This window comes from Carassius auratus, chromosome 2, assembly GCF_003368295.1.
Source record: "Carassius auratus strain Wakin chromosome 2, ASM336829v1, whole genome shotgun sequence".
Lineage (NCBI taxonomy): Eukaryota > Metazoa > Chordata > Actinopteri > Cypriniformes > Cyprinidae > Carassius > Carassius auratus.
Genome location: NC_039244.1, coordinates 25755843 through 25882143, shown reverse-complemented (window position 1 = coordinate 25882143; position 126301 = coordinate 25755843). Strand labels below are relative to the sequence as shown.

The 126301-nt window shown below is 37.4% G+C and overlaps 8 protein-coding genes and 5 non-coding genes across 21 annotated transcripts; 8 read left to right on the top strand and 5 right to left on the bottom strand.

Moving 5' to 3' along the window:
• Positions 1 to 11700: 11700 nt before the first annotated feature.
• Positions 11701 to 25830, bottom strand: ccdc39 (coiled-coil domain 39 molecular ruler complex subunit). The gene is made up of 20 exons (XM_026195665.1): positions 25444 to 25830; positions 25226 to 25345; positions 24996 to 25142; positions 23856 to 24014; positions 22647 to 22739; positions 22410 to 22538; positions 22058 to 22249; positions 21603 to 21706; positions 21307 to 21439; positions 19979 to 20173; positions 19694 to 19858; positions 18422 to 18559; positions 17902 to 18110; positions 17448 to 17571; positions 15940 to 16099; positions 14730 to 14836; positions 13319 to 13459; positions 12913 to 13092; positions 12364 to 12455; positions 11701 to 12220 (listed from the first exon to the last, which is right to left on the bottom strand). Exons 1-20 carry the CDS (start codon positions 25531 to 25533, stop codon positions 12049 to 12051), a joined length of 2850 nt encoding a protein of 949 aa, XP_026051450.1. The 5' UTR covers positions 25534 to 25830; the 3' UTR covers positions 11701 to 12048.
• A 778-nt stretch (positions 25831 to 26608) lies between these two features.
• LOC113038477 (DCN1-like protein 1) lies at positions 26609 to 57628 on the bottom strand. Of its 2 annotated transcripts, XM_026195926.1 has the most exons (8): positions 57463 to 57628; positions 54257 to 54291; positions 29448 to 29661; positions 29123 to 29291; positions 28882 to 29012; positions 28709 to 28791; positions 28043 to 28139; positions 26609 to 27414 (listed from the first exon to the last, which is right to left on the bottom strand). In XM_026195926.1, exons 3-8 carry the CDS (start codon positions 29617 to 29619, stop codon positions 27338 to 27340), a joined length of 729 nt encoding a protein of 242 aa, XP_026051711.1. In that variant the 5' UTR covers positions 29620 to 29661; positions 54257 to 54291; positions 57463 to 57628; the 3' UTR covers positions 26609 to 27337. The 2 variants fall into 2 exon arrangements, with proteins under 2 accessions (XP_026051711.1, XP_026051700.1); XM_026195915.1 differs by lacking the exons at positions 54257 to 54291; positions 57463 to 57628 and adding an exon at positions 30241 to 30370.
• Positions 32710 to 41318, top strand: LOC113038437 (eukaryotic initiation factor 4A-II). The gene is made up of 11 exons (XM_026195846.1): positions 32710 to 32863; positions 33590 to 33647; positions 36532 to 36664; positions 36853 to 36992; positions 37407 to 37575; positions 37773 to 37882; positions 38886 to 39029; positions 39311 to 39448; positions 39701 to 39790; positions 40446 to 40525; positions 40615 to 41318. The coding sequence occupies exons 1-11, from the start codon at positions 32835 to 32837 to the stop codon at positions 40757 to 40759; spliced, it is 1236 nt and encodes a 411-aa protein (XP_026051631.1). The 5' UTR covers positions 32710 to 32834; the 3' UTR covers positions 40760 to 41318.
• LOC113041345 (small nucleolar RNA SNORD2) lies at positions 37313 to 37379 on the top strand. The gene has a single exon (XR_003275383.1). It is a non-coding gene; the product is annotated as a small nucleolar RNA SNORD2 (small nucleolar RNA).
• LOC113041339 (small nucleolar RNA SNORD2) lies at positions 37632 to 37701 on the top strand. Its single transcript, XR_003275382.1, has one exon. It is a non-coding gene; the product is annotated as a small nucleolar RNA SNORD2 (small nucleolar RNA).
• LOC113041307 (small nucleolar RNA SNORA81) lies at positions 37922 to 38099 on the top strand. The gene has a single exon (XR_003275378.1). It is a non-coding gene; the product is annotated as a small nucleolar RNA SNORA81 (small nucleolar RNA).
• LOC113041302 (small nucleolar RNA SNORA81) lies at positions 39064 to 39249 on the top strand. The gene has a single exon (XR_003275376.1). It is a non-coding gene; the product is annotated as a small nucleolar RNA SNORA81 (small nucleolar RNA).
• Positions 39552 to 39628, top strand: LOC113041332 (small nucleolar RNA SNORD2). The gene has a single exon (XR_003275381.1). It is a non-coding gene; the product is annotated as a small nucleolar RNA SNORD2 (small nucleolar RNA).
• b3gnt5b (UDP-GlcNAc:betaGal beta-1,3-N-acetylglucosaminyltransferase 5b) lies at positions 41454 to 57611 on the bottom strand. Of its 6 annotated transcripts, none has more exons than XM_026195885.1 (4): positions 57463 to 57598; positions 56748 to 56852; positions 54257 to 54291; positions 41454 to 44731 (listed from the first exon to the last, which is right to left on the bottom strand). In XM_026195885.1, exon 4 carries the CDS (start codon positions 44533 to 44535, stop codon positions 43396 to 43398), a length of 1140 nt encoding a protein of 379 aa, XP_026051670.1. In that variant the 5' UTR covers positions 44536 to 44731; positions 54257 to 54291; positions 56748 to 56852; positions 57463 to 57598; the 3' UTR covers positions 41454 to 43395. The 6 variants fall into 6 exon arrangements, with proteins under 6 accessions (XP_026051670.1, XP_026051661.1, XP_026051644.1 ...); XM_026195876.1 differs by lacking the exon at positions 56748 to 56852 and adding an exon at positions 54437 to 54528 and having other exon boundaries at positions 57463 to 57569; XM_026195859.1 differs by lacking the exon at positions 56748 to 56852 and having other exon boundaries at positions 57463 to 57611.
• A 6135-nt stretch (positions 57629 to 63763) lies between the features above and the next one.
• Positions 63764 to 81011, bottom strand: tbl1xr1b (TBL1X/Y related 1b). 2 transcript variants are annotated; one of them, XM_026195764.1, is made up of 16 exons: positions 80698 to 81011; positions 79775 to 79839; positions 76281 to 76381; positions 75014 to 75159; positions 74723 to 74906; positions 74189 to 74321; positions 72985 to 73126; positions 72785 to 72848; positions 72604 to 72701; positions 72451 to 72511; positions 71992 to 72113; positions 70979 to 71053; positions 70743 to 70870; positions 70456 to 70621; positions 68325 to 68426; positions 63764 to 66210 (listed from the first exon to the last, which is right to left on the bottom strand). In XM_026195764.1, the coding sequence occupies exons 3-16, from the start codon at positions 76336 to 76338 to the stop codon at positions 66184 to 66186; spliced, it is 1506 nt and encodes a 501-aa protein (XP_026051549.1). In that variant the 5' UTR covers positions 76339 to 76381; positions 79775 to 79839; positions 80698 to 81011; the 3' UTR covers positions 63764 to 66183. The 2 variants fall into 2 exon arrangements, with proteins under 2 accessions (XP_026051549.1, XP_026051542.1); XM_026195757.1 differs by having other exon boundaries at positions 80747 to 81011.
• Positions 81012 to 86870: 5859 nt separating this feature from the next.
• On the top strand, positions 86871 to 96502 carry kcnmb2a (potassium large conductance calcium-activated channel, subfamily M, beta member 2a). Of its 2 annotated transcripts, XM_026195962.1 has the most exons (5): positions 86871 to 87056; positions 90809 to 90868; positions 90988 to 91158; positions 92325 to 92520; positions 96107 to 96502. In XM_026195962.1, exons 2-5 carry the CDS (start codon positions 90822 to 90824, stop codon positions 96389 to 96391), a joined length of 699 nt encoding a protein of 232 aa, XP_026051747.1. In that variant the 5' UTR covers positions 86871 to 87056; positions 90809 to 90821; the 3' UTR covers positions 96392 to 96502. The 2 variants fall into 2 exon arrangements, with proteins under 2 accessions (XP_026051747.1, XP_026051738.1); XM_026195953.1 differs by lacking the exon at positions 86871 to 87056 and having other exon boundaries at positions 90281 to 90868.
• A 1566-nt stretch (positions 96503 to 98068) lies between these two features.
• On the bottom strand, positions 98069 to 104190 carry LOC113041198 (calcium-activated potassium channel subunit beta-3). The gene is given in 4 exon segments (XM_074559794.1): positions 98069 to 98491; positions 98618 to 98786; positions 99331 to 99543; positions 104108 to 104190. Coding segments are annotated over 4 exon segments (888 nt in total).
• A 2924-nt stretch (positions 104191 to 107114) lies between these two features.
• Positions 107115 to 117502, top strand: mfsd8l2 (major facilitator superfamily domain containing 8-like 2). The gene is made up of 12 exons (XM_026196038.1): positions 107115 to 107524; positions 107790 to 107975; positions 108097 to 108159; positions 109966 to 110085; positions 110172 to 110251; positions 110630 to 110927; positions 111255 to 111328; positions 114286 to 114499; positions 114804 to 114926; positions 115127 to 115257; positions 116045 to 116153; positions 117314 to 117502. The coding sequence occupies exons 1-11, from the start codon at positions 107446 to 107448 to the stop codon at positions 116123 to 116125; spliced, it is 1449 nt and encodes a 482-aa protein (XP_026051823.1). The 5' UTR covers positions 107115 to 107445; the 3' UTR covers positions 116126 to 116153; positions 117314 to 117502.
• The last annotated feature ends 8799 nt before the right edge of the window (positions 117503 to 126301 follow it).

Sequence of the window (126301 nt, the reverse complement as noted above, 5' to 3'; positions counted from 1 at the left end):
TGATAGAGCTGGCTGGAAGACCTGCCAAGAGAGCATTGCAATAGCAGCTAGACAGAGCTTGAACAGGGAGCAAATCTGCAGGATTGGACAGTTTTAGCAATGTGGTCTGAGAAAGTCAGCTGATCATCCGTCATAACTCCAACTTTTCGAGCTGTTTTCGAAGGCGTTATGGTTGATGTGCCTAACTGGATGGTGAAATTTTGATAAAGTGATGGGTTTGTTAAAACCACAAGCAGTTCTGTCTTATCCAGGTTGAGTTGAAGGTGATGGTCTGTCATCCAACAAGAAATTTATATTGGACAAACTGAGATGCGAGCAGCAATCGTCGGATTATCAGGTTGGAATTAGAGGTAGAGTTGAGTGTCAACAGCATAGCAGTTATATGAAAAGCCATGTTTCTGAATGACAGAACCTAGAGATGCCATGTAGACAGAGAAGAGAAGTGGTCCAAGAACTGAGCCCTGAGGCACCCCAGTAGTTAGTAGTTCATACAATGATTGAAATAAATGTAAATCAAAGGATGTGTCAAAGCAGAGCTGAAATGCTGATTTTACAATGTGTCATGGAAAGTAAAAAAGAAACCCACTTAGCTTCATGCAGCCCTATGACATACTATGACATCAACATACTTAGTCATTTGATTAAAACTAATCCTCACCTCAAGATCATTTCAAACAGTTCTGTTTTCTAAAAAGTTTTTTTAAATATTACTGTAAACTGAATTATTATTTAACATTATTTATTTTCAGAAATGTGACTGTTAAGGGATGAGAATGAACCAAACTTTAGTAGTTTGAATACAGTAGGGCAACCAACATCAATGTTAATACATAATTAATGTATCTTTTTAATGACATGTGGCCTGTCTGCCCTTTCGAAAAGCATCTGTTAATTTTATATAGTCTTGATGAATCCTGTCACAAATGGGGGAAGAAGTCTGTTAGCATTCCCATTCTTCTGAAGATTTGTCTGGTGAAAACAGCTCTCCCATCCCCTGCTGGAAGATACTGTAACTACACAAAGGTCCAAAAAACATCTGTTTGTATGTTTGCATCTCTATTGGAAGATAATTGAACTGAGCTGGACAATGACATCAAACTGAAAAATGTACTCTTACTGTTCTTGTCTTTTTAAAGCTGCTTTACTGCAAAATATAATTTTTGCTTTCATTATTGACACTATTTTCCTGCATGACACTGTAAAGCTGCTTTGAAACAATCTGTATTGTATAAAGTGTTAATTAAATAAAGGTGACTTGACTTGACTGATGACAGTTGTTAAAAGTAGTCGTATACACTATACATTTTTGAAAGCAACATCTATGGGGCTTTAATTACTAATAAATTACCAGTGCCAGATTTTGGGGAGGAGTCTTTAGTTTGGAATGTAACTAAGTGTGCCTGAATATATATATTTATATATATATTCATTCTGCATATATATTTTGTCATATATATATATATATATATATATATATATATATATATATATGCAGTGAAATGATAGTACTTACGTGAATGTAACTTTTCTTTGTGGCTAATAATAAACTGTGATCAAACTTTTGCAATTAATGAAACAGTTTTTAAAAACATATTGTTGAAATATAGCGTACAACTGGGCTAAAGGCACACCTTATGTAAAAATCAAGTCAAGTTAAAGTCGTTGAGCTTTATTGTCATTCGACTACATGTGGGGACATACAGTGGAATGAAATGTGTCTCACAGGAACACAGTGCTTCATAAATACAGACATACAACAATTAAGTAAAACAATATAAACATATACACAACTAACCTAATGACAATTTTTGATTATAAATATACTATATGCAGATGTTTGCCTACACATAAACTAAAAAATAACAACTATGAATGCTTCACATAATACTGTACGTGTGCAAAGAGAAACATCGTCTAACAGTGCAAGATGATTTGTAGTACATAAGCATGTAAACATATTACTGAGTCTTTTTAATGATTTTGTACACACAGCAGTGTGTGAAAAAGTGTCTAGTGCACATAGAGGAGAGTGTGTTACCACAGGTGGTTTGTACAGCCCCACACACCTGTGTGTAGCACAATTCGAATTGCACAAAAAAAGAAAGTTTCAGACAGTTTTTCTGTGATATGGTAAGGTTGGTGGGTGTTTGGGGGGAAGTTTCAGAGGAGGGCTGGGTGATTTGAGTTCAGGGCTCTCACAGCCTGGAGGAAAAAAGCAGCGTGAAGAGCAGTGGGCTGAGCACACAGCCTTGTGGAGCACCTGTGATCAGTGTGGTTCTGCTAGAGGTGTTGTGGCCGACACAGACTGACTGAGGTCATCTGGTTAGAAAGTCCAGGATCCGATTACCGAGGGAAGTATTTAGGCCCAGCAGGTTTAGTTTATTAAATGTGCTTTTCACTACACTCATTATGTATGATTGTAGAAATATATATATATATATATATATATATTTGTTTTTTGAATTGAAAATGTACGGAGTAACCAATTTTGTATGAAAATAAATCAAGTAGTCTATTTTGTTTAAAAATCTTATAAAGGTTTGAGGAGGCATTATTTTTAATGGAATAAATTAAAAGTTGCTCAATACAATCACTTTAGCAAAGTTTGTACTATTTTCTGCTTATTTTCATAAAATAATTCATTTTGTTCAACAAATAAGTAAAAAAAATGTGTTCCTGTAGCTCAAGTGGTAAAGTATTATGTTAGTAAGCGCAAGGTTGGGAGTTTGAATCCCAGAGAACACATTTTAGGAGAAAATTGTTAGCTTGAATGCAATGTAAGTTGCTTTGGGTAAAAGCGTCTGCCAAATGCATGAATTTAAAATTTAAAATATACTGTCATTAAAATAATGTAACATAAAAATACATTTTCATAATATTTTAAAAAGTAAAGATTCTAAAAGCACTGAAGGAAATCCCATTATAATTAAATATGGACTTACAGTAGTAACTACAAATTATATTTTATTATATGATATATGATTAATATCAGATTGTTATATGATGGTTTCATTATAAACATGGTGTTTATCTCTAAGGTGGACACCCAACTTAATATATCTGAATCTAACCATGCCAGCTATTTACTATCATGTGATTTATTGTGCCTTTCGCTCCTACAGCAGGGGTCCTTTTTTCCCCCAAATAACTATTCTTCCATTATTATTAATGACCTTAAACAAAACTAAACATCATTAAGAAGACACGTGTCTCAAAATCTATATTCAATAAATATTAGATTAAATTTGCACAGAATCAGCTTTGCGTCAGGATCAGCCAAATTTGTGCATGCATCTTGTAAAGCGCGTGTTTTGGAAAATGCTACTTCAAGTTTTTGTGTTTTTGTCCGGCCAGTTCACCGAAAAGAAAGAACAGTCTCAAAAGAATGATTAAAGCACTTATGATTATCATAATTCAAAAGAACAGCATTGAGATGAAATAAAAACTATTTTGTAACACTACAAATGTATTTACAGTCAGTTTATTAAATGTAATACATCCTTGTGGAATAAAGGGGGGGGGGGGGGGTTAAAAATAAGGGTAGTGTATACATTAAATATACATTAAACTTATTTACATAGTATGTTTTAAATTCTTGCTTACACCTAATTTGTGAAAATACTTTTTGAAAAACTGTAAATGTTCATGAAAAGGCTGTTTTGGTGTGAAGCATAAATAGATAGCATATATATTATCAGAAGTTACACATGTTAGACTACTAAACAGCCTTTATATACACTCAAACAGAACACAAAACTAAAAACAAAAAAAACAAAAAAATAAACTCAGCTGGCATAGTGAATGAAATCATTTAACCCAGACATCTCTTAGAAGAGATCACACACATTTAATGCTCAAACACTTTTGTTTCTGCTCCTCACGTGACGTGGCCTTTGCTAATCAATGCTGTGGCTCCTCGTCCCATCTGACCCCACATGACAGCTCTGATGCTGCTCTCTATAAAACTCAAGCCTGTCTCTATCAGTTCACTGACAAAGACGCGCAGACCGCTGACAGATCTTCACCATGCAAACAAGAATCTTGCTGCTGACTCTCACCCTGACCCTGGGGATCAACATGATGGCAACGGGACAACAGCTTCACGCTCAGTGCAGAGTCATATGGTAAGATAACATTTACCTGGAGGTTTTTGTGTGCATATCCTGGAAAAGTCATTTCTGCTGCTGTCAGTGTATTCATATTATAGTTTAATTAAATGTGGGTGGGTCAGTTTGTAAGATTACTGATCTTTACCTGCATTAGATTAGTACATAAATCATGGTCATTGTTATATAACTCTTAATGCATGCAACATCAGTATAAAAAATAGACAGTGACTTAGCATTGACTTGCAATGGAAGTCAATAGCTAATATCAACTGTGCATTCTTCAAAATATCTTCTTTTGTGTTCAACAGAAGAAAGAAACTCATGAATGTTTGGAAAACTTGAGTAAATGATGACAGAATTTTCATTTTTCATTTTTTCCACAATATCATCATAATAGCCATATCTGTTATTAACTAAAACCAAAGCTGAAGTTTTATTTGTATTTTTATTTTAGTTTTCTAAAATTACTTAAACTAAATCCTAAGCAAAAATAATCTATACAAGTTATATAGAAATATACAAATTCAAAATAAACCTGAAAAAAGCACAAAACTAAATTACTAAGACTTTACCTAAAATTAAAATTAAAAATATAAAAATAAAAGCTAATTCAAAATATTGTTAAATATGATAGTATATAAATTATAATAATATTAGTAAACAATATATATATAATACTCAAATAACACTGGATTCAACACTTTACCTCCTTCCTAAACATCATGCTTATGGAAAATCAGTTTTGAAGGAGTTTATTGTTATCGTTGATGGTATTTGTACCCTCTATAAATCTTATGATTGAACTGCATATCAACCAAGACGAATCACAAACTTGTGACTTGCTTTATAAGGCTTTGATCATCCACCGTGCTAATTATTCACCGTGAACATAAAGCTCATTCGATATGCATGATGCAAGCCTAAGGATGTCCGTGGTCTAAATTCTGTCCCTTTTTAAGTCATGCCCCAGATGCACAATCAAATTTACAAATTCATGCGACCTTACAATCAGTCTTCAGAAGATGGCATTGCATTGAAATCTCCCTCATTTTTTGTCAGGCTCTTTGGGATCCCATGCCAGGACGTTTATGTGAGTTTGGTGGACCAGATCAAGGCCTGGAGGGGTATGTCCGGCTGTATGACTGTTGGACAGAGATGCCTGTATGAGGTAAGATCATCTGAGATCGAACTGTTTGCTAAAGCAAGCATCACTCTTATTATTGCTCATGCTTTAAAAGAAATAGTTTTGGCCAAAAATGAACATTTTCTAGAAATGAACTCACCCTCAGGCCAGCCAAGCTGTAGATGAGTTTGCCATCACCAGCGGATGCTCTGCAGTGAATGGGTGCCGTAAGAATGAGTGTCCAAACAGCTGCTAAAAACATCTCAATAATCCACAAGGAATCAACACGACTCCACTCCATCAATTGATTTCTTCTGAAGTAAAAAGCTCTATGTTTGTAATAAATTCATCAAGACATTTTTAAAATCAAACCTAGTTTCCAGCTAAAATACAAGTCCACTATCCATAATATAGTTTTCTCCGGTGGAAAAGTCATCTTGTCTGATTCAGGAGAGAAAACAGTTCTAGATAAATAATATTTTGATGTGAGAGGACAACAGGGGATGAACTTTTACACAGAAGGAAGTATTATTATGGATTATGTCAGCCAGGAGAAATGGTTTAAAGTTATTAATGATGGGTTTGATGACAAGATTTTAACTGATCGACTGGATTTCTTGTGGATTATTGTGATGTTCGGATTTTCATTCTGACTGCGCCCATTCACTTTTTTTTTAAGCATTGTATTGCCATCTAAAGGTTGAGTACAGTTTTTCACAAAAACATAACTGTTTTAAGCCATTTACTGTATATATTTTTGCCATTAATTGTAATAATCCACTGAAACATTTGAATGCACACGGAGTCTGAGAACAGCTGGCATATTTCCTTAGAAATGTCCACAAATCTAGTGACCTGTTGTGTTCTTCAGCTGGTCTCTGCCACCCCTGTCCACATCGTTGCCAAACACACGTCCAGACAGTGGACCAGCAAGGAGGACCTGAACTTTCACCTGGAGGCAACCAAAGAATCTGTTTGTAGAGTCATGGTACAGTGCTCTGCTGCCAATATTTCCTTTCATAATGTTGTCTCCTAAAATTTGATTGCACCTTTATTTCAGTGTTCCTGTTTTAACTTTATTATTATAAAAATGAGAGAATGACAGAAAGCCACATATGTATAGCTACAGAAAAGAAAACATTTGTTTCTAGAAACATGTTTGGCTGGACTACGGAATCAGTCAAAGCCATGGACATTCAAGAACTCTACATTCCTCTATAAAGCTTTGATTCATTTTAGAAAAGAAAAAACTAAATTATATTTCATTTTTTCCTATGAAAAATCTATTTTGAGCAGCCGTTACTCTTCAGTGTCACATGATCCTCCAGAAATCATTCCAATATCCTGATTTGATGCTCATGAAACATCTTATTGTTCTTATTGTTATCAAAGTTGAAGACAGCTGTGCTACATCTCTCACTCTCATAACTACTACTTTATTTTTACTATATCAGGGAAATGTGTATTATTTAATATCATTAAAAATGTCAGTTACTCTCCTTCTGTTACCTAAAATGTTTGTTACGCTGTCATCTCTTTTCTCTACTTCGACCTGCTGAATCACAAAGTAGCTAACTACTCCTTTTCAAGGATTTGAATACTTTTTGGCTAAGTTTTTCTCCTTTTTTGCCACTGTCACAGGGGTTTTCTATCTCTAAAGCATGGGGCAGGGTGGAGGACAAGGGCATCACATACTGCACCATGTACAACCTGATGGAGGGTGAGACTCTTTCAGCTGTGGCAGCCATTGACACTGTGCTGTATGCTATGATGATTCAAACTGTTGAAACTGTTCACAGGCAGCGGGCTGGTGGAAGCTGCGGGTTATAAGCAGTACACAAATGAATGGATTTGTCTGGACTACTCGACTGCCAACTGCACCATCTACTGATCAGATCTGCTGCTCTTTGAAATGATTTAATACAAAGATCATAACACATTTATGAATCGCTTGTAATTCTCCAAATGCAGTTTTTAGTATTTTAGCAGTCACTCATGTACAGCTATTCATTGTTGATCATGCATTCTTGTTTTTCTGTGTTGAATCTCACCGTTTCTAAAGTATTGTTTTTGTTCCGACCTCATCTTTGTAGTATTATACATATTGGATTTGATCATACTGCGTACAACATGATGAGGATCAGATTCTTGTTCTTGTTCTCTTGTACTGAGTGTTCTGAATCTAAAAATATTCAATATAAAGTGCAGCATGTAATATCCAAACTCAAGAGAGTTGTTTCTCCCGCTCCTCAGACTCGTCGCTCATGAGGGTTGCCAGATTACAGACACGCAACTGGCTTTCGCATTTTTTATTGGAGAAACAAATATGTGCACAGCATGTTTCCAAATATCTATTTTTATGCTTTATTGTAGACAAAAAATAAAATTAAAATTAAAATACACATAGAATAAATCAATAAAATAAAGATAAAATCTGTCATCAGAAACAAAAGCATGTTTTGTTATATCAACTTAATAGACCTTACTGAATTATGAATACTAGTTTACAAAAATAATATTTTTAAGCAGTTCTGGAGCGTTTCTGGATGCTTCTCACTGTAATGGAAGTTGTTGCTTGGTGTTGAGAAGGAATGAACGTTTCAATCTGAAATGAGAAAGGGCTTTTTAAAACAAATGTTCTGTAGGTTTTATTTACATATTCACAGTGCTTCAAGTGGCCCAAAAGAGGTGCCCGTACTCTATTATAGCCAACAAAAAAAAAGATATATTTTCTTTTTATGATTCCCCTCATCCCCTGAGGTAACAACAACTATATTGAAGGGCTTTTATATACAGCAGTCAACAGGCGACCTTATTAATAATAAATCCTTTTATTAGTTTGTGGATTTGCTTGAGCTAAAAAGAACTACTGAACATAAATAAAATGTGCAAAAGGATTTTGAAAAAATACCCTAAAGAGCTACTGGATTACTGCATTCAAACTTCCAAAATGACTCAAATGATTCGCGAACCCGCTCTGAACTCCCGAACTGACTTAAATGATTCGCGAACCCGCTACGAACTCCCGAACTGATTCAAATGATTCGCGTTCCCCAAACTGACTCAAATGATTCGCGAACCCGCTTTGAACTCCCAAACTGACTCAAATGATTCGCAAACCCGCTACGAACTCCCGAACTGATTCAAATGATTCGCGAACCCTATACGAACCATAGACAGTAAAAGAAATGGACACAGCGACCCCATTGGAACTCAATTGAGACAAATGAAGCCCAGTTTTAGCGGTTTTTAGCACTTCCGTTTCTGACGCGCAGACTCAAACGAAGCTTGACGACGTCAGCAACCTGTCTGCCAGATGTAAATCTTCTAAGTGGCTGTGCGTGCAAACTGCCATCGTTAATCTTGCAGAGATGGCGAGCTTGAGTGGGGAGTTCTTTGGCGTGAGTGAGCAGGAGTAAGTATTCTGATTAATTATTTTGTATAGTATTTTAAAATGTAACGCCAGTACGCCATATTAAGTTAAATGCCTGCGAGCTTCTGCTCCTGTCTGTACGGTAATGCGACAGAGAGCCGAGTGGTTATGACGCAATCGTTAGCCTATTTTTTACAAAAACTGTTTATACGGGGCCATAATGTAACATAGAAGGTAATGGAGCCCTTTATACATTGTCGTGTATCTTTAGAAATAAATAATGGACAAACAGAGTCTTTAAACGCCTCAAATGTAAAGTTATTCGCTGTCAAAGTGACGCCAAAATGAATGGGAGTCAATGGGAATGCTAACGCAAGTGAAGTTCTGCTAAAAGATGGCAGCCCCCACCCGACTTCAACTTCCGGTCGAGTTCCTTGCCCCTTGATACGAACTCTCGAATTGATTCAAATGATCCGCGAAGCCGCTCCGAACTCCCAAACTGACTCAAATGATTCGCGAATGATCTGGGCGCACGAGAGGTGGTGGTACGCTCAAGACCTATATTTGGAAGTGGCGGTACTGAGTACCTGTGCGTACCGGCCCACTTAAAGCACTGCATATTCATATAACAGTGCCAAAATAAAAAACTGAAAAGTTATACAGTAAAACAAATAATGAATATTATAATTAATTTATATAAGGAGCCATTTAAAAGTCATTTTTAATAACTGGTGTTTTGGTGGATGTCCACAGGTGTGCTGGGTTTAAAGTTGAGCAGGGTTTTAAATAAATGCCACTTCATTTGATTAGCATGAAGTGTGTTCAGATTTACCATTGCTCTGTGAATCAAGTCATTTCAATAAGAATCCGCATGATCCCGCACGTGAAGGCGAAATATTTTCTCATGTATTTTTTACAACGGGTTCATGTTGGTCACAAGAGTTGACCAGAAGAAAGCTTGGTTTGAAATTCTGTGTAAGCAGCGCTTCATATTGCAACACTGGTGTTTGTTCATATAACAGCACATCATCAAATACTCATCTACTGTATAGACATCATAAGATATGCTTTTAGGAAGGTGAAAGAAAAGACAATACAATCAATGTATACCTGACGCAGAAGGAGCTCCATCTCAGGTGAGTTACTGGACAGATCAACCACAGATGTGACAGTTATTCTCAAGCCAGTAATTACTGAAGGGTCTATGAGAAAATAGACAAGAACGTGTTATAATAAAAGCCAAAACTAATCTCCAAATTACAATTTACATAACGTTCTATCGTAATTTACTGACCCTCGTGTTCCTCATTCCAAATATGTACTTACAGAAATACTTTCTTTCAAAAAGGGTTATAGTTGATAAAAAACAAATCCATAATAAATGTAATTACTAAATAAAGAAATAAAGAAATGTTAATTGAAATAAAATAAAATATAAAGAACTAGTTTCCAAAGCAACATTTGTCATTTTCATTTAGTTTAACTAATGAACTAAAATAAATCAAATTAAAATGACCAGAATGAAAATTAATAATAATTATAATTAAAAACACCATAAACTAGTAAAAATTACACAATTGTGTGTGTGTGTGTGTGTGTTCCATAGAATAAGTCATACAGTTTGGTTGAACTGTCCCATTTAAACTAAAGATGACTCTAGCGAGTTTCTATCCGATTTCTTCTGACTAATAATCATTTGTGATATTATACACCAGCTGCATTAAGTAGCAAAATATAACTTTGTACCAGGCTGCTGAGTTGCTGGTTCATAAATCATTGCCCAGTTTTCTGTTTGTGGAGCTGATGTTGGTTCTGTTGACATGTCTGTTGTTGTAGGGGCAACTGTAAGCAGCATTAAAGAAACAGAAAACAGGTTTGTGAGTGAATATGTCAGTTATGTAAATGAAAAAGTTAGTATGTCAACAATGTATCATTGAATCCATTATTTACACAAGACTTTGACTTTACTATAGCTACTGTATAAAACAGCAAACTGTTCATCATCAACCTGAATCTGTGCTCATTTCATTAACCAGAACTATGACGAAAAATGTTCGTTGATTAGCTTTTTTCCCATGACTAGATGGGACTAAGAAGAGATGACAATAAGGTCAATAAAAGATAACTAAGACTATATCAACATGCAATTTCATTTACGGAATAAGACGAGACTAAAATGTATTCAAAAAGATAAAAACCTTACCAAAAACCCATTTTTAATTTCATTAAAACGGAGACAGAATGATATTGTGGACTGCACGCCTCTACTATTGCGAGTTTTCAGCTAATAAGTCTATAATAAATCAATACACTAGATGAGGTCAAACATGAGTCCAGATTCTACTGATTTGTGCTTACTGTGAAAGTGCAATATCTGCAGAAGTACATTTCTCAAATGACAATAATCATTACGATTATAATTTTGATCAGTTTAACCATTATAAAGCATGACGAAATTTTGTCTAAAACTTGACTTAAATACTCATATATTTCATTGACTTAAACTTGACTAAAAACAGGACAAGGTTGACTAAATATGATATCTAAAATGTACATTTGAGTAGGATAAGACTAAATAAAAAATGTCTGCAAAAATGAATACTGATGTACGGTTAATTAATAATAATCTGACTAAAACTTGACTAAAATACTTTCAATTGTATTTGACTTAAACTAGTCTGTTGAGACTTTTAGTCGACTAAAACTAAATAGGAGAAGGATAACTCAATATGATAAAAACTAACAAGGACATTTAACACAGGACTAGGACTAAAATTGAAAACAGCTGAGTAATAGAGCAATTTTTTGATCAGTCACTCACCGTCAGTGGTCGACTGTCCCACAGAAAAACACAGGAATCCAACGCACAGGAAGAAAAGGTTCTCCATTGTTCTGATCTTTCAGGAGGAAGGTGTCTGAATGTGCGGTGTATTCAGTGACTCTTCAGGTTTCTGGGCCGTATGAGGGGGTTGACCGAGCCGTCTGTCTCGTGGGTTTCAACGAATAGTGAGACAGAACACACCCCTAGCACTGTCAGCACACGCACAAAGGCCAGTAACCCGATAACACTGATCCATCACTCACAGACCAAAGCATTTCACAAATGTAGGGTTTTATTGTTTCTTTCTTGTTGCCGCCACATAACATAATCCAAGTAGTGAACTAAACAAGACCCATGTGTGCACTTTCAAACAAAAGCATTTTTGTGAAAGGTCATTAAACAAACTGTGTGTCTACAAGTCTATAGTATTTTTCCTTGAAAAATCTAATCTAAATCTAGGGACTTAAAACATAAAAGTGAATTTTAAACAACTATAGCCATTTTAAAGAATCACTGAACTGGATAAATGAAACATTGAGTATACATATAAGTGGAATAAGAGGAATGGTGGTAATGGTATAATTCAATGCCTTCTCTTCATAGAGACTGGCGTGAGATCTGTCTAAGGGCTTTTGCACTTGCTGCTCGTGCTGCTGCCAGCGCTGGGCGGCCGAGAGCCATGCGGGGACGTGATGGAGAGCCCCAAACCTAGATCCACTGTCTTCACTGCAGGGGACGTGACAGACTGGCTTCTGGGACTGCTGCTGGCTGAGGGATTTGAGGATCTGATGTGTCTGCGGGGCACATAAGACAATCTTCAGGACTTTCCGCATGTCAGAGATATCTGTCTGGTTTAAACTGTCACACTTGGTTGGATAGTTATGCTGTAATAGCAGCAGATGCACATGTGGAATATAAATCATGATTGTGTGGATACCGCTGGAGTGAAGCAGAACTGCGGGCTGAGCTGATCTTTGAGCTCAGACGACTGGAGGGGGTGGAGGCGGGAGAGGGCAGGGACAGACCAGCCTGAAAACACAGCAACAGTTCATTACAGACTTCATTTGTATGAAAAGTTAGTAATTCCACTGATAGCTGTCCCCATTGTAAAAATGTACAAACATACTACCGTTTAAAAGTTTGGAGTCAGTTCATTTTTTTAATGTCTCTTGTGCTCACCAAGGCAGCATTTATTTGATCAAATTAGAATACAGTAAAATGTCAAGTAACAGTTTTCTATTTGAATCATTTACTGAAACCTTATCTTATCTTTGATCTTTGCTGAATGAGCGCATTATTTCTTTCAAATTGAACAGTTAACAGTTACATTTTTATGTTTAACATAAGGTGATTCAAAATAGCACTTTGTATCACTTTGACAAGGCAGCATTATCATTTTATGATTTCGTATGGAATGGATTTTGTTTTTACAATGCTTCATGTCGTTTATAAATGATGATGGGTAATTGTTCCTGTCGTGCTGTACCTGCATAAAACGCATCTGCAATGCAGAAGAAAGCTCAGGATTCTCCTCCATGGCTTCAAGGAGCATCTTATTTACGCTTTTATTGCATTCTCTGAGTTCACGTAGCTCTATGTCGCGCTCCTCAAATGTCTTCTCTTTGGTGTTTTTAGCAGACCGGATTTCCCTGGTATATTTGGCACACTGTGAGATAAGAACAAGATAAATCACAATAAAATGGGTATAATCATTCATTACTGGCCATACTCTGTATACATAGAAAAATACAGGAGAGACCTGCATATGTATAGAGTTGTCACACTTTTTAATTGGGGCATGTTGTCACAACAGAAACTGCCATTTAACAACCTGTTCTGATTTTTTTAGCTAATCTGAAAAGACAAAGCAGAACAACTGCAGGTGGTCAGACCTGTTTGGTGGCTCTATTGAGTTTCTCCTCTTGAGAGAGGATGGAGTGGTTGAGAGAGAGCACATGGGCTTGAGTCTTCTCAATGGTCTCATTCTGGACTGCTTCCTCTTGAAGAAGACCGTCCAGTGTGCGGGACATGCTCTGAAATATGTGGAAAAAAACATGCTTTATGTACTATTCTCTAAATGAATTATTTGTTATTACTGATTCAAGCTGACCTAGCTAATTAGCCTTGAGGTTTTCACTTTTCACAGGGCAGGTTCACACAAACCAGTTTGACCTGCTGTGAATGTTGATTTCAAAACAATCTTTTTAACTGTTATGTAACCCAGTAACATAAATATAAAAGTGAAAGGACACACTTTGCATTACAGTGTATTGAGACTATAGTAAGCTGGTAGCAGCCTACAATTCTGGTGCCAGTATCTTTAAAGTAAAGGTGTGCTCACGTTAGTGAAATTTAGGTGTAAGTTTAGTAAGAATTTTTTTTTTAATTTTCGATTGTTAATGATGCTGCTTATGTCACATTCAAACCAAACAGCTTTCTGTTGGTCTGTGCAGCAAATTCACACGACTAACTTGTATACTGGTAAATATGGTATTTATGGTAAATGTGACCATACCTTTCTAGTTTTTGTTACATGTATTACATATTACTGTACCTAATTACTATACTAATAACAAGAAATATGTATAACTATAAAACACTCCAGAAAATGATAACATACTAAGTACATATAGTTGTTTGGAATTCCTTTTTAACTATTTACATAACTACAGACAATCACGAACAATGTAAAATAAAATGCTTAAATGCTTTTAAATGAAAACTTGAAAATATGTTTATAGCATTTGATAATCTAATATTAATTAAAATGTAAAAATAAAAAATATATATTAGTTGTTGTTTTTTATTAATAATTGTTAATCCATAATACCTAAAACATTACTTAAAGTTAGGAATTATAATTTTTTCTATCATAATACACATATGTCTATTGAACTTTTGTCTGCGTTCAGACTTGAACTAAAAGTAGTGTTTCTCAATACATAATGTCATCATTAAAAAAAAAAAAAAAAAAAGAAAGAAAGTGACGTGACATTCAGCCAAGTATGGTGACCCATACTCAGAATTCGTGCTCTGCATTTAACCCATCCAAAGTGCATACACACAGAGCAGTGAACACACACACACACACACACACACTGTGAACACACCCAGACATTGGGGAGGCATTTATGCTGCAGCACCCGGGGAGCAGTTGGGGGTTCAGTGCCTTGCTCAAGGACACGTAAGTCATGTTATTGCCAGCCCAAGACTCGAACCCACAACCCTAGGGTTAGGAATCAAACTCTAAGAGAGATACACCACTGTGATTGTAAATGAACGGTCTGCTTGGAGGAATATTACCTCAATGTCCTCCTGCAGTTCTCTCATTTGCCGTTTTTTATATTTGTATTTCTCCTCGGCCGCTCGTCTCTGCTCCTCCAGCTTCAGTTTCTCCTGGTGCGCAGGACCTACAGTGAGATCACAATGAAATTCTATTTGTTTATATAAATTGCAATATTCCACATACATTTACTGTTTATATGCCAAATAAAAGCCTGTGTAGTATCTACACCATAAACAAGTGACGTTTGCACTTAGGGTATGACTTAAGATAAATTTATTTAATTTGACAACAAGTTGTGTGTGTAGTTTCGAGCCAAGAATGAGAATTAACTTATTCCAAGGGACTTTAACTCTTTACCCACCACTGACAGAATTTTCCAGCTTTCTGCGTTTTCACTATTAGATGCTATCACACATCTTCTGAAAGTGTACTGAACCCCCAAATAAAAAAAAAAGGAGCTGAAACAATCAATACATATTTAAAATAATAAACAGCATATAAATAAAACTGCTTAATATTACCCAATGAAACGTCGAACCATGAAGTGCAAATAGGACAGTGCAAGCTTTTGATACATAGATGGAAGTGATCTATTCCATCTATGATTAAATCATCACTCTGAATCTCATCCACATGTATAGTTGCAGAATGTTGCTTTATGAAACTTTCCCACATTCAAGTGTTGATGAAAAAAACAAAGGCTCTGTTTTGTCTTTTGACATTCTGCATGTTCAGATATTCATTAATAACATTTTCTGAAAGTTTCCTAAAAATGATCAAAAATGCTGGCAGTGGCTGGCAAAATTGCTGTAGGGAAAAAGGTTTATGATCAAGAACCCCTACACAGTCACAGTAACAGAGAAAACTGAGGACTTAAATACAATGAGGAGTGATAATCAACAAACCAAGGAACAGGTGTGACTAATGAGAAACCATGGTAACAAACGAAGGCAAACTCAGACAATGACACAGAACATAATCATGACACATGAATTAATATCAGAGGTGCTCAAGCATATATATTTCAGATGAGTAAACAAACTTACCAGACGCCTCTAACATTAGAATCGCACAACAATGCATTGTGGAAAAGCGGTGACATTAGTGATGAAGAATGATTTAAAAAGCTGGCACTGAGTTATGGTGCTTGAGACTGACTTTCTAAACACCAAGCAGCAGTATTTACACAGAACTGTAGTTTAATGTGAATGATGTGAATGGACTTACTGGACTCTGTGACTTTGGTCAGGGATTTGCGATAGGTTGTATTGCAGTTGTTGACGACCTGCAGGGTGTTCTCCAGTGCGTGGATCTCTTTCTCTGTCTTGCGGATTTTGGCATCCAAATCATCTCCCTGCCGCTGGAGTTCTTCTTTCTCTTGAGCTGCCTTCAGGAAAAGTGCAGGATTTATTAGCTATCGAGATGTCTGGAGTATTAATGTTCATTCTGAGATGAAAAACATCATGAGCTAGAAAAGCTTTGAATTCAAAGACCCAAGCTGCACTTTGTTTTGGATTTATTCATTTTAATGTTTTTAAAAAGATGTCTCTTATGCTCACTAAGGCTCCATTTGGATATCCATATCAGGACAGACATGAGATAAGATATTGATATTTATCACAATATTCATATACAATTAACAGGGAAGGAAATGCTTCCATATGTGTGTTAGACCTTGAGAATAAAGGTAAACATGACTTTATTCGCAATTAAACTCTACAGAGTAAGCTACCTTTTGATTTAGAGCCACATGAAATCCATTTAAGTTTCCCCTAAATTCAGTTTTCCTTTTTTTTATGGATTCTGTGTTTAACGATTCGATACAAATTTATCATTAAAAATGGTGTCTAAGCAAATGAATGAATAAAACCTTGACAATTTAATCAATCAATCTTTTAAAAAGTAATCAATTCATTCACGCAGAGACATGCACTGACTGGTTGCTGTTGCATTTATTTCTGCTTCTATTAGGCTTATTGAATAAATATGTCAAGAGCTTATCTAGATCTCTAAAATATCGGCAGCTGTGGTTGCCAGAAAATTACCGTAAAAAATATGGTAGCATCATTTAAGGTTTTGCAGTGATAACTTAAATTCACAGTAAACAAATAAAAATATATATATTTAATGACATGATGGTATAATACCATCCTACAGAAGTACTAGAATCTGTTTCGTACCTTTGTAAGACACTGATAACCACCAAAAACAGGGGGCGATGATGAGTAATAATAATAATAACAAACAGCTTTCTCCACAAGCTGGGGAGGTAAATACTAATATATGGAAATTGCACAGTGTCATGCACACAAATACTAAACACCATCATGATAACACATGACACTGAAATAATTCAATAAACATTAATTTAACAACACTAGATGTAAGATAAAACAAATATGAAGTGTGATGCAGGGAATTCTGGGAATGTTAATTTTTGGTCTTTCTCTGTAAATTATACAATGCCGTTCTTTTTCACTTCCAAAAACTGTAACTGTAACAGTATATTACTGTAAAATTACATTCATTGTAATTACAGTTATTCACTGTGTATAGTATTGGAACTTATGCTAAACCAATTAACAGGTATTTACTGTAGCATTTGTACAGTCTTTTACTGTTAAAATCACAGTGAATCTGATGCAGAAAGTCATTTTTAACTATTTTTCTGCGATTCTACCTTGAGCATGATGCAGTTCCATGCATCTAATTAGCAAAAACCAGAGGTATGCCACCTTTATAATGAAGTAGGCCTGGGATTTCTCCTCTTCTCCCTCTGGTGCAGCCAGAGAAACAGTAAGGATCTCGTACCTCTTCCTCATCTTGTCAATTTTGAACAGTCTCTCATTCATCGCAGCACTGACACCATTTATCACAACAAACAAAGTGCAGAAGAAAAAAAAACAAATCAATGCAGGAATCAAATATATGACATGAAATCCATGCAGATCAAACTCTACTTTTTTCTGGATTTATAAAAAGAAAACATATATTATTTATATAGCACATACCAATCACACAATTAAAATAAGAACATTCAAAAATGAAATAAAATAATTAAAAGTAAAAAAAGAATATTTATTGATATATTTCTTTCAGTATGAATCTATCTTTCTAAGCCACACTAAAGAATGAAATCATTTGAGAACTCCATTAGCTAGCGTGCTCTTCGGTCAGTGTTGTTTTTACCTGAGCCCTTGTCTCTCCTGCTCAGTGAGCTTGACCTGTTTAGCGAGCATCTCTCTGTGCACGTGGATCTCCTCTTCTCTCTCTTTCATGGCCGCTTGCAGCTGCAGACGTCTCTTCTCCAGACTCAGCACTCCATCTGCTCGGTCATACAGTAGACCTCTCAGCCGCTGCACCTCCATCTTCAGGAGACCTTTCTCCACCATGCTGTCCTGAAGGGAGGAGGAGACGTACACATGAGTGAGACAGGTGCCAATGTGTTTTGTTGTTCTCTCCCAGTTTTCACTGCTGATATTTTTTAAATGCTCTTGATAGATTAGGTAATCTACAATAGATTAATAATTCATTATGCATTTTATCAGTTGTGCTGAGAGCAAGTGCTGCCAGTGGGGGAAAAATTGTGGAGTATTTTAATAAAACATGAGAAATTGATAACAGAAGGCATTATCAAATTAGCCCGAAAATACTTAAACAAACAGGCAGGAAAGTTCTGAGGCTATGGATGAAGAATTTTGTCCCGAACCTGTTTTTTGAGCCTGAGTTTTTTCTGGTCTTTCTCAGAGTTGTTAATGAAGAGTTCCATCTCCTGGATCTTGGAGGTCAGTTCTCTCTTTTCTGCTCCGATCTTCTCGGTGTCTTTCCTAACGCAGCGGATATCATCCTGAGAATATATGCACCGTGAAAAACATCATTACACATCAAAATAGTTTTCTCAGAAAACCATGTTTCACCAAAAGAAGAAAAAAGATACAGTCATACCAAAACCGTCAACATTTCACACATTATCACAGTTTATTCTCTATAGTTTAGACAATGGTGGTAAAATATGACAAGAGCAAATGTATATGGATAATGTCAGATAACACCTAAGCACAACATGGCCAGGTCATTGTGTCTGAAAAAAATGTTGGTCCCAAATTTGACAAAATTTGACAAAAAATGACAAATAACACCTGTCAGATTGTTCAGATATCTGTTTGAAGTTCTCTATGCTTAATTCTAATCTATTTTCTTTTTATATTGCATGAAGAACAGAAGGAAACATAAGATTGAGAGAGCAGGAAATTAATACAATTTTATGATTTAAAGCTGCAGTAGGTAACTTTTGTAAAAATATATTTTTAAAATATTTGTTAAACCTGTCATTATGTCCTGACAGTAGAATATGAGACAGATAATCTGTGAAAAAATCAAGCTCCTCTGGCTCCTCCCATTGCTCCTATTGCCATTTGCAGAAACTCCATCGCTCCCGGTAAGAAAACAACCAATCAGAGCTGCGGTCCGTAACTTTGTTTGTGTTCAAAATGTAGAAAAATGAATATAATAAGCGAGTACACCATGAATCCATTTTCCAAACCTTGTTTTGGCTTGTCCTGAATCACTAGGGTGCACCTATAATAAGTGTTTATATTCGGACTATTTTAGATTGCTTCGGGATACCGCGGCGGAGTAACCCAGTACCTTTGTGATTTTTCATAGACATAAACAGAGAGAAGTAGCTCCGGCTACAATGTTCTTCCGCAAGACGCAAGCAATTCTGTTTATTAACCGCTAGAGCGTCAAAAGTTACAGACTGCAGCTTTAATACAACTGTTAATTCTCCAGTGCAATTATTGATTGCGATAACTCAAGGGCAGAATAACGAAAACAAAAAACTGAGTAATCATTGGATAAACACACTTATGATGTCACCTGTGAATCAGACCCATGTGCCCACTGATAACAGCTGTTCTCCAAACCTGAGGAGAGCTCTGGGAAATCATTGTTTTGTGACAACAGAGGCCCACACTCGCACCTGGAGTTTCTTCAGCTGTGTGGTGAGGGTGCTGGCTGTCCTCTTCTTCTCCTCTAGAGCTTCAGCCAGATCAGATGCCTTCTTCTCCAGAGCTTCCTTTTCTTCTGTGTTCACCTTTCCCTGCAGGTGTGAAGTCTTCCTCTCCAGCATCTGGATCTGAAAGTCCTAGACCAAACAAAAGAACAATACTTGAGCCATCTGTCAACTTGCAGAAAACAACCGTCCAGCTTGTGTTAACTGGATGATAACTCTGTGTTGACGCTGACAGAGACAAGGATCTCTTGCCTGGTTGGAAATGATCATCTGCTGTTTGAGTAAGTTCTGGTCCAGTTTGCTGAGTCTGCTGTCCAGGTTGGAGATAGCGGCCCGTGTGGCGCAGATCTCAGCTGTGGTGTTCTTCTCTTTATCACGCAGTCCCTGCAACTCCTGACTCTTTCTGAACATGAGCTCTCTCTGCCGGAGCAGCTGAGCATCCATCTCCTACACACACAAGCAGTAACACAAAACTCGGATCACAGTAGAACAAGATTCACTTAACTTAATAACTTAATAAATTCAAATACGGAGCCATTGTCTTCTCATAAAACCTCAATGTTTACTAAATCGCACTGATCAGTCCAGGATTATGCATGAATGCTTTATTAATCCAAATACAAATAAAGTTAACAAATTATAATAACTTTCATAAATAGGTCGTTAACAAAATGCTTAACAAATTAATAAATTCTGTATGATTAAATAATAATAATTTACAAATTATATATGTATCGGCTGATACTCGATAATTGTGAATTTCTTCTATTTTTATAATTTAGATTATGTTTGCTGTAAAATGTACTGTACTCAAAATGTCCCTACTAAATGTAACCTTTAGCAAATCTCTAAATGATTTCTATTATGACTTTGATTAGATTTTTAAATTTATAGAATTTAAAAAGTCCGATTTTAGTTTTTAGTGTTTTTTTTAGTGTCAGAATAGTACAGTATTTGGCACTTATGGGTTATTGATCATATTGATCATGAATTGTGTGTCCGATTTTTCCAAAAGTTTGAATGAGGGTTATTATTGTTAATTAAAGCTAAAACTATGATATTTAAAACTAGGCTGAAATAACATTTCAAAATATGACATGAAATACATAAAAAATATGAACTAACTTAAAATGACTAACAGGAAATAAACAAATACTAAAAATAAAAATAAAAATAACACTGAAATAAAAAATGTTTTAATCCTGAACCTAATAAATAACAATAAATAATAATTTAAAAAATTGAAAACAATTATAACACAACTAACAAAATTTTTATAAAATTGAAAACATAAAAATAAAAGCTGATAAATAAAACTAAAATAGCAAAGCTGTGGAATTTTCGACACTGAATGGTCAATCCATGGTACACAATATAGTAACATTTATGAAACCCGAGAGAGAGAGAGAGAGAGAGAGAGAGAGAGACAAAGAGAGAGAGAGAGAGAGAGAGAGAGAGAGAGAGAGAGAGAGAGAGAGATAGAGGGAGAGAAGCCCCCTATCTTTTTTGAGCCATATTCAATGCAAATCAAAATGATGCTCAGGTTGGCAGTGAATTGCTGAAGAAGGAGTCAAACTGACTTTGATGCTCTGTTCCTGTTCTCTGTACAGTTGCTCCATCTGTGCTGCTTGTCCTTCACCATCCAGCACCGCCTCTGTCACCATCTGCAGTTTCTCCTTCAGAGCAGCGTTATGTAGCTTTGCCTCTTCAACTCTACAACAAAAGTACTGCATACATTACTACAATTAATCTGCAATGTTTATGTGATATCAGTTCTGACTTTAGGTGTGCCACTTTTTCCCCAATTCAAATAAAAGTGGGTGAAAAAACAGAGGAAAGGTGATCGGTGGTTGTCTGAGAAAAGAGAAAGCGTTACTTTGCTGTTTTGTGCTGAATGTCCTTTTTCATGCTGGTTAACTGAGATCGGGTGGTCTCCACATCTGTGGCTATTCGGTCTAAAGTTCCCTTCAGCACTTCCACCTGAGAGGAAAACAGCACGTTTGATTCGATTATGCAAATTCATGAATACATTTACATTTGATGTATCCATTACCCTTTTGGTACCTTTATCATTTCCATAATAAACATATTGATCTGCTGTGGTATTTACATGGTACCCCAAGGTCTTTGAAGAATAAAAAATGGTAATTTTATCTCGGAACCATAACAGCCATGGCAGAATGATAGACGATTGATCCAAATTTCATCACGATGGACTTTGATTGATTTCTGGGTCACTGGTTTAAGGATAGAGGAGCAATGAACTGTGGATGCACATTTTACATGAGGAATGAGAAGCAGCCCAGTGTCTGTGAGCTCTGGTGGATTCACCTCGTCCTGCAGACGTCTTTGGTTCCTCTCCTCTTCCTGGAGCTGCTGCCTGAGTCGAAGCGCCTGACGTTCAGCCGCACTTATATTCCTCTCCAGCTCTTTATTGTTCTCTATCTCACGCTCCATGAAGTCCTTCCTCTCCTTCAGCAAATAATTCTTCTCTCTTATCACTTGGTTCACCTCTGCCTGCATCTAGAATATCAAGAGATTCACATTCAAATCAAATAAACTGTCTTCTGAATTAAATCGTTGATAATGGTTGTGTATTTTATTTAAAAAACTGCACAGTATATGTTTACATCTGTCGATTTAATGGAGTGTTTTTATTAAAAGAGTGCCATCTTCAGGTTACCATGGCACACTGCTGTATCTCCTGGTCTCTTTTTCTCATTTGTTCAATGGTGTTCTCCCACTGGCTGATCATCTCTTGTCTCTCACTGTGAGCCTGACGAAAACTCTCGGCCGTCTTGTCAAGAGCCACCTGCATCCCAAAACACAAGTGCATTCACAAAGACCAAAGCATTCTCACATCACAGAAATGTCCTCTCACAGTTAAGAAATGGGAGGGAGCCAGAAAAACATCTATCACCTGTGCTGTAACAGTCTCAGTGACTTCACTGTCCAAGGCTTTTCTCTTCTGGTTGGCTTCAAGAGTCAACTTCTCAATTTTCAGCGTCAGCTCCTGATTCAAAACGCAGACATTATCTCAGTACAGACATGGCAGTTATTCTGCAACGCAAACTGTTGCCTACAAGCTTAACATCACACTACTTTATTCAAAAATATTCACATTTCTAAAATATGTGCCACACAAGTGAGCAAATCTCAAGAAACAAATATAGATATATATCTATAGATATATATGGAGTCAAGCCAAAATGTATTCAGGCACCTTCAACATTTCACACATCATTAGTTTATTCTCTAAAGTTTAGAAAATGAGAATAAAATATGACGAGAACTCAGAGTTAAACTGTGTCAGAACAAATTCATCTTGATAATGTCAGATAGAAATTAAGCAAAATATGGTCAGGTCAAAGTGTCCGAATAATTTTTAGTCCCAAATGTCTTATACATTTTACTGGTAGCTCACTATATGAATAATATTTGGGTATAATATGACACAGTTTTTATATCTCTCTATATTAAAAATTATATTTGTTGTCAGAATAATTTTTGGTTTGACTGTACATACAGTATGTATGTATAAGGAAACTACACTACTACTACTAAACTAACTAAAAGCATTAAAAAAATTTTCTTTAAAAATATTTTCTCTTATTTTTATTTAGATTAAACAATAAAATAATTAAAGCTAAATAAACCATAACTAAAAACTACATTAAAAATTAAAATATAAAAATACAATATTATCCAAAGATTTTACTATTTATTTACATTATTTACTTTAACTGAAGTTTTATAACCTTATGGCAGTTAAGAATGTTAGTCCCTTAATTTATAATAATCGTAATGTACAAATTAAAGGCAGAACAATAATATTTTACAGTTTTATATATATATATATATATATATATATATATATTTTATTTATTTTTTTTTTTTTTATAACACAATTACTATAATGTGTGTAGAGGGGTTGTGTTCAACTAATTTCTTAATTTGTTAATTGGTGATTTAACTTTTAAAGGTATTACAAAATTGCTGTTTGCATTGAATAAAACAAGGACAGCTTGTGCACGACAGTCTTTTACATTTTTCTTGATGGCAGTCGAACTGGCTATACAAAGTGACCCAACTCAAACAGATGATCCTGCCACTCTAACGAGGAACTCACTCGAATCTTGCTCTCGTCTTGCTTGGCGTACTTGATGATGGCCATGGTGTCTTCGTCCTTGTGTGCTGATTCCTGCAGCCAGGCCTCCAGGGTCTGCTGATCCCAGTTCAGCTGACTCTTCAGCTCATCCAGCTTCTGGGTGGCTTTAAAGATGATGTTCTGTGCAGATGATTGACAGAATTACTTTAGGACTTTAACTACATTATAAAATAAACATAATGTGTTCACTACTGTTCAAAAGATTTGGGGTTGGAACGATATTTTTGAAAGAAGTCTCTGTTTTTGATCAAGGCTGCATTCATTTGATAAAAAAATACAGTACTACAGTAATCCTGTTAAAAAAATACTATTACAACTTAAAAGATCTGTTTTTTCTTTCAACATATTTTTAAATGTAATTTAAAATGTAAGCTGGATTTTCACCGTCGTGATACTTCAGAATTCAGTCTTATGTCATCTTGATCAGCAAGACTTATTATTAATTAATATCAATGTTGAATACAGTTGTGTTGCATAATGTTGTAGAATCTGGGACACATCTTTTAAGGATTCTTTGATGAATACAAAAGAACAACATGCATTTGAAACAGAAATCTTGTCACATTATGAATGTCACCTTTAATCCATTTAATGAGCATGTGCTGAATATATCTTAATTTAATTTAAATGTCCCCAGACTTCTGAACTATAGTGTGTGTGTGTGTGTGTGTGTGTGTGTGTGTGTGTGTGTGTGTGTGTGTGTGTGTGCTCTTGTTTTTGTGCCATATCAGGACACAACTCTGTATAATGACATGGGTATGACAAAGGTATTACAAGCAGATGGTGACTTATGAGGACATAACCCATGTCCCCATTTTTAAAAACGCTTATAAACCATACATAATGAGTTTTTTTTTTTGAGAAAGTAAAAATGCACAAAGTTTCCTGTGAGGGTTAGGGTATAGAATATACAGTTTGTACAGTATAAAAACCATTATGCCTATGGCATGTCCCCACTTTTCACAAAAAGAAACGTGTGTGTATAAATATTTTTAATATGTGAGCCACCAATGAATAGTGGTTGTGTGTCTTAATATTGCTTTGACAGTTTATGTATAAGCAGAGGTTACATCATATGGATGGTGTGTGTGTCAGCTGCACCTCTTGTGTGTTCTTCTTCTCATTCAGTGTTTTCAGTTGATTCTCCAGCTGACTGATCTCCTGCTTCAGGCGGCCTGTCTCTCGCTCCGCCAGGGCTCTGAAATGCACCTCTGACTCAGTCTCCTTCTCTCTGGCTTTGCACAATGCCTGAACACATGCGAACATTGCATCTTACAAAACAGAAAAACAGAGGAAGGGTCAAGCTCCTCTCCAGTTTTCTCCTAACTTACCTGAGTGTGGGAAACCTCCTGTCGTAGATTGTTGAGGTGTTCAGTCAGTGCATTTATCACATCCTTGTTTTTATTTATCTTGTTCTCAAGGTTTAAATGCTCTTTTTGCTTCTTTTGGAGCTGTGGAGGGAATAAGAAAAATGAATGAGATGTACACACACGTCTCTTAAACGCCATTTCTCCTGATATGAAGTCAGTTAGCAGATAACTTCTCTCACCTCCTCCTGCAATGCTTTATTCTCTTCATTGGCTACAGGGATGGCAAAACCCGCGTCCCAACCAACTTCTGCTAACAGCGCGTTAGACATGTTGTTGTTTCAGAGTCATTTAGGAGTAAAACATAAACGGCTCGATGATATTAAGGCTGCAAGACATTTACGAATGGCGAAGTTTATCGTTGTGTTTTCAAGAGTCGTTTCCTAGCAACGACGCTAACTATCGACGTGCCGTATTCTACCGATAGATGACGCCAAACGCTTCTTTCTCGGGCAGCAGAATAAATACTACAAAACCTTCAGAAAGTGTCTTACAAAATATTAACTTACATAAGATTTGTCCGGTTAAACATGTTTTGGAAAGATTTAAACTAAACATTTCATTGTTAAACATTTCACTAAACATTTAACTGTCAATTTTGTGGACAAGAAAAGGAAACATTGCGTTTTTGTTGTATTTACGCTGGACCAGTGTGCTTGTTTTTTGTTTTTTTTTCAGAAGGAATTTTTGGAAACATTAGCACAGCATATAATACAGTTATTTCTTTTACTAGCAAAATATCACATGCAAACCAGAGATTTCACATTTTATAAATGACTAAATAATAATCAATAAACCTCAAAAGCACTGAAAACGTGCAACACTTTAAAAGCACTGAATGTTGGAATTTTATTTCATTTTTTTTTTTCTGGCAACTGTTTGATTATAATACTTCTTGTTGTTGTGTCAAAAGAAAAAAAAAGTTCTACTATTTTTTTTCTCTCTCAGGTTAAAAATCCCTTATAGTGAAATATCAAAACAATGATTTAAATCCTGAAATTAGTTTAGGAAATAATTTACTTCCACATGTCTTCTTAAACCTGTATGACCTGTATTTTTTTTTTTAGAACATAAAATATTAAATATATATTTTAAGATTTTTTTTATCCATATAGAGGTCCATAATGATAAACACAACTGTTTGATTTCATCTTTTGTGTTCAAACAAAACAAAGTCATACATCTAGTCATTTTGTCATATCCGAGTTTGGAACAACATGAGGGTGAGTAAATGACGAGTTACATTTTTGGGGGAACTTATAGTGCTTATGGTATTTCAAAGGCTCTAAAGCAAGTTTCACTAAAGGCTCGCTGAACTACCACAAACAAAATATTTCCAAGGCCATCTGACTTTATTAATCAAAACCTGATTTTATTGTATGGATCATGTGACTTATCAAAGTGCGTAATGAACTGCAAACACAGTAATTCAATACATCAAATGTCATTAATCAAGGAAAACTGAGGTAATGTTCAAATTATTATTATTTCTAGGATTGTAAAATATTATATTTTCAGTTATTATGACCTATGGATATAATCAGAACAAGCAAAGTGAAATCACTGTCTGGATATCAACAGAAGTACATTAAGTCACAATAAAAAACAAAAAAGCAAATGTGACTGGCTCTCAAGACACCAGTTACTCGGTTTTATAAAATGAAGAGAAGACAATCAAAACACTTTGATGTGTAATTTTCATAAAATCCAAATGGAAAGAAACAAACATTCAAAGCAAGAATGCACATGGAGCACTAAAATTAAGATTTTGACATTTCCTAACTGTATCTGTGACAGCTTGTTCGACAATCTGCTTCATCTGAATGAGACCACTGAAGTCCCAGAGACTAAATAAGATCCTGTGTGAAGTCTGAACAAAACCGGCCCAAAAAGATAAAAGCCCAAATCACCATTAGACGACTGAGGAGAAAAGATGCCTTTAATGTCTCTGGTTTGTATGAATGTCTCAGTCCTGAGGGCTTGGAAAAGGCAATGCAGATCTCAGTTCAGTCCTCTGTGCTCAGCAGAAGCTGTTTGTTTTCAGAGAGGCCCAGACGGCCCTCAGAAGGAATGTACTTATACAGCGGTGCTCTTGGTGCCAATGTACAGTCGTGCAAACTCCACAAAATCATCAATAAGAACTGGCCAGGCTCCTAAATAAAGGGGGAAAATCAAAAGTATGAAAGTGAGCCTCATTTAAAATCTTACTCACATGATTAAATTAAAACAATATGTAAAGTCTTATCATTTGACAACGTGATGAATGAAACCTTATGAATGTTAACTAGCTCTCTGAACACACACACACATACATATATATATATATATATATATAGTCAAACCAAAACATTTTTTACTAGCGTGTGCATAGTTCATTTATGTAAGTGAGGATTGCAAATTCAAGTAAACTGTGACATATTATACCTAAATATTATTCATACAGTGGACTACCAGTAAAACTGATAAAAGTTTGGGACCAAATATTATTCAGACACTTACTTTGACCTGACCATGTTTTGCTTAAGTGTTATTTGACATTATCAAGATGAATTTGTTCTGACAGTTTAACTCTTGAGTTCCTGTCATATATATGTATATTTTATATATATATATATATATATATATATATATATATATATATATATATATAGCCCCTTTCACACTGAGGTTCTGGATAATACAAAGTATTTTGTGTGTGTGCGTTTGTGTGTATGTATGTACTGTATGTAATGGTATATAAACATGTAAAAGATGAAATAAGTAAAAGAAGTTCAAACTAACCTTCCTCGTCATAGTTTGACATATCGTCTGTGATCATCGTGCTGAAATCTAACAAAAGGTTCCACGTGTCTTTTGGAATGGATCGCTTATGATGCTCCTGAAAGGCAGAAGCAGAAGCAAACAAAACATACTCATCCAGGTTTATGGTTTTAAACACTATTTTTTCACCAGTGCAACACTCTACATTACTTTTGCAGCAGTTCAGTCTGGACACATCAATGATAGCTGGCAAAAATCAGAGTCAGTCTGTAGATTTTGGGCAACCAGTGTTGAAAGATTTCAAAGAAAATAACAGTGCATCATGGACACAGACTCTGACTGATTTAGCATCAGACTATGAATCTGTCCAGCTTGAGGATATCAGACATGTTTAGTATTTTGAGCTGATTTTGGAATGCATATGGTTTTAAAACGTTTTGCATCTTCTAGCTACAAAATGCATGTTTCTGCTCGAGTCTGTTGTGTTCAGAACAACTTGAAGGTTTTGTCTAGTGTATAATGCACAGTGTTCTCTGTAACAGATTTTAAATTCTGCAAGTGTCAAAATAACTTTCATAGTTTGTTTTACAGTTTGGTGATGATAGTGAGGCATGCATTTAAAAACACAATCAGGTTTAAAAATTAAATCTATTTTTAACGTACAGCCATGAACAGATCGATACTCACCAATAAAAATTTGTTCCATAGATCTAGAAATTTAAAACGCCCAGCCAATATTAAATTCCAGTACGCAATTGCCATTTCTAGGTCTAGAGAAAAACAAAACAAAAAACCTGAAAAAACGCTAGTTAACTATACAGAAATGAAAAGTAATAAATGTGAATGAACCCAACACATGCCTAAGCCCTTTTGTCCTGGATTCTTAGCAAAGTTGAACGTGAACTGATAGAAGTCTTTAAATTTCCCTTGGTCCTTCAACTCTTGCTCCATCCTGGGTAGCTGTGCTTTGAGTTTCTCTATACTGTCACATCTTGACAAAACAAAAGGCAAAGATCAGCATTTCAGTGTGAACGTCACTGGTTGAGGGGAGAAGATGATTCGGAGAGCTCAGACATAATACAAAAATAAAAAAAGATTTACCCTTGCTCAGCCATTCCCTCCATGAATTCTTGTTTGGAGAACTCACATTGTGTCGCTGCCCGAAACTTCCAAGCAATTAGCAGAACGCTTACACTGGCTGGATCAAGTCCCAAATCATCGCAGAACTGTTGGATTCCATCTATACCGATCTTGTTATCATCTTGAGGGTCTGCAAAAATCAATACAATGCAAGACATTTTCTCTTTTCTTAAAAATTCTTACAGGAAATTTACACAAAGCATGGTTTATAGGGTTTGTAATAACTCTCTATATTTGAACACACAAAACACTATTTATAAGTAATGATATGCTGCTCAATCCTTACCTCTGTATCGATTGTAAAGCTGTTCTAACTTTTTCCGGTCTAGTGTTCCCTTTAGGTTATGTATGTAGAGGTCGGGATTTTGGAAAAAGTTGTCTGTAGCAACATCTAGCTTCCAATCATTCTGTGACAAACAATTCAACGCTGTTTTCTCATTTGACTGGGTAAAGATCATGAACTGGCGAACTTTATCCTTCTGAGAGGATTTCAGCTTGTTCTGTAATAGGGAAAAAGTAGAAAGCCATATTCAGTTAGTTAGATATTGTATATTAACATTCAGTAGTACAGCAGCGTGTTCTTGTACATAGACGCAGTCTGTGTTAAGAATCAGCATACTGACAGCAAGTTATTATTTAATGACAAGTAAAAAAAAAAAAAATTGTTTTGTTCTAGAAGTCAGATACCACGAAGACTTTATACATCACCGCTTGTCTGCTGAACTGCTTAACAGCAGCATTTCAAACTGTTTGCAGAAGGTTTTGTAACCGATAAACAAACAAATAATCATGTACTGTGGCCCATTAGTTCGGCTTCTCATTTGTAAAACGAACTTGACAGTCCTTCTGTCCAGGTCAAACAGCTTTGACCTCGCTAGCCTCACAGCTACCTGTTCTGTATTGCAGTCTAGCAGTTAATTCATCAATACTCTCTCTCCTGCTAGGTAAGTTTAAAGGAACGTCGTCGCCAAAACAGCCTAACAACTAAACATTATTCGTCTTAGCGCTTTATGGGTATTTTGTGACTGTAACGGACATTAGTAAAACAATTGTTTTTGTTTGTTTTTTTTTACATTTACCATGTTTGTGATTTCCAGACTCCCTCTTCCGCCGTCCCTCTCTGCCTTGCACCTACTTCCGTTCATGCGCAGTGACACTTGTACTGCAGTCAGCTGTTCGCCTTAGAGACTCGGGATCATTTACGAAGTACTATTTTCAGAAACAGCAATCTGTAAAAGGTAAATCTAACGTCCACCACCAATGTGAAAAAGAAATGTAGTATTATATTGAAATGAATAAGCAGAATTTTGTTTTTCTATAAACAGGCTAATGAACAAATTATTTTTTATTTTTTATTTGAAACTGAGATTTCGATGATTGGAAAATAATTTTCAATTAATACAATGTTAAAAGTCAAAGTCAGTAAAAGTCAGTTAATATATATATTTCTTATGTTAAGAAAGATATTATTCTTAATGAATGATTATGCTTATGAATAATTATATATGTGAATTAAATAAAACCCATTACGATATATGACAATTTGTAAAATCCAGTAACCACAAAAAAATAAAAAATAATTGGTACTCTGTAACAGAAATGTTCAATTTATATGTTACTAATTAACACTTGAATGAGCTTTGTTCAACCAAGTCTCTGCCTCTCTCACACACAACAACCTTGGAGAGGTGAGGTGTCCAAGTCGCAACATCTCACTACTGGGGTGCCCCAGGGCTCAGTTCTTAGACCACTTCTTTTCTATGTCTACATGGCATCATCAGGTTCTGTCATTCATGGAACATCTACCTTTCATTCATGCTGATGATCTGACGGTATCTGCTCGCATCACAGCTTGTCTAACAGACATTTCTTGCTGGATGATGGACCATCGCCTTCAACTCAACCTTGCCAAGACAGAACTGCTTGTGATTTCAGAAAACCCATCGTTTCATAACAATTTCACCATCCAGTTAGGCTCATCAACCATAAAAAACAGCCAGAAACCTTGGAGTTATGATTGATAGTCAGCTGACTTTCTCAGACCACATTGCTAAAACTGTCCGGTCCTGCAGATTTGCTTTATTCAACATCAAGAAGATCAGGCCATTTATTTCGGAACATGCTGCACAACTCCTTGTTCAAGCTCTTGTTTTGTCCAGTCTGGACTATTGCAATGCCCTCTTGGCAGGTCTTCCAGCCAGTTCTATCAAACCTTTACAGTTAATCAAGGCATTAATGTTTGACTACAAAACCACCACTGGCTCTGCACCCCTTTACCTAAATTCATTACAGACTTATGTGCCCTCTAGAAGCTTGCGTTCTGCAAGTGAACGTCACTTGATTGTGCCCTCCCAAAGAAGCACAGAGTCACTTTTACGGACTTTTAAATTAAATCTTTCCTCCTGGTGGAATGATCTGCCCAACTCAATCCGAGTCCTTAGCCATCTTCAAGAATCCCCTAAAAACACATCACTTCCATCTTTATTTGTCCCTCTAACTCTAGCACACTTGTCCCTTTTAGACTTGCACTCTATTCATTTTCTGCTTGTTTTCTTAAGAAAAAAAAGAAAATAACTAGATTTCTAATCTTTTTGTATTCTGTCTGTTTTCTTTTAATTTATTATACAATTAACAAAATCAAAAAACACCTCTAACACTATCTCAGATCACTATTTTCTTTTTAATTATTATATTATTTAAAAGGCCCTTGCTGTGTACTGCAATAATCTAACTGAGACTTGTTGTAGCACTTATCATTGCTCTTTTGTTGATTTTGATTGCTTCCATTGTCCTCATTTGTAAGTCGCTTGCGATAAAAGCATCTGCTAAATGACTAAATGTAATGTAAATCTAATTACTGTTATCCAGATAACATAAAGACTACATTCACCCTAACTTTTAAAACATAACATCATTAAACTAATTAAATTGAAAATGTATTCCAAACTAATTTAGCTATAATGAAGAAGAAATGTTGATGATTTATGTATTTTTCAATTTTATCACATCTTAAAAATTTAACTGATTTATCCACTTTATCCATCTCTATGATGTCATAGATAATAAGTGAAATATTATAGGTTTTAAATTATAAAATGGGTTCTAGTGGTTTTACGCATAGGAAAAAAAAAGCAGTATGGTGGACTAAAAGTAATAGTTCACACAAAATGTTTTCATTATTCAACATAATTTTTTTCAAACCTAAGCTGCCTTCAGGCATTTTCTTTTTTTTCTCGGTTTCCCTTTCTTTAAAGACTGAGTGACCGAGGCTAAGGAACAGCTCGTTTTGTGTTACACGGGTGAAAGAAAGAGAAAATAGAACTTTAATTTTAAGGTGATCTGTCACTGTAACTCAGTCCCATTTTAAGGCCATAAGTGTGGAGACCCCGTAGCGACTCCACTACTCCCAATCAGTGGTGCAATATCCTTGCGCTTCTCCATATAGTCCCATGCAAACTTAGACATAACAAAGATAAACTCTCATAAAATGAACACGTATTCAACTCGCATTTCACCTATCGCGACTGATCGATAAAACGCCAATCGCGTGTAGCTGTCTAAGTGTTTATACAGTTTTATTCTACATTTACAAAAAGAAGTTCCGGTTAGATAAAATCGCTAGAGATTCACATGTTCTTCCTTTCCAAGTGAATGCCGAAGTCGCGAACGGACCATGTCTAGCGGTTCTGCTGATTACAACAGGTAAAGTCTTTATGACATGTTACCCGCAAGCATTTTATGTCAAATGTTTTCCGTAAATGTGTGTCTTGTTGAATTTGAAAGGCTTCGGGCTAATTATATCACTGGTGCTGTGGATTTTGACGTGGCGCGTGTGATAGGCCGCATGCTTACATGTGAACTCTCACGTATTCATCGCTCACGGCCGTCTATGGCCAAATCGGTTATTTTATACTATTTCTTTTCAATAATTGACATTAGTAAAGATCGAAACGATGATCGTTAACCTAAGCTTCACGCCCAGCCTGAAATCTAACGCGTGGTTTCCATGCTTGAGGCCTTGCATTCGTGTCTCCTTCACTACCTTAAATCTTGTTCTTACTTTGTAAAGTTGTAGGTTTTGTGTGTTGTTTTCTAATGTCTTTAGCCATTTTATTATCGGGAGGTAAATAATTGTTATTCTACTACAACTACGAGTAGTATAAACTGCTTTTTAACACATTAAAGATGAGGAAGTGATTCTACTGTAAATAAGTGGGACTAAATTTGGGCGTAGGCTTTAAGGGAGACCATGACGAAGATATTTTCACTTAATGCAACCCATTATTGACTAATATTTACTGCTTTGATTGTTGTCCACGTGGCATTTTTGGAACGTGCAGTCACATGCACGCTCATGTCATGATGGGTCTAGTTTTGTAATGCTGTCAGTTTATTAACATCATATACTTGTGCTGTATGTTCCTGTAGCTCACGAGATCGAGACCATGGGGGGCCTGAAGGAATGGAGCCTGATGGTGTCATCGAGGTGTGTATGGTTGTGAAATCTGGTGGAGTGCATTAGTGGTTCTAATAATCATCTGGACTGGTGATGAATATTTTTAGGTCAATCCGTGAACTGCCTTGAAGATGGGGTCACATTCTGTGGGTGAAAAGGTTAATTGTCATTGGTTTAAAAATGTATGAAGCACAGCTCCCACAGATGTCACTTTTAAACCAAGCACATTAGTTTTAAAAATTTATAAATAACTTTTTTGATGCATATATTATATTACACAGCGTTTATTCGACTGATGTTTCAGATTTGTCAGCAAAATATTCAGATATCATGGTGAATGAATACAACAGAACTGGTAATGATATGGGTTTCAACGAATGCTTATTCGTTTTCAGAATTTGTTTGGCATTTTATTTTTCAGCTGTAATAAGATTTCCCTCAAGAAATGAGTAAAAATGGTCCAGGAAGTTGCATAAACTCAGCCTTTATGTAAGGACTGTGTCTTAACGGAACACTCCACTTAAAAAAAAAAATAAAAAAAAAGACTAATTTTCCACTCTCGTTGAGTTTTACTGTTTTCAAATTCATTCAGCCGATCTCCGGGGCTGGTGGTAGCACTTTTAGTTAAGCTCATCATAGATCATTGAATCTGATTAGACCGTTAGCATCTCGCTCAAATGATCAAATACTTTCTAGATTGTCCTATTTAAAGCTTGATTCTTCTGTAGTTGCATTGTGTACTACGACTGACGGCAAATTAAAAGTTGTGATTTTTCTAGGCCAATTACTCTGCTATCGCTGCAAATATAAAAACTATTTTCAGGGGCTGCGTAATATCACTGCGCCTGCTGCACCCATGGTACGACAGCAAAGTTCCTTGACTATTACGCTGGAATGGTAGTATAGTTCCTAGCCATATCAGCCTAAAAAAATTAAATTTTTCATTTTCTGTCAGTCTTGGTACACAATGTAAATACAGAAGTCAAGTTTTAAAGGGGTCATATGATTATTTTATTTTATCATTTTGTGTATTTGGTGTAACTGTTGACATGCTTTAATGTAAAAAAAACAAAAAAAACATTATTTTTATGTACATTATACTGATACTTTACATTTATTGTATGTCTTCTATACCCTGCCTCTCTCAAACACACAGTTTTCTACAAAGTCTGTCCTCCTGATAAGTGCAGTCTGCTCTGATTGGCCAGCTGACGCAGTGCATTGTGATTGGCTGAATACCGCAAGCACTTGTTTGGAAATGTAACGCCCCTTTCCATAATCATGAGCTTCATCCAAGTATAGGTCTCTGCAAGAATGTAATGGGAGTTACAAGATCAAGGTGTTTTTACACCATGATACCTGATTGGTTGATGTAATAGTGACGTTAGGTTTAGGGGTGGGGTTGAGTAAGGGGGATCATTTAGATTGCATGATTCAGAAACACCCAGCAGTTTTAAACCACCCACATGGTGATAAACGCCCACTTTTGCTCTGCAGAGACCTAAGTCTCGCTTCATCTGATCTGGGGTGCGTTTCCCATAACCATAATTGCTAACCTGTTAGCAATTTAGTTGGTTGGCAATTGGAAATTGCATTGCAACCAACAAAGTTACTAACTTAGCAACTGTGGTTTTGGGAAATGCACCCCTGAGCTGCTTCCAAATGTGGTTTTAAATCAGATACATATCCAATATCTGGAGATCTGACCAACGGCTCAACATGCATTCAATTCCTTGTAAAACTCTCAATGCGAGGGTGACACGTTTGCCCATAAATATGGTGTCTTAATGCCCGTGTGCTGTATGCATTTGCATTTTGAGATGCAAACTTCACAATCAGGAGCTGGTTTTCAACCTCTGCCCTGTGAATTTTACAAATACAGCAGCTTCTCTTCTATAAGCTACTTTAAATTGCACTTGATTGCAAGCTTCACACTTGCACAGTCTCTTGTTAAATTATTCAAATTCATTTAATAAATATCTTGGTGCTACTTTTTCACTAAAGAATTCTACCTCTAACAAGCTATATAAAATGGCAGACCAAGTGAAAATGACCATTTATCCATCCAGTGAGATTTTGAGCTGCAAAACCTCCATGACCGCTATTGTCCATGCTGGCAAATAATAGCCAAGTGGCCACTTGACGTGAATTATATAAATTTTAATAGCATGACCATTCATAACCAGAGGATCTACCATGTGTGATCCCTCAATAGCGGAGAGGGATAGTGAATACCAGTCGCGTGTAAATTGAGTGTAAACCGATGGACCGATAGTACATTTTTGACACGTCTCGGTTCTGCCCGAGTTGGAAAATGAACCTATTTAAAAGAGAGAGGAAAAAAAAAACTTGAGTGTTCTTTTAAGAACAAGTCTGACCCACTAGCTGTTAGTCAAGGGGGAATGAGTCTTTCTTTTCAGATTCAAATTAGATCAATTTACATGATGTAACTGGCTTGAAATTATCATCAGTCTTAAAGGGGTGGGGGGGTGGGGGGGCAGAAAATTAACTAGTAAATTCAGTTAAAGCTTTTTATGCAACAGCCACACTGGTCTCCAGTGTTTCATATTCTTTTTGGCTACAAACACTTGAATGCAACATACTGCTAATTTAGACTTCAGAATTGGTCATTAGGAAATCTCTGATAGCATGTGAAGGCACAAAAAGCCCTGTTTGTTCCCATTTAAAACTTCCCCCAATTCTTTAATTGACATGCCCCAATACAGAAAGAAGGGTCTTTCTTGAAAAAAATCCTTAATTGTAATTTCAATATTGCTTAAAATAGTGCTTTTCTTGTGTGCTCATTGTCTGAGGCTTCATGGTATCCCGTCCCATCACCTTACATCAAGCATATCGTCTGTACCTGATGAGTTGAGTGTTTTAAGTGAGATCTCTCTTACTCATTATTTTACAGAGCAACTGGAACGAGATTACGGACAATTTTGATGACATGAACCTGAAGGAAACTCTCCTTCGTGGAATTTACGCCTATGGTTTTGAGAAACCCTCAGCAATCCAGCAGAGAGCTATAATCCCTTGTATAAAAGGTACAAACAAGCTCTGTTACTTTCAGCTTTTGCTTGATGTGGTTTTTAATAAACAAGATTACCTGTGCACAATCTTCTTTCTGTATATTAGTTTGTAGACAAGCTAAACTGAAGTCTGCGTCTGCTCATTGTAAACCTGATAGTATGTGCTTCGCATTAGTGTGAATTGATTCTTGATTTCTCCGTAGGATATGATGTTATCGCTCAGGCCCAGTCAGGCACTGGTAAAACGGCCACATTTGCCATTTCCATCCTGCAGCAGTTGGAGATTGAGCAGAAAGAGACTCAGGCTCTGGTCCTGGCACCAACCCGAGAGCTCGCTCAGCAGGTATGCTGTACCTGAGGTCACCATAAACTTAGTGTCTCAGACCAAGGCGGCATATTCTGGCAGTAGCCCCATTCAAGGTACTCTTTCGCTGTTCTTCCTGCTCCATCAGTCATTACATGTGGATGTTTTTCTTTGTGTGTAATTTTATGAGCTAGTTGGCAGGAAGTAATCAGGTGGTGCTTCAGCCAGAATAATTTTCTGTAGTACAGGAGTATTTACTCTAGATGATTGGAAATGAGATTTTAGTTAATGGTTTGGTTGTTAGACTGCCAGGTGGGTTCCATGGGATGATTGTGGCAAAAAAGAAGCTCTGGACAAAAGTGTGAGATGGTATACTGTCTTTCGGGACTGACTTGTTACGGATATGAACTTTTCAACTGATCATACTTGTAAATGTGGCTCTCTGCTCTCTAGATTCAGAAGGTTATCCTGGCCCTGGGTGACTACATGGGGGCTTCATGCCATGCTTGCATTGGCGGCACCAACGTGCGGAACGAAATGCAAAAACTCCAGGCGGAAGCTCCACACATCGTTGTTGGCACGCCAGGCCGTGTGTTTGACATGCTGAACAGGAGATACCTGTGTAAGTAGTGAATGCAAATGAATTAGGCTAAGACATGCAGGCCCAGCTGGGAGGAAGTATGACATGATGGTATCATCTTTCGGGACGGACCTATAATGAAGACATTTACAACTTAACTGATCATACATTTCACTATAATGGTTTTACTGATTAAAAAGGATTTTTTAATTAATGTTTTTTTTGGTTTGTTTTTACAGCTCCCAAATGGATCAAGATGTTTGTCCTTGATGAGGCTGATGAAATGCTGAGCCGTGGGTTCAAGGATCAAATCTATGAGATTTTCCAGAAACTAAGCACAAACATCCAAGTAAGTCCATGTCTTGATACCAGACTCTCAATGGAGGCGTCTTCCACTCAAAAGAACTGTGCTAAAATTGCAGATTCAAGGTTTTCCTGGTTTATGCGATGATGCTAGCAGAGTATGATGTGGAAGAAGAGCAGTAGCCCTGTACCAGGAATGAAACTAAGCCAGACCTCTTTCTTAATGTCTAGTGGCTTATGTGTCAAGGTCCAGAGCAACAATACATCAGTTTTCAACTGGAAGAAATCTTTGATTCCATATTAAAAATACGTGGCTAAACGTTTAAAATCAATTCATGCCAAACTGGAGACGATCTGTGCTACTTTTAGGTAGCTCGTCAATGTATTTATTTTCAAATATTCAGTCAAATATTTTTGCTTCCATTGCACAAGATTCCATTGCTGAAGAACCCACGCATTACGTTACCAAAACTTTGAGTTCATGCAGCTCACGTGCTGCTGTCATTTAAAGGGCAAGTGGTTCAGAGAATGGCTGTATTTGAATGAGGGTTTTCAGCTGATACCTGCTGTTAGAACAGAAGGAATGGAAGAGAGCTATACAGTATATGCATGCAAGTAAAACAAGATATATCTACATGAAAGCCAAATAAATTTGTCAAGTCAGCTTAATGCACGAAGCTATGAAGTGCATACTGATCATTTACCTACCCACGATACTTTTTTTTTTTTTTTTTTTTTTTTTTTAAGCAAGTAATGTCAAACTGGAGAGGGTTTTTATTTTATTTTTTGGTCAGATGTTCTTGCTTCTATTTATGCACGAGATTCTCAAGTAATTCTCAAATCTTGCTGAAGAACCCGAGCACCACGTATGTTCCAAACTTTGAGTTCATGCTGCTCAGGTGCTGCTGTCATGAAAGCAAAAGGGAGCAAATCAAGTACTTGTTGACAAATTATGTAGTTGTTTTTTGATGCAAAATCCTTCTAGCATTTTCAGAATTGACCTATGTGTGTTTTTGTCAATGATCTAACCGTATCTCATGTATCTCAAGGTTGTGCTGCTTTCGGCCACCATGCCCGCTGATGTGCTGGAGGTGACCACCAAGTTCATGCGTGAACCTATTCGCATCCTGGTGAAAAAGGAGGAGCTGACTCTGGAGGGTATTAAGCAGTTTTACATCAATGTAGAGCGAGAGGTGAGGCACTGGTTGTCTCTTTACTGTCTCATGTCCCTTCTTTTAAAAGCACCATGCTAAAATCACCAGCTCAAGGTCTTCTGGTCTTGCTCTGGTGTTTATGCTAGTACTGGTAAATCTTAAAGAAGGAAGAGCAAAAGCACATGGTCGGAAATGAGTCTAGGGCGGACCTCTTTCTTAATGTCCGGTGTCCAAGGTCTCGAGATTTTGTGCTATATAGTTCATGAACTCAGGATATTGATGTAGGATGACTCCGCTAATGCTAATTCACTTATCTGTAGGAGTGGAAGTTAGACACGCTGTGTGACCTCTATGAGACCCTTACAATCACCCAGGCTGTTATCTTCTTGAACACGAGAAGAAAGGTTGACTGGCTGACAGAGAAGATGCATGCCAGAGATTTCACTGTGTCTGCTCTGGTAAGCTGATGCACATCATTTAGAGTTGATGTTTAGAATAGTTAATGGTAGGCCAGGTTTGATCGAGACCGATTGCACATTATGGTGCTTAATGCTGGATAAAGTATGAAATGATGGTCTACCATCTTTCGGGACTGACCTTTCATGGAGAGAATTGTTTCTAAACATAACTGATCGTACTTGTCCAGCGTTTGTTAGCCAGGATGACGTGTGTGATGTCTTGCATCAGTTAAAGCAGTCGGTGTTTTTCAGCATGGAGACATGGATCAGAAGGAGCGAGACATAATCATGAGAGAGTTCAGGTCTGGCTCTAGCAGAGTGCTCATAACCACAGATTTGCTGGTGAGTAGGGCTTTTATTTTCAGAATTTCAATTGAAGAAAACCAATTGTAAATTTAAGTTATGTTGTCAAAAATATTGCAATGTGGCTGTATTAGGCTACTGTGGTTAAAAAATGTTACTAAAAACTAGTAGTAATTCAAATTCAGTGTCTTCTATTTTAAGTCTGAATTTCAAGGGAATTGCCATTTAGTTTTTTTTACTTGCTCTGCCTTTTTAAGACAAAATTATGAACAACCCTTTTTGGTCAATATTGGCGATATTTTCATTACCTCTATAAAGCTACATTTTGTCAAGTTTAAGCAAATTTTCAAGATGAGTAAATGGTTATAAAATTAGAAATGAACTAAAGCGTGATTTGTTGTAAGAAGATTCAGCATGATGAAATGGTGAAATCAAAACATTTATGAATTTACTTTCAGTGGCAGATTAACAGATGTTGAATGAGACTTTTTAACAGTCAGTCCAGAGTATTTTTTTTATTTTTTTTAATGGCCTTTAAACTTCTGGTGTAGTCTCATGATTAAATTTTATTTTTTTTCTAACTTGGATTTTACTATGAAAACAGCTGTAGAACCTTGTATAGCATAAAAAAATACACAAAAAGTTACATTTGGTCCTTTTTAGCATGTCTGACCCTGAAATCCCTGTTCCTCAGGCTCGTGGAATTGATGTGCAACAAGTTTCACTTGTCATCAACTATGACTTGCCAACAAATCGAGAGAACTATATCCATAGGTGAGTAAAACCTCAAGGTGCCAACATGTTTTTCACTGGCTGCATTAAATTTATTGAATGTTGATGTCTTGGCTATAATCGTTTCTCAGGATTGGCCGTGGAGGTCGTTTTGGCAGAAAAGGTGTAGCCATCAACTTCGTTACTGAAGAAGACAAAAGGATTCTTCGAGACATTGAGACGTTCTACAATACAACCGTTGAGGAGATGCCCATGAATGTTGCCGACCTGATTTAAACCTTGGAGATTTTAATGCAGGGATAGTTTTTGAATGATCACTTCATTTGCGCTTATTTTATTGGAAGAAAAAAAAAAATCTACGCTCCTCAATGCTGGCTGCGGATCCGACTTACGAATTTGATACGTGACGTTGACTCTCTGTGGACAGTTGTAGACTCCAACCATATCAGTATTTACTGGTGGTGGTGTTTACAGAACATGGGTTCTTTACATGTATTCTTTTTTAGATGTTTTTTCCCTAGTATGTTCAAAATGTATGCGTTAGGTGTTCTTCATCGTTTAGTAATTTACTTGTGGACTAAAAGATACAAGTGCTGCATTAAGTCTGCCAATTATGTTATGCTAACATATGTGTGCAGTTTATCTGGGCTCACTTCACCTATTTAGTAATATAAAGGCACTTTTTAGTTTTGTGGAATGTATACTTTAAATATATTGTTTTATCAAGTACTACTTTTTGTGAAGTCCTCTTAAGAGGTGGGTCTTAACACCTTAACTCAATGTTTCATGTAGTGTTTGGCCCATTTGACAATAAAGAGGATGGTTATTCTGTCAATGAGTTGTTGTCCAGTGTCTTTTGAATTGGTTCAGCCAATACTGAATCTAAGAAATCACTGCGGTTTATTTTCTGTAAATGATTTTCAAAGAAATGAATAGGAGAAACCGATTTCGTTTGGACCGATAGGATGTATTTTATCAGAGAATTCAAGCACCCCTTATTCACTTCTTGCCACAGACATTAATTTGAAGACCATCATTTGTAATAGATTTCCACAAATGATTTGCCCTTATTTTTTGGTGATGGACTGGTTTGCTGTCTTCATGCTGAGCCTTTTATTTTATTTTCCACACTTTGTAACTTTCTCAGCCTTCAGATTTGTGTTCGCTGGATTTTAGAGGCCCATCCAAACTTGTATAATAAATAAATCTATAAATGGGGATGTATTTTTGTAGTCCCAGACTTGGAGCCGGTTGCCAACAAGAGACTAAATGTGACCGCAGGGGTTTTCTGGGAAGTTCTACAACACTGAAACCGAAACAATCATAAGCTTTTGTTAGTCAACTTATTTTCTGCAATAAGCTAAACAATGCCAATGAATCCCAGTTTTTTTGTGTGTGTGTTGAGGTTACCAGGGGTGCATTTCCCAAAAGCATCGTTAGCTAACTCTGGTTGCACGCTGCATTGAACTGATTTGTTTCGACCTTAGTTGCTTTTGGGAAATGCTCCCCAGCGCGATTAATTTTCAGGCTGGCTTACAAAAATATATCATCTCTGCAGCACATTATTAGTAGATCGTATCCGCATACTGTTAGCCAGGTAATGTATGTGCATGGATCACTCACTAAACTATTACCAGATTTACCTTTATCCGGAAAGTCATTTGTACCTTCAAAGTTTCTGGTTTGTAACTCAAACGTCTCATGTTGAGCAAATTTGAAATTCAAATCTGCCCATTTTCCTGCTTGGCCACTGAAGACACATCACACGTCATTCCTAAGCCTTGAGATGTCTAGCAAAGCCAAACTAGTCCACTACAACAACAGATGCAGCCGCTCACCTCATTCAAATTAAATGCCATGATTTAGGCAGATTGTTCATTCATGTTTGCCTGAGGGTTTGCAATCAAATACCGCTGTTATGATTACTTGTATATGCCAGGATCCCTGACATGATCACCATTTTCATTGGTAACCATTAATTGTGCTTGGCATATTCATATTCAAGAATTTGTAGCAGGACTAATTTTATACAAGTCCTATAAGGTGGATATTCCAAAAACTGGCTGAGCATAGTCAAATTAAGTTTAATAAAAAATGCAAGCTCCCTTTTATAAGTATTCTGGAGAGGTAAAAATTGTATCTGCTTCAAAAAGGAAGCACACTTAAATATTCTGCAATCTAGTAATGTATGCAAAGCCACACTTTGTACAGGTAACAGTTTAATCATTAACAGTAATGATGCATGGGAGGGTGGGCTTCAACAGTGACTGGTGTGGGTCTAGAGACTGTGATATGTGGTATGACAGAGGAATATTTTAGGACATTGCTGATCTTTGTTAAAATCAATCCAAATACAGTATGTGGCTCGGTTTCTCAGCACTATTAATCAAAGAAAAGTGTCACTTAGACTTAGTTTATATCTGTTTTCAATCAGACCTGCAATGGACTGGCCATCCGTCCATCCTAACCCTACATAGGGCAAGTGGTTCAGAGAATGGATGTATGTGCCATCTCTTTAAGAGCAATTCCATTCTTAGTCAACCTTTGTCATTCTAAGTGCTGCCCTGTTGGAAACTCTTTCAAAATTTCAGTTCTAAACAAAGAAAATAATTTTCAATGTGTTTTTTTTTTTTTAGCTAATAGCTGTAAAACTAAATTTGACACCTGCTGTTAGAACGGAGACAAAATGGAAGATAAATATAAATACAGCATATACATACAATATACATGCAAGTAAATCAAGATATATAAACATGAAAGACAAATTAAATCACTGAATTCCTTACCGAACCAATTTAACATACTGGTACTGTGCAATACAGTACAAAGTTACCCAAGTAATCTGACTTCTATACACACACACACACACACACACACACACACAGATATACATATATGAGTTCTTATCAATTTTAAAAACTGTCATATTCAAAAAAAGCTGCCTTGCATGGGTAAGAGTTTGAAAGAAATGGTAGGCATAGGAGCCTCACTTTCGTGACAGTACAGTAGAGCCTCCAAATCAGTCCTGAGGATATCTGACCAGCTTCGGCTTCTGTTACACGCTTCCACATTTCATGAAAATCGCTGACGTGTCCATGTGAAGTCATCATCTGGTTGTAGATACAAGGGTGATAAGGAGCTTTTCCCTCTCCCGAAAAGAAGGCATGGTCCTTGGGAGCAATGTTTATCACTTTGGCGCAGATCCCGAGGAAGACGTCATCGATGTGAAAGGAAGCGTTTATGGTGAGTGCAGCTTGATAGATTCTGGTAGCCACATCTCTGGAGAGGACATACCCAGAGCCAGGGGTGTAGTCCGGGTAAGACAACCATGGGTACAAGTCTTGGGAAACGTAATATTTGCTTTCTTTGTCTCGGACAGGTGGGGAACCGTGGTGCACCCTTCCTATCCAAAGGTTTTTGCCGTTACTGCGACCGATCCCTTGCAAGAAGTGAATTAAGTTGGGAATGTGGACAAAGACGTCGTCATCTGCCGACATTAGGAACTGTGCACGGGGACAGTAGGCTTCTTTCCAGCCAAGCTGCAAAAGTAGCTTCCGAGTAAGATTGTGGAAGGTGTCTATGAAGTCCTGCTGGATGAGGTCATGATATCTTTGGTCCTCAAACAACAGTTGTCTCTGAAGTCTTCTTTTTTGCTCCGGTTCAGGGTGGAGGCCAAGAGCGAACAACACCCTTACAGTAACACCCAGCATCCTTTCAATGTACGCCTCGTTTCCCCAAGTAGAGCGAATGGCCCGTCTTCTTTCAAAGTTCTCAGAGGAGCTTTTCACAAAGAGCAGGAGAAGAACGTCTTTTTCACCACACTTCCTCTCGTGGTTTATTAGGTATCTGTGGTTGCTGTACTTGATAGCGTCTTCGGGATTGACTCTAAAGCTTGCGTTAATGAACGTGAAGCTATTGAGAAGATAGCGGTACGAGAAAGACATTACATGGGTTACAATGTTATTGTCGATCTTTTCCCAGTACGCCATGAGCACCAAAGCACTAAAGCATATTATTATTAGATGTAGCTGTTTTCTTTTTAATCTTGGCATTTTGAGAAATATAATGGCTCCTCTGAACTTCCTGGCTCTGTCATCTAGTCATAGCAGTCTTCGAACCCTGTCCAAGGCTGGGTTCCAATGTGAGACGAAGAATTAGTCGGGACCAGGATTGCTCAGCTGGCATTGATGTTGACGCCTTTGTCAAGAAAAAAGACCAATGAGGTGCTTCCGGTGTGATTGAGAAAGTCTGTAAAAGAAACATATGTGACAACTTCAGGGGCGTGTCATGTTGAGAGAAAGTGAGATAACAAGAGACCGGGTCAAAAATTCAGTTGCCTTTTATCTACATTTACATAAATGGTCAAATCCCTTATAAGGGTTTGAGAAAAACCTTAAACCCACACCACCAATTTTTTTTTTATCTGTCATCTGCTCACCCTTATGCCAACATAATTGTATTTTTTTAATAAACTGAATTATATTCTCTTTTATATTATCCCATTGTAACACTCACAGATATGCTCTCTGCTAAGAATATTCACATTTTTACAGTTTTAAGTTAACCAATTTGGGAAAAAGAGAAGAGAGAAAATACTTTTTTACTCCTTTACATGTAAATCCAATGGAGGAGTGCAGCACAAAGTGCAGTGTCCTTCTACTTTCAGTGGTGTTTTATTCAAAGTAAATGGTAGCGCAAGCCTAGTTGGTTTTTTCTAATGTATCTCATTTCAAAACATCGTGTTTTGCATAAATCTAGTCTGTCAAACAAGGTTTAAACTATACAAAATCTTGCCAATATATAAAAAAAAAGCTCTGCCACACTGAAATATCATTCTCGTGATTCACAATTCAAATCTAATCAATTCAAAAGTTTTGAATTATGAATCTTTATATTTTATTTCAACTGTATATTTTCTGTTTTGACAGAAACTTGGGACTATTTTGTCAGTCTTTGCAAATTGTCAGCACCGTCTTGAGTAAACTTTACATTGAATTTGCTCATTTAGGCTTGCAAGATATTTGTTTTCAGTGTTTGTCATAATGTAACAAGAATCTACAGCAAAATAAAATATAGGAATAATATAAGAATGACTTCTCTATGCTATCCTACAAGAAAATGCAGCATATCCTTGCATCTAAAGTACTGCGATGCAAATGTTATGCAATGTAAATGCAAATTTGAAGAGAAAACAGGCCTGAGGGTCTCAACATAGAAAAGTCAGAGCTCTGTGCTTCCACCAATCACTTGGCAAAACCAAGAAAATAATAGTGTAAATGGCATTTTTAATAACAATAAATATAGTAGTTAAGTACTTTTTTTGGGTTGTTTCCGCAGGAGACAAATTACACTTGCAGACTGCCAGACACGTTTTATGTTTCCTAAAAGATCAGGTATGTCTAGAACTCCTAATGCTTCAGATTCCATGGAATGGTTATTGCAACACTTCTAAAAGTTAATAAACGACTGAATTAGTAAATGATGACAGAATCATCATTTTTGGTTAACGGTTCTTTTAATTGACAAATTACACAAAAAAAAAATGCTACTTGTTGAACTTGTGGATCATTTCAACATCACATAACAACGTAATCAAGGGCTCGCCTTGAGACCCATTAAGAAAATATACTTATGATAGCTGCTCTGTCGTCTCACTTAAAACAAAAAGTTGGTCAATCTCAAGGCTTTAAGGTAAACAAAGTGGCTATTAAAAAGTTTCTCGAGGCGCGTATTAAAATGCATTATACAAACACATGTCAAATCAAGTAGCCTAGCAACTGCAAACAAATGATGCTGGACTTTTTATCAAAACTAACTTTGCTGGTCTAAGTTAATCCTTTCAATCACATTTAACACTAGTGGTGTGTTTTAGTGCATATTTGAAGTCAGTTCTCCTCAAGTTCACACAGATGAACGGGTCCAAATACGGTTTGCCTTCACTTTAAACAGTACATTTTGTTTAATAATCTCTTTATTTATTTATTTTTTGTAAAAAAAATTTAAAAGTGTGTTTGTACTATTTTTAACTTTAACGTATAAGTTAACGTATAACTTAGCATATGACTAGCAAATCTCGGTAGGCTAAATAACGAATGAATATAGCAAAATAAATAAACAAATAAATAAAATAAAACAAAAATCAACAGCATAAAGAACATAAGACGGTCTTACCAGGTCGATTCGCAGCATGTTTTAATTAAAGCTCCGAGTTCAAGTGCGTCTTCATCGGCTAAGCTAAACGTGAACTTTCCTCTAGAGCAGTTTCAGACATCTGTGTCTAGCTAGAGCAACACGTCGTGCTGTTTTTACTTGGCATCAAAGCTTTCCCTCTAGAAGTCATCGTGAAGTGACCTATCCGCAAAGACTGAGTGTGTTTGAGTAACGAAGGACACTCCCGTGTTTGTTGAAATTAATGTTAAAGGAGACGCTCTGGCTATTTCTGTTTGGCTATTTCTGTTCAGGTTCCACAAATGTAAATCTAGATTGATCACAGTTTATAATAACTTCCAATAATAAACGTATCTGAAAAACTGCCCCTCCCTGCTTACAAATGATATTAAAATTCAGTTACTATATTACATAGCCTAGTGCACTTTTTTTAGATTTAACAGAAGTCAAACCGTTGGTTACGACAGCGAATCTCTTCCCCACCATTGCGGGACATGCATTTCAAACTGACTGTTATTTAAACTGATTTAATAAATGTAAAAGTATTTTCTTAAAAATGCATTTGTTCTATCCCTTTGATGTATGATTCAAGGAATATACCTCTTAAGGATATAGAATAGTGAGAGTCTTTTTCACCCAAATGACAATCATTCGTTGTTGTTGTTGTGTTACACAGACGTTGTTTCACTAGCTAAAAGTCCAATGTCCATAAAAGTACTAAATGATTAATATTAAACATTTACATTTGATGAAAAGTTTAAACTTTAGATTGGGTACTGCAATAACAAAGCCTATATGTGTGTGTGTGTGTGTATATACACACACACACACACACACACACACACACACACACACACACACACACACATATACACACACAGGTGCTGGTCATATAATTAGAATATCATCAAAAAGTTGATTTATTTCACTAATTCCATTCAAAAAGTGAAATTTGTATATTATATTCTTCCATTAGACACAGACTGATATATTTCAAATGTTTATTTATTTTACTTTTGGTGATTATAACTGACAACTAAGGAAAATCACAAATTCAGTATCTCAGAAAATTAGAATATTAATTAAGACCAATACAAAGAAATAATTTGTAGAAAAGAACAGGGTTACCATGGTCCTTAAACCAGGTACTGGAAGCTTTGATACTGTGTGCAGGTGCCAAGTCCTGTTGGAAATTGAAATCTGATTTCCAAAAGGAAATGCAAAATTTACTTTCATCAGAGAACTTTGGACCACTCAGCAGCAGTCCAGTTCTTTTTTTCTTTAGACGCTTCTTGCGCTGTCTGTTGTTCAAGAGTGGCTTGACACAAGGAATGCGAAGCTGAAACCCATGTCTTACATACGTCTGTGCATAGTGGTTCTTGAAGCACTGACTCCAGCTGCAGTCCACTTTTTGTGAATCTCCTTCACATTTTTGAATGGGTTTTGTTTCACAATCCTCTCCAGGGTGCGGTTATCCCTATTGCTTGTACACTTTTTTTCTACCACATCTTTTCCTTCCCTTTGCCTCTCTATTAATGTGCTTGGACACAGAGCTATGTGAACAGCCAGCCTCTTTTGCACTGACCTTTTGTGTCTTGCCCTACTTGTGCAAGGTGTCAATGGTCATCTTCTGGACAACTGTCAGGTCAGCAGTCTTCCCCATGATGGTGTAGCCCACAGAACTAGACTGAGAGACCATTTAAATACCTTTGCAGGTGTTTTTAATTAATTAGCTGACGAGAGTGTGCAGGTGTCTTCAAAATTGAACCTTTTCAAAATACACAAAATTACTTGGATACTTAATTTGGGATTTTCCTTAGTTGTCAGTTATAATCATCAAAATTAAAATAAATAAACATTTGAAATAGATCAGTCTGTGTGTAATGAATGAATATAATATGTAAGTTTCATTTTTTGAATGGAATTATTGAAATAAATCAACTTTTTGATAGTATTCTAATTATATGACCATGTCAACGAATATATCATTATATGATATATAGTTGAATATTCAAATATTCTGTCTACAATAATTGTTAAAAAATTAAAAACACTATTAGAATATCCTAAAATGTTGCTTTGCTGACCATATTCATTTATCAACCAACGTGTTTTTTTCCCCCCTGAGGCTACCATATTTCAGTCAGCTGTCCAATTACAGTGGAGGACGGGCGGGGCAAATACCTCACGACCAACTGTCTTATCTTGGATGTATTTGACGAAGAATAATGGACGAGTTAATATTAATATGAAAAATAATGCATGCAACATTTAGTACATGATGCATCTGACATATTACTTCACCGGCTATTCAGTATCCCAGATAGCAAAAATCATCTGGGCCAATTGGAAGCTCTGACACTCGGGAGTGTCTTTTGACACAATGGGCAAATACCGACATGGATCCGTTTTTTTTTTCCGGATCTGGACCAGAACTAGGCCAGCTCTGGACCAGATGTGGATTTCTTTATATACTAGCCCATCATGCATCTAACCATCCAAGTGCACACTCAGCGTTAAGAGCTGTTCAGATTAAAACTGGCATTAAGTCAGTGTCATGGACGTACGATAGAGCAAGTTTAAATATATTTTCTAGTCTATATTTCCATGTTGTAATGCCACTGGTTTAGGTTTACTGATGCATTTACTGGGGCATCAGTTTACTGATAGGGATCGTGTCCAGTGTAGACAACATCACTAGGTTCCATTATGTTTTGTTGGATCGTATCCGGTGTAGATCTGGTGCGAGTTTATTAATGGATTGTGTTATAGCCCTGCTTGTTTTTAATGTTTTTATTAAATATTTGTATTGAGTGCATTATCATATCATGGTATTATTTACTGTCATGCAAGCCACAAAAATAAAGTTTTGCGAGCCGCACAACGAGTAACACTGTTGCAGGTTGCTTTTTGGCGTCTTTGCTTGTGCTGCCCAGGCGGCAAGGAAGTCGAACGGAAGTTGAAGTCGGCCGCGTGCCACCATCTTGTAACAGAACTTCACCTGCATTATATAACTTTACATCTGAGGCATTTAAAGACTCCATTTGTCCATTATTTATTTCTAAAGATACACGACAATGTATAAAGGGCTCCATTACCTTCTATGTTACATTATGGCCCCGTAGAAACAGTTTTTGTAAAAATAGGCAAACGATTGCGTCATAACCACTCAACTCTCTGTCGCACAGTAGAGAAATTACCGTACAGACAGGAGGAGAAGCTCGCAGGCAATTAACTTAATATGGCGTACTGGCGTTACATTTTAAAATACTATACAAAATAATTAATCAGAATACTTACTCCTGCTCACTCACGACAAAGAACTCCCCACTCAAGCTCGCCGTCTCTGCAAGATTAACGATGGCAGTTTGCACGCACAGCCACTTAGAAGATTTACATCTGTCAGACAGGTTGCTGACGTCATCAAGCTTAGTTTAAGTCTGCGCGTCAGAAACGGAAGTGATAAAAAACGCTAAAAATGGGCTTCACTTGTCTCAGTTGAGTTCCAATGGGGTAGCTGCATCCATTTCTTTTACTGTCTATGGTGCTGCCGCGGACTTGTTCATTTTGTGTAGGTCGAAACATCTCTCTCTCTCGGCAGTAGAGCATGTGAGCAGGGCGGTAATATTTCCTAAGAAGCGCTGAGTGCCTTTATGAAGATTCCGCTCGCTCAACCCAGTCCATAATCTAAGCAGGGGCTAGCAGATGCTTTTATCCAAAGTGCCTTACAGTGCATTCAGGCTATCAATTTTTACCTATTATGTGTTCCCGGGGAATTGAACCACCAACCTTGATAGTGCAATGCTCTACCACAGGGATCATCTAAACTGGCCCACGTGTGTTTTAATGAGCCTGTTTTGAATGTTCTATTGCACAACAATGGCAGCTATTTTCTCAGAAATAATGTGAAAAAAAATCAATTGATTGATTGATGATCAAATGATTGATGTGGTTTGGAATTGGTAAAAGTGCTGACAAATATGATCAGAATGTTGACTCGCCTAATAATTATGCATGCACTGTATATGGTTTTCCACATCATAAATGTTATCCATGGTAAGCATGTTTGATTTTCCTGTAATCTAGTAATTTTGTCCTGCTTTGTGTGTAACAAAGATAACGTTCATTGTGCTTACTGCCCATAGGTGTGAAGTACACTCACCTAAAGGATTATTAGGAACACCTGTTCAATTTCTCAATGCAATTATCTAATCAACCAATCACATGACAGTTGCTTCAGTGCATTTAGGGGTCTGGTCCTGGTCAAGACAATGACTACGTTTACATGCTGTTAAAATTCGGGTTATGGTCGGGTTAAGGTCACTATTTTGGTTTCTGAAACATTCGGGATAACCCGTTTACATGCGTGAGCAGAGAGAGTTACTCCTGTATACATGGAATGTGTAATCAGTCGCCAATATCCCGATGTAAACAGCGACGCGCGGTTAGCGTCTGGACGTAATACGCAATATGCGTCATTTCCGATTTTTCTTCCTGTATCCAAAGACTCAAAAGACCAAGATTCCTTGTGAATAGAACATGCGCAGAACACACATTTTGATGGGAATATGCCGAAACGCGTTTACAAGACCAAATATTCGGGTTAGAAAAGGGGTACCCCAGGTATAATATCCCAGTTTTTAAAAACCGGGATATGAGCATATCCGGGTTTTTGCCGGTGTTTACATGGCCGTGCGCGACCGGGTTATTGCTAATATCCCGGTTTTGAACGGGTTATTGGCTGCATGTAAACGTAGTCACTCTCCTGAACTTCAAACTGAATGTCAGAATGGGAAAGAAAGGTGATTTAAGCAATTTTGAGTGTGGCATGGTTGTTGGTGCCAGACGGGCCGGTCTGAGTATTTCACAATCTGCTCCTTTACTGGGATTTTCACGCACAACCATTTCTTGGGTTTACAAAGAATGGTGTGAAAAGGGAAAAACATCCAGTATGCGGCAGTCTTGTGTAAGGGAAACAGGTCATTTTAGCTCAAAGGGGATCATTTAAGATTTTAAAGGGAATTTGAACAGAATCACTGTTTCACGGCTGTTCACGGAGACACCCTTCGATTCACTGAATGAGTCATTTAACATCAAATCTGCACTAGATATTAATATCCAAACTATAGTGAAAACAATATTAATTAGCACAGTAACAAGATCCGCAGTTTAAGACATTAACTTGTAAGCACAAAACACAAGATACTTCTCTTTTCAATACGAATAAGGCTTTATTAGATGAATCTAAGACATATAAACTAATCCAACGCATAAACACATGCACTCACACATTCATACAAGTTGCAGGAAGATAGAAAGTTATGGAAGAATGAGTTTAAGAGAACGAAAATGTGGAATCCCAAGTAATATGTGAAATTGCATAGACATCAACAGCCATCAATCACTTTATTAACCCTTGCATTGAGTTCCTCATTGAGGTTAACATTATATTAGATACACCAGTACAAATGTCTGGAGAAGTTACTTGCCACTCCTGTGTAAAGGGGTTCCCTTAGTTGTCATTGAAAGGGGGGTTCCCGATGTTGTTGATTTGCTGGAAGTTCAGTAGTTGCTGACGTCTTGGGAAGACCGTGGTTGGGCGATGGCTGAAGACGCGGAGTAGTGGGCTGGTTGAAGTTGAACAGGCACTCGAGGTCAGACTCGGAGACACAGCGTTACTAAACTTAACTCAGAACACGAAACTCTCAACGGAAAAGAAAAGAAACTAAACTAAAAGAACAGAAGTAAAGTTTGATGAGACTAGGTGGTGTTTCTTCTCATCGTCGCTAAGTAGCAGCAGGCGTACAGGCCGAAGCATGTTGGAACCGCGTTTAAAGAATGCTTAAAGGGATGACTAAAAGCATGACTAAAAAGCAAACGCTAAAAGCAGAATTTGATGGTGTCCTGAGTATTTAAACTGGCCCTTTGGCCACACCTCAGATGTTGTCTTGACCAATTAGATATTGTCTTTGCTCGGGTATCCTAAATCATATGTTATCTTATCAAGCACATGGTCCAAATTGTCCTGCTCTTGCAGGGTATAATTTTGGACTTGATTCCTATAACAAGAATATGATACATTTGACCAATAACTGATGGTCAGGACTGTTTCAAGCTAACAGATTGAAACACAAACATACTAAACATGAATATGAATCCTTAAGCTATCCAATAGTTATTAAAAGACATACACAATAAGTGATTAGAAACATGATAGTCAAATGTGTGGGTTACGTATAAATGAATATGGAGTGAAGCGATGGACTGATATTCATTTATAAGTCTTTTTGAGTTCATTAAAAGACCGTTCTTGTGCCATTGTCTGACAAAAGATGTTCCGTGGAGACCAGAGGTTAAAAGGTCCCCTTAGGAATTTCAGTCTGGTTCTGCTAGGTGGGGGGAAGTCAATCCAAGGATCTTGTTTATTACTCTCATGGGTTTACATGTGCTGGCCGGCGTTGCATCTTGATTACTTGCCCCAAATTTGACAATCTCTTCTCCGAATTGAAATTGTCAATAATCGTTCTCGATTTCTGTTGAGACATTCACATGGTAGAGTCAGAATTTGGCGTAAACAGAATGAGAACATGGACCATCGTGCTTTGTTAGCACTGTGCAGGCTGGTGGTGGTGGTGTAATGGTGTGGGAGATGTTTTCTCTGCACATTTTAGGCCCCTTAGTGCAAATGGGGTACCTGAGCATTGTTTCTGACCATGTCCATCCCTTTATGAACACCATGTACCCATCCTCTGATGGCTACTTCCAGCAGGAATATGCACCATGTCACAAAGCTTGAATCATTTCAAATTGGTTTCTTGAACATGACAATGAGTTCACTGTACTAAAATGGGCTCCACAGTCACCAGATCTCAACCCAATAGAGCATCTTTGGGATGTGGTGGAATGGGAGCTTCATGCCCTGGATGTGCATCCCACAATTCTCCATCAACTGCAAGATGCTATCCTATCAATATGGGCCAACATTTCTAAAGAATGCTTTCAGCACCTTGTTGAATCAATGCCATGTAGAATTAAGGCAGTTCTGAAGGTGAAAGGGGGTCAAACACAGTATTAGTATGGTGTTCCTAATAATCCTTTGGTGAGTGTATAATAACTGATTATTTTAGGAAATTTTAACCATGGGAAAGGTGCCACCTTTTTTATAGAGTAAAAAATACACATCTAATTGCATATTACACAGATATGTTATGAATGCATTTGTTTCATTTTGTATTAGAAAGCAAATTAGTGCACATGACATCGTCACACATACACTTCCTTAAATAAACCACTTGAGATGAAAAATAGTTTGTGCCAAAATGACACAGACTTATTATAGCATAGCTACAGGACTATGACTCATAACAGGTATATTGTTCAGGATGCCGAGTGTGAAGTTATTTGAAGGATAATTTCTTCAGAAAGCTGAAAGACACAATCGGTCCTAACAAACAGTATGTTTTGAACAGCACTATCTGTAACATTATCAGACACTCAATATTATCAGTACTCATATATACATTTTGGCAAACAATATATACATTTATTCAAATAGCTTTAATAACTCAACCTCCACTAAACACTTAAAATAAAAAAGGGACTCACCTTACTATTTGACCGTCCTGGCTCTCAGGTGGAACCTGAAATTGAAACGGATCATTGTATAGTGTTGCTGGACAATTTCTCAATAAATTTACTCAATTAACATGGAGCATACTGTTAGCAGAAATAAAAGCATCTTTTGGCTAAAATTGTATAAATAATAATAATAATAATAAAACATACCAAATACATGTCTGTCTCTTCAGTGCCCCTCTCTGTATCTATCATTCAGGATGAACCTGAGAGCATTCTGTCTGCTTAATAAGGGGACTGGACTGGTCAAAAATATGAACACATTACTATTTTTAAAGAGCCACACAGATGGGAAATCAAAAATTACCTGTATTACAGTGTATGATGTAGCTGTCCATCAGTGTAAACAATGTGCAAAGTAATTAAACCAAAAAGTACACAATTTATAAAGTTTTGGCTTCTAAAGTAAGGAGTCGACTCTGAATCACTGAAACGAGTCGTTATAGATTTCAAATCTTTTGCCCATCTCTATGTACGCCACTAGTAACACTTTGCATAATAATCTCCACCTACCGTGTTGGGAGAAACGGAACTCTGACCTGCCCCACCCTCAACACAGACGCTCTGTTTGGTGTGATAGCGTCATGTCGAAGAGACATTTTGTTTTTAATTGTAAAGGCAAGTTTGTTTTATTTTCACTGCCAAAGAATGAAGATCAGAAGAACCAATGGCTAAAAGAGGGTTCATTACCAACTTTATTTAGACCAACAAGCATCTCCGAATCACAACGTGAAGTATGATTATGAAGTTATGTGTCTGTTTTCTCCCGAGCGTCTTATCAGTATGTGTGCTGTCTGCAGCCTGTCTGCGCTGATCTTCATTTACAAACATGTCATTAAAATGAAGTGTAACTCCGTGAATACTCAACGAAGAGACATGAGAGAGATATCTATAGAAAGCTTGACATATCTACTTTAAAACTAAACAAGTGCCTAAAACAGATATTCTGTGATAAAGTAATCCATATGAAAACAACGCGATGTCCGTTTTTCACATCTCCCTTTATTATATCTAATGTGACCACGCCCCTGCGCTGAACGCACTATTCAGATTCAAACTGAAGCACGCGGCTTGAATACACCCACACAGAAGAAAAAGCAGCGAGACTGTTCAAGTTTTTTATTTTACTGTTTGTTTCGTGGTGAGAGGAATAAGACATAATACACCCTAAAAAGATGCTAACGCATTGTTTACCATTATGTTGTGTGCGGAACAACCAATCAAAACTGACTATGTTAGTTGACCAATCAGAACACAGTATGCTACCGAAAGGTGGGGTTTAAGGAAACTGAATCTTTTGAACAGCTTTGCGTGAACCGTTTGGGGATCTCTGAGAATTGAGGTAATTTTAAAATGATATTTTGACAAAATGACAATGTTTTTTAACCTTGGATGGATTTAAACCTATTGTACAGGACTTATAAACGGTGATAGGAAGCTTAGAATTTTCATCTTACTGGCTCTTTAATATTTGTCTCTGGCTTACCAAGCCAGCATTTATTTGATCAACTTTTATTTATTTATTTATTTATTTTAAGATACTTTAAAATATTATTTATTGCCTTGATCAAAGCTTGGTGTAGGAAACAGTTGTGCTGCTTATTTATTTATTCATTTGGGTTTTTTTGGGGGGGAGACTGTGATACTTTTTAGGATTTATTGAAGAATAAAAAGTTATTTATTCAGCTTTGCCATCACGTAAATAAATTATATTTTAATGACAATTTTAGAAAAGGTATTATAAGTTAAAATATTAATCTATTTTGTGAACATTTTGTGAAATGTAATTTATTTCTGTGATCAAAGGTGAAGTTTTCAGCATCATTACATCAGTCAGTGTCACATGATCCTTCAGAAATCATTCTGATTTGCTGCTCAAGAAACATTTCTGATTATTATCATTATTGAAAAACAGTTGCTCTTTAATATATTAAAAAACCATGATATACAACCATTCAAATGTTTGATGTGTGTGTTATTAAATATAAATGAATGTTTTCATTCATTATATAAGCATTAAATTGATAGAAGAAAAAACATTTCTAAAATTGAAAAATATTTAGCAAAAAATATATATTTAAAATAAATGATGTTCTTTTGAACTTTATGTTCATCAAATAATCATAAAAATGTTTCCAGAAAATGTTAAGCAGCAAAAACTTTTTTATTTGATTTTAATAAGAACCATTATCAATAACTGAGAACCAAAATAAAATCCAGCACTAAATCTGCATGTTAGAATAATTTCTGAAGGATCATGCTCTGAAGACTGCAGTAATGATGCTGAAAATTTACAGGAAGAAACTACAACTTAATATATATTCAAACAGAAAATGGTTATTTAACAGTGTAATAATATTTCACAACACAATATTACTTTTAACTTTATAGTTGATCAAATAAATGCATGCAGCCTTAAGGGATTAGTTCACTTCTAAATTAATTTACTCAAAAAACTCACATCTCATTTTCTCCTCCAACTTCAAAATCGCCCTACATCGCTGCAAAAGTACTGACCCAGCGTTCACAAAGTGAACATGCAAAGTTCAAAAGCCCTTTACAAAAACTGTAAAACAGAAATGTAGCACGATTTAAAACGAAATGAAATAAAAAAAAATTGACAATCCCTAACTGTCATGAACCGGAATGCACAGAGTTAGACAAGAATTTGAGGTTAAAAATTATATAAACAATTTTTTTTTATGACAAACTTTTCACTAGATAAGACCCTTCTTCCTCGGCTGGGATCGTGTAGATCCCTTTCAAACTGCACTGAAGCTGCAATTTGGACCTTCCACCCTGTGAACCCCACTGAAGTCCACTATGTAGAGAAAAACCCTGGAATGTTTTCCTCAGAAATAAGGACATTTTAATTCCAGAGTGAACTAATCGTTTAGGAGTTAAGACTTAAATGTTAACATTGCTACCTCACTAAACAAAACTAATAGATGTAGTTAAAATAAAGTTTAAATTAAGTAAGTAAAAAATGTGTTAATGTAAATTATGTATAATTTCTCTCTGATAACATAGGCCTTAGTGTTCGCCATCATTACAGTCTGACACAGATCTACGGATCAATAAAAACACCAAACCTTTAAGTTATCAAGTACACAGCATAATAAGAAATTAATTTATTAATAGACTAGAGAATAGTTTGATCGCACAGTGTGACATACCTTGGTGAGGTTTTTGAGGATAACAGATGACTCCGAGCAGGATCTGTTTTCAAACCGGCAAATCCACGTTACAGTCCATTTCAGTGGTGTAACACGGATCCAGCCCGGGCTCGGTTTCAGTGGGTGGGAACTAGAGTCGCAGAGCAGACGGTTTTTTATTTTATTATTTTTTTTATTTTTTTTTATTTGCTGGAGTCCAGAACATAAGACATCAAGATGGTCAAGACAGATACAGACTGCTCACTGTTATCAGACAGAAAAACCCCTCCTTATCGTTTGCAGGCGTTCACAGCTAACGTTAGGCTTTTGCAGAACAGCGCCTGGTGTTTTCAGCTGACTAAAAATGCCTTGGTTCGCACATTCAGTTGCTACAAATGGGTGCACTCGCTTAAGATAAAAATAAGTTGAATGGGCCTGGTGGATGGATGTGTGTGGAAATGACTGCGTTCAGACCCTGATATCCTTGTGTAAACAAGCTTGTCCCCACCTGGCCCTGCTAAATTTGGAATCACACCATACCAAGCATTTAGCAGGGGCGCAACTGTGGTCTGACAGGTGGGGGGATCAAAATAGTGCTGGGAAATAGTCTGTACAGACCCATATTCTGGATCTGCACAAACACACTGTGGGCAGCCATACTGCTGTGGTTCCCGGGAATCGTTTCAGCTTTGGTTGCTCAAGGGTCTCACCTCAGTCTTGGGGTGAAAGAGAGTGCTGGTTATTCACTCCCTCCCCCCATGACCATTCCTGCCAGCACAGAGACTCAAACCCACAACCTTTAGGTTCTAAATCCAACTCTCTAACCATTAGGTCATGACTGCAGTAAGCTACTATTCTGGAAACATACTATAATGTATATAATGTGTCACGAAACGTAAAAAACTAAAAATAACATAAAATAACATAAAAAATGTCCATACATTTTTTTAAAATACAGCCGCATAAAAAAAAAAAAATGGTTTGTTGACTAACAAAATAACATGTTATGTAGCCTTTTTTGACTACATTTCAGCATTTAAATATTCTTTAAGAGTATAGAAGATGGGTTGTTGAATGCTGTAGGCATATATCCATGTTACTATAGGCTACGTGTTTGGGACACAGTAAGAACCTTCTTTGTGATCGCTATAATTTGTTCAGAATTGTTCATTATGACATTAATTAACTTGTAAATGTTTCATGGTTGAATCAATTTGATTATTTGGCTTGAAAATGTATCTGCTATATTTAAGTTCTTGCTATATGCATGAATAATTATAGTTTCACTACAGTTCCGTGTGATAATCTAACTGTTTATTAAAGCCAAGCAAACAAGGTTGACGTCACTGTAGGCTTATTCTGTTTGCACCTATATCTTTGTTTGTGCATCTTTGAAGAAGTCTACATGATTGTCAGTTAATAAGTGGGGATTATGCTGCGTTTATCTAGACACGCTTATCAGGGCCAGCCCATGGCCATAGGCAGTTGCCTAGGGTGCGAAATGACAGGGGGCGCCACGGAAGTTGTTTCTGGTGAGAAGTGTACACAGGTACTGGTCATATAATTAGAATATCATCAAAAAGTTGATTTCATTTATTCCATTCAAAAAGTGAAACGTGTATATTATATTAATTCATTACACAAAGACTGATATATTTCGAATGTTTATTTCTTTTAAGTTGGATGATTTTAACTGACAACTAAGGAAAATCCCAAATTCAGTATCTCAGAAAATTATAATATTACTTAAGACCAATACAAAGAAAGGATCTTTAGAAATCTTGGCCAACTGAAAAGTATGAACATGAAAAATATGAGCATGTACAGCACTCAATACTTAGTTGGGGCTCCTTTTGCCTGAATTACTGCAGCAATGCAGTGTGGCATGGAGTCGATCAGTCTGTGGCACTGCTCAGGTGTTATGAGAGCCCAGGTTGCTCTGATAGTGGCCTTCAGCTCTTCTGCATTGTTGGGTCTGGCATATCGCATCTTCCTATTCACAATACCCCATCGATTTTCTATGGGGTTAAGGTCAGGCGAGTTTGCTGGCCAAGTAAGAACAGGGATACCATGGTCCTTAATCCGGGTACTGGAAGCTTTGGCACTCTGTGCAGGTACTAAGTCCTTGGAAAATGAAATCTGCATCTCCATAAAGTTGGTCAACTGCAGGAATCATGAAGTGCTTTAAAACTTCCTGGTATATGGCTGTGTTGACCTTCGACCTCAGAAAACACAGTGGACCAATACCAGCAGATGACATGGCACCCCAAACCATCACTGACTGTGGAAACTTTACACTGGACCTCAAGCAGCATGGATTTTTGTCTACCTCTAGACTCTGGGACCCTGATTTCCCAAAGGAAATGCAAAATTTACTTTCATCAGAGAATTTTACTTTGGACTACTCAGCAGCAGTCCAGTCCTTTTTGTCTTTAGACGCTTCTGACACTGTCTGTTGTTCAAGAGTGGATTGACACAAGGAATGCGAAGCTGAAACCCATGTCTTGCATACGTCTGTGCATAGTGGTTTTTGAAGCACTGACTCCAGCTGCAGTCCACTTTTTGTGAATCTCCTTCACATTTTTGAATGGATATTCTTTCACAGTTGTCTCCAGGGTGCGGTTATCCCTATTGCTTGTACACTTCGTTTCTACCACATCTTTTCTTTCCTTTCACCTCTGTATTCATGTGCTTGGACACAGAGCTATGTGAACAGCAAGCCTCTTTTGCAATGAGCTTTTGTGTCTTGCCCTCCTTGCGCAAGGTATCAAAGGTCGTCTTTTGGACAACTGTCAAGTCAGCAGTCTTCCCCATGATTGTGTACCCAACAGAAATAGACTGACAGACCATTTAAAGGCCTTTGCAGGTGTTTTGAGTTAACTAGCTGATTAGAGTGTGGCACCAGGTGTCTAAAATATTGAACCTTTTCACAATATTCTGATTTTCTGAGATACTGAATTTGGGATTTTCCTTAGTTGTCAGTTATAAACATCAAAATTAGGACTGTCACTTTTGTGAAAAAATAATTTTCGATTTTTAAGACGTGTTCATTGAATCGATTGTAAAATTGATTTTCCATGTCTAAAAAAAAGATGTTTCCATTTTCAACGCCAAATAACGGACAAACATAAAGAGAAACGCTGGAAATGCACAAGTCCGCAATATTTATTATTTATTGGCATGAAGTTTCGTGCAGAATAACAAAAAGCAACAGAAGTGCAACATTCTCGAAAAAAATATATGCAGAGTGGACATCTGCCATAACATAAATGAAAAACATTACTGCAGGCTTCAACCCTGCTCCATGGTTTAGACAATTTAAAAATTTCCACATTTATTTTAAATAATGCTTCAATCCATTTCAAACAACTGTTAAAAAATGAAACCTTAAATGGACTTACTTGAAGTTGAGAACAGGCCATGAGTAGCATTTGGTTTGATGTTCTTGCAACCAGGACGTTAAGAAATGGAAAAATATAATTGACCGAAAAAAAGTGCCCACCGAGCCTGCCTAGAGTTAAGTCATTTAGCGGATCTGATATATTCAAGAATCTTGTGGTCGGTCCAAACAATAAAAGGTACCTCCGAACCCTCTAACCAATGATGCCACTCCTCCAAGGCTAACTCCAAGGCTAACTTGAGGTTGAGTCATTAATGACATAGTTCACCCAAAAATGAAAAATATCCCTTTAAGGAGAGTGGAGGCTTCACCCAGGATCAGTTAAAATGATTTAGGATCGATTCGGGGGGGTGGAAGTGGATTTGTTTGCCACAAGCGAGAACACGCACTGTCAGATGTTCTTCTCTGCTGGGAGATGCTCTGACATCACGTTGGCTGGAAGCCAGGCTTTATGCATTCCCTCTGGTGAAGATTCTGCCTATGGTGTTGTGCAAAATTAAGGAGGAGAGAGCGTCAGTTATACTCATGGCCTCAGACTGGCCAAATCAGCCCTGGTTCGTGGACCTGAGAGAGTTAGTGGTGATCCCCCATGGCAAATCCCCCTCAGGAAGGACCTGCTGTCTCAATGTCCTTCATGTGTGACCATTACAGGGACCCTAAATGAGCGGGACGCTCTGTACTCACCTGTTCCGTGTCGGATGGTTTGCGCTTTCTACAGCACAGATTGGATTGCGGGAGTTTGCCATCCACGCTGAAGGTGTATGTGGCCACTCCCGTTCCCCAGGTTGATGGGCAATTGATCGGTAAGCACGCTCTGGTAATCAGTTTTCTCAGTGGAGTGAGGAGATTGTGTCCTTCACGGCCGCCCTCCATGCCACCGTGGGATCTAGCTCTAGTTTTGAGGGCTCTGTCTATACCACAGTTCGAGCCCTTAGCTTCGATTGTGGTTAAGGGGCTTTCCCTGAAGATGGCCTTGCTTCTTGCTTTTGCCTCAGTGAAGCGCATTGGAGACTTATGTACATTTTCAGTGAACGATAATTGCATCTGTTTTGGACCTGGCGACTGTAATGTCACTCTCCTGCCAAGACCAGGTTACATTCCGAAGTCACTCAATACACCGTTTAGAGCACAGGTTGTTTCCCTGTCCGCTTTATCTGCTGAGCCGTCAGCCCTCCATGACGCTGATGCTAATACAGCTGTTTGCCCTGTTAGGGCTTTGCAAATGTATGTGGATCGCTTGGCCGACTTTTGTCAGTTGGACCAGCTGTTCATATGCTTTGGTGGATGTAATAAGGGATGTGCTGTTTCAAAACAGAAACTTTCTCACTGGAATTATGGATGCTATTGTGTTGGGTTACCAATGCCATGGGAAAGATTGTCCCCTCAACATCAGAGTTCATTCTGCGAGGGCAATTGCTTCCTCATGGGCCTGGTCTAGAGGTTTGCCTATCCAGGATTTATGTCTTGCTGCTGTTTCTGATGTTTTTCCCTTTTCACAACATTCTTTGTAAACCCTAGAAATGGTTGTGTGTGAAAATTCCCAGTAACTAAGCAGAAAAACTCAGACCGGCCCGTCTGGCACCAACAACCATGTCACGCTCAAAATTGCTTAAATCACCTTTCTTTCCAATTCTGATATTCAGTTTGGAGTTCAAGAGATTGTCTTTACCAGGACCACACCCCTAAATGCACTGAAGCAACTGCCATGTGATTGGTTGATTAGATAATTGCATTAATGAGAAATTGAACAGGTGTTCCTAATAATCCTTAAGGTAAGTGTACGTCATAGCTGAGGTAATGTTGAGTAAGCGCCTTGAAAGTGAACGCCTCCGGTTACTATCGTAACCTCGGTTCCCCGAGAGGCGGGAACAAGACATTACATTAGCCACCGTGGTTGCTGTTGATTTTTTTCAGTTTTACCAGAAATACCAGAAGAAATTTCCTAGCAAATATGAATAATTATGTTGGACAGCAATGGGACTTTAGATCATGATCTTTATTAAAAAATAAAGTATTATAAAATGAAAAATTATGTCCAATAGCCTATTTTTTTGTGTTATTGACTAAGTTTCTTTCTACCTTTAATTTTTGACAAAAAAAGAAAGAATTATTATTAAAAAAACATTTTACAAATCACGTTAAAGAAAATAAAAATCACGAGAAAACAAGAAAGAATTGTCCATGGCCTCTCAGGGATTCCGTAGCTTATTTTCCATCGACCGTTTAAGATGTACAAAAATGTGCTCCACAGAGATGACAAACAGGCTAAGAGTAAAATCTACCTTACTGACAATAGACTATATGAAAAGCTGATGTCATTTTTAGACCGAAACACATCTGATTTTTTTTCCCGTTTACATTAATTTTAAAACTCCACTTACAAGGATACTCACCTAAATGGGCATTTGACTTAATTTCGTTTGTACTTGTCCTTTCAAGCGCAGAAAGTGAAAAGTGAGCCAGTTCTGTAATGGCGCTCTGTACGCACGCAAATTCTTCTTTTGCTTGAGTGGTTAAAAATAATTTGAATGCTTAAACTGGCAAGACTTATAAACACGATACCACTAAACCTCACACTGCTAAACCTTCGTGACATGTCAAAAATAAAGCATTGCACATTTTACGCTTTTTTAGTATTCTGAAAGTGAAAAACAAAAGTATTATTGTGCACTGTTTCTAGTCCGCTGATAAATAAATGTGTGACTGACTTCCTTTATACAGTCAGATGTTCTTGTTTTAACTGAATCATTCTCAAACATGGTCATCAGGTTTTACACAAACGTGAGCTTCTTCAGCTGTTATTAAAACCAAATAGGCCTACTACATTCTGGCTTTCATACATTACACCATATAAACTAAGTGCAATCTTCTTGATGGCACACTGTTTCTGCATTCATAGAGATTCAAAAGCACAGACAGAGAACACTTTTATCAAAATATATTTTATTCTGGACTTCTCATTTGATCTGACTCCAATCACAACAGTCAAATCAATATCGCAGTGAGGGATTTCTGCTAGAAAGTAAGCAAAAACAAGAAAAAGAAGAAAGAGAGAGAAAAACTAGATTAAGGATTACCTAAAGTGAGACAAATATCACCTAATTATTTACATGGTCCAGGATGTTTTGATATGTCCATGTACATGCTTTTGCTTAGAGCTAAAAACATTAGAATTACAAAAGATTTTAAAGTAGAAAATTTCAAAGGGACACAGCAAGCAGAGTGCTAGGCTTCAAGGACCAAGAGAAGCACACACACCGTAAAAAGTATAGCTCTTTAAAATCAAAACATTATAAAATACCATTCCACTGTCATAGACAATACAATAAATAGTGTATTTTCATACAATCTACTTGTTGATTATATTAGAGCAAGCTTCAAAATACTCTTTAAAAAATGAAATTGGAAAAATAAAAATCAGGACATTTTGATATTTGGGGTTACTTTATCTACAGCGATATCGTTGACTTGATTGCAATTAAATGCACAGACACTATTTAAACTGAACAGAGATGACATCACTGAATTCAATGATGGACTGCCTTAACTGTTATTTTACATTATTGACACACTGTTTTCCTAATGAATGTTGTTCAGTTGCTTTGACGCAATGTATTTTGTTTAAAGCGCTATTTAAATGTGACTTTACTTGACTATTTAGGAGGGGATGCAGATTATAGTTAATCTGTGGGAAAAGACAGACATCTGTTAACATTTTGGACTACATTTTAATAAAAAGAAAAGGAAAAACACTGTTACATAGGTTTTAACCAGCCGCCTCATCCTCTAATAATCATCAGAAGATCTGGTTCATTCCAGTAAATGTTTAATGTCAGTAATTTCAGTCCAAAATATAAAAAACGATTTAAGTGCTCATTGGGTTTCATGGGAGTATGTATAAAGTGCTGAAGGGCAACATTAAGAGTGTGCTGGAGAAAAGCTGCTTCTCTGGACTATGACTGTCTAATGGTATTTTATAAAGACACTCGACAGCATCTAGTGAACTCTAAATCAATGTGCTGTCACCCTAAAGAAACCAGACAGTGAGAAAAATTACAAACATCAATGGAGTTTACATTAAAAAAAATCATTTATAACAGTAGCATCTAAAAGGAAAAATCCCTGTGGTCACAGTCACGTTTTTCCACGTCAGTTTCTGCATCACTGCGCAATGACGTCATTTTACAAAAAAAAGAGTGAGTAAAACGGGCACCACCTTAACATGACTCTGAACTATGGAACTAGAGTCGAAAAGCACATCCACCTCCCACTGCCTGAACGGAACGGAATAAAAAAATAAAAAGAAATATCCCACCGACACATAATTCTGTCCCACACATGAAGCCACAGACTGCAGCGGTTAGAGTCACACACATACCAGTTCACTGCAGCACTCAAAGTGTAATGAGAGTCAGAGCTCGAACCGCTGTAGGAAAGCAAGAAATGACAGCACTACGCAGCACTAAAGAAAGAACATCTAATCTGAAGGAGAAATCTTTGTAATAAACGTTTTTAAGTGAGGTGTCATGTTAAATACCATTGTTGGAGGACAATCACAAACTCCCAAAAAAAGCAAAATGAATGAATAACCTGACAAATATGTTTTCTGTAACAGTGACCGTGAATGTGCCGTCATGTTTTTAGGGTGGGCCTTACAGATATTTTAAAACGTTCAGGCTTCACCTATGAGTTTCACCCATTCATGCACTGCAAGTTCAGTTTTGTCTTACCACAAAGTTGCATAGGTTGTATAAAATAACACAGGGCATTCGTTTTAGAAAATATAGCAGAGTAATCTAACAGGCTTTCTGTACTCTTATAACTCTGTATTAAAAAAAAAAAAAAAAAAAAATCCTTGAGCATTTTTGGAGAACAGTTCCAAAGTCGGAGAGCTACTAAAGATACAGTGCCAATATTCTCCGAATTGTCGATATCATACGGCCACCAGTCGGCCATATTCAACAGCTCTACTCTTTAGCTCATGCAGTTCCACCTAAACCGTCTCTGAAGCACTGACGTGTACAATATGCTCACGACAGCGGCGTGGACCTCGGCCCTCTGGGTTTGGAATGATGCACACAGGAACTAATGAGGTGTCTGTGTGCATTTGTGGTGTATTTCTCATGTGTCCAGCGTGTCTGTTTATAACTGTTCTCAGGCACGCTGATTTTGTGTGTGTGTGGTAGGCATCATGGGTCCGTGTTGTGATGGAGCTGAGGAACCATTGGTCTGGAGCCTCACGCGTGGACTACAGCAGTGGATGATGATGGTGGGCCAGGGACAGTCAGTAAATTTGGCTGTGCACACATTCATAGTCGGTCCATGGCTTCCCAGCAACTGCATCATTTCCTTAGATCTAATACACAAACCTGAGAAAGGGAAGAAAAGTTATGACTTCCGGCCAGTAAATGGTAAAAGTTAAATCTCCTAAAAATAAGGGCTGCACCATTTGAAAGGACATTTTTTTTTATTATTTTTTCTGATAAAAACTGTGATGATGATATATAAGCCCTGTAGAGAACCAATAGAGTAAAAACACACTCAATATAAAGAGTTATAGAGTTCCATATAAAACGTTACATCTTTGTATTTGTTCATAACTACAACAATATAACATTTTCATTTTTTTTTATAAGGAGCTGTTTTTGTTTTATACAGTATGCTGCTAAGAAAACACCATAGAAGACGGGTAAAGAATAGCTCCATCGTTGTTCAATGTAAAAAAAAACCAAAAACAAACAACCCAAAAACATACTTTGTTAGTTTTAATAAATACAAAATTTTTAAAAATCAAGGAAATTTATCTGCCAATTATTTATTTTTGCTGTATCTAAGACGTACCGAACCGAACCGTGACACCAGTGAATCGCATCGAACCAAACCGTGAATTTTGTGAACCGTTACACCCCTAATATATATATATATATATATATATATATATATATATATATATACATACATACACACACACACACATATATATATATATATATATATATATATATATATATATATATATATATATATATATATATATATATATATATATATATATTATATATATATATTTTTTTTTACTATTACAGCTGTCGAGATTAACGAATCATGGAAGTGTTGATTATAATTATTTTTTTCGATCTTTTCCCATCACATGAAAGGCTGCAGTGATGAGCATGGAGTAGACAGAGTCTGTTTATCGCGTGGATGCAGTGATCTCGTCATTATTGCAACATGTTATCTCACAAAATGCTTTCACCACAGCTAACAGCAAACACATGAATACAGTAAGAGCTCCGTTGTGCAGCATAACAGCGTCATTCATTGTAACTGCAGTTTGGGCAAGTGTGCAGATATACTCGCGATGTGTAACAGCTCCGGAAAAAAGCGAGCGTTCTTTGATCGCTCTCTGTAGTTAAATCACAATTTAAATAACAGATTTGTTTCATGCTACTAAGAGAAACAACGCGAAGTTGATCGTTTAGTAACTGGCTTGATTCACTGATGCATAAACAGTATTAAACGATTTAGAAAGAAAGTCTGTGTGAACTTGAATGTTTAGCTACCCATCAGAAATCACTGATCACAGATCAGGCATTAATGAACACTGTTACTCACTGTTTGTGCCAGTGCCGTCGAATCCATATCATAAAAGTCTGTTTCAAACGCCTGTGCTGACATTGCGACTGAATTATATGTAAATATTTGGGCGGGCAAAGCAGAGAAAGAGGAGGTAACAATTCTCGTTGCAACGTCACAACGAGGAGATTCAAGATCACCCTGATTGAGCTTCAATTTTCTCAAAGGCAGAGAAAGATAGAAAAATCTCGATTTACACCGATTTAAATTTCTAGAAACTTGGGGACCATATACGGGCTAGGGGAACTCATATTAATGTTAAAAAACCTCAGTAAGTGAAATTTTCATGTCATAGGACCTTTAATAACGTCATTTGTTAACCAATATTATCAGTTAAACCCAGGTCCTGAATTTTGTTTAACATTAGTATTCCAGTAAAAAAATGAGTAAAACAAACTATGGAATGCAAACTTTGTGCAATCCTGCACTGAAACCCAGGACCTCATTAAACAGTTTTTCAAAACTTTCCCAGCTTCATTTATTTTTCCAAAACTTTTGCAGGCCTGGAAATTGCTGCTGGAAATTCTGGTTACAAGTATGGAAAGATTGCTGGCACATGTTGTGTTCTCAAATGCATATAAGTGTGACATAAACTGAAAAAAGATTTAGAGATGGTTTGTGTGGAGCAGCATTTACTGCGAACTGTGCTGTACTGAAAATACCAGCGGCTAATGAGCTGCTCATGTGTAAAATCATTCTGAACCCAGCAATTTTGGTTTATTTTGATTCATGATGCATCCCTACTAAAAACTACAAATGCTTTCAAACTGATTCGGTCCATGCTGTATCCTCAACAGTAGCCAGAGGACGTTCAAGTGACACTTTGCTTTGCAATACAGAAACTCACCGATCCATCTGATGCACTTGCGCCCACTTTGTCTCCAGTGGAGTTCCAGCATACTTCAAAAATCCCTCCCGTCCCTCGGTAGCTGTTGACTAAAGCACCGCTCTGTAGGGCAGAAAGTGAGAGTCAAGTTAAGAACACGAGTCATGCAATGCAGTAGAGTGACAGTTCAATATATCAGCCAGGCTGTTTAATGGGCAGCAGCTGAAAACTGTGAGCCCTATCATACACCCGCTGCAATGTGGCGCAAGGCGTGGTGCTAGTGTTTTTGGTAGTTTCAGCCCGACACAGTTCTCATTTCCATGTACTGCGCTGCGTTATTTAAATATCAAATGCATTCGCGCCCATGGGCATATTGGTCCCAAAAAAGAGGTGTGTTCAGGTGCATTGTTGGCACATTACTATTTTGAGGAACTGAAAATAGACTGTGCCATAGACCAACTCAAACCTGGTCTAAAATCTAAAGTCAATGATGCAATTTTTAAAAATGTTTTATTAAAAGAGTGTGTTAGTAGAAAATGCGCCTGTAGGCGGGTCCACAACGCCGCGTTCACTTTGCTTATTACACACACGGACACGCATGAAAAACTGTTGCATGAAAGCACTGTAAGTCGCTTTGGATAAAAGCATCTGCTAAATCAATACATTTAATTTGTAACTAAATGTAATTTATTGTGTTGGCTTCATAAATATAAAAGCGTCATACATGTCATAATGGATAGTCACTGCATGTATCAGAATTAGCCTACCTATTTGCTCACACATGAGCAGATCCGTTTGCTCTCTGGAGACACATTAAGTCTGTGCGCCTTAAAATTCTGCTGTTTAAATAGCGAATCCACGCAACTCGCTATTAAAGGGAATGGGAGATGAGACTCTGATTGGATTATTGCACATTATGCCCAAAAACACACCCATTACTCTTTGAGAATAGGGACAACTCTTTTAGACCATGCGTTGGGAATGCCAAATGTTTTTCCCTTCGTTATACTAGCAAAAGTGGATTCGGGAATGCCATGAGTGCACCTGCGCCGTGCGCTTTAGACCATACGCTTAGATCGTTAAAATAGGGCCCTGTATCTTCAATCAATGATTAATGTAAGTCTGATACTCCTAAGTAGGGGTGGGAATTTTTTCTAAAATATTGCATTCGAATATTTGAGCTCATAAAAAAACTGAATATTCGATTCTTTCAATGACGTTTAATTAGAAAGATATTACTGTTTTAATCAAACATTATTTTTACACCATTTCTGAACAATCTTATCAGGGTCAAATTATATAGGCTATCCTGATTTTGTTTAATTTGAAAACATAAAACAAATTGTGCAAAAAAAGAAAAATGAATGAGAGAAAAAAAAAAAGGTTATAAAGCATACACTCAAGTCGGCATGGTTATCGTGTTTGCATTGTTTCACATGTTCTTGAAAAAACAAACAAACAAATTTGTACATCAACATGATCAGGTGAAAGTCGTCTACTTATGCCGTGTGTGAACCAAAAGAGTTTTTAGTCAGTTAGTCGTGAGGTATTTCAAATTATTGAAAGATCATGTGACTGAAGACTGGAGTAATGATGCTGAATGTTTATCTTTGAAATTACATTAAAATATATAAACTTAGAAAACAGTACCGTATTTTTCGTAATATAAGTCGCACCAGTCCAAAAATACGTCATGAGGAAAAAAAACATAAAAGTCGCACTGGATTATAAGTCGCATTTATTTAGAACCAAGCACCAAGAGAAAACATTACCGTCTACAGCCACGAGAGGGCGCACTATGCTGCTCAGTGTAGACTACAGGAGAGCGCCCTCTCGCGGCTGTAGACGGTAATGTTTTCTCTTGGTTCATTTCACTCGGTTCATGTCAAATACATTTTCATAAATAAGTTGCACCTGACTATAAGTCGCAGGACCAGCCAAACTGGAAAATACGGTATTTATAAAATGTAATACTATTCCACAATATTAGTTTTTTTTTTTTACTCAACAGCCTTGGGAGAGTTTAAGAGGCTTCTTTTAAAAATCATTATCTTCACAAAACAGTTGGCCAATTCAGCATCTGATAAAATGAAGACTTTATTATTCTCATGTGAATATGTAATGAGTATGTTTGTTAAATAGCCTACAGTACCTGCGTGTTCCAGATATGGACACACTTGTCGAAGGAACCGCTGGCCAGGTGCCGTCCATCTGGACTGAATGCCACGCTGTAGACGGGCTCCTGGTGTTTGGTCAGTGTGTGGATGCATGAACCACGCTCTGCGTCCCACAGACGCACCGTTGAATCGAATGATGCACTTTAGGCAGAAAATAAGAAATAACTGCTGCTTAAAGTGTATAGCTACATACACAAATTGTAAATGGTCTAAACATCTGAACAGATTTTCAAGTGAAGAGTGATGGTGGCTGTTTGTGTACCTGGCCAGCATGAGGTTGGCATTGGGGTTGTTGGTTCCAGGGCCAGTTGGGCTCCATTTGATGGTGTAGATCTCCTTACTGTGGGCTTGAAGGTCATGAACACAAGTGTCCTGTTTCATGCTCCAAAGCTAACGTTCAATAGAAAACACAACATTAACACACTTCAAGTTAACAATGCAAACACTAGTAAAGATCTAAATCATCAAACTATAGATGGCTATGTGTTTGTATCTTACCTTTAGCGTCATGTCATCAGAGCAGGAGGCCAAGAGATTCCCCGTTGGATCCCATTTGATTGCATTGACTTCATTCTGAAAATAAAGGAGTGCAAATCATCTGTGATGTAATCAATTAGCATGCTTAACGCTATAAAGCTGTATGTATCTATTATATTTGGTGCATATTTGCTTATCCATTGTCTTCAAGAAGCAATTTTTATATAACTTCCAAAATGTCCTCTATCGCAACTGCAAAATCTTTGCCAATTTAGTAATGGCAAAAACTAATTTGTTGTTGCAAAAAGTTATCTGCACCAGCAGAGCATGGTGCAAGCAATGCTGAGATCATAGGCTCCATTCCCACAAAAATCATGAACTTAAAATGTGTCTCTTGAATGTAGTGCAAGTCGCTTTGGATAAAAGCAACTGCCAAATGGAGGAATGTAAATGCATTTTAAATTGATATCTGAAAAAAACTATTTTTTTTACATAATTTATACATAATACAATCTAAAAACAAAATTAAAAATGTCTATTAAAAATACTATAGCAGGTGTTGTTAAAAACTTAAAGACCACTTTATTAAGATGTAACAATGTTTTTGCCAACATAATTTTATTTATACACAATTTCTTTTACATATATTTGCATACATTATATTAAAATAATTTTATTATTCCTAAATACATTCACAAATTTTTTTATATATATAATTTCACTGGTTTCATCCTTTGTTGGCAGTGCTCTGACCAACAAAATGATTTTACTTTAGAAATTATTTTTTAAAAGAAATGCTTCAAATGTGATGTATAAAGAACATGCTTTTATAGACACTTTGATTTAAATAAATAAATATACCGACTTCAAATGCCTAGCTTTACAGGGTTAAAATATCACATTTAGGGTTTCTGGGATTACAAATAGTCAAAGTAAAATAAGTAAATATCAATGAAGATGTAACAAAATAATTCTTTAAGTGAGTTTTTAATTACATCCACACTCTATTAGAATATCTACTGTGAGTGGCTTACTGTGTGGCCCTGGAATGTTTTGACTGGTCTGTCCTGGCCCAGTTTACACACGTGAATGCACATGTCTGTGCTGCAGGAGGCAAACGTGTTGTTGCTCTGCCAGTCCACGTCCAGAGCTGGAGCTGCAGGCGGCGAATGAAAACCACATTATTCTTGAAACTAGCTAATGTACAATCAGTTCATTTGGATGAAATTAAAGATAGATTTATATCCATAATGAAGAAAACCCTTCTCAGTGGGGGTTTAAAAAGAATCTCACAGCTTATCATTTACCGAAATACTTTCTCTGAACATTTTACAGTTCACATCACAAACAATACGGCTGAGAAAACCTGTTATGTATACGTTTATTAATGTGCATTAATTTGTGTATTTAACAGTGTTTTCCCCCATTTCCCAACTGAATTAGCAAGAATGTCGAGGTTAGTTTTGGGAAAATTGATGATTTTTCTTACTCACCTGAATGGAATGGAAATTGCTGCTTGGCCTCTCCTGTGTGGGCGTCCCAAATAATGGTGGTCTGAAAGGTGCACATTCCCATTAGCATTTCAACTTCGCCTCATCATCTTATCTTGACGGAATATGATATAATCACATAAGATTATACTGTACCTTATCAACACCGGCGCTGAGGATAAAATTTCCTTTCTTATTCCACTTTAACGCAAATATGGGACCTTTGTGCTGCCCCAGTGTACTGGCAAGATTACCTGCCGGTTATGGGACACATATTAGATAAACAGGATTTTGTCATTCAATTGACTTTAATGATTAGGGAGTTAATAAAGCTCACCATCTTTAGTCCATATCCTGGCAAAGCCATCATAGGATCCTGTGGCAAGAAGTGTACCTTCACTCTGTCCAACACAATAAACAGAAATATGAATTTGATTAATATGTTCGGTGTATGAAGAGCGTGGAAAAGCAAGAGCTCAGACATTGAAGTTGCAAGCAGGGTTACTTCAGTTCATAAGCGCTAGTCCCAGCACTCACATTCCAGTCCAGTGAGGTGACGTCTTTGTTACTGGGTACATCCTGCCCCCCCTCCCGAATGCAGTGCCGCAGCACCAGCTGAGTGGATCCTCCTGCGCTGCCCTCGCTCAGGTTCCAGATCCGTGCGGTTGAGTCTCCAGAGCTGATGGAAACAAGGAAACAGAGATGAATTCCCACAAAAATATACAAGACATTAAGCCAAGACAAGCAAAGCAATAATTGGATTTCTGTCATGACAACTCTGAGAAAGTTTACAAAAACTCTGCTGTTTTTGTTCAGACCAATGTGAGAAATCGAACCATGGTTTTAAGCAGTAAACACGCGGAGGTATTAATGTGAACTTGTGGATCAACATGATAAAGCATTATATTAGCATATTTAAGTGATAGGCTATAATAATTGATTTATAATAGTTTAAATTAAATATAATAATTGATAGCTTTCCTTCAATTATCTTTTAAAAAATGTAAAGGCTGAAATGTAACATTAATAATCAAAACAAAACTTTTTTTGTGAAAATATGTATCTAAACTCTAAATCATGCTTTTTACAGTCATTTTCATTTTATTTGAGCAGATCTAAAAAATTGTCTTAAAAAGTATTAAATATCCTGGAGATACCCTGGTCCGGTAAAAACATTTTCATGTTTTTAGGTAGGCCTATGAAATTGTCCAGACCTCCGCTGGTAAGGAGGGTTTATTAATGGACCACAATCAATTTTAGCTGGAGACCCCTGGGGCCGGTTTCACCAGCTGGACGTACACCCGGTCGTAAGACTAGGCTGGACGGAAAATGTACTTTAAGTCGTTCGTAAAATTTATACCCGTTGCACCATCCCTACGTTGTGCTACGTCTGAGACTAAATCTTATGCCTAGTCAGAGGTAGGTGTAAAATGAAAAGTCATGATTTGCTAGTTTTCCCAGGAGGTCTCCCATCCAGGTACTAACCTGACTCAACCCTGCTTAGCTTCAGATCTATACAGGTGGAACTGGGGAAGGTGGAGGGTTTCTGAAGTGCGCTGCAACTGCTAATGCAAGTTCCAGCCAAGAATTTAAATGTTGAGAAACAAGCTCATTGGCTTCTAATGCGAAAGAAACCAATCTATCCAATTATCAGCCTGCACAATCTAGAATTTCATGACAGAACTTTGATTGAAAATTCACTTTATGAGAAAATAAACTGTGGCTTTGGTTTAATACTGACCCAGAGGCCAGCAGATCACTGACAGGGTTCCATGCACAGATGAAGACCTCAGACTCATGGCCCCGCAGCACCATGGCTTTACTGGCTGGGATCTCCACCGCACCGTCCACCTCCATCATGTCTGAGTGGTGGTCTGTAAAAGGAAGGGGCAGAAACACTTTCAGTGCTGTGTGACATTATTAGTGGAGAGAAAAAAACTATATATATTCTATGATGCATCGTGATTCTCCTCAATGATACTGAGGGTTTGTTTTTTTTCATGTCAATGACCATTCATGCAGGGACAACAATGAGCATGTAGATATTGTTAACATGGTCGTCAAAAATACACTGAACGAATGTGGGGAGCCACGCCATCATTTTGAAAAATTGGGCCAGCAGCTTTTTAGAAAGTCTCCATTTTTACCCAGGGTAAAGACTGAACAGTATGAAACAGAGAAAACAGAGACTTGGTGAAGTCACATGTTCAGCTGTCTTATGGACTAAATAATGACAACTCAGTTTCAACAAAGTAAATCTGGGGCGTGAGCTTACTAGACAGTGTGTGAGATCCGTTCTCTTCTCCATTAGCTGTGCTCTCTCCGTTCTTGGCAGCGGCAGCTTGCTGCTGAGCCAGCTTATCCTTATACACCTGCTGCCTCGTTTGCACCACGTCTGGCATCACTGCATCGATCAAAGACAGCGACTCGATCGGTCGTCCATCAAACAGGGTACCGTCCTGTGACCACATTACACAACAGGTACAAAAAGGTTAAGCTCATTTTTTATTTTCTTAAATATTTAATGGGGAAACTGGGAATATCTGGTAGCCATAACTGCCCTGACCTCATTGATGCTGACTTCCGCCTCCACATACTGCAGGCCTTTCTGGATGATGGAGATGAGGGCAGCAGGGGGCACCAGAGCGCCGTTGATGTTGGACTGGCTGATGTGGCTCTCTATGCCAAAGGTGAAAGCTGAGTGGGAGAAGCCTGCAGGGGGAGGAAGACAGCACTTATATTATATCACAAGTATTTGTGAATAGTGAGGTTAAAAAGTATTGGTATTTTGGTACAAGGTCAATATAAATTTTTTTAAAAATGTTACACAATCAAAAACCATACTCCTGATCCAATTTGGTCGACTGACAGGGAGCGGACTACAAACCAGGGTTATTATCATAAACCAAAACTTCTATTTTCATGAGACAATAAGTAATGAGACTATTTTCTAAAAAAAAAAAAAAAAAAAGAAAAAAAGGTGAACTTGTTTTATATTTCAGCTGGTTCCCAATGAAAACACGACAAAATTACTAAAACTAACAAAAATGAAAGCAAATACAGAAAATATTAAATAAAAAAAAAATCAAAATATTAACAAAAAATATAGTACATCAGTGATACTTTTCAATCCATCACGTGTATTTGTACACATATTTTTTTTAATACATTGTGCATGTTTTACTTGGTTCGTTGCGGGTAAATCATTTGCATATGGAACTAAATTCCACACTAGAAGACTTAATGTCAAACCGTGCTCTTTCTTCAGATGTTGCAGAGGTTCTGATATAACATCACACTCTGCAGCATCTTTAAAAAAAATGTAATTCAACACATAAATAATAATAAATCCAACATGTAAAAACACATTCTACTCCACTTTCCTGTAGCACAGATATATTTTCCCTTGCCTACAAGGGAGAACCGTAAACTCTAGTGTGTGTTGGTGCCTGACACAGCATCACTGCGCAAGTTATTTTTGCTATATAGTGAAAATCCACTGGTATTAGTTCTGACAAAAAACTGCATTTTCCATTTCCTGAATTAAAAGTGAGAGATGTTTGCCCAAAAATGTTGAGAGTGTTGTGGATAACTGCTAGGTATTTATTATGCAGTTGGTTTTGTCTTGAGTGGTTTTAGTTTGCTGTAATGTGGATACGAGGGTGTTCTGTGTGGGATGTTAGGAGGTCGAACCACTAATTAGTTCCTAGGAAATAAACATGGCACAGGGCAAAAACCTGACACCGCTTGCAATATGAAACACGATATACACAGAGCATGTGCTGTTTGCTCAAATACAGAGGCGAGTCTGCAGATGATGAACAGATACACACCTGACTCCTGCAAGTATCTGTACACCAGGAAATTGACCTCATCACTGCTTACGCTCATTTTGGATCCTGGGTGAACCAAGAGGTCAGGGCAAGGGTGGAGCCTGAAAAACAAAGACACGTGGTTACTGTGCTTCACCAACAGCAGAGAGCTTTGGACAGTACTGGACATTTACACCAACCTGCTTTTTAAAGAAATTCAACGAAGACACATTAAACTGATTAAAAAAGAAATGTTAAAAAAATGTTAAAATAAAACAAATTTATTTTTTTCTGCCTAGCAGGAATAATGCTGATTTTCCATCAAATGATTAAATTACATTATGAATTAAAGCTGCAAGCAGCGATGAACGGGCCCTCGCACCCGGGCTCACCGCCATCGTGTGGCTTTAGTAAAAAGGTGAACGTTGAAAAATATGCATTTAAACTCATAAATATAAGTGCAATATATCAAAGTTTATTCCATATGTGTGCCAATCTTCCTGTCGCCAGCAGGTGGCGCTATCGTTATAATGGAATATTGGCCTTCAGATGTGTTCAAGCCAGGACCCTTATCACACATGTGAAGTTTGGGCAAGATCGGACATTTTATGCCTGAGTTATAACATCTTTTATTCCCATGGCGAGACATCGAACTTCGTCATGGCGACATGGACATGCCTTTTAACAAAAATTCAAGATCTTCACATCTAAACATCACACAGGTCTTTAGATTAGACTGACCACAAAAAAGACATTGATGTCATAAAATTTCTAGGAGAAGTTTGTCACAGTGTAAAATATGTCACTTCCAGTTGCCAATAGGTGGCGCTATGACTATAACTGAATATTGGCATGTAGATCTGTTCAGGTGAAGAGTCTTAACAAAAATGTGAAGTTTGGGGCGGATTGGACATTGTATGTGTGAGTTATAGCACCATCATTTTTCATGGCGAATCATCGAAATTTGTCAGGCCGCCATGGACACGCCCTTTAACGAAACCTCAATTCCTTCGCAATTTAAAATGGCAAAGGGCTTTAGATTACACTGACCAAGTTTGGTGTTGATCTGAATAAATCTCTAGGAGGAGTTCGTTAAAATACAACCCCTGAAAATGACAAAAACAACACCAATTTTGCAGGGAAAATTAAAAATAACCGACTTCCTGTTGGGATTCGGATTTCGTACCAAGAGACTTTTTTGTAGCTATTGGTGTGTTACATATGTTTACCGATTTTCGTACATGTATATGACATGTAGCTCGAGGCGCACTCCATTGAAAATGTGTAGGTGGCGCTATCGAGCCATTTTGCCACACCTGATGGAATTTTGGCCTTCAGATGTGTTCAGGCCAGGACTCTTATCAAACATTTGAAGTTTGGGCAAGATCCGATATTTTATGACTGAGTTACAGCAACTTCTACTCCCATGGCGAGACATCGAACTTTGACATGGCGCCATGGACACGCCCTTTAACGAAAACTCAAGATCTTCTCAATTTAACATCGTACAGGCCTTTAGATTAGACTGACGACAAAAAAGACATTGATGTCAAAAATTTCTAGGAGTAGTTTGTCGCAGCGTAAAATATGTCACTTCCTGTTGCCAATAGGTGGCGCTATGACTATAACTGAATATGGTCGTGTCAAACTGTTCAGGACAGGAGTCTCATCCAACATGTGAAGTTTGGGGCAGATTGGTCATTGTATGTCTGAGTTATAGCAACTTCCTGTTTCATGGCGAATCATCGAAATTCGCCAGGCCGCCACACACAGGCCCTTCAACGAAAACTCAAAAGCTTCGCAATTTAACATCGCAAAGGCCTTTAGATTAGGCATACCAAATTTGGTGTTGATCTGAATTAATCTCTAGGAGGAGTTCGTTAAAATACAACGCATGGAAATGACAAAAATGACACAAAATTTGCTCATAATATTAGAAATAACCGACTTCCTGTTGGGTTTCGGATTTTGCTCCAAGAGACTTTTTTGTAGGTATTGGAGAGTTACATGTGTATACCGATTTTCATACATGTACATGAAACGTAGCTCGAGGCGCACACCGTTGAACGTGTATAGGTGGCGCTGTTGAGCCATTTTGGCACACCCACTTCTGAAACCCATATCAGACGTAAATTTTCGCCAGTTCTGAGGTGTGTGCAAAGTTTCATGACTTTTCGAGCATGTTTAGGCCCTCAAAAATGCGATTCATCTTAGAGAAGAAGAATAATAATAATAATAATAATAATAATAATAATAAACGGAGCAATTCCAAGAGGGTCCTCACACCATCGGTGCTCGGGCCCTAAATATATTAACACAGAAAACAGTTAATTTAAATCGTATATTTAGAACATTTTTTCACTAGTGTTAACTACTTGTAGCTGATAAAATTCTATTCTTAAATACCAGTTCTGTTTTTAATGTCACTTAATAACAAGACAAGCACATTACTTACGTTTTGTTTTCCTTTCCTCCGATTTTAATTTTGCCTGAAGCTTTAACACTTTTTTTTTTTTTTCGATAAAGTTAAAAACTATAAATTTTAAAACGTCCTGACATAAAACACATACAATCACAGATTTGAAATGACCAGAAGCCGAGAGTGCTACACGGTGTCTTTATATAGTCACTGGTGCTCATTGGATGTGATGGAGGTAAACATCAAATATAATGTGGACGAAATACTTCCAAGGAACTCACGTGTTAGGATAAAAAGCCTTTAATAAACTGGGCTTAAATCATCACAACTTGTTAAAAGTAAACCTACGCGTTTCGGCAAAACAGCCTTCTTCAGGACTTGATTTTAAATAATTGTTTAATTTAAAGACAAACAAATGATAGTAACTAGTAAATCTGTCAGGCGTGTGCAATTTAAAAAAAAAGTTTAAAAGTTAATTTTGGACCATACAAAATATGTAGTCGACCTGCTCTCAGTCAACATTAACTATGCAAACTTTTGAACCAAACAGAGACCTGAATATGACATCGTTGACTGAACTTTTTAATGGAAGCTTATTTGAACCCTTGGGAGATTTTCCACTCATTTGCTCACCACTGGAAAGAATTTTTAGGAAGTTACACAGTAGGGATGGATATTGTGATGGGAAGAGTTGCAAGAGATGCACTCATTCAACTCTTGTTTGGTATGTAAGCCTCTTTCATAGCCTAATAATCCTTCACATAAAACAGCATCCCATCATATGACAAGACTCCCTGTTGTTTACGACGTGTCAACAGCCCTGAAAGTGCAACGCTTTGTCTATTCACAATCAAATAAAATTGCATTGGCTTAAACAACACAATAAAAGACTCCTAAGCAGAGTAAGATCTGTCAGGCTAAATGTCTTTACATTCAAACCTTTTATCCAAAACTCATACTTATCACCCACACAAGTACACAAATGTAAGACCTTTTCAAGCTATTGTTTTAATGCAATGAAGGATATTTATGGCTTAACAAGAAGAAATTACTATTATTTAAGGATATCTGTTAATATAGTGTCACACATGCTTACCATGATACCAGGTGTTGATTAGAGGCTCATACTCTTGCCATTCATCGGAGCAAAGTCAAATCACCCTGTCAACAAAAATCACCATTGTATTAGATACAATCAGATTTAAAGTCAGACTTTTATACAGACTTTTGCATAATATTAAATCAAAATCAATCAAAAATATTGTGAAAATGGATTTGTCCACTGATTTTTACACTTTTTGTTGTTGTTGCTTTATTTATAGTTTGAAAAAGTAATATTTCTACTCATTATTAGTACTGAACTATTACACTTATTAATTAATTAACTTATTTTAATCTAATTGTATTTGTGTGTATCAAAAAGCTAAATGATCTTGTGCAGGCTATAATAATAAAAAAAGCAATATAATACAACAGTTCTTTGACAGCTGCTTTTATAATAAAACTTCATCTTTAAACTCTTCTGACTTCATTTCAGTCTCTTCAACAGGTGGACTAAATTTTCCCCATTCAAGTCGTATTGAAGGGTAGAGTTCTAACACGTCATCAAGTTAAATAATCAGTAAAACACATCAATATATTTAGTTAATAAAACCTAATTAAAACCCAATCTGATCGCAAACTGTCACTCTGCCGGAAGCGCCACTGCATGTCACTCGATTATTAGCTCACGGCTAATACACATCGTGGATAAACGTCACCGGAAACAACAGACTCCGCAAACAAATGCAAAAATTCTCGATTCTAGTTCCAACACGTGGCTGCTTCCATAGCAACGCAGCTAACTAGTGGGTTAAATATAAACTAGTTGTTGTCAACGTCCATCTCGCGTTCACGGCGCAAGACACCAGAGCGCCCATCCCCCACCTAGCTGCAGTTCCACTCTGCAAAATCAAAACTTTTAATGACTTATATGACCACTTCAAAAATCTAAAGAGGCAAACATAACAGTCAGCTCACGTATATCTAGGTCACGGGAAGTGTTGGGGGGAGGGAGGGCTCGTCTTACTCGTGCCGATGCTTCCACTCTCGTCAACCGCTAGCGTTAGCTTCTCGAGCTAAAGTACTGAACAAATGTGCCACAACGCCAAGGGAAATCCGACAGAAGGATAACCCTCGGCTTTTCCACTCCACAATTATATTTACTTCCTCGAATAATATCTATTTTCCTATTTTCTGTAGGAAATACAACAGAATAAAAGAAACATTTAGCAGCTTATGGAGTGCCAAGCGCTTTGGAGGAAGCCGACGGCCTCAGACTAGCATTAGGGCGGAGACTTTCCAGGCGAAAATGAGGTGTCAGGCCAACGGGGCTTCCTTTCAATCACAGAAATAAACAAATAATTATAATACAAAATACTAACAAGTATATAAAGAACTGGAAAGTATTTGAATTAATAAACATTATTAAACATTTAAATATTGGATAATGCTTATTAAAGCGAAATGCTGATTGTTGGGTATTAACAAGTGATAGAATACTGATTTGTACCGTGTTGTATGTCGAAATCTATTATTTTCAAAAAATGCATAACAAAATGGTGTTAAAGTTAATAAGAACTAATCTTTTTGGAAACGCAGCAACACGGTCGAACGCCCAAACCCCCACCACTGAAAGTGAAATAATTTTTTATTATTTTACTTTCTTTTTGCCTGGCTGGTCACTGCCTGCTATTCTGCCACACCCACAATCGCCTGCCCAGTCATTCATTGGTCTGCGTATTATACTATTTTCAATATACCATACGTTTTCTAAAAGCATCGCAGTAGTCCCGAGACTTACAAGCAGTTCCTCGTTAGAACTGCCTGTATCAGCATATCATAACGTGTCATGTTTATATTCTTGACACTGAAGAAAAGCAACTTAAATCCTGAATGTCACAGTGCAAAGCAATGACTGGCTTTTTGGATTTTATAAGATGATCATTTGTACTGTGCAGTGCGATTGATTTCTAAATGGACATCAGATCTTTCCTCCCTCTCTCTGTAATATGACAGACCTAAAAGTAAAGGTCAATCCAATTACTGGTTAATTTGTTTTAAAGTGATAGTTTACACAGAAATGAAAATGTGCTGGAAAAATACTCACCCCAGGCCATCCAAGATGTAAATGAGTTTGTTTCTTTAGCAAAACAGATTTGGACAAATTTAGCACTAACGGATCTTCTACAGTGAATGGATGCCGTCAAAATGAGAGTCCAAACATCACAGTAATCCACGAGACTACAGTCCATAAATTTATGTTGTGTGGAGTTAAAAGCTTTGTTTGTAAATTAATCCATTATTAAGAAGTGATAAAGTTCAAACTGCTGAGTCCAGCTAAAATACCTTCCATAAATAATTTATACATAATATAGCTTTCTCCAATGAAAAAGTCATCTTGTCTGAATCAGGAGAGAAATTTGCAGAGACCAAGCACTATTGAAAAGTCCAAAACAGTTTTAATCAAATACGTCATTGGGTTTTGATGTGAGAAGGGGATCAACTTTTCATTGGATAAAGCGTTATTATGGATTTTGGACAGAAGCAACAGTTTAAAGTTAATTATAAGAAACATACAGCTTGCTGAACTGCTGTTGTGTGGATTACTTGTGGAGTATTGTGATGTTTGGTCAGCTGTTTGGACTCTCATTCTGACGGCACCCATTTTCAGAGGATCCATCGTCGAGCAAGTGATGGAATTTGCTTACAGTGTTTCATGTATCCTTGGCAACAGCACTGGCGCTGGCTCTAAATGAGGCATTCAAATTAATGCCGGAACATAAAGTGGGGAATAAAAGAGTAAAAACTGTAACACTCGGAACCAGGCACGATTATCCATTTTACACCAAATTTAGCATGGAGTGAAACATTACACATTTGGAAGACATTTTCATCCACTGGTCTCCTATCCAAACACATACTGTCAGTTTAGACCTCTACGATTCAGTTGTGGGACTGTTTTGGCCAACAAAGAGAGAGCAGGAGGAATGCTTTTGGCAAGCAGGGGATAATATGGCCTTTAAAATGACTTTTCATATTGGTTATAATAGATAAACTCAGATAAGAAACACAATGATTTGATGTGTTGAAATCCAAGCACGTCTGTGTCAGGCCCCATTATGCCATTATGCTGCATCGCATAAACCCCAGATTTAATGCACCACCAAGCTGTGAAACTGCCCAATCCATCTAAATGTGACCTCAGTTTTGATCGTGGAAAGGTCGTCGGTCTTAGCAGTGAAGTCTGTGTCTGTCATCACAATAACAACTAGACGGATGGTTTACAGAGCTGTGTGTTCCTAAGATTACAGTATTGTGAAACTCGGCATACGCGCCATTAACCTGAAATATTATGTCGGCGTAATGAATGGTAGGAGGAGATGGCACAATTAAACAGCAGTACATTCATAACTCGGAGCAATCCACACCATGGACACAGATTGCATACCCAGCATGTATAGGCCTATTTATATGTGACCCTGGACCACAAAACCGGGGTATATTTTTAGTAATAGCCAAAAAAAAAACCAAAAAAAAAAAAACCTTTGCATTCGTCAAAATTATCGATTTTTCTTTTATACCAAAAGTCATTAGGATATTAAATAAAGATCATGTTCCATCAAGATATTTTGTAAATTTCCTCCTGTAAATATATCAAAACCTTATTCTGATTAGAAATATGCATGGCTAAGAACTTAATTTGGACCGATTTAAAGGTTATTTTCTCAATATTTATTTACTCTGATTCTAGATTTTCAAATAGTTGTATATCGTAAATCAATGGAAAGTTTATATATTAAATTTTCAAATGATGTATAGATCTAAATTTGGAGAAACTGACCCTTATAGCTGGTTTTGTGGTCCAGGGTCACATATATAAAAACAAAAACATTTTACAACTGTTATTGCTGCAACTGGGAGGCCTTTAGTGCAACAACACTTTATGCCTAGATTTTCTTTATTCCAGCAGATTGTTTCAGCACATTGGAGCCAGTTTTGTCAGTTCTTCGATTAATGTCTTTACCTTAGAATTTATTTTAGATTTACAACAGAAATGTAAAGAATTACTTATCAGCAAGGACATTTTAATGGGACAAACAAGATTTTAAAGACAGTTGTTACAAAAAATTATATTAAAATTCAATAAAGTATCCTGAAAACAAATGTATCATGGATTCCACAAAAATATTAAAGGGATTGTTCACCATGAAATTAAAATGATGTCATCATTTACTTCAAATTGTCTTTCTTTTTTTTTCTGTTGAACACAAAAGAAGATATTTTGAAAGAATGTTGGAGTTGTTTTAAAAAGTACATTAAAGTTTAGTTAGTTTTTCACGATTCAGTACTTTTGGATATAACTATTTCAGCCCATTTGTGATTGGTTGTTATAGGAACACTTCCCTTTTTTTAGAAAATGGGCTTATTTTTCAACTCCCCTAGAGTTAAACAGTTGAGTTTTACCATTTTTGAATCCATTCAGTCGATCTCCAGGTCTGGTGTGACTGAAATGACTAGGAACTTTACTCTCATTCCGGCGTAATAATCAAGGAACTTTACTGCAGTACCATGGATGCAGCAGGCGCAGTGATATTACGCAGTGCCTGAAAATAGTCCCCAGTTAGTTTGTGTAGTTTCAGGAATAACAGAGTTGATGGGGACTATGCGTAATATCACTGCGAATTCCTCCACCCATGGTACAGCAGTAAAGTTCCTTTATTATTTCACCAGAATGAGATTATAGTTCCTAGTCATATCAGCATAGAAAATCGCAACCTTTCATTTTCCATCAGCCTTAGTACACGATGTAACTACAGAAGAGTCAAGTTTTAAATAGGAAAAATATAGAAACTCTTTGGTCATTTTTGAGCGGGATGTTAACGGTCTAATCAGATTTAATGAGTTATGCTAAGCTAAACTAAAAGTGCTACCACCAGACCCGGAGATCAGCTGAATGGTTTCAAAAACGGTAAAACTCAACTGTTTAAATTTAGGGGAGTTGGAAAATGAGCCTATTTTAGAAAAAAAGTGGAGTGTTACTTGGAGTGGCACACATGATCCATGTTGACCATTACACTTCTCCAATAGTAAGTGATACAGACCCTCTCATCTCCCTATAGAAAGATAATCTCTGTCTCAAGCCACCAAAAAAAACAAAAAATTAGCACACATTATATTTACAAAACCAATTGACATGTCCATGTTTTAAAAATGTGCAGTATGTAATGATGAGGCAGGACTTTTTAAAGACCATGATGCTATAATAATCCAACACAAGGCAGAAAATACTACCTGGAAAATTCTTGAGAAAGGTCAGGCATATTTCTCAGAGGGTTGAAGGGGCACATGAAGAGAGGAAGCTGAAAAACAATTGCCAGCAACAGGTGTAAATGTCCACCGTTAAGGATCTTCACAACACACTGGACAGACTGACATGAAGGATTTGGGATGTCTAAGTCTTATGTAATCTACAAAATAATGTGGCTGTAGTACTTTTCCATAAAAATAACTAGTCAGCCTCAGCAGAGTATATACGGAGATGAAGTTGAAGATAGCATCACTTTAAGAAATGGGCTCTCTGCTGAAAAAAAAGGAAAATGAAAAGATTTGACTCCATTCCATTTGCGTCAAAGTGTGAAAAGTGTTAAATGGATTTCAGAATTTAAAAGAGACCATCAAAAAGTCCAATTATCATCTCTATGTGCATTCACATGGATAAACTGCTCTGAGATAAAAGAATGTGCCTTCTTGCACAGCAGTTCTGGCTTCTTCTCATCAGTTTGCCCTTGGGACAAAAATATATATCGGTCATCTTTCAGATATGTAGAGAATTTTAGTCAGCAAAGAAGCTCTGCTGTCTCATGGAGGTTAAAATAAAGCCATGTTTGACATGTGTGATCCTTCACTGAAGTGCTTGTTGTCATTGCCATCGGATATTTCTTAGTTTCATCTTTATCCTTGACATAATGCATGTTTGATGCATGAAAAAGTGAACATAAGAGTAGTTCGCAAATTAGAGTAAGACAACTTTTAAAATCTTAACATATTTTAAAACATTAGGCATATTTCAAAACATTTGCAGACTTTGTACATTGCTACAGAGATAAAACAGGGCATCATTCACTGAACAACTGAAGATCAGACACTAAAATAATTTTTATTTCAAACACAACAACCTCATGCAGAATAATGCGTCTGCTAGCAATAAGGCGAACAAAATATAGTTCTAAAATTGGCTCAGTATTTCAAATGTGTTTGAGATTCTCCAACTGGATGATGTCATGGTCTAAAGTTAAAGAAATCGAAGTTGGCGCCCATTATACACTATGCAAGTGTTTGTGAAATTAGTCTGTAAAGTGGGGCAAAAGTCTGGGCAAAAGTAGTGTAATATATTCCAGCCTTTGCAGAGGCATGTGACCTTATTGTATGTACATTTATTAGTTTCCCTTTCAGATGCAATATTTATGGGAGTGGAAAACATAACTTGAACAGTTCCTTATCTTTCTTATACAATTTGGCCCAATGGTGGAAAAGCAGCTTAACAATATTGTTCCTTTATGTCATTATAGTTGTGTTGTATAGGTGTGGACTAAAATAGTTTTTTGGTGGTGAGATGTTGTTCCAAATGTCAATGAATTTCTTCTGTTGAACACAAAAGAAGACATAGCCATTGGCTTTCTTAGTCTTTTTCTCTTTATGTCAGTGACTAAAAGCAGCTATTTGGTTACCAACATTCCATGATTCCCTTTTTTAGCACATTTAGATTTTTGTATTTCCCCATTCAGGAACCGAAATGCCTTGATGTGAACTTTGACCGTGTCCAAATAGAAATGCAACTGGAACCATTCCCTTTGCATGCCCATGACCGTCTGGTTTTACAGTATAAAAATGCTTTATGTTTCTACCCTTTGGTTTAGAGGATCAAATCACTAATCCCGTCTATGAGTAATCGTAGTAGTGATGCTTGCTTTAGTAGACACCATAAATCATGCATGCAAGCTCAGTGACAGAGGTTTGACAAAAAGTGACACATGGTTATTTCTGTTCAGTTCTTCACCTCCATGCTTGAAAGGGGCAAGGTCAGGGTGTTGTGCTGGCTAAGAAGGACTCTTGTGTGATGTGTGATTCCACACATCATTTGGCAGGAAATTGCTGCCCTACACAGTTTCACACATTGGCACATGGCCCAAAAAGCCACAAATCTGCCAGCAGCATTATCGGGTATTTTAAAAACCCTTACGGGTCTCAAGAGGAGCAGGAGAAGGCTGACGGTTATTGACTCAACATGCTTTCTTGAAATTTCATTGCTCTTCATTGGCTCAAATCTATCAATACAGGTATGTAGAGTCCTTGGCCTTGCAAGGGGTATAAACAGAAAGCTTTGGATTAAATATATTGATTAGTAAAACGGAGCATGCATGTTGGGTTTAAATGCCACTCTGCCTTCTGTTAAGTACTCAGAGGATTTCGTGAAGGGAAAATGTTTCAATAATACATTTTCACTCGTACTTTAATTGATTCAAGTTGTCCTGGAGTTAAAACCAACTGCTCTACAATGCCACGTCCAGTGAGACATAGAAAAATTCAACAGAAAGCCAATAAGCTGATGTCCGTTGATGTGAATGAAAAGCAGATTTTATTTGTGAATTCCAAGGAATTCTTTGAGAGGATTGATTTTTAAATCCAATTATCAAATGGATACAATGTTAGATGGTTTCAATCAAGCAAAAACCTTTATCGATTAGGTGTTATAGAAAAGCACTATTCATTTTCAGCTTGCAAAAATATTAGGACGTCCCTCATTGCGGAGTGCTTTCAATCTCATTACTTCATCATATGACTTTGAACAGAAGGAAAGAGCTTTAGCTTTTTTTTTGTCCAAGTAGAATCCTTGTTTCAAGGATAAAGATTTAGGCTGTTTTCCAAACCAGGGTCAGTGAATCAATAACGTATTTACTCTAGAATACTTTATGTTTGGCATGGTTCTGCATTTAGCAAAAGCATGTTCTGCTTAAGAAACAGTTGACATTGCCGATACAGCATGGATCTGTGAGCATGTACTTGTAGTAATGTAATTCTCTTTATGCCCTGATGCTCTGAGTAATGACAAAGCAATCTTGAAAGTGGGGCTCTATTAACCATCAACTCCATTGGTGACCCCCTAAAGACCTGCTCTTCATAGTTGCAAATAAGTGTGCTCATGCTTTGTTGAATATGCATAGACTTGACTTGAATATAATAACAATTCCTTACATTTGCATGGCTCTTTTTCTAAGCACTCAAAGCGCTTTACATAGTCAGGGGGTATCTCCTCATCCACCACCAGTGTGCAGCATCCACCTGGATGATGCGACGGCAGCCATAGTGCGCCAGAACGCCCACCACACACCAGCTTACTGGTGGAGAGGAGACAGAGTGATGAAGCCAATCAGGAGATATGGGGATTGTTAGGAGGCCATGATGGTCAGAGGCCAATGGGCAAATTTAGCCAGGATGCCGAGGTCACACCTCTAATCTTTTCGAAAGACATCCTGGGATTTTTTTAATGACCACAGAGAGTCAGGACCTCGGTTTAACGTCTCATCCGAAGGACGGTGCTTGTTGACAGTATAGTGTCCCCATCACTACACTGGGGCGCTAGGACCCACACAGACCACAGGGTGAGCACCCCCTGCTGGCCTCACTAGCACCTCTTCCAGCAGCAACCTAGTTTTCTCAGGAGGTCTCCCATCCAGATACTGACCAGGCTCAGCCCTGCTTAGCTTCAGTGGGCAACCGGTCTTGGGCTCCAGGGTGATATGGTGATATGGCTGCCGATATGAGCAATATCACACTCGTAGCTGTGAGATATGGCTGTATATTGACACGGCTGTAATTTGGCTGTAAATAATCACAGTGTGCAGATATACAGCCAGATCTCATAGCTACAAGTGTGATACTGTGTTTATACAACAGTTCGACAGCACAAGTGTGTAAATATATCAGAAACAACAATGGAGTGTCTTTAAAAACCCTCTTTTGTGCAGAATTACTTCGTTCCACCAGTTCAGTGACAGTTTAACAGCTGAGCCCAATCCTCTGTTACTAATTCAAAAATGTCACATTAGATCTACAGGTGCCCACTAATTCAATTCAATTCAATCTCAACAAATTAGGATACTTCATATGACCACTTTTTTTTTTCTTTTTTTTGTGTGTATTGTTGGCCTTCTTGAAAGTATGTTCATTTAGTGTATGTACTCAATACTTGGTAGGGCCTCCTTTTGCTTTAATTACTGCCTCAATTCGGCGTGGCATGGAGGTGATCAGTTTGTGGCACTGCTGAGGTGGTCTGGAAGCCCAGGTTTCTTTGACAGTGGCCTTCACCTCATCTGCATTTTTTGGTCTCTTGTTCCTCATTTTCCTCTTGACAATACCCCAAAGATTCTCTCTTGGGTTCAGGTCTGGTGAGTTTGCTGGCCAGTCAAGCACACCAACACCGTGGTCATTTAAACTACTTTTGGTGCTTTTGGCAGTGTGGGCAAGTGCCAAATCCTGCTGGAAAAAGGAAATAACCATCTTCAAAAAGCGGTTCAGCAGTAGGAAGCATGATGTGCTCCAAAATTTCTTGGTAAACGGGTGCAGTGACTTTGGTTTAAAAAAAGACAAAAAAAACCCCACAATGGACCAGCATCAACAGATGACATTGCACCCCAAATCATCACAGACTGTGGAAACTTAACACTGGTCTTCAAGCAACTTGGGCTATGAGCTTCTCCACTCTTCCTCCAGACTCTAGGACCTTGGTTTCCAAATGAAATACAAAACCTGCTATCATCTGAAAACAGGACTTTGCACCACTGGGCAACAGTTCAGTTCTTAATGTAAACGTAAAGTAAATGTTCAAATAGATGTTACCTTTAATTGCAAATTTAAAATCTAACAGGATTTAACAGAGAAACAGGATGCTTTTAAAAACTCTTAAAACTACATTCAGTGACAAAAAAACTGCATTATTTAAAAAAAAAAAAAAAAAGTGAATTTGGCCATATTACTTGTTGTGAGAAATACCACAAGTGGAGTGATACCTACTGATAAACGGATGGAGATCAGATTCGAGGACCAGATAGAACTGTTATATATATATGTGTGTGTGTGTGTGTTCCTGTAGTTCAGTTGGTAGAGCATTACGCTATCAAGCACAAGGTTGGGGGTTTGATTTATCGTTATTGATCCTTTGACAGCAATAATATATATATATATATATATATATATATATATATATATATATATATATATATATATATATATATATATATATATATATATATATATATATATTATTGCTGTCAAAGGATTAATCACGATAAATCAAAGCTGTACCAAAATAAAAGTTTTTGTTTAAAATTATATTATATTATATTATATTATATTATATTATATTATATTATATTATATTATATTATATTATATTATATTATATTATATTATATTATATATTCTTTGAATTTCATTTGATTTGAAGGGCACGTAGATTGCATCCTGTTGCAAATAATTTCAATTTTCCTGAATTAATAAGGCTAGATATGACATGCTGAATACTCAGTCTTTGGCTAGGTTTCAGTCATTGTTGAAAGGGATTTGAGAAATATTTTCCCCAAACTAAATTTATGTTTGAATGGAAGTAGACTTAAACAAACCATTTCATTTTGCAAAGGCATTGCTCCTCAAGCTTTCTTTAGGCTATCTATGCTCAGATTATTCAGAAACTGCACTTATGGAGTTATGGACCACCTTTCTTTGCTGATTTATGCATCTCTGAAGTGCACTATCAGTGAATAGTTAATGTATTCTTTACATAGTAAAACCATTATATTATGAAATCAATACTACATGGCTTCTACAAAATGTGTTAAACTATGAGAGAGTCAGAGAGTTTTATAACTCATATGGTATAATGGAACATTTATAAGCTCAAATAATTTTTAAGATATATATTTTTCGATCTGTGCTGTACAATTATTATTATTGTTTTTAGTGTAAGTGCAGTGCTCAGTGTGACAGAATGTAAAATGTGTGTGTGGTTATCTAAAGATTTATTTGTTTTTAGGTCTTTCAAGAAGATGTTCTTTGTGAAGGGGGTCAAAACAGCACGAGTCACACAACAAAGGTGTACAGTTGTTTAGCTCCTGCTCTAACTGTCTCTATGGAAATTGTGATTGTGGCCAATCAGCACCCTGTAACTGTACATTAAATTATAAACAATTTTACCATTTGTTCTTTTCCCAGGGTAATTTATAAGACATTACGGGGAAATGAGCTAAAGGACAAAAAAAGGACAGAAACGGCGCTAAAGGCCGGGGAGGACAGAGCCATTCTGTTGGGTTTGGGAATGGTGTTCAGCTCAGTCATGATGTACTTTGTGATCTGTATCACCATGGTGCGTGCTTATGCAGAAAGGTAGCGTTATATCATAGCTGCTTGAATAATATTTAATTGTGAACTAAAACAATAACTAAATCAGCATGCAGCTATATACAGCTCCAATCAAAAGTATTCAACCCCCTTGACCTGTAATCAAAATTTAATGAAAACAATTCAACTAAGGCGCAGGTTAACTTTTATAGAAAGTTATTTTGTTTTTGTATATGTTCAAAACTATTCAACCCCTAAAAGTCACATTTTGTAGAGATTGATAGCACTTTATTTACAGTCCTGTTCCACGTGTACATATTATGTAAATAATATTGCAATTACAATAACTGTGTAATAACTACTAACCCTGAACCTACCCTAATCCCATGTAGTTACCATATACTGTCCAGTACTTTCTAAGTACACTGTTAGTACAAGTACTGTAATATATAGTGCAACTGAATTATTTACATAATTATTAAATGTTAATAATAATATTTTAATAAATGTTGCCACAAAAAACATTCCAGAACTTGACAGGTATAATCTTAAACTTATCAATAAGGCTGCCAGCTGTGTCTCTAGGATCTTTATAGGAGATATTCTTGTAGCCATATGTGTTCTTATAATAATAATAATAATAATAATAATGATAATAATAATAATAATAATAATAATAATAATAATAATAATAATAATAATACATTTTGAGAGCTCTTTTGATTTGACCATATACTATTCAACTTAAGCTCATACATGGGATAAATTAATGTAAGTGAATTAATGTTAGAGCTAAAGCTAATTAAAACATAATTTTGTACCCCATACAAATAAATAGCGTAAAAACTGTTATAAACTGTTACAAAAAAACTTTAGGATCAGAAAGGCTTACATTTATAAATTATTACTCTCCGTTACATTTATTACATTGAGTTTGAATAATTTTGATTGCAATTGGATATCTATATCTAGATAATAAAGGTCCTTGACATGCAATCTGCTAACAATCGCATAATTTACTACATTACACATGCTGACTGGCCTCTGCTGATTCTGCAGCCAACACATTTAAATAATCTGGTTTAGTGTACCACACACACACACACACACACACACACAAATGGTCAACCCATTATGGAAATCTTATTTTTGAGTGAAGCTTCAAATAAATATTTTTCTTTTAAATGTTTTCTTTCTGTTGTAAAATGCAGTGTATTGACCGACGAGACCACCTGCACTGTGCTAAACTCCACACTAACAAAGGATATCAATTGTTCATACAACTGTGGCTCTGACTGCTGGCGGAGCTCTAAGTTCCCCTGTCTGCAGGTCTATGTCAGCCTGAACGCCACCGGCCGCATTGGGCTTCTTTCTCACAATGAGGAGATGCTGGACATCAGCTCTGAGGTAAAACGTTCAGCAAACTGAGGAAGATCAGAGGGATTTAACTCCTACTATTGGAAATAAACAAACTGGTCTCATAAAAATACATATGGCAAGGTAGGACGTAAAGTGATTAACAGTTGTTTCTCCTAGACAACAAGATTAAATTGAGGCCAATAGAATATTTTCAACAGTTCAACATATTTCACATCAAATTCTTTGAAGACAGTTTCCAATTTATGCTGTCCAGTTCCGAAGGAAATTTTAGTCAATCCAAAAACTAGACATTCAGAAATTCCCTCTGACAGTCATTTTGCATTTTAACATTTACAGTTTAAGTTTGATTGGCTGACATGCCTTTGGAGGGCGGGATTGTAGAGTGAGTGACTTTACAAAGTGGATAAAATCACAAAAGTATTCTTGAAATCTCCTGAGCATTAAGCAGTCTCTTAAAAATATAATTTTCACGTTTATAATGGGTTTTATGTTTACGTCTCATCACTCCAGCCAGACAGGGCATAACAATATGTTACGGAGCTTAACATTTCTGGCACACGCTTGAGTTATTCAGCCAATCACAATGAACTGGATGGCTGGCCAATCAGAGTAAATCGCTATTCAGACCAATGAGCCTTGAAAAAAGTATGCGTTTCAGAAGGCTGGGCATTGAGGAAAAACAAGAATGTACAGTATGTGGAAAATAGTGTTTTTTTATCTTAAACTGTATAAACTAATTTACACCAAATACACAAAATAATGTTCTTTTAAGCAGCATCATATGACCCAATTAATTGTCAGAAAAAGTGTTCCATTTATTCTGACAAGGATACCTGTGTATTAACAAACATTTTAATGGACCTTCAATTTAAAATAATCCTCCCAGGCTAAATGTACATTATACGGTTCAAAAGCTTGGGCTTAGCAAGAATATATATATTGTTACGGGTTGTTGGTGAGTGAATGAAGGCGCTCAAGGAAGAAGATATATAAAGGGTACTTTATATGATCACGGGAGAATAAGGGCACATCAAACATAATCCATTAACTTAACTCAATCATGGACAAGGAGGAGCTAAACAGACAGGGTATTTAAGCACACAGGAGGTAATCAGGAAAATGGAGACAGGTGGGGATTAATCAAATCAACCAAACAAGAACAGGAAAATTACCAAATAAGGAAACTGAAAGTCAATTAATGTAACAGTTCACCCCCTCCCAGAATGGTGCATCCTCGCACCACAAGAGGAATACCAGCAGAGGGAGGGTGGGGGTTCTGGAGGCGGGCGTAGGGCAGGCAAGGGGCAGGCAAAGGAGAGGACCCAGGATGGAGTAGGAGGGAGGAGCCCGGAGCAGGAAGAGCCAGATGGTGCTCCACAGACCAGCCAGGATGATGACCCACGGGGGAGTCGACGGTGGGAAGAGCCATGGTGGAGGAGCTGACGAAAACAGGGGGCCGACAGATGGAGACTGCGCCGGTGGGTGAGGAGCCCATGATGGAGCACAGCAGCCGCAGAGCCAGGGTGACGCTGAGGGTCTGGTGGTCCAAGGCAGCGCTGAAGGCACCAGCAACCGAGGCAGAGGCGGGGCTCCGGAAGCCTGCTGCGGAGTCGGAGCAACTGAGGACCAAGGTGGAGCCGGAGGGAAGGAGCCTGACAGAGCTGGAGAGATGGAATGATGAGCTGAAGCCATAGGAGTGGAGTCTCGAGGCGGCGGATGGTCAACGACTGACCAAGATGGAGCCAGAGGGACGAGGGAGCCCGGTGGAGCTGGTCGGATGATGGGCCACGGTGAAGACGAGGGAACAGGGTGCCAAGGCGGAGCTGCGGGGTCAAAGGACCGAGATGAAGTCCAGGGCCTGGAGGCTGGAGGCAGAGACAGGGAATCCACACGCCAAGGCGGAGCTGGAGACTGGAAGTCAGGGCTGGATTGAACTAGCGGAAGTGGAGCAGAGGAACTCACTTGCCTAGGAGGAGGTGGGAGAGGGAGGCTGGGAGGGAATACAGGAGGATCAGGGCTTGGCGGAACCAGCGGGGAAACAGGAGATTCAGGACTGGGTGGAACCAGCGGGGAAACAGGAGATTCAGGGCTGGGCGGACCCAGTGGAGCAACAGAAAATTCAGGGTTGGACGTAACCAGCGGAGAAACAGAAAATTCAGGGCTGGGCGGAACCTGCAAAGAAAAGGAAATTCAGGGCTGGATGGAACCAGCGGAGAAACACTGAATTCGGGGCTAAACGGAACCAGCGGAGAAACAGTAGATTCAGGGTTTACCTCCACAAACCAGTCTATAAGGTCCTCAGTGTAAATTCCAGAAACCAATTGCGGCTCACCCTCAGTCGCAGAAGTGTGGGCAGGGCTTTCCTCCACGCCCTCGCTCTCCACTAATTCTCCCACGACGCACGGTGTTGCCAGCTCACACACCTGGTCAGTCACGCTCTCGGGTCCTGGTTCTCCGACAATGAAAGGCTTGGGCTCTGCGGCTGCAGTGGGCTCTAGCTCTGTGCTGCAGGATGGTGGCTGGCTGGTCTCTTGTTCAGGAGTGGGGCTGCGAAAACCTCTCTGGAACCGGTCGCTGGCAGGCACGGCTTACACCGCTCGCTCTCTAACTTCTATTACACCGGCCGGTCAGGGAAGTGGGTAAGGCACGCCAGATCTGGAAAGTCCCTGGTATGGTCCTCCAGCGAACGGTCCAGTTGCTCCAGGCATAGGGGTCGGACTGCTGGGATTGCCATTCCAGGAGAGGGAGGAAAACAAAACAAAAAGAAAAATGCCGCTAAATAAACTATACTTTGGGTCCGTGATTCTGTTACAGGTTGTTGGTGAGTGAATGAAGGCGCTCGAGGAAGAAGATATATAAAAGGTACTTTTAATGATCGTGGGAGAATAAGGGCGCATCCAACATAATCCATAAACTTAACTCAATCACGGACGAGGAGGAACTAAACAGACAGGGTATTTAAGCACACAGGAGGTAATCAGGGAAATGGAGACAGGTGGGGATTAATCAAATCAACCAAACAAGAACAGGAAAATGACCGAATAAGGAAATTGAAAGTCTGTGAATGTAACATATAGATAGATAGATAGATAGATAGATTTAATGTTTCTAAAAGAAGTCTCTTATGAACACTCAGAATTCATTTATTTAATTACAAATAATTTTATAAGATATTTTTACAGTTATTTAAACAACAATTTTCTATTTTATTATATTATAAAATGTAATTAATGAGATGTCAAATCTGAATTTTCAGCATCCATTACTTCAGAGTCACATGATCCTTCAGAAATTATTCTAATATAATGCTCTATATCTAATATTTGCTATTCTCTGATGAATAGAGATGTTAAATAGAACAGAATTGGTTTGAAATCGAAATCGTATCACTATAAATGTCTTTTATTGTCACTTTTGAAAAAATTGAATGTGTACTTGCTGAATAAATGCATTTCTAAAACAAACAACAACAACAAAACTTAGACTTTTGAATTTGTAGTGTAGATATTATATCCAAAAGAAGCAGATTTCTATAACTAATAAATGATTCTCTTTAAATACAAAATTAATACATAATATTTAATATATAACTCATACATTTGCTCTTCCACAGTGTTTTTATGTGCCAAAATGCCAGAAGGACCACACCGCCCTGCATGTTATGATCCAGAATATTTCAGAGCATCTGAGGATGCACCAGCAGGTGACATGTTACCATGACTCCAACGAGCATCAGGGCAGTATCCTTCTGAACCGTCTGTATGGCAGCAGCACGCTCTTCCACTCTCTCTTCTGGCCCTCCTGCATGTTATCTGGAGGAACCCTCATCATACTCATGGTCAAGCTCACTCAATACCTTTCCATACTGTGTGAACAAATTGGCAGAACTCCAAAGTGAAAGAGGCTCAGTGATTGACAGACTTAGTGATGTGAAAGGAGCAGCTTTCATTTTTCCTTCGAATGGTTTTCGGATTCCTGCTGTTCAAGGATTGACTGGAAATTGGTATGATATTCTTCCATGACTACTCATATCTCTGAAGCGCTGCTCTTTTCCAGATGGAGTTAGGAGAAAGGCATTATAATATAATATAATATAATATAATATAATATAATATAATATAATATAATATAATATAATATAATATAATATAATATAATATAATATAATATAATATAATATAATATAATATAATATAATATAATATAATATAATATAATATAATCATTAATTTCACTGTTTCTGGATGTATAAATTAAAAGCCTTGGGAATATAATCATAAAATGAATCATGCATTTATTTACTTTTTATAAATAATAAAAATGTTAAAATAATTTAAATAATCAAGAATTGAAATGAATAATAATGATTCAAAAATAAATGGCTTATTAATTGTTATTATAATTGATCAACATAATTAAAAACACTTGTTTGTAAAATGTTAAGTTCACTGATGAATATGACATGAAAAAAAAATATATTTTAAGCAGTTTGTATTAAAAACATTTTAGTATGAAATGTTCATACAAGCTTTTTAAATTCAACTTTGATTCATAATTGAAACTAATTTGCTTGCAATGTAATGTATTTCTGAGTGAGACAAAATATATAACAGGAAAATGAAGAACGGGACTTGATATACGTACATCAGGATTTGATTGGATCATGAAAAATATAGGCAATTAACAAAGAACAATAGCTGAATTTGCTGTATTGAATTTTCACAGCTGTTTTAACTATTTTGCCTATGGCATTGTGTTGTGTTTTAGAGGTTTAAGGAAATGTCTGTGAACTAAATTGTTTAGCCATTATTTGTTTAGTTTTTTCTACTTTTCTTTTCTTATTGCTACAAATGTACCCACCGTTCAAGATGTAGATGAGTTTGTTTCTTCATTGAAACAGATTTGTAGAGTAGAAATGTAGCAGTATATCACTTGCTCATCAATGGATCCACTGCACTGACTGCAAATCTAAAGAGTGTAAACCTTAAAGAGTGTTTAACCTTAAACCGAGTCATGTCACATTCTTCAGTGAAAATGTCATCTGAATCAGGCTAGAAATATGCTCAGATCAAGCACCACTTTCAAGCAAAAACAGTGCAAAGCATTTCTTAACAAACATGTGGGGAGATTTTGAAAGGACAATAGAGAATGGACTTTTTCATTGAAGAAAGCATTATTATGGATTATAGACTTGGATTTTGGCCAGAAGTGACAGTCAGACATCTCAAAAATGGATTTGTTTCTTCACAAGGTGCTACTTGATGGACTGGAGTGATGTGGATTGCTTGTGGATTACTGAGATATTTTTATCAGCTGTTTCGACTCTCATTTTGATGGCACCCATTCACTGCGCAGCATAATGTAATGCTACATTTTTCAAAATCTGTTACAATGAAGACACAATCTTACCTAACCAATTAACTTCTTCAAGTGGTTCATTGCCTATTATCTTATAATTAAAAAAAAATTACAAAAATGTATGGCCATAGTTAAGGCACTAATGTTAACTTAAGACATTGCAATTCATTATAACTACTAACCAACCCAATGCACTTGGGGCATATTACAATATTTTCTATTTAACTGGGTTGTGCTGCTCTGTGGGGCCTCCAGGCTTCCTTCTTAGGAGCCGCTAGATCCTTCCCTTTGTCAGTTTGCTCTGCTTGCCCAGAAACTCCTCTCTACTGATCTCAGCACATAGGAAAGCAAGATGCTGGTTGAGCTTCACCAGCCCCACCAGGAGGATTCCACCAAACATCATGAGGCTGGGCCACAGCAGGTAGTACAAGGCCATTTGAATGGTGTATTTCCTCCTAAAGATGGCATTATTCGGGTATGTATCACTGAGATAGCACATCATATTCTCCCCTTGCATATTGAACACATGTTTGATGTTACTGGCCTCAGCCTCTTGTTCTGTCTTATTTCGTTGGCATTTCGGTGTGTAGAAACACTGAGGGAAAGATTATGCCAAAAAATTAGATTTACAAAGATTTGTCTGTGTGCACATTTATTTCTTTTTATAGCTTGGCACTACAATCATAGTCCATAAACGCAGAAGAATGAAAAAAATCATATATAACTTGGACAGGGGGATTAAATTGTCCACTCAATAAAATTGTACCTTTGGCCTATATTTCACAGTGTCTTCGTCATTGTAAAGTCGAAGTGTTTTTTCAGGGGTGCTGTTCACCAAAATACGCAGGCATTTAAAGCTATCAATGCCACGGCAATCCATCACTTCATCCACCAAATCAGTCTGTACCCATGAGCAGTTGTTAGGTTTCCAGTCACTGTTACAAAAACAAACATTAAATAAATTATTATTATGTGAAAGTTTACAATGTAAAAATAAAAATAATGTATTGCTATGCTGAGTGCAGAGTGTTAGTTAAAAACATGCTTAAGATTAAAAATGAGACATTATTTAGCAGAAAACAAAGAAAAATTTAGGTAAATATCACTTGTGATATTTTCAGGCAAGCTATAATTTTATAAAAACTATGAAAAACGTGTGAAAAGGTATTATAGGACTTTACTAAATTGGAGTTGTCTATTTTATTTAAAAAATATTTAAAATGGATTCTCTGTCACATAATGCTATAAAACACATTACATAAATTTAGATATGGAAATAAAAATTTGTGGTAAACATTTTCAATACAGGAAAAAAAAAGTGTTACAAATTATTTTTTATTTATTTATGGTCATTTCGTTGTGCTGTTATTAGCAACTGATGTTTTAATTGCAAGATCAGCAAAAAGAAAATTACAACATGAAAGCATCCTTTTTTTATTAAGGTATTTAAGCAGTCTATCTGAAGACCTCGAAACTAACCTATATAAACTTGGTTTCACCATCACGATTCCCACCAGTAAGTACATCAGGACGGAGAAGGTCATCATTGCATAGCCCAAAAGAATGGCTCTTTCTTCTCCCAAACTGGACTCTGGGATTTGAGCTCTGGCTTTCTCATTCCACTTCATATCTCTCTCTTTCCTCCACTTGCCTCCATTTTCCTGCAGTTGGGCTTGCTGGTAGAAGACATCCCTAAAAAACAGTTAAAGGAATAATTCACCCAGATGTTATCTACTTAACTTTATGTCATTACAAGACTATATGTTGTTATTTTTTTGTTATATTGTTATTTAAGTGTAAACTGAATGTATTTTTTGGACAGTTATTTACAATTAAATGAAAATGTATAGTTTAAATTTATATTAAATACAATTTAAATATACTGACAAGATAGTCATTTTTTTAAAGACTGATCTCCTGGTTTCATTACAATTACACGTTTTCAATCAATATAATCATTGTTTCAAAATGTCTCGATTACATATGGTAACCCTTGTTCCCTGAAAGAGGGAATGGAGACGTCACGTTGGATGACTGATGAATTGGGATCTAGCTTAGGGAGAGACCAATCTACTTTGAGTGTAAACTAAACATGCCAATGCATATTGCCATGAGATTATTGCATCCAGCTGCCGATGATCACAGTGTGAGTATAAGTAGGCAGCAGGTGCAATACATCTTTAGGTTTTCGCTGAGGAGCCAAGCTGGTGACTCGGACATGATGTCTCCCTTTCCTCCTTCAGGGAACGAAGGTTGCTATATGTAACTGAGATGGTCCCTTTAAGTCTGTCAATCTCGATGTCACGTCGGGATCCCTACCAAAAGACCACAGATACTGCTCCTTCCAGTGTCCTGTGGAGGCCTCCTGCACCCCTACTGTTTGGCACAAGCCAGGGCTTACCACAAGAAGACCAGTTACTGCTGCTATGGCACTACCCCTCTCAGTAAGACTGGATAACACTGGGAAAACATACCCGTTCCACTTGGAACAGAGACGCTGCAGAAGCCCCATCCTTCCCGAAGGAGGTTTCCGAAGGATATACACAAATGAATATCAATTTAGGTGCATATGGAAAATGATTGAACCCTTTTGGAAATGGCAAAAGTCTGCCAGGGAAACATGGGCACTGAGGCTATACCGTGGACTTTACACATATGGGTCTCTACATATGGAACCCAGCCCTCTACCGGTTCTCACAGATTCATTGAGTAAGGGCCTGATGCTGGACACTCCATCATGTCTGGCTGCGGAGGGGGCAGAGGAGCTCAACAGGGTCTACGATATGGACTCTATGGAGCAGTTTTAGCAAGCTCTCAGTGCCTCTACCTGTTTGAGGTGAAAACACAGGAGGATGCTGGCTCCACACAAAGGCTATAGAATCTAGCAAACATGTTGGGGGTCGGCCTACAGCTCTACAAATACAAAAAAAGGCGCCACGAGCCAGTGCCCAGGAGAATGCAACACTTCTAGTGAGCTCGCAACCTGAGTGGGGCAGGGCACACCCTGTGCCTGATAAGCCAGTATAATGGCATCCACTATCCAGTTGGCCATCCTCTGCTTAGAGAAGGCATTCCCTTTTTGCCAGTCTCCATAACAGAAAAAGTAGTGGGAATCTTGGACACATAACCGGGCCGGGGCCTCAGGATTACCTGGGAGTCAGCCAGCACAAACTCTAGGCACTAATCTTCGACTGAAATGTGTGCAGGTCCGCTACCTGCTTGATGGAGGCCAGCGCATGCAGAAGCAGAGTTTTCATTGACAGAATCTTCATCTCGACTGTCTGCAAAGACTCAACTGGTCCCTGATTTAGTGCTGTGAGCAATTGAGTCAGGTCCCAAGAAGGTATAGAGGGGGGCCGTGGAGAATTTAACCTTCTCGCCCCCTTAAGGAACCTGAGGATCAGGTCATGCTTCCACATTGACTTCCCTTCTGTGCTGTCACAAGGAGCATTAGCTCCAGGAACCAGACCCGGGTGGGCAAATAGGGTGCACTAACAGGACCCGCACCTCATCCTCCCTGACCTTGCACAGCTCGTGACAGCTTTTTTAGTTGCCTGGTTGTGCAGCCCAGGAATGTAAATGGCACAAAGGGACCTCAGATGCTACTTATTTCAAAGGACTCCAAACATGTAATGGGAGCGCAGTCCACCTTGTCGGTTGATGTACACAATGGTGGCAGTTTTTTTTCAAAACTCGAGGCAGTTGAAGTGCCAGTGCAGAACAGAAGTGCCCCCAGCCAGTGGTAGAGGCATCCGTGTGAACCACGACATGCCTGGAGTCCTGTTCTAGTTCTAGCACTGCTGCCAGAAAAAAACTGACCACGAGGTTTAGCAGCAGGCCGGTGTAACTTAGACCTGGTGTGTGCCACATTGCCACGCCACCTCAGGACTTGGCCATGGAGCCAGTGCTAAAGTGGTCTCATATAAAGCAGCCCCTCTGGAGGCTGCTGTGACGTGGGACGGATGCAGGGGGCCACCCTCAGCAACAAGCAGGCTATGGTGTTGTAGCCGGGTGGAACCTAACTTTGTTGGCATCCCTCATATCGACCAAACACAGCCAGTTTTGGAATTCCTGGACCACCATAGTGGAAATCGCACAGCCCAGAGACACTTTCATTGCTGTTGTACGAGGTCCGTAGCAGTACAGAGTTCGTTGAGAACTTCTGGATAGTGACCACCCTCGTGCAGGTCGCTCAGTGCCTTAGCCTATAGAACATGCAGTTATGCCATAGCGGGTAAGGCTTCTCCACAGGTCTTATAAGCCTCACTGGCCAGTCGAGTACCTACAGACCCGGGAGGTGAGGCCTAGTTTGCCCTGCTGGGTGGAGGTGGTCTTAGGACAGAACTGCATTGCAACCGACTGACCAGGATGAGCAATGGTTCACCGAGGATTACCCTCAGACTGCCCATGCTACTCCCCGAGGTAGCCCCTGACTGTCGGCATTACGAGAACTAGACTGAGGCTGAGGCAATGGATCACCACCCCTTTGAGGAAACAGAGTTTGGCCTGTGATTTTGAGATGATCCTCTTCCCACAATGAGAACATGACTCAATCACAAATGTCACCTCAGCGCTGAGACACGTGTGGCAGTGATCGTGACTATCACCCAGCACCAGGTAACAACCGCATCCAGAAATGCCCAGGTGAAACGTTTTCTACAGCAAGACCCAAATCGTCTTTACAAAGACGTAACATTGAGTTTGCCCCATAATGTTGTCTTTAAAAAGACGCACACGTCAATGCTCTTCTAGGTAAAAAGCTATTTTAGCATGCCAAAGTGCACAGGAGAGATGGCCACCTGCAATACAAACAGGGGGTAGTGCATCCTGATGTGTGTGACTCACTCGGCATGGGAAAACATCACAGCTGAAGCGCAGTACCACCAACACGAAGAGCTCTCAAAGAGCGCTCTGAATTCGTTCAGTCTTTTTCTCTGAGTAGATTAGTCAGGAGCAGAACAATGTGATTACTCAGCTCTGAAGCGAAAAGCTGAAGATGCTCTGCACCTGCTGCCTACTTATACTCACACTGTGATCAGGTAGATGCAGTAATCACGTCAATATGCATTGGCTTGTTTAGTTTACACTCGGAGTAAATTGGTCTCTCTAAGCAAGATCCCAATTCGTCAGTCATCCAATGTGACATGCAGAGTGACCGACTGAAAGGGAACATAATATATATTGCTTGTTGTAATATATATTAAGAATATTTGATTTAATCCCCAAAACACAACAGTATGTTCTTCTTTAAAATGTGTTTTTTTTAAAGGGGTCCTTTTATGCTTTTTCACTTTTTCAACTTTAGTTAGTCTGTAATGTTGCTGTTTGAGCATAAAAAAGATCTGCAAAGTTACAAAGTTCAAAGACCTGGTTGAGCTACAGTAGACAAGGCAACAAGTGTTATCACCATGTTGGAGACACACTAGCTTTCTAAAGGCAGAAGAACTTAGAGATGTTACAGTCATCCGGGTTTAAATCACGCTAAATTTGATTTGATTTTGATGCAATGTTTACACTAAAGCTTGCAGCGGCTATGGTAAGAGGCTTGCCATTTCTCGATCAGGCACTGATTTCTGCTAATCACAACACACACTGGCCCAGCTAACCAGTCAAAGCACATTTTGCTAGGAGCACAATAAATTTCCTCACTGTGCCATATGACTGAATTTATATTGTAGCAGAAACTTTCAAATGGAAGTTAAATGTAAAAAAATCGTAACAGTTAAAATTATAATCAAGTACACTAATATTTATTTCAAGTATGCCAAAAGATTATTTAAAAATAACGTTGTAGAAATCTGACATTTTTACAAAGTGTACTTTTTAACATATTAAGAAAGTGTGCTCTCTTTAAGTACATTTAAGTGGCCTCTTATTTAGTTATTATATTATCTGTAAGTACAGCTTTTTTTTAAATGCACGTTTAAGATTTGAAGTACACTACAAGTGCACATTTAATACAGGACACAAGAACATACCAGTTACAACAACATGAGAGTGAGTAAATTAACATTTTAATTTAATTTTTGGGGGAACTATCCCATCACTTAATTTTATATAAGGTTAAATATAAAACAGTGGTGGACAGGAAATAGTTTAAGGATTATACTATGATGGACTCTCAGTTAAACTGCTAATGTTATATGTGGAATAACTCAATGCTAAATAGTTCTGTATCTCATACTAGTGTCACAACTGCACAAATAGTTTTAATAAAACAGAAGACTAAGGCAGTGGATCTGAGCTCCATACTCACCGCATGTGTCGTCGTCGCACACCCTGCAGGGTGATGTTAACAGGAACACTGAAAGACCCCCGAGGGGACTGATTCAACAGCATTTCTTTCTTAGTAAGTTACCCTAAACTGGATTACAGCACTAAATTAACACAACACTGACCCCACTTTGACAAGGTCAATGTTCTATACATCCAGACACAGAAGCACATGCTGCATAACCGTCAGACCTGTAGTGCACAACAAAGTGCACTTAAGGGATTGTTTTCTTCTCATCCAGATGAGATCAGCGGAATATCCTTCCTTTGCTTGAACAGGGATGCTGCAGAGGGTTTCTATAGGAACCCATAATTACGTCCTATGGGACTCTAAGCACTCCTGGCAGTTTTTTTTTTCTTATTCTATTTTTACATGTACAAAACAATGAAGTTAATTACCCATTTTTAAATTACCCCCCCCCCCCCAATATTTTTTAATAAAATAAATACAAATATTATGTAAAGGTGCACGGTGACTTGCAGAACACCAAATTCTAGAGGACACTAACTTTGAAGTAGTGAATTTAGATAAAGGGGTGCAGAACCAGTGTTGAATTTGAAGGCAAACGTTAAAAAATGTAGAATTTTATGCAAGCAGCTACTGGTAGTCAATGAAAAGAGGTGTGAAATTGTGATAAAGTGATGTTTGAAACCACAAAGATTTCTGTCTCGGTAAGGCTGAGTTGAAGGTAATGGTCTTTCATCCAGCAAGAAATAAGTAACATTTTGAATGAATAAATAAATAAATAACATTTTGGCTTATGTCTAATGAAAACATTGAGTATAAGCAGGAGAAGCCAGATCTCTGTCAAGAGACCAGCCAGGACGAAGCCCCAGGGCGTATTCGAGGGAGGAGCCATGGTGGAGTTAGTCTAGCCTGGGGACAACTGACGGAGACTGGACCAGGATGGAGCCAAGCAGACGGAGATCCAGTGTGACACCGAGGTTCCAGAGGACCATGGTGGAGCTGGAGCAACTGAGGATGGAGGAGGAGCCTGACAGAGTCGAATGGAGGGAGGGACGAGGTGAAACCAGAGGAGTAAAGTTCCGAGGCGGTGGATGGTCAACGATTGACCAAGGAGGAGTCGGAGGGATGAAGGAGCCCAGTGGAGATGGTGGGATGATGGGCCACAGGGGAGATGAAGAAGCTAAGAGCTAAGGAGGAGCTGATGGTTCGAAGGACAAAGTCCAGGGCTCGGAGGCTGGAAGTGGAGACAGGGAATCCTGATGCCAAGGTGGAGCTGGAGACTGGAAGTCTTGAGGCGGATCAGAGTGCCCAGATGGCACTGACTGAGGGTGAGGGACTAACAGACACCAGTGGAGATAGGGCTGAGGAACTGGCTGGTTTAAGAGGAGGCAGGAGAGGGAGGCTAGGAGGAAACACAGGAGGACTTGAGCTGTGCAGAACCAGCAGAAACACAGGAGAACTGGGTAATGACTCCTTAAAACCAGTCTATTAAATCCATTTGGAAAATATCCATAAATTCCTCATAGTACTTCCCAAAAACTTCCCACCAAAACTCCCTCTGGAACATACGATGTTGCCACGCACTTGATCAGACAATCTGAGATGCTCAGGCTCCGGGGCAATGATAGGCTCAGTAGTGGTGATGCGCACTAGCTCAAGTGTTGCGACAGGCTCAGGGTTTCCTTCTGAGGTGGGCTCTGGCAATAGCTCTTTGCAGGATGACAGCTGGCTGGTCTCTGGTTTGGGAGTGGGGCTGGAGGTGTCCTCACCATTGTGGCTGACGGAGAAGTATAGTTCATTATTCGCCATGACCCACTCCACACATGCAGCGAAGTTGTACCGAGGACCGTTCCTGGAGGCGTGCCTTGGCTGGCTAGTACATTAGGTATGCCAACAAAAATTACTTGTGTGAGTCTCTAGGCAGCGGTCCCTCTGCTCCAGGCACAAAAGGGCAACATTTGGATTGTCCATGATGACAGAGTTATGAGAAAAATATTAGGTATGTTCTTCTGTTATGGGTTGGTGAGGTACAAATGAATAAGGACGAAAGAGATCAACAAAAAGGTATTTTAATTAGAATATCCAGGAGACAAATTAAATCATCGAGACTAAATGAAAACTGATTTGTAGGGGAGCAAACAAAATAAATAATGTGTTAATCAAACACAAATGAACGAAATGACAATAAGGAGGTAGGAAGTAAAACTAGGTCACAGGGGAACAGACTTGTGACATTAATACATTTTAAAAATAATCTGAATGATAAATGAGCAAATACATGTAATGATAAAATATAACATTAAACTACCATATTAAACTTTAATATTGAATAACACACTAAAATTAATTTCATTATAAAGTACTTCGTACTTTAATATATTAGTATAAACATCAAAAAGTGTACTTCTCTAAAGCAAGAAACAGTCATCAAAGCATGCTCTTTTTTGTAGCCTTTTATTTCATGAATATTATGTTATCTCTAAGTACAGTTTAAAAAAAACACTCCTTTTTCACAAGTGAAGGTACATTCAAATACAAATACATTCAATAAAAATATTAATAAAACTATCATTACATTTCTGATGTTCCTTACAAACATATACCATGGTACACTTATGGTATCACCGTGGTACTTCAATATATCATGGTACTGAATGATAATTAAGACTACAGGTATGTGTAAAAAAAAAAAATGTAATACCACAGTACATTTTCGTTAGTGGTACTATAATAAAAACATTTTTTGTTAATGACTTTTTAATGAAGTTATCATGAAGTGTAACCCTATGTATGAATCTAATATATATTGTCAGTTAGTAATTAGCTGTATTTTTGTAATAAAGATCCAAAGAAGTGAAGATGCAGCTTAAAGGGAGTAGAATTACAGTCCACTTCACCTGAACATGATAAATAATGGATTCAAGCCCACAGGTAATACTAGATCTCTGGTGATTGTTCTCTGTACAGACATTCCTGGAAGAGTCTGAACCCCGTTTATCTTCAGTGCTGCATCAATGAGGAGGGATATCATGCAGCGTTTATCTTCAGCTCATGAGTGGGACCTGACTGATCATATTCGAGGAAAAGGGATCCACTGAACAACGACAGCGTGTTTGCGTAAAATCATCAAAACCACATCTTAAATTCTAAACTCGCCGACACCACATGGTTGAAACTTTTTCGTGTGCTGAATAATAAATTTGCCTTGACCCACAAAAAAGAGACATAGCCTACAGTAAGACGAGGTTACATACCAGAGTCAGTAATGGAGAACATCATCCTTCTCATTACAATAATTGGACCATGGGGAAGAGGAATGATCAAATGCTGAGAAAATAACCTACAGAAACTCTATGATGGATTACAGACAAAAAAGAAAGCTGTCTTTTCTTACTATTGGATTAATATTTCTTTTGAGTGGTGTGGAATACGGTAAGTACATTTGACTAGTTCTCTTCTCTTCTCTTCTCTTCTCTTCTCTTCTCTTCTCTTCTCTTCTCTTCTCTTCTCTTCTCTTCTCTTCTCTTCTCTCCTCGAATACAAAAAAAAAAAAAAAAAAAAATCCATGCAGCAAGATTGCTTGTTTGAATCGATAGTGTTTAATATCTTCAAGAAAGCCTTAAACTGTATTAATGGTGACTGTATTGATTGAATTTTGCACATCTTCTGTTTAAATTGTCTTCTATCTCTCTCCCAGCTGTCATTCTGCCCACCATATGGAGATATCTGCAGCTATTAGAGGCACCACCTTATTTTCTTGGCTTGGGTCTATCTGCGTTCAGCTTCAGTGCGCTGGTTTCTGGTCCAGTGTTTGGTCACTGGTCAGACAAGACCAGAGCTACAAAGACCATCATCCTTTTCTCCAATGTGTTTGAAATTGTGGGTCAGTACTGAAGAATGAAGATGTATGATGTGACGTGGGTCTTGAAATACATCAGAAATCCCTTGTTCTTGTGCAGTTATGATCTCTTTGAATTGCTCATTGCAACACACTTTTCTTATAGGAAACTTCATGTATTTTATGGGATATTCAAAATGGCTTCTTCTGTCCAGCCGACTTGTTGCAGGTGAGGATATTTTGAAGTTGCATTGTTCTGTTAGTCTCAAAAGGTTTTTTGTGAACGTCCCTGCTCCTGTGGTGCAAAGCATGAACATTAATGCAATATGAAACATCAAACAGATACTAACAGAGAGATCTGTTGTTAATGAAATCTGTTGATTTTCATTAGATTGTAATTAGTGCAGTGTTGAATCATCCTGACCAGACACAATAACTGGTTTAGATGTATGAATCTATTATGTATAATAAAGTATAAAATATATACTATAAAATAAACACACACACACACGTTTGTTTTTGTGAAAAGTGGGGACATCCCATAGGTGTAATGGTTTTTATACTGTACAAACTGTATATTCTATGGCCCTACACCTAACCCTAACCCTCACAGGAAACTTTGTGCATTTTTTCTTTCTCAAAAAAAACAAAACTCATTCTGTATGATTTATAAGCGTTATGAAAAATAGAGACATGGGTTGTGTCCTCATAAGTCACCATCTGCTTGTAATACCTGTGTCATACCCATGTAATTATTCGGTTGTTAAGTGATGACGTAAGAAGCGCTGTTTCCGGGTCCAAGCCTCAACTCACTTCACTTGAGAATATGACCTCCGCAGCCGTTTATGAGCACTGTTTATTCATATTAATCATTTAAGCTAAACGCTTTCAAACTTACGGTATACACTAGTCTCCCTGCTCACAGCGTCCCAAACACAAATAATTTTTATATGTTTTTTTTTATATTTATATTTTCATTGTCTGGCTATCTGGGACTTCGGTATGGAGTTAAAGGTTAAGATTATAACTTTTTCGCTAATATTCTATCACATTGTGTGTTTATATTAGAACCTTTTGTTGTTTTCTCATGGTAACTGATAGAGCGTTTGGACACGGAAGCGCTGCTACATGACGTCAGACTTAACAAGCGAATAAAGAGTTGTGTCCTGATATGTCACAAAAACAAGAGCACACACACACACACACACACACTGGTACGGTAGGGAACAAAATTGTGTTAAAACATAATGAAACCTTTGGAAACTCTATATCAAAGCTTAATTATTTTGGGTTGTTACACATACATCATTTAGCAGATATGCCAAGTCAAAGGAGCTCTCAAAAAAGCTCATGAACTGACTTATTGCAAAGATGGCATCCACAGTACCACACTTAAATTCACTGCAGACTGCATGGCTAGGAGCTTGATTTAATTCACCTGTGGCAATGGGCTTGATTGAAACAACTGATCAATAATTAAGAGGTGTGACACAATATTTTTATCCATATATGTGTGCGCCTAAGATACTGTATGCTGATGCTGCATGAATAGTCATACATAATTCCTGTAGCAGAGACAGGTGGAGCTGGGGAGGTGAAAGATTTTGCTATAGCAGGACCAGCTTACATCAGATAAAGAACCAGACTTCATTGGCTGCAGAATTAGAAGAGGCCTTTCAGCTCACACACACACACACACACACACACACACACACACACACACACACACACACACACACACACACACAGTTATATATTTAACATTGTATATTTGATATTGTATTTTTATAATTAATACATTATATGATTGAATATATTAAATATGACATAATGTATTGTAACATAGATTCAGAATTGGGAGCAAAATGAAGTGGGGAAAAAAAGTCCTAATAAAAATGCATTCATTTTCTGTATGCGAAATATAATTTCTATAAATTTTTACATAGTAATAAATAAATAGATAAATAAATAAAAACGTCTATATTTCCATGAATGCTGAGTGCATCACACATAAACTACTTCATGCATCCATCAGGTATTGGAGCAGGAGCGGGTTCCTCGATTTTTGGATTCCTCACACGCACTACTCTCCCTGATGAGCGAGCTGGAGTCTTTGCTGCTGTCATGGCGTGCCGTCAGGCCGGACTTCTGATCGGTGAGTCAGTGTTCTACAACATAATAAATGGCAAAAGCACTTTCTTCCATTTAATATTTACTCAATGTGCTTTTTTTCACTTTCAGGTCCTGCTTTCAATATCTTCCTAAGGTTGTGTGATTTCAAACTGGGTCCATTTGTTGTGAATAAGTACACCTCGCCTGGGGTAAGTCTGTTTTTTACTCATTTCTTATTAATTTACTTGAATTCTCAAACACATTATGTTTGCACATAATGATTGATCCCGCTTGGAAACACTGCACATTTTGGATGTTTCCTTAATGTAACAGACCTGACTGAGATCATAAGTAGAGTTAGTATTATTAGGGCATGGTTGGGTAATATGATTTAATGGTCCTTGGCAAACATGAACTAACAATGAAAAGTTGGTAACAAAGACTAATAAATATTGTAATAATGTACTACTTAGTTATTATGAGTAAATGCATAAACTAATGTTAACTAATTAAACTTTATTGTAATGTGTTACAGATGAAATTAAAATTTTTTAAAGCTTGCTGTCCCTGTGCTCTTTTTGTCCAAGCTCTTCATGTGCGGGATGTGGGTGCTTATGCAGTTTGCAGTAATGGTTCTGTACTGGGACATCCCACCACTGGACTCCTTCCCTGAGCAGCACATGCCTCTCAGAGAGGTCAGAGGTGGAGAAGATGAGCCGCTCATGAGTCTAGAGGATGAGCGCATGGCTGCAGCAGAGGACTCGTATGGCTCCGTCAGTCCAGAACAGACAGAGACCCAGCTCTCATCTGAACTCCCACCTTCTCCTCCAGATTCCCCCTCTCTAGACACCTCTGACCCCTTTGAAAACTTCAGTGCCAGTCAAGGTGAAGCCCAGAGTTTATTGTCAAATGACAAAAGTGCAGTGCGTGTGTGTGTGTGTGTGTGTGTGTGTGTGTGTGTGTTTGGCAGAGAATTTTGAGTTGGTGTGACATTGATTCTTTCTTTGTTGTATCCGAGGTGCTAATCTGAGAGAGTAGTGGCCTGAAAAAGCTTTATTGATCAACTCATTCTGTATTTGCTCTATGATTGCAGTGTGTGTGTGTGTGTGTGTGTGTGTGCACGCATGGTAGATATCTCCATTATATTCAATCATGTCTCGGCAGCTTTGAAATGCCTGAGATCTACAGAGTTCTCTCTCTTTGGCTCTGTAGAGTTTCTGAGGGAGGAGGTGGTGGTTCTCCTCACCGCTCAGTTCATCACTCTCTTCAATCAGACAGCACTCGAGGTAAAAGTCGTCATCAGCCTCATGTAACTACTTTTTTTTCAATATGGCACAAGTGGCAGTGCTGGTTCAATTGTTGTTGTCAGATGAACAAAAGGGATCAGCAACAAGGGCTTAACAAAGCCAACCTGCTCTTCTTCTGAAACCAAAAATTTTAGGCCACATTAGAGCTATCAAGCCATGACCAACAAACTCAGCACAGACTTTCAGAATATTCTGACTTGGTATGCTGTAATGGATCCCATTTATGGAACCATTAGCAAAGCCTAGCTACTAGTTTAGGACATTGTAGCAATATGCTGAAACATGCTAACATACATCATGTTCAAACATACTAGCAGTGTGCTAAAATATGTTAGATATGTGATAAATGTTAGTAGTGTGATGAAACATGCTTTATCAGAGTGTTAACAATATGCTTGAAAGATTTTAAAACTAGCAATATGCTAAAACATACTAACATAATCCGAAATGCAAACATAATGCTGGCTAGCAACATGATAAAACATGATATAACAAGTTTGCAGTGTGCTAACATCATGATAAAACACACTAATAACATGGAAGCAAAATATGGAAAAAAATGTGCTCAACATTTTAAAACATTGCTAGTAAATGCTAAAATATCTTAGAAATGTGTTAGAATGTTGAAACATGCCAGCAGTGTGCTTAAATGTGTTAAGAATAGGTTACCAAAATGCTAAAATATGCTAGCAACAAACTATGATTGCAGTATGATAAGAACGCCAATTTTTGTCAAACACTGACTAGTTTGCGTCCTTGTTAAGAATCAGTTTCTCTGAGATGTAAATCAAATGGCCAAATATATTGTGACTTTTTTTTTTTTTTTTTTACCTTTTGTGTGCGGTTTTAATTTGCAGCTGTTTTTTGCTGGCTATAGTGCATCACAGTCCCGCCCACAGCTGGTGCTGGAATAAAAAATTCAATGGAATTTCTGCATTGACATTTGGGGTATAAGCCATAAAAACGTAACCATACATGGTAGACTTAAAACCAGCTACGGCTGTACTTAGCGATAGTATATGCTCATATAAACGCAAAAGGATCATGGGGCACTAACCTTGTTTTGATATAAATGCCTTTTATTGCGATGTCTTGGCTAAGTACTTCATTACCCACAATCCTGAAAAATCCTACAATCCCACAGTGATGCATCTGATTGGTGGAGCTCGTGTAACCGTCTGGTTAAACCCCGCGAAGGTCCATGAAGACTGAAGATCATTTATAAAAAATGTGTTGCTTTTTTGCACGGTAGACATCAATGCAATCATGATCTCCTTGGCTGCCATGAGAGTTTTGCAGGGAGGTTGGTAATGTTAGTCATCATCCATTTTATAATGCCACTGTCAAAACAATATTCAGCCTAGGCATACCTTTTTGTGCATTTACTGAACATTTGTATGGCAACAACAAGTGTTGACGACTGAGCGGTGATTGCAGTCAGGTACAAAGCCCTGCATCATTGCTGACGTTATCATTAACCACTTTCACACATGCACACAATATAAAATACACGATGATAAAAATAAAAATCAATACACAATACATATATAAAACACTATTCATTTACACGATTAATACTGAAAGAACTGCTATTACTGCACATTCACTATATAAAATAAAATTCACTGGAGGAAAAAGTTTGCGAGAGCGGCCGTCATCAGATTTGGAAGTTGCTCAAAAGGCTCGTTCGCGGCTGTGGGCTTCAGTCGAATTCAATTAGGCGCGGTGGTTTATAGGATGGGTAGTTCCTGCGCTTGAAATGAAAATATGTACACAGTCTTGTACCTTTGACTTTTTTTGGATTTTGTCTTAATTCTTTCACTTGAAATGATATGTTATATGCTTATGAGTTCAGCCGTAGCTGGTTATCCTCACACATGCTCTAAAACTCTTTAGATACTGATTTTTCCGAAAGTCAATGGGAGAAATGAATGGGAAATTTACTTCCGGCACCAACGCTCTCTCGGGCTGTGGGCGGGACTGTGATGCTCTATTTGAATAAGGGCATCTTCGAGCCATATATGGAGTCCTCCTCATGGAAGAGGGGGGTGGGGTAAGCAGTAGCTCATTAACATTTAAAGAGACATGCACTGAAACAGGTCGTGTGAACACAGCTGTTTTTGATGAGGTGAAAAGGGTTTTGTTTAACACGAAACTTGAGGAATTTTAAACAAAGTATGTTTTCATGAAAAACATACTTCCTGACATCCTTTAAAAAAATTTTTTTGAGCTTTTTGGAGTATTTCAAAGCAAAAAAAACAAAAAAACAATTGAAGCTTATAATTATAAAAACACAAAATTAAATGCATTGTTAAATGTGTGTATTACTTCTACTGTAAAGTTGTTTAAATCAGAGCACAGTACATAATAATAATAATAATCATAGTAATAAGAAATAAAACATATTTTTATGTTATTTTGGATTCAAAGTTGCATTAAAAATCTGCTTTGAATTGGCACAATACTTCTGAAAGCAAGTCACCAGACCCCCCACGGTGTCTTAAATTATCCGAGCTACTAAATAATGTCCGTCCAATTATGACTGATTAAGGATCACAGTAGTAGGTAAATCTAAATTTAAAATGATCTTATCTAATCTAAACATTGATTTAATATAATCACATATTTGAAATAGACACGCATTTACCTTCCCAGTTGCCTGACCTAGATACATGACAAACTGGTTATAGAGTTCAAAATGTTCCTTTTCATTATCTTTATCAGATATATCATGCCTAGTTTTATTCTTATTCCATATGAAAGATATGCTAGATAAATTATAATCTTGCATTTACTTTATATTGCCTGAAGAAAATGTGAGTGATGTTTACTAATGTAAAAATATGCCATTAGTTTTTCTGATCTGTTTTAAGCTTATTGCTATGTGGTTTCTAGAGTGTTCTGAATGGTTGATGTCTGTGTTCTCTCATCTCCAGACCATGGTGACCCCTCTGACGCAGAAGTACTTTGGCTTGGGTGAGCTGGGGAACAGTGTGATGTACAGTCTGTGTGGGGTGGAGGTAATTGCAGGCTTCTTCCTGGTGCGCTGGCTGAGCCGTGTGCTGGAGGACCGGGTGGTGCTGGCGGTGGGGCTGCTCATCTGCAGCGTGGCTTGTGTCTGGTGCCTCATCTTTCTGGCCAATCCACAAGGTGTGTGTGTGTGTGTGTGTGTGTGTGGCAGACATCCAGAGAAACTGGCATACACCTGGGCATGGACAGACACAATATGCCTGCTCAGTTTGGTGCCAACTCAATGAAATGCATTATTAGTTTGGAACTGCTTTAAATTGATCTATCTATCTATCTATCTATCTATCTATCTATCTATCTATCTATCTATCTATCTATCTATCTATCTATCTATCTATCTATCTATCTATCTATCTATCTATCTATCTATCTATCATCTGTGATATTCTGGCTTTCATCCTCAATTCGATATGTCTTTTGTTAGGTGGCTTTGCATTCGAGTTGATTGAGTTCATCATCGGAGTGTTCCTGCAGTTACTAGGACTTCCTTTCGTTGCAGTGTCTCAGGTGTCTCTCTTTTCTAAGGTTACAGCTGAGAAAACACAAGGTGAGAAACAAAGAGAAGTCCGCCGAGAATACAAAAAGAGACAGAAGAAAAAGATAGATGAGCTCTTGAGTAAACATGTAACACTCATGTTTGAGTTTTAAGTGTCACTTATTGTCACTGTTTAGATATTCAAAACGATGTGCTGTTTATTTAATGACTTTGTGTTGTGTGTGTGTGTGTATGTGTGTGTGTGTCTGCAGGCTTTAGTCAGGGTGTACGGCGTTCAGTCGGGGGTCTTGCCACCATTCTGGGGCCCCTGTGGGCAGGGGGTCTAATAGGAAATCTATATGTGATGCTGGGTATGATGATGCTCCTACTGACCCTCATCATGGTGTGTAGACTCATTATGACTGATTCTGAAAATCACCAGAGATTTCCCTTAGTTTGGCATCATAACCACATTTACCAGCTCAAATATAGTTACATTTAATGATTTGTGACTATTATAGATCCCTATTTGTTTGAGATTGTAGAGTCATTAGAGTCTCTGGCCTTTTTATTTTAATAAGGTGATTTAGAAATAAGTAAACATGTTCGATTTTAAACATTTTATCAGACAGTGAATCCTATCAAGTGTTAACAAATTGTATTGTGCTATATCAAGCAACTTTATTGTTATAACATTAAGATTAAATTAAATTAAATTAAGATTACTTCAAATAAGTAACAGGGTTGACAGTGACAAGATTGGGATTGTTTTTTTTTTTTATGTTTTTTTTGTCATTTCTAGACTTGTGCCCAAGCCCCTGACACTACAAGGGGTCTAGCATACAAGTTAAATGTCGAAATTCTCATGAATGTCCATATTGAATTAGTTATTTTTTTATTTATTTTTTATTAGTAATTATTTGCTATAAAAAATCATAGTAACAGGGGTGACAATTCAAGATGGTTCCCTTTTGACAAACCCCAAAAAAGTGAATACACAAATAAAAAGAAAATTAATTTGTCCAGTTTATTTGTAGATGTATTATTTATTTTATATTAAGGAAAATAAATAAAAAATAAAATAAATGTACAAAATGAAATGACAGATTTTTAATTATCCAAAAAAAAGTCTGTGTCATTTGTGAAATGACCCTTTAAAACGGAGACTAACTGGTGGATGTTGTGGTCAGATCATGATGGTGTTGTCCTATGAGAAGCTGGTGGAGCCGCCCAGGGTGGAGCATGCAGAGGACTCAGAGAACGGAGGATAGACGCCACCCTTCACTACACACGATACAGGTGACACAGTGAACTCACATTGTTTACTGGGTAGTTGTGTAATTTCAGTAAGCAGCATGACTTAATAGATCTGAAAAATAAATTAATAATTGGTCTAAAATGAGCAGATAGTCGCACACCAAACTCTTGCCATTGGTTGAGTCCAGCTACACGAGACTTAGCATGATCCCATTGGCCCTTGCTGGGTAGGTGTCACAACCCACATGGAAAGAGCTTATATGAGGATATATGCACATATATGAAACCTATATGCAGTTTATATGCATATTTACATATATATTTTTTATATTCTCTTAGTCTCTTGCCTTTTGCATCAGTTAAGGATAGTGCTTGCTAGTGAAGGAATTGGTACTGTGCGAGTTTTTGACGCTATCAGCAAATAAGCATCATCATGATGATGTCATTTTCCAGTTATTTATGGCTCATATTATCGGCTCACAAAAAACTGGTGGCCATGATGCCTACCATTAAAGATTACAGGTTTAAAATAGCATATTTCTGTGGGTTTTGCGCAAGTTAATAATCTACTATCAAGACTGTATAGCAATGCTAATGCTAACAGATCTTTCTTCAGATCATAGAGCTCCTTGACTGAGCTAATGTTGTTTGGTCATCCTAATAAGAACATTCAAACATTCATAGCAATATTTTGATAGTGCCACAGCATTTGCCATCACTGTCTATCTTACAGTTGTCTCTGCGTGTTATGCTAGAGAGAAAACTAGAGGGCATAATTGTATTGAATGTGCACTTGTAGTCTCCTGATGTGTACTTCTTTTTCACAAGGGAAATTACTTTGACATGGAAACAATACACATTTCATCTTTAAAGAAAATGTGTTTATCTGTTTTACTGTACTGTCTGTATTAGTGTGACTTCTTGTTGTTTGAACACAGACAGAAATTCCACTTTTATTTTGTCTGTGTTGAGTTAAACCGACACAGACTCCAGCCATGCAGCTTTAAACCACATTATAGAAACTGCTCAGAATGGAAAACAGGACAAAATATGGTGCTAAAAGCAAAGAGGTGGGCCGTTGAATAATAAATGCTTTAATCCGCTAGCGACAGTCAACATTATGACTCCAAATCACACTCTTTGCAGAATGACAAAAGCTGTCATTGGTAAATGAATATATCTGTGTGATTTTCATATTTCAGCACAGATCAAGAGCCCCTCTCTCTGCGGTCTGTCTGCCAAAGTTGAGCGCTCGTGTGGGGCTGTACAGAGCAGATGCTGAAACAGTGGGAGATAAGAGACCCTGCCAGGACTAGCAGACCGCAAACAGCGAGAAGGGCGAACACACAACCACACACACACACACACACACACACACACACACACACACACACACACACACACACACACACACGCACACGAACACACACACACACACACACACACACACACACACAGACACACATACACACACACACACACTTAGTATGTTTGGCATAACGTATCCTTAAATCTGGCATATTTTGGTTAAATACTGCAGTTTTTATATTCATCATTTCTGATTTCATTTAGCATAGTCAACGTATTTACTGTGTGACTCTTTTAATGTAAATAAATGGTTTGAGGATCTCCTGATATACTATTATGAAAGAGTGTGGCAATTTGTCTGGAATGAACACATGATGGCACTATTGCCCCTTAAAGAGACTGACGTTGAAAAGAACTGCAGGACTCAATGCATGAGTGTGTGTGTGTGTGTGTGTGTGTGTGTGTGAATTTTTTCCAAAAACAAATGATACATGCAATTATTGTGCACAGACCTTCGGTCATTCCTTTGGATATTTACTCATCTTAAGAGGGAAACTGAATATTTATGCGTCCTCTGGTGCGTATGATCTGCTGTTTGTAGATTGTTTTGAAATATTATTACTGTAAACTCATTCAAATCTGTGTTCACCAAATATAGACACTCGGAATGAATCAATACCAACATCATTGGTGTCCTCTCATTTAATAGCTTTTTTTTCAAAAACGTAAATGCTATAAATATATATTATCACTGATATTTTATTTATGAGTTGTAAGTAATTGTTATGAGTTCAGTAATGTATTTCATCTCTGTTTTAGCTGGGATCTTTATCTTTTAGCTTAATATGCATTATTTAATGCGGGGGGGTCAAACTCAATTCCTGGAGGGCCGGAGCCAACCCTGCTCCAACACACATATCATGTAGTTTTCTAATAAGCCTGAAGGACTTGATTAGTTGGATCAGGTGTGTTTAATTAGGGTTGAATCTAAAGTCTGCGGGGTTCTGGTCCACCAGGAATTGAGTTTGACACCCCTGATTTAATGTATAGCTAATGTATCACTAAGTTGTGTCATAATACACTGGCATTAATGTAGTAAGGAATTCAACACTGTTGCCATGGCGTTTATGGCATCAATGACAGTGGTTACAGTGGCCCAAGGTTATCGAAAGGCTACAAATTAATTTTTTGACCGATATCTCTTCAATTATGAGGGTGATTGTGTAAATTGTGTCAATTTAAAGGGATAGTGCACCCAAAAGTGAAAATACTTTCATCATTATTCATTCACCCTCAGGTTCCTCTAAACCTGTACGCATTCTTTCTTTTGTAAAGAAAGAATATCCTGTGGGATGTCGACTTCAATTGTGTCCATATAATAGAAGTCAGTGGAAATCAAAACTCTTTAAGGTTCCACAGAACAACAAGAGGCTAAGTAAGTACTGACAGCATTTTAATTTTTGGGTGAACTATCCCTTTAATTGTTCATTTTGCTGTGGAAGGAAATGCTGCAATAACGTGCTACAGTCTCCCATTTGACCAAACCCAGAGAGACAGGAAAATGGTCCATTCCACTCACTGTATTGCAGAGCAATAAGCATTTAACCTTTCACCCCTCAATCCACATGATCTCATAATCCTGTGTGAAAAACGATTATAATCCCAATCCCACATACGTGTTCACATCTGTAGAAGGGATGAGCAGGAAGAGCGTTAACACACACACTGCGAGAAGGTGGCACAGTGATCACTGTAATTGAGAGCAATTGTGACAGTTATAATCATGACACTGTCATAAATCTGACAGACATCAAACGTCTGAGGTCTTCTGATAGCCGCTCAGCTCTGTCACCAATATTAAAAAGAAAATGTATTTTCTGATAGCTTTACTGTTTATGAGTGACTTTCCTACGCAGATCACGCCATCTAGAAAACATCATGTTTTTATGTTATTGAGAAGCATTGCTTGGACATCAGAGTATAATGAAATAAATGACAGAGTGAGGAAAGAAAAAAACTAGCTTTTTTAGTAAATTAATGCCATCTTTTTATCCTATGGGATGTTCGGCATCAGAATAATGGGTTGCCAGTGGTTTGGCGTTTGCGTTCAAGAGGCTTACGTGCCATCTCAGCGCAGCTCCTCTCTCTTCATTGGAAAAAGTCATGTGGAACCAGCAGGTTGTGGCCACGGCAACATCACAGAATAACATTTCTCCAATCCTATTTGACAAATATGTGTCAGACGTCATAAGCGGCTCGGGATTAAACATGTTGGCCAAACGTGTTTAGCATAACGCAGAGTGTAACCCGAAAAAGTTCAGGCCAGTGCTACAAGAGGATTGCAGAATGGATCAAAGAGTGAAAAGACAGGAGAGAAGCATGCAGCATATATTGCTCATGTTCGTAGTATTGAGTGAGGAGTACTTGTGGAGGTAGTATTTGTGGAGGATGAAAATCAGCTAAATTATGATAAGTAATTGGTTCATGATTGGTTTATGAACCACATTTGGAGCAATTATCAGAAATGAAATCACATTTCTGCAGCAGGAGGTGGAGCAATTAGCTCTGCGCTAGTGCTGCACGGAGTACATTATATGAATGTAATGTCAAACACTCATAACAACCTCTCTTCTCTTCTCAAAACAACAAAAAATAATGATTTGCTCTGACACCATGAGACAGGTTTCATCCCAAAAGCAAAAGATGCTAAAATTGGTTGGATTAGCTGTAAAACCCATTAAAGCGAGATGTTAGATTTTATCAGACTCAGAAGAACTCAGATGAACTTTCCTTAAAAAATGTAATATTTTTCACCTCTGGGAGGAAAAACTAAATCATATATATGATGTTTTATGTATTTTTATATCCAATATTTGCAATATATTCAATTTTTTCAACCCTGTTAAAAAAAGATTGTCTGTCAAAGTTTAAGAGCCTGATTCTCTGCAAAAGCTGGAGAAAACAGCTGTGTGTCTGTTTTTTTTTTCTTTCTTACAATAAATTGGGTTGAACAAATGCATTCAACATAATAAATTGTGTAAATATTTACTAAATGAAAATTGATTATAAATATATTTTAAATGCAATTATTTGTGAATAATTAAGTGCATTTTAATTTTCTGACCCAATTTAGGAGGACTAAATGTAAGTGCATACTTTACACACACACAAACACACACACACACACACACACACACACACATACACACACACGCACGCACACACACACACACATATACACATGCAGAATTACTACTACTGTCTTTTAAATATGGTGAAAATGAACTGACCAATGTACTAAAATCATCTTTAATGTCATTCTTTTTTAATTGAAACTTGTCATGTATCTAAATCTATTTGTAGTTACACAATTGTAATGATAAAGTTGCGATTTAATACATTTAAAGTTCATCAACTTTATAACTCACAAATAACTATGGCTGAAATTATAATCAAATAGGTTACATGTGTCAGTACATCAAAATGAGTGCACTTTCAAGAATGACCAAATAAATAAATAACTAAATAAAACAAAACAATGTAAAATATAATTGTAAATACCTCTACATTCCTTTCATAGGATTTTATGATTTGAAGTGCACTACAAGGGCACATTCAATACATTTGAGTGCACTGCTTTTTAACAAGGGACACACCTTCAAGGCTTTACACTTTACATGAGGAATTTCAAAATGACTTTCACAGCAAAAATCAACGGTTGGTTTTGCTGTTCTAGGATGTTTTCTACGCAAGCATCCTCGATTTTCATAATAAATTGTCATCAGCTTTGTTTTTCATACTGATTAGCTGTGACTGGTTTCTGTGGGATCTCAAATGGACGTTTCTGTGCTGTGCTTTTTTACAGCCTCTTGATTGAATTAGGAGTGCACATGGAAGTTATTACAAATTGATAAGGACTCCATGGGAGGTCAACAAGAGATCGATGACTAATCGCATTATGGTCGTCATCTTGAAGGGCACAGAAGATCCACATACACACAAACACCCATGGCTTGAAAAACAAGGGCTGTCCTTCACGAGATCTTAAACCACATTACCTGGGCTCATATGAGAGAAAAATACCTTTCATTAGCTCACTCATGCAGCATCAGTTGAAAAACGGTACAAAAAAATCAACCTTGAAGTGATGCAGCCGCCTCCATTTGTCTTCATTCTGTTTGGCAGGTAATCTATTAGTTTTAATAATCCCTGCTGCCATATTGCGAGCCAAGAAGCCATGTTGCCGGGGCTTGTGCCCAGGACTTCATCCACCCTAGATAAGTCATTATGACAATATGAGCCAGTCAACCAGTAAGATGTTTCCTTTCACTGAATGATATCATGAAAATAAATCTAGTGGGATGATATTAAAAAGCCTAAGATTGACCGAAACATCCTCCTTGTAAAATAATGTTGCAAAAAACACATACTTTACAATATTCAGAAGTCATCAATTGATGTTTTATATATATATATATATATATATATATATATATATATATATATATGTAGGTGCAAGGCTTAAAAAAAATAAAATAATAATAATAAAAAAAGAAGCACACATCAAGGTTACTTTGAGACACATTGAAAGAAATTGGGCCAGTTTGTGTGGATTTTAAAGGCAGAAATGTGAGGCTTAGAATATAATAAAAACATCAATTCCCAATTATTTGTGCTGTAAAACTGTTAAAGACATCATTTTGATGCTAATTTGGGGGGTTTTTGGGTTTATGCATCTTGTTGTCATGGCAACAAAGTTTAGAACTGAATATACAAACTTACAGACAAACTTGTTCTTTACGTCTTGTGCCTCACTGAATATTTCATATTTACACAGTTTTAACATAAACAAATGGACCTAATGTGATGCATATTTGTGAATGAAATAAATGAAAAAAAAAAAAAAAAATTTGCATCAATTTGATTTCATTCAATTATTATTATGAAACAATATTTTAAGCAATATTAAGAAATATCAAAATTGATTTATTTAAATTGCTTAGAATAATCCTAAATTCTGACACATTTGCAATTTGAAGATTTAGGTCATAAATGTATATGGTTAAAATGTATGAGATTGAAAGACATTGGATTTATTCAATATATACCCTGGTTATTGTGTATTTGAAACACGTTCAGTTTATTAGCACTATTACAAAAATATTACATCAGAAATATCCATCAGATTAAGTTTATTAGTTTATGTCAAAACTACATAATATAGTAATATAATGCAATTTATTTATTTATGCATGGTTCGTTTGTTGTTGTTATTATTATTACTACTACTTCTAATAAGAAGAGAGACTAGCATGAATAAATCTTTGTGGTTATCAATATTACGCCACAAATGTGTTCTCGTACTGAACCCAGAATATTCCTTTAAAGTAATCCATTTTGTTCCTGTGCGTTTGCAAGAGTCCAACTTTGCATAATTCCTCCTCTGCCTTCATCTTGAGTAATACTTCACATGACTAATCCACTTGTTACTTTTAGTTAATGGCTTGCCTGACACCTTCACTAATCACCTCGGCCCCATACAGATAGCAGCACAGCATAAAATATCTCACTACTGTGTATCAATGTATTATTTAAAAGTCATTTATATTTAATGCTGCAGGTCACCGTGAGGTGTGCGAGCAATAGCTGCACTCTCGCAAATTCACACCTATCACCAGGAGACTCAAAGCAATCCCGTCGCCTCTAAAAGGACATATATATGGGCGGTGTATGTGCTTACCGCAGACGTAAAATCAAATGGATTATGCAGGAGGTTGAACGTTCAGTCCCGAATGCAGTTGATATGTATATCAGCCTCCAGGGATTAATGGATTAGTCCTGTCCTGCTCGTACCAACATGAATCAACAAGTCTGCAGAATCAAGGTTGTGGGATTAGATCTGGGTTATGGACTGACTGGCAATTTCCTCTGCTGTTTTAGACTTAAACTTGTCGTTTTTTATTCATTTTGAGGCTGTTTTCCTCTTTGGTTCAATATATGTCTACAATGGGACGTTGGAGAAGCTCACTGTTGGTTAGTTGACAAGGTCCAGATTTCCATTCCAGACTCTGGAGTGTGTAATCCTGTCTAACATGCATGCAAATCCTATCTTTTGCCTCACACAATAGCCAGTCTGTGTGCTTCTCACAGCAATAACAAAGGCTGCAGTTAGCGGCTGGCTATGTCTGAAGGGGGTAAACTTCAAAAAATGTACATAATCTGCTTTTGTCAGCTTTCCAGAAGCTGTTTAAAACAAAGATTCCATTTGTCCACTGTCCGAAAAATACAATCAAATGGTCTTGATGATATTTCTCAATTAACCATAGAGCCTGACAGTTGGCTTCAGGAAGTAACTCCAATCATTTTCTCCATAGGAAATAGATTTGTTTAAACAATAATTTATAAACCTTTGAATACCTGCTGTGAACTTCAAGGTTGATGTCACCTGCTCACATTATTTTAACTCTTTTTTTTAATCATAAAACGAAATTACCAATGATGCAGCACAGCACCGTATATACAGTGCCCTCCATAAGTATTGGAACAGTAAAGACATGAGGCCCTATTTTAACGATCTAAACTCAAAGTGTAAAACGCACGGTGCAGGTGCACTCAGAGCATGTCCAAATCTACTTTTGCTATTTTAAGAAATGGAAAAACGGTTGGCGCGCCCGGGCGCATGGTCTAAACGGGTTGTCCCTATTCTCTTAATGAGTAATGGGTGTTTTTTGGGCGTAACGTGCAATAAACCAATCAGAGTGTCATCTTCCATTCCCTTTAAGAGCCAGTTGCTCTCGTGCCATGACGGATTTGCTTTTTACACGGCAGAATTTGGCAAGCGCAAAGACAGAACGCGTCTCTGAGATGAAACGGAGCTGCTCGTGTGCGAGCAAATAGATAATTCTGATAGATGCCATGACTATCCATTATGATATATATATATATATATATATATATATATATATATATATATATATATATATATAAATAGTATTTTCTAGTAAAATGCACTTCAAGTTGCTTGCAACTTTGAAAAATGAATTGTAATGTCAGCAGCATTTGACCTGCTTGAATTCTTTAAGTTTGTGTAAAATCTGATAATCATGTTTCTCCATCATAATTTGAGAACATTTAATTAGCCAACAAAAAAATCTTATGCAGTGCAATCCTTTAATTAGAAATTTTTGGCATGTTTGTGTGCTTCTGTGTTTAATAAGCAGCGTATACACAATTTTTTGGACCCGCCCATACTAACACGCTCTTTAAATAACAAAGAAAAAACATTGCTCCAGACTTTAGACCAGTTTTGAGTTGGTCTACTGCGCAGTCTATTTCCAGCTCCTTAAAATAGTATTGTGCCAGCAATGAGCCTGAACACTCTCAACAACAGCCTGAACAAACTCTTTTTTAGACCAGCACGCCCATGGGTGCAAAAATGAGCGCAAATGCATTTGCTAATTAAACAATGTGGCGCTGGACGGGAAAATGCAAACAGCGCAGGACTGAAACTTGCAAAATCACTTGCGCTGTGCCTTGATTTCCATTGCGCCGAGTTAAATATAGGCCCCATAGTGGCTTTCTCTGCTGTAGATTCAACACATTTGCAAATATGATTTAAAGCTGAATATGCAACAAAACTCCATAATGTTACAATTTATTATTAGGTATTAAGACACATACATGTTTTACAAAATAGAAAGGACAGCACTTTTAGAGTTCATCCCATTATTTGATGTGAGCATAAGTATTGGAACAATTGAATTTAAGACAGATGCAAAAGATTAAAAGCTAATATTTAGTTACAGATCCCTTGCATGCAATCAGAGCAGTGAGTCTGCAACCCATAGATATCACCAGACTCTTGGTCTTATGCTTTGAAATGCTTTTCTCCAGCCTTTAATGCAGCCAATTCCAACTGTTGCTTGTTTTGGGGAGTTTCTGTCTTTCTAGTCTCCTCTTCGGCTGGTGAAATTAATGTTCAATCGGATTTAAATCTGGAGATTGATTTGAGCAATCTAAGACTTTACATTTCTTTGCCCTGATAAAGTCCTTGACTGAACTGGCAGGGTGTTTTGGGTCATTGTCCTGATCCAATATGAAGTGCTTCAAATGAGTTGGTATCATTTTCTTGAATATTGGTAGCCAAATGATTTTGTACCCTTCCAAATTCATTCGGCAACCGCCATCATACATTAAGTCATCATTCAAATGAAAAGGGTCCTTTTCCAGCCAGCTTGTATGCTTAGGATCATTGGGATCGCATTTGGCTCCCAAACTCTAGAATAGCCTTCCTGATAATGTCAGGGGTTCAGACACACTGTCTCTGTTTAAATCTAGATTTAAAACCCATCTCTTTTTGCAAACATTTGAATAATGCATCTTATAATTTGTGACTGCAGTTGTATCTGATCAAATGTGCATTCTTATTCTTTAGCTTGGGTTAAACCAGGGGTAGGCAAGTTCGGTCCTAGAGAGCAGCAGACCTGCAGAGTTCAGCTTCAACCCTAATCAAACACACCTGAACAAGCTCATCAATCCATTCAGGATTACTAAGATACAGGAAGGTGAGGTTTTTTTTTTCAGGGTTGGAGCTGAACTGTGCAGGACTGTGCTGCTCTCTAGGACCGAACTTGCTTCCCCCTGGGTTAAACTAATTAATTTTACTTTGTTGGAACAGCAGCTATGCTAATGATGTCTCTATTTGTTTACATCCCATGGTAACTAGGATTTACACAAGCTCCAGTCTGGATCCAGAACACCTGAGAAGAGATGATCCTCAGAGGATGTCAGATAATGCTAACCCTGAAACAACATACAGAATTAACAAATACAATTTTTCTGAAAATTCAGTCACCACTACTAAGCTACTACTAAATATTGTA

Coding starts and splice junctions, on each gene's coding strand:
- ccdc39 (XM_026195665.1), bottom strand. CDS start 25,533: ATGTCTAACGCGCTGTTAGCAGAAGTTGGTTGGGACGCGGGTTTTGCC. Junction 25,143..25,225: donor AGGAGGTTTCCCACACTCAG/GTAAGTTAGGAG, acceptor GCATGTGTTCAG/GCATTGTGCAAAGCCAGAGA. Junction 24,015..24,995: donor AGAAGAAGAACACACAAGAG/GTGCAGCTGACA, acceptor TCATCTGCACAG/AACATCATCTTTAAAGCCAC.
- LOC113038477 (XM_026195915.1), bottom strand. CDS start 30,306: ATGAACGGAAGTAGGTGCAAGGCAGAGAGGGACGGCGGAAGAGGGAGT. Junction 29,013..29,122: donor GAGGGAATGGCTGAGCAAGG/GTAAATCTTTTT, acceptor TGTTTTGTCAAG/ATGTGACAGTATAGAGAAAC. Junction 28,792..28,881: donor TCCAGGACAAAAGGGCTTAG/GCATGTGTTGGG, acceptor GTTTTTCTCTAG/ACCTAGAAATGGCAATTGCG.
- LOC113038437 (XM_026195846.1), top strand. CDS start 32,835: ATGTCTAGCGGTTCTGCTGATTACAACAG. Junction 37,883..38,885: donor AACTAAGCACAAACATCCAA/GTAAGTCCATGT, acceptor ATGTATCTCAAG/GTTGTGCTGCTTTCGGCCAC. Junction 40,526..40,614: donor CGAGAGAACTATATCCATAG/GTGAGTAAAACC, acceptor ATCGTTTCTCAG/GATTGGCCGTGGAGGTCGTT.
- b3gnt5b (XM_026195859.1), bottom strand. CDS start 44,535: ATGCCAAGATTAAAAAGAAAACAGCTACATCTAATAATAATATGCTTT.
- tbl1xr1b (XM_026195764.1), bottom strand. CDS start 76,338: ATGAGCGTAAGCAGTGATGAGGTCAATTTCCTGGTGTACAGATACTTG. Junction 72,702..72,784: donor CAGGATATGGACTAAAGATG/GTGAGCTTTATT, acceptor CATAACCGGCAG/GTAATCTTGCCAGTACACTG. Junction 70,871..70,978: donor CTGATGACATGACGCTAAAG/GTAAGATACAAA, acceptor ATTGAACGTTAG/CTTTGGAGCATGAAACAGGA.
- kcnmb2a (XM_026195953.1), top strand. CDS start 90,771: ATGTGTGTGTGGTTATCTAAAGATTTATTTGTTTTTAGGTCTTTCAAG. Junction 90,869..90,987: donor GCACGAGTCACACAACAAAG/GTGTACAGTTGT, acceptor TTCTTTTCCCAG/GGTAATTTATAAGACATTAC. Junction 91,159..92,324: donor GTGCGTGCTTATGCAGAAAG/GTAGCGTTATAT, acceptor TGTAAAATGCAG/TGTATTGACCGACGAGACCA.
- mfsd8l2 (XM_026196038.1), top strand. CDS start 107,446: ATGATGGATTACAGACAAAAAAGAAAGCTGTCTTTTCTTACTATTGGA. Junction 110,086..110,171: donor TCAGGCCGGACTTCTGATCG/GTGAGTCAGTGT, acceptor TTTCACTTTCAG/GTCCTGCTTTCAATATCTTC. Junction 110,252..110,629: donor ATAAGTACACCTCGCCTGGG/GTAAGTCTGTTT, acceptor TTTTTGTCCAAG/CTCTTCATGTGCGGGATGTG.